The 144,179-nt window shown below is 43.1% G+C and overlaps 1 long non-coding RNA gene across 1 annotated transcript; it reads left to right on the plus strand.

Moving 5' to 3' along the window:
* Nucleotides 1-26,738: 26,738 nt before the first annotated feature.
* LOC105715039 (uncharacterized) lies at nt 26,739-108,117 on the plus strand. Its single transcript, XR_002478901.2, has 5 exons — nt 26,739-26,807; nt 47,033-47,133; nt 67,131-67,232; nt 82,832-82,986; nt 107,945-108,117. It is a non-coding gene; the product is annotated as an uncharacterized LOC105715039 (long non-coding RNA).
* Nucleotides 108,118-144,179: the final 36,062 nt, after the last annotated feature.

Below are 144,179 nucleotides of genomic sequence, written 5' to 3' on the forward strand. Positions count from 1 at the left end.
TCTTCATTCAGGCATGAGCCACAGTGCTGCTGGCCATTGGTATGAGGTTAATGAATCAACATATAGAGTCAGTAAGGTGCTTTGAAACAGAAGTATACATATAACAAGGCTATTTATTGATTGTGAAGGAGCATTGCTGCCCGAGTGAATACCCAGGGTTCATCGTCTTGTGCCAAGAAAATTAAGAACAGGGACACACACAAGGAGTGAGTTTAGGAGTGTAGGTTTTATAGGCAAAAAGAAAGAGAAAGGAGAACAGCTCTCTCTCTCTCGTGAAAGAGAGGGGCATCCGAAAGGGAAAAGCTAGCCTGAGAGGAAGTGCACCAGATTTTATAGACAGGCTTAGGAGGTGGTGTCTGATTTACATGGGACCCACAGATTGGTTGGACCAGGTGTGATATTTACATAATGCAAGGAGAAGCTGGCCGCCCCACCCTAATCTCATTATGCAAATGAGGTCTTTGCTTGACTGGTGCCATGTTGTTTGCTCCTTACCGTACACGTGGTTGGCAAAGGGGAGGGAAGATGGAGCTGCCGTGTTGGACATTCCTAGTTCCAGGTAGCCCTTTCCCTACTTGCACAGCTGCCGGTATTCACCCGTGCAAACTTCCAGCCTGCCTTTCTATGTATGCATCTCGATTTTACAGGCTGCTCTTTGTTAGAAGAGCAAATGATTTGGGGACTACTTTTTATTAAAAGGAAAACCTTACCAAGGACTTCCTTATCTTCACTATCTGTCTAAATCATTTCTTCTTCACTCCTATATCGATTGTTTAATGAAAATGTCATAATCAGAGACCCACAGGAATAGGTCCCTGTATTTCCTGTAGGAGCAATGGTTCAGTATCCACTCACTCATTCAATGTTCATGTTGATTTTATAGACAATATCTACTGTGGGCCTTCCCCTCACCCCTTCCCTTCCTGTACCATGGGTTAGACAAGCTTGTTCTAGAATTTCAGATTTTTCAGCCTAGTTTCTTCAAGTTTGTGCACTTTTTCTTGTAATGCACACGCTTCCCTCCCTCCCTCGCTCCTTCCCCTCCCTTCCCTTCCTCCTTCCTTCCTCCCTCCCTTCCTTTTTCCTTCCTTCCCTCCCTCCCTCTTTTCCTTCCTTCCTTCCTTCCATCCTCCCTTCCTCCCTTCCTTCCCTCTTTTTGATCATTTTTTTTTGATAACTTATAAGATTAAGCAACCTTTGTCCAAACCTCTGATGGTCTTCAAACTTCAAAAGGAGGATGATATAAGAATACACATTGTCACCTAAAAGGGGGTGCTTACCAGGTTTAGCCCACTGTCCTAAGGCAGTAACCTTGCCCTTGTTTTACATATAAAACACCTGAGGCCCGCAAAGTTTACAGGATTGCCAGAAGACACCTCTAGGTCAAAACCCTGCCTCGTTTCCTTTGTGCTTGATTTTCTTTAAAATGAAGTACAGTCTAATTGCTTGTAAAATAAGGAAGTTGAACTAGGTTCTCTGAGGTCCCTTTCAAATGTAAAATTCCATGACTTCGTGACTGGAGCATTCACAGAAGGCTAAAACCACTATGCTGGGGGCTGGCATTGTAACAGTGAGGGAAGGAGTGAAAAGAGTACTCACTGTCCATGCCATAGAGATGTTCAGATCATAGAGATATACACATTTAAATAATGCAGCATTGTATCCTTGGTGGTTCCAGTCAAATGGCGATGTCACTGGAAAGGGCTCCCGATCCAAGCCCTAAGCGAGGGTTCTTGGATTTTTTTTTTTTTAATTGCATTTTAGGTTTTGGGGTACATGTGAAGAACATGCAAGATTGTTGCATAGGTGCATACGTGGCAGTGTGATTTGCTGCCTTCCTTCCCTTCACCTATATGTGGCATTTCAGGGCAAGTCCATAGAATAAAGTGAAAGCAAGTTTATTAAAAAAGTGAAGGAATAGGCCAGGCGCAGTGGCTCACACCTTTCATCTGAGCGCTTTGGGAGGTAGAGGCAGGTGGATCATTTGAGGTCAGGAGTTTGAGACCATCCTGGCCAACATGGTGAAACCTCGTCTCTACTAAAAATACAAAAATTAGGGAGGTGTGGTGGCACGTACCTGTAGTCCCAGCTATAATCAGGAGGCTGAGGCAGGAGAATCGCTTGAACCCAGGAGGCAGAGGTTGTAGTGAGCTGAGATTGTGTCACTGCACTCCAGCCTGGGCGACAGAGCAAGACTCCATCTCAAAAAAAAAAAAAAAAAATTCTAGCCCATAGGCAGAGCAGTGTCATGGGCTGCTCCACTGAACATACTTACAGTTATTTCTTGATTATATACTAAATAGATTATTCATGAGGTTTCCAGGAAAGGGGTGAGCAATTCCCGGAACTCAGGGCTTGTCCTCTTTTTAGGTTACATACGGTAATGCATTATAAATATAGCATATACAATGCTCATGTATTATGATTAGCATTTAATGAGCTGCGAGGATGGCCAGAAGTCCCTCTCGTCAGCATCTTGGTTTTGGGGGGCTTTGGCTTGCTTTTCTTACTGCATCTTGTTTTATCAGCAGTGTCTGTGTGACCTGTATTTTGTGCTGACCTCCTATCTCATTCTGTGACTAAGAATGCCTCACCTCCTGGGAATGTAGCCCAGTAGGTCTCAGCCTTTTTTTTTTTTTTTAACCAGCCCTTATTCAAGATGGAGTCACTCTGGTTCAGACACCCCAGACAGCACCTCCCCCGGGAAGCCATCCTTGATTTCCACCTTCTTCCCGGGTGTAAATAATTTCTGTGTTCCACACTACTATGGAATTAACCTAGACCTTTCACTAAAATTGTCAACCTTGAGGGAAAAAGGCTGAGGCAAAACAAATATAAGTAGAGAGTTTATTTGGGGCAAGCTTGAGGATTCTAACTGAGGAACATAGATTCAAGTTGACCTGAATTATACACTGATTAGCAGCTGTTACAAGTGAATTTTTAAAGAAAAGGAAGAGGTAGTTTCTACGTTATTTACCAAGAATTTACATTTAAATAACATAAGCCATACGTTGTTCTTTGTATCACAAATTCCAGGAACATGAAGATAACAGGTGAGACAGCTAGTCAGCAACAAAAATCACTTTCAACAATTGCCCCTTTTTACAGAATTGGCTCAAAAAAAAAACAAAGTTGCCCCCAGGCATGGGGCATGACCAGTTTCATACTCTTACCTCTCTGGACCTGATACATTTTGCAAACCTCACATAGCTCACAATGCTCTGAGTGATTTATCTTTTCTCAATACTCATAACTAACATTTTTTTTTTTTGAGACAGAGTTTCACTCTTGTTACCCAGGCTGAAGTGCAATGGCGCGATCTCCGCTCACTGCAACCTCCGCCTCCCAGGTTCAAGCAGTTCTCCTGCCTCAGCCTCCTGAGTAGCCGGGACTACAGGCATGCGCCACCATGCCCGGCTAATTTTTTTTTTTTTTTTTTTTTAGTAGAAACGGGGTTTCACCATGTTCACCAGGATGGTCTTGATCTTTTGACCTCATGATCCACCCGCCTCGGCCTCCCAAAGTGCTGGGATTACAGGCGTGAGCCACCGCGCCCGGCCATAACTAACATTTTTTTCTTGCTTATTACAGTCATTGCATTTTGCATAGAGTTAATTCTCACAACACCCCTATGAGAGAGATGCTGTCATTGGCTTCCTTTTGTCACTGTAACAGGTTCATTGCCTAATGCACAAAGGAAGTTAATCCACAAGACACTGGATCACAGCAGAGAAAGAGGTTTAATTGGAAGATCACCGAACAAGGTGATAGGAGGCAACCTTAAATCCAGTTTCCGGAGGAGTTTGGGGGTAGGTTTTTGGAAGAATGGCAGTTTTAAATTATGATGATTTATAATAAAAGTAAAATATTTTCAAATAGAACTTTTGAAGAATAGAAGTTTTTAATGAGGATGATGCTTAATGTATGAATGCATTATTTTATGGTAGTGCTTTCAGTATTCAGCTGGATGCAAAAGTAATCATGGCTTTCGCCATTAAAAGCAAATGGCAAAAACTTCAATAACTTATATACCAACCTAATATCATAGTTCTTAATTCTCTGGACAATTCACATACACAATGAATTTTTTCTAAATTTTATTCGAGATGTTTTACAGTTGGATGGTTTGATATTCAATTGTACAATTTATTTTCAGTTAATTTTTCTATAGGGTGTGAGGTATCAATAGAAGTTTGTGTGTGTGTGGGGGGGGTGAATATTGACTTGTTCTAGCATCATTTGTTGAAAAGACTATCACTCCTCCTTTGAGTTGAATTGCACTTTTAAAAAAAATGTGTTGTCCATGTATGTGGTGAGTCTATTTTTGGAAGCCTTATTGTGTTGATTTATTTGCCTATTTTGACATCAATACTGTTTCAGTAGGTAGCTAGTCAGGCATGAGCAGGGCAGGAGAGGAGAGGATCCCCCCTCCACCAGGCATGTCAGGCGACCATCAGGTGATGGTTGGGTGGCTGTTAACACTATCTTTCTAAAATAATAATTGGTTGCAGCTGGTGGCAGGGAAAGGCAGCCTCCCAATAGATAGTAGAAACACCTGAATCTGGTGATAGCAGCTTCCTGATAAGAGCTCAGAGTTGGCTCAGGCATGCGTACTAAGAGGCAAAATGGCGGGTGACCTTTGTTCGGAACACCAAACTGGTAAGGGAAAAATACCTCCGGTTAGCACGGTGAGCATGCACACGCTCCAGGAAGCGCACTGTACAAGCGCACTTCCCACGTGCTGGCAGGCCACTGCTCATGGGGGCAGCCCACCCCAAGGGAAGAATTAGGGGGAAAGGGATGCAAGCCCCTGGAAGTGTGTCGACATACAAATCCAAGTCAAAACGTCAAACTGGCGTTTGACTTTCAAGTCACCCCTTGGCCTTCTTCCAGGTGTCCGTTTCTTCCTTTTGTTCCTGCTCTAGAGCTTTTTAACACACTTTCACTCCTGCTCTAAAGTTGCCTTGGTCCCTCCTTCTGCCTTACGCCCCTCGGTCAGATTCTTTTTCTGAGGAAGCAAGAATTCAGGTTGCGGCAGACCTGGATGGATTTGCCGCAGGAGCTTGGATATGTTCCACTGCTAACAATACTACACTGATTTGCTGTAGTTTTAAAGTAAGTATTTAAACAAAATAACATTAGCCTTCCAGCTTTGTTGTTCTTTTTCAAAGTTGTTTGGCTATTTCAAGTGCTTCCCATTTGCATATAAATTTTAGAATCAGTTTGTGAATTTCTACAAAAAAGCTCACAGGGATTCCATTAAGATTTTGTTGAACGTATAGACCAATTTGGGGAGAATTAACATCAGTATTTAGTCTTCTGATCCATGAACATAATATATTTAAGCCTTTGTTTTCTCTCAATAATGTTTTGTACTCTTTGGCATACGGATCTTTCTTGGTCATATTTTAAGTATTTCATTTTTTTGATGCTTAGTTAACATTTTTTAAAATTCAATTTTGTTTCCACTATTTGATTATAGTGTATCCTGCAACCAAGCTAAATCCACTTGTCATTAATTCTAGGAGGTTTGTGGAGATTTCTTCTTACTTTCTGCATAATCAGTCATGTCATCTGTAATAATGAGAGTTTTACTTCTTTTTGTTTGGTTGTTTCTTTTCTTTCTTTTTTTTTTTTAACCTGATTTCACTGCTGGAACTTTTAGTAAGAGCTGCTATCTCTGTCTTGCTGCTAGTATTATGGTGAAAACATTCGACCTTTCACTATTAAGAATTATGCTAGGCACAGGTTTTATTTCTGTCTCTGGGTAATTTATGAAGAGCAGAAATTGATTTTTCACGGTTCTGGAGACTGGGAAGTCTAAGATCAAGATGCTGGTAGATTCAGTTGTTTAGTATGGGTCTGGTCTTTGCTTCCAAGGCGGTGCCTTGAACAATGCATCCTCCATAAGGGAGAAATACTGTGTCCTCATATGATTCAAGGAGGAAGGGCAAGAGAGTCCAAATGCTCCATGAATTCTCCTTTATGGGACCTTAATCCCAATCATGACAAGGGTGCCTTTATAATGTAACCACCTCTTACAGCTCCACCTCTTAATACCATCACAGTAGCCATTACGGTTTAACAACTAAATTTTGGAAGGTACACATTCAAGCCATAGCAGTTCAGATGCCTTTATCAGACTGAGGAGGTTCCCTCTTATTCCCAAGTTGCTGAGAGTTTTTATCTGCAATGGATGTGTTATCAACCAAACCTGTCCCCCAGAAGATGGGGTCTTTCCCTGTTTGATGTTGTGAAGCCAATATATGTAAATGAAGTGGGCATCAAGTGGTGCAGGCTTTATTCAATGTCCGTGGAATTGAGAAGCAGGAGTGTGGCTCAAGAGTCATCTTCTCGGCTTGCGAGAACCAAGAAGCTGCAGATATAAGGCATCTTTATGAAAGGGTTAGACATAAAAAGTGAGGGGAAGATTAGTCGTGTCTTTTCTGGGAATGGATGGAGAACTTGGAATTGGAGTGCTGCCTTCCTTTTTATCCTTTTATGGTTTTTTCTAAGTATTGTTATGGTGATTCTCAACTGTCATGGCCCTGGTGGGAGTGTCATTAAGCATGGAAATCTTACAGTGAAGTTAGAAATTCTTCTGAGGCCCAGTGAGCTGCCATCTTGGATCCTCCAGTTTCAGCTGGTTTGGTCATGAGGGAGAACTTCTGACCTTAGGATGCAGGCATTCTGTTTCCTAAAGATAAGCAGGGTTACGGTAGGGGAGAAATTCAGGTAGGTCATGTAGGCATTACAGTGGGTAACAGATGTTGGACTTTGACAATCGTTTCTCCTGTATCCATTGATATATTTGATAGATTTTTAAATGTTTAATATGGTGACTCACTCACATGGATTAATTTTCCAATATTAAACTCCAAGGCTTTCCTTAAAAGTCTTTAGATGCTAGTAAGATAAGTCATCATCGTTTGCCTTCTACTTCCTAAGGAAAGAATTAGGATGTGAACCAGAGCAAATGTGGATGGGAGGAAGAATATTTTAAGTGTGAAACCCTGTCTGCATGGAGCCAATTCGAGGAAGCTGATGAAATGGAGCTTGGCCGGAGTTTAGAGAAAGCTTCAGGGATAGTTCCATGGTTCTTGGAGAAGGGATGAGAGGTGCTCCTGGGGAACTGATGGAAATGGAGCCTTAGGCACCTTGGGGACACTGTTCATGCCCCGTTTGACTTATCCATTGAAGAGAAAAGAGAGCTAAATATGAAAGCTTCCCTACTGTTACTAGGGTTCCACCAGCCTTTGGTGCCATGCTGCTCGGCATCTCTTCTCAGTCCTTCATTCAAGCTGCTGCTTGAGTGTTACTTAAAAACTCAAACACAGTCATGTCACCGTCCACTCTGTAAACTCTGGTTGGCTGCCCCCGACTGTAAAATAAAGCATCTGTCTCTTTAACGTGACTTATAAGGCCCTTTACATTCTCTCCCCAACCTGCCTACCCAGGTCTTTCCATTGCTTTCCAAACACATCCAGTGAAACAGAAGTACGAACATTTCTGGTATTCAGGAAAGCATGTATCTTCTCTCCCAAGCTTCCCTGCCTTTTCAGTGTCTCTGCCCATTTTCAGTCTCTTTTTTCTCTCTCTCTCTTTTTATAGTCTTAGTCTTACAGTTACGTTAATCTCAGTTTCAGTTCATTGCACACTATCATCTGTGCCAGAGGTTCCCTTCAACTCCCCAGCCACCTTGAATGATGTGGCATTGAACTCTGTGAGAATCTCCCTGGAAGATAGATGCTCAGAAGCTCGAAAGGGTTGGGGGCAGGCAGAGAGCATGGGTGTACCTAATTTGGCTGAATATCGACAGATTGCTCTCCAGAATGGCTGCACCAACATCTATATCTTCACATTTCAGAAACACTTGGCATCATCCAGCTTTCTAAATTTTCCATTCAGAGGGGAATTAATTACCATTATTTTGAGCATCATACGCTCCTTGGCTTTTTACATTTCTTCTGTCAATTTTTTATTTATATCCTTTGCTCCCTTTTCTCTTGTATTTGATTCCTTCCTTACCTAATGTTCTCTGTATTCTTCACATGCGACCCAATTCAAATGCCACCACCTCTCTGAAGACAGCCTCGATTACCCATGCAGATTTAAAATCTCCCTTTTTTGGGGTGCTCATGGCCCTTTGCTTGTTCCCATGTCATATGTATCATAATACACGGTCATCATTTATTTTTCTGTCTTTTCTACCAGAAAATTAGACAGAAATATATAATACTATCTCTGTACCAAAGGATGGAACATGGCCATTCACACAAAGGTAGATCTCAATTATTTTTAATGAAAAGAGAATTGCACATATTTCCTGTGAACGTGATTAAAACAATTCCTAGGATAAATTAGTCTACGAAAGCAGAGAGAATACCACGTGGAAATGTAGATTCCAATAGCATTAGACAAGGTTAGAAGTTGAGAACAATCACATTCAGAAAATAATTCTGGGTCCAAGTCTTAATACAGACCTCTGGTTCTTTTGATCTACTTTTGACTTAAGCTGGATAGACTCTCTGCTCTACAAGCACAGGCATTCACAGTGTTTGTTGAAACTGGGCCAAAAGGTATCACATTGAGTTCAGATGATTGGAAGGACAGATTTGTAACATCAGCATCTCAAGATGACTGCCAAGTACATTCACATCAATTTGCAAAGCCGCCATTCCGGGTAGAGATGTCATCTTGAGCATCTGTTCTTGGCGCTCCAAAACTGCTCTGAAACAAAACAAGCACACACAAGGGTTGGAATGTCATAGGCCAAAAAGTCGAACAGACCTTTGCTGGCAAAGAAGAAGGATGTTTCTATTCCCAACGCCCAGTGAATGTGGTCAGGTTTGACCTTCAAGCTGCATAATGAAGAATACAAACTGGCCTCAGCTTTGCTATGAGAAAGTTCCTGTGGGAGTCCTTGTGGTTGGACAGGCAGGCCTGGCCAAAGGGATTAAAACTCAGTCCTCTGTTTTGCACTCCTTGAGTGGTTAGTACTGTAGATTCTAAGATCCACCCAGGTCTTTATGTTATAGGTGGATGGATTGGCACGAGCCGGATGGGAGAGGGGTCTCCACCCACCCACTGGAAATCTCAGGTGATGGTTCAGCAATTATCACATTGCCTCTCTAAAAGTGATAAATCAGGCCGGGCACGGTGGCTCACGCCTGTAATCCCAGCACTTTGGGAGGCCAAGGCGGGTGGATCACAAGGTCAAGAGATCGAGACCATCCTGGTCAACATGGTGAAACCTCGTCTCTACTAATACAAAAAATTAGCTGGGCATGGTGGCGCGTGCCTGTAATCCCAGCTACTCAGGAGGCTGAGGCAGGAGAATTGCCTGAACCCAGGAGGCGGAGGTTGCAGTGAGCCGAGATCGCGCCATTGCACTCCAGCCTGGGTAACGAGTGAAACTCCGTCTCAAAAAAAAAAAAAAAAAAAAGTGATAAATCGGCAGCCTTAAAAGAGGACTCAACATATCGTATGACCATCACCTCCCTGCGGCCCCTCCTATTATTACTCTCAGAGCTGCTGTCATGGAAACTGTTGGACACAGGGCTGGGCTGCAGAGACAGAGGGACAGGGACAAGCCATTGAGACAGCCAGGGGCAAGGAGACAAATCTGGCTGGAGGATGCAGCTGCCAATCAGCATCCCCCCGGGGCAGGAGGGCTTCATTCTAAGTCACTGCATGCTGGACAGATAAAGTGTCCACTCCCCATGCTGCTGCTGTAAACAAAGCAATGTTCTGCTGAGTGAGAAGAGAAGCAGGGGAACCTGTCATCCCTATGACATCGCAGGAGCACTGTCCACCCATTTTCTCATGCTCAAATGCCTTAATTTTTAGAATTAAAGTGCAGAAGTTATTTCCTTTGCTTTTTCCAAAATGACTACAGAAGTCAGTGTCATCATCGGTCTGAGTCAAGTCAACAATAGCCATCACAACCCCGTTCTTTGAAAGTTAACAAAAAGGCATATACGCATTTCTGGTGTCCTATTATTCAGTCTTCCCAATGACGCTGCAAGGAATGGCATTTTGCAGAGAAGAACATGGAGACTCAAATAGATTCAGCTACACGCCTCAAGGTTATTTAGCAAACAAACTGATAGAACCAAGGTTTCCAGCCAAGTCTTCTAAATCAAGCAAGGCTCATAGCTGGTGCTCCTCTGGGCCTAAAATCCTTGAATCTCAGAACTTTACCCTCTTGCTCCTGTGATGGTATTAGTGGGGGGTGGGGTGCGTCCTGAGCGAGGGACAGGGCTGGGTAGCTTTGTATGCACCTGCTGTCCACTCTTTCTGGTGGCCACTTACTCTCTTGCACTGCTAGAAAGAAGGACATGGAAAGCATCCTTCATCATTTATATGAACAGAAGAAGAAGCCCCTCCTCCCATTCCTGCCCTCCCCCCACACTAGCACACATGTTGGGAGTAAGAGACAAGACATTTTTCTCACTGTGTCACTGCACAGGAAGAGGGTCCTCAGAGGTGCTAATGTATTCCATCTAACTCTCTAATGACCCCAGTAGGGAAGAGCATGTGCTAGTCCTGGCTCAGCAGGTTCCCCTCATGGAGTCATTTTATGCTTCAGCCTTTTAAGAGTCCTTGAGGTCCCAGATGAGCGCAGGCTACTTCCCAAAGTGAGGGCTGCATCTCTAGGCTGAATACTCATTTACTCATGCAGGTAAAGAGCTCATTGCAAGACACTGTGCTCACTTCTACTCAGACAGAGGTTAATTTATATATTCAAGACATTTGTTGCAGGCAGTGGCTCTTTTAAAAAGAAGGTTCAAGGCCAGGCATAGTGGCTCACACCTGTAATCCCAGCACTTTGGGAGGTCAAGGTGAGGTGAATCACTTGAGGTCAGGAGTTTGAGACCATCCTGGCCAACATGGTGAAACCCCGTCTCTACTAAAAATACAAAAATTAGCCAGACATGATGGCACACGCCTGTAATCCCAGCTACTTAGGAGGCTGAGGCAGGAAATTGCCGGAACCCGAAAGGCGAAGGTTGCAGTGAGCTGAAATCACACCATTGCACTCCAGCCTGGTCAACAAGATCGGGACTCCAGCACACACACACACACACACACACACACACACACACACACACACACACACGGTTCAGATAACTTGTCCTCTGTATGCATAGCCCTTGGTTTGGTGGAGCTCGGACAAGAGTACAGACCGTTGTGCCAACTCTGGGTTGCACCTGGTTAATTCTTTTTATTTTTGTTTCATAGAGACAAGTCTCGCTATGTTGCCCAGGCTGGTCTTCAGCTCCTAGGCTCAAGCAGTCCTCCTGCCTTGGCCTCTCAAAGTGCTAGCCTACAGGCATGAACCATCACACCCAGCTCACTCTGGTGTTGTTACCTGAAGAGGCTTCTGTTTTGCGGACTACACCCCGACTATCACAGTTGTTACTAACATGAAAACGATCTCTACATTTCCTGAGCATCTACTATGTATCAGCCCAGAGCTAGACAATTTCCATGTGTTACCACTGATTCTTGCATACAATCCTTCAAATGTACATTACACACAGTCCGATTCCTCTGCTATCTAGGCGATGTCTTTTTGCTGCCTTTGTCTCTACTAAGCAGTCTGTGGAGAGCCACTCTAACCCCCTGTAAATAGACTTCTCATCAGAACTCCCCATTCAGCCACCATCAGATATCATATCCATTGATGATTCTTGCCTGGTCCTGTCTTCACTATGGAGGTAACAAAATTGTGATTTTTTTGTTCCTGCATTCTTTCCACGTTGGCTGGTTGGCCCCTTGGCATTCTCCTATAAGCGAGAGCCATCTTTTAGAGTTTAAAACTACAGTTTACTGGGCCCCACTTCATTCCTAATGAGTCAGAACCTCTTGGCATGAAGACTGGATTTTGTATTATTTGAATTCTCAATGCAACGATGCTCAGCTCTCAAAATCCCCTTCTTCCATGAAGAGGTATTGGGGAACTTGTCCCCACTCTGCTTACAATGGGAGGGAGTTATTCACAGTTCCCAAGTGCAAAGATGGCAATTTTATTTCTATTTTTATTTTTTGTACTGAAAAAGTTAACTTTATTCATCTTTTGGATTGTTACCAAAAACTGTTTGAGTATGAAATAAGACATGGCTGGCCGGGCGTCGCAACTCACGCCTGTAATCCCAGCACTTTGGGGCCGAGGCGGGCGGATCACCTGAGATCAGGAGTTTGAGACCAGCCTGGCCAATATGGAGAAACCGTGTCTTCACTAAAAATACAAAAATTAGCCAGACGTAGTGACGCATCCCTGTAATCCCAGCTGCTCGGAAGGCTGAGGCAGGAGAATTGCTTGAACCTGGGAGGTAGAGGTTGGGGTGAGTGGAGATTGTGCCACTGTACTCCAGCCTGGGCGACAGAGCAAGACTTTGTCTCAGAAAAAAAGGACATGACTGAAGTGGTGTTGTTTGCTTTTTTTTTTAATTTTTTTATTTTCATAGGTTATTGTGGAACAGGCGGTGTTTGGTTAAATGAGTAAGTAAGTTCTTTAGTGGTGATTTGCAAGATTCTGGTGCAACCATCACCTGAACAGTGTACACTGAACCCAGTTGGCAGTCTTTTATCCCTCACCCCCTTCCCACCCTTTCCCCCTGAGTCCCCAAAGTCCATTGTGTCATTCCTATGCCTTTACATCCTCATAGCTTAGCTCCCACTTATGAGTGAGAACATACGATGCTTGGTTTTCCATTTCTGAGTTACTTCATTTAGAATAATAGTCTCCAACCTCATCCAGGTCACTGTGAGTGCCATTAATTCATTCCTTCTTATGGCTGAGTAGTATTCCACCATAGTTTATAAAGTCTCTTGTAGAAGTAGATATGGGCTCACCTATAAACTAGGTAGTCAGTAGGTCCCTTTATAAGTGGTGGCACTTTCTTAGTAATTCCGTGGGACAAATATATGGGTTTTCCAAGGATATGTGGTTGAGGAAAAGAGAGAGAGATGGATAGAGAGAGAGAAAGCCAGAGAAAGAGGAGAGAGAAGGAGAGAGAGGAGAGACGAGATTAAAATGTTTCTCCTCTTAGCTATAATTTTAAGGATAACAAGGACAAATAAGGTATATTGATACCCACAAAAGCATAGGATGATGCTGAAGGGCTTGTCTCATGTCTTCTACCTAGTTATAAGATTGCTCTTTTGTTGCTATGGATGCAGTGAGCAGGGAACATGTCTACACTGCTGGTGGGAATGTAAACTAGTACAACTGCTATGGAAAACAGTGTGGAGATTCCTTAAAGAACGGAAAGGAGAACTATCATTTGATCCAGCAATCCCACCACTGGGTATCTACCCAGAGGAAAATAAGTCATTATACAAAGAAGATACTTGCACACGCATTATAGCAGCACAATTCGCCATTGCAAAACCGTGGAACCAACCCAAATGCCCATCAATCAACTAGTGGATAAAAGAAACTGTGGGTGTGTGTGTGTGTGTGTGTGTGTGTGTGTGTATGGAGAGAGATATGTATATAGAATGTATGTAGATAGAGAGAGAGACACACACACACATACACACCACAGTTTCTTTATACATGTATACATGCCATATATAATATATGTAGTGTATATATAAATATATACACATAAATGTATATATATAAATATATACATATATACATGCCATATATATATCTATACACACACACGGTATATATATGTGCTGTATATATGTGGTATATATATGTGGCGTATATGTGGTGTATATATATCTCACATATATGTGGTGTGTATGTGTATATATATAGAGAGAGAGAGAGAGAGAAACTGCTTAGTGTCAAGAAGAAACAGCAGGAAATATAATTGTGTGTGTGTGTGTGTGTATATATATATACACACACACCACATGTGTATACCACATATATGTCTCATATACCACGTACATATACCACATACATATATACATATCATATATACCACATATATATACCTACCATATATATACCACATATATATCTCACATATATATACCACATACATATACCACATATATATACCATATATACCACATATATATACCACATACATATACCACATATATACATCACATATATATACCACATATATATACCATATATATACCACATACATATACCACATATATATACTACATATATATACCATATATATACCACATATATATACCATATATATACCACATATATATACCACATATGTATATACCATATATATACCACATACATATACCACATACATATACCACATATATATACCACATACATATACCACATACATATACCACATATATATCTCACATATATACACCACATACATATACCACATATATATACCATATATATACCACATACATATATACCACATATGTACCTTATATATATACACACACACTATATATATATGTGTGTGGTGTTTGGTTACATGAGTAAGTTCTCAATTCTTTGCTTAATTTTTAGGATGCTGCTGTCCTATGGCAAGCCTTCTCAGGCATGCAGCATCTCAAAGGTTAATTACTAATGTGTCCAAATGCCTCATGTCATTTGACTAATAACGCCATGGTCCTTTTCATAACCTCGGGACACAAGCTATTCCAGCCTAACACTCGGCTGTGAATTGACCACAAGCTTAGAACTATTGGTTTGTCTTTGGTATCTTGTAATACTTGTAGACTCCAGATTTGAACCTGAAATATTCTCAGGAAGTGACGTTTCTTTTGTTTGTGTCATCCTTGTTTTTCTAGGCCCCGGTACTTGCAGATCTCTGCTCAGGGTTATTCTCCAGTAACACTGATGGTAGTTTGAGATGCACCTTTAATATAGATGCAAGACAGGGATCCTCATAAGAAACCACTTATTAGTGTTAAGAAGAAACAGCAGGAAATACATGCATTTTATTCAAAACCCACAGAGGAAAAATATATTTATCTCTGAAAAATCTCTGGCTTTCAAAAGTGGGATTCTAGGCTGGGCGTGGTGGCTCATGCCTGTAATCCCATCACTTTGGGAGGCCGAGACGGGCAGATCACAAGGTCACAAGATTGGCACCAGCCTGGCCAACATCATGAAACCTCACCTCTACTAAAAAAATACAAAAAATTAGCCAGGTGTGGTGGTGCATGCCTGTAATCTCAGCTACTCAGGATGCTGAGGCAAGAGAATCACTTAAATTCGGGAGATTGCAGTGAGCTGAGATCTCGCTGCAGCACTCCAGACTGGGCAATAGAGCGAGACTGAAAAAAGAAGAGTGGGATTCTACAGCTGATGTGGGATTCTGAACACTACTTTCTCATCTGCTACATTTCTACTGTGCATTGGTTGACATTCTCGGTGCTGGAAATATAGTCATTCACAAGGCTCAATTTTTCCTTAAGCATCTCACAATGGAGGCAGGAGAGTCAAAGCAGCAAATCCGTACTTAAAACAAATATGAAATGTACCATAGCTGAATCAACTTAGACCGAGAAAGTTGGGGAAGGCTTCCTCAAAGGAGTGAGGTGTGAGATGGACTTGGCTGCACTGCAGAGTTGGCAGTGTTCATTGACTGAATGCATGAGCACATGAAGGGCCCACGCAGAATAGAATTTCATCAGCTAGAAAAATGGGGCCAACGACAGCAGACAGAGGAACTAGCATGTCCCAATGCATCAGGAGAGAACACGTCTTTTCTAAACTGGAGCGTCAGCATGTCCTTTTCTATAATCATTTTTCCTGCTGTTTTTGAATTGGAATTTGCAATCCTGGAGCTTATGGTCTTCAAAGTAAATCATATGGCAGCTGCAGAGGCAGAGTGCCTTTCTCATTGCTTGTGTCACAGGCTTTCGAGGGTCTCCCTGGGAGTTCATTGAGAGGAAGACGAGGGAAGGCCATTAGGTGAGGCAAGGATGACTTCCTGCTGCCAGAGCTCAGAGCTAATGAGGTCAGGGCAGTGGGTTTTTCCACCAGCAAACCTATTACCTGGCTCTGCGCGTGCCTCAAAAGGCAGCCCATACCCCCACCTGCCGTCCAGCAAGCCTGTCAACATGGAAGGTGATAAGGACCAGGGAGGGCAGGCCCTTTGTTGTTGCCAATGACAGCAGCAAAGAAAAGAAGTCCTGCTATGACACCACTGTTCAGAGACAGGACGATTTTTCCATGCCATGAGTGCCTATTCAACAGCCACTCGTTCATTTATGGAATATACACTGGTGCCTACTGCCATCCTAGATCCTGGAGGTAAAAGAGCTCAGGTCTCTGCATTCCCGTGAAGAAATCAGGGGAGGGAATCGATTATCACCACACAGTGTGCTAAGAGCTGCAAAATACACAAGGACTGTGAGGCCAGGCTCTGCTCACATGTGAAAGCTGGAGAAACTTACGGAGAAGGTGCCATTCAAGTGATACCAGAGTTAAAAAGAAATTATTTAGGCAGCTAGTGAGGGTATGGGAATCCTTAGCAAGGTCTTCCTTTCAGGTCATTTTCTTTTCTAACAAAGAGCAGCCTGTAAAATCAAGCTGCAGACATACAAAGGTGAGCTAGAAGCTTGCACGGGTGAATCCTAGTATCTATGCCAATAGGAAAGGGTCTACCTGAGGACTAGTCATGTCCAACACGGCCGCTCCATCTTCCCCTCTCCTTGCCAACTATTGTGTAGTTGGGAGCAGACAACATGGCAGTCCCGTAGGCAAAGACCCTATTTGCATAATAAGATTAGGGCCAGTGGCCAGCTTCTTCATGCACTATGTAAGCATCAAGCCTGGTCCACCCGATCTGTGGGCTTTATGTAAATCAGACACTGCCTCCTCAAGCCTGTCTGTAAAATCCAATGCACTCTGCTGTGGGCTGGGAGTCCCACTCTGGTGCCCCTCTCTCTTGCAGATGAGAAAGCTATTCTCTTTTCTCTTTCTTTCTTTCTTTTTTTTTTTTTTTTTTGAGACGGAGTTTTACTCTTGTAGCCCAGGCTAAAGTGCAATGGCACAATCTTGGCTCGCGGCAACCTCCACCTCCCAGGTTCAAGTGATTCTCCTGCCTCGGCCTTCTGAGTAGCTGGGATTACTGGCATGCGCCACCATGCTGGGCTAGTTTTTTGTATTTTTAGTAGAGACGGGGTTTCAACCTGGTGGCCAGGCTGGTCTTGAACTCCAGACCTCAGGTGATCTACCCGCCTTGGCCTCCCAAAGTGCAGGGATTACAGGCGTGAGCCACCATGCCCAGTCTTTTTCTTTTCCCTATTAAACCTCCATTCTTAAACCCATTTCTTGTGTGTCCGCATACTCAGTTTCCTTGGTGTGAGACAAGGAACTGCGGGTTATTTACCCCAGACAGCGACACCTCTTCACCAGTTAAAAAGTGAACGGTTGTTATGATCACAGTTGAGAATGGAGTTTCTCTTTGTGTGTTTTCTGCTAACAAAAAGTGAAATTAATAAAAGTAAAATAAAACCCACCTATGTTTTAGTCTATGGCTTTTGATGTCAAGTGTAAGCCGTGGGAAAGCCAGATTTTTTTTTTAATGAAGATTTCATTTGAGGATGATGAGGGCAGAGATAAAAGGCACATTTTGAAAACAGGCAGCAGGAGGCTTTGACATTTGACTAGAGTGGTATGCATTGTGTTGTGGTATGCATTTGAGTAGAATAGTACTCGTTGTGTATGCATGCTTTTGTTTTAAGACAGTTCAACTTCCTTTCAGCAGGGACCTAGGCGATGAGCAACAGGTAGCTGATTTTAAAATGAAGGTTATGAAAAATGGTAAGGCCCTAGAGATGCTTCACGTGGATTTCCAAAGCCAAAAGATGGTCAGCTGTAGCCATGAGTTCAGTTTCAGGGTTCTGGGGACAAGCTTGCTTATTTTTTTTTTCCCAAGTAAAACTAGAAATTGCTTTGTAAATATTTTCTCAGCTAAAGTAGTTCAAGTCACTGGTGAGATCTTATTTGCCCACCAAGTCCTGGTGACCAACTGAAAAAAATGTGAAAAACAGATTAAAGACCGCTCTGGTTTCTCTGTTTATGGAGTATCAGAGATCTAGGATCAGTTTTCTTGCCAACTAAATCAAAAAAGTATCTGTGCTAACTTACTCACATGTTTTAAAACGTGTCCCAAATTGAAACTTAGCAACTTGCTCTCTTCAGCAGCAGCTTGCCCTTGTCTTCCTTAGTTAGTGGAATTGTCTACCTGCCCAGCTGAGAGACCACTGAGTTACCGGTGGCCTCATCAGACACATTCTGTGGCCAAGTCCAGGTGAAGTTCACTTTCTATGCCTCCGGGACATCCGCCCACTCTTATGAAGAAGATATTGCAGCTACCTAAGGTTCACGAGCTTTAGTTTTCCTCTTCTAAGCCATGTTTTACACGGCTTTATCACAATGATCCTTTATAAAAACCATCTTGACCTTGAAGATTGCATGGGCTCACCTCTGTCTAGTGTAAAGAGTCAAAGATCCTCATCACAGCAAATGAGACCTTTCCCAGTTTGGCAGCAGCCCACCTGTCTAGTTTCATCTTTTACAGCCCACCCCCAACTCCTGCATTGTTTGCTGTAGTTAAAAGAACTTGCCGGCAGGGCGCAGTGGCTCACACTTGTAATCCCAGCACTTTGGGAGGCCGAGGCCGGTGGATCGCTTGAGGTCAGGAGTTTGAGACCAGCCTGGCCAACATAGTGAAACCCCGTCTCTACTAAAAACACAAAAAATTAGCCGGACGTGGTGGCGGGTGCCTGTAATCCCAACTACTCAGGAGGCTGAGGCAGAAGAATCACTTGAACCCAGGAGATGGAGACTGCAGTGAGCCAAGATCACACCATTGCACTCCAGCCTGGGCAACAAGAGCAAGACTCCATCTCAAAAAAAAAAAAAAAAAAAAGAACTTGCTTGTTTCTCCTCTGTCACATCTCAGGTTCTCAACATGCATTGCTTTTTATATGTAGAATGTTTTCTCCATGCCTCTTTTCCTACAATGCATGCCCCACACCCAGGAACAGAACTGCGGAAGACAAGGGAGGCACCTACTGCAAAATGGAAGCAGGCGCTCATTGCCAAGTTCATGAAAGTGCTGTAGAGCAAACACTTCCTTTATTTGGCACCCCTAAACCCTCAGTTGGCTCACTCTAGTCCCAGCCTCATTCGTCTCTTTCATTTCTCAATCTAGCTTTGTGCTTCTTTCTGAGGACTCTGTTTCTACGATTTAAGGCAAAGATAATGATACCCTCTCTTTCAGCTTTCTAAGCTACCTGAGAAAATAATTTTCTCAAATGTATTCCAGTCGTAATCTGTATATAACTGATATGGGTTGCTTGTATCCCCACCCAAATCTTACCTTGAATTGTAATCATCCCTACATGTAAAAGGCAGAGCCAGGTAGAGATAATTGAATCATGGGGGTGATTTTCCTCATACTATTCTCAAGGCAGTGAATAAATCTCACAAGATCTGATGGTTTTATAAAGAGGAGATCCCCTGTACAAGCTCTCTTGCCTGCTGCCACGTAAGACGTGACTTTGCTCCTCATTTGCCTTCCACCATAATTGTGAGACCTCCACAGCCACATGGAACCGCGAGTCAATTAAATGTCTTTCCTTTATAAATTACCCAGTCTTGGGTATATCTTTCTTAGCAGTGTCGGAACAGAGTAATACAACAACTATGTTCTAGTGTATATCCAGTTCAATGCACCAGACGTTTATTGACAATGTACCATGTTGTAGGAATAAACACAGAGTATTGTAGCCATTTTGCTTTTACTTGCAAAACCTCCCAAGACAGTTTTCTCAAATTGAGTGCAGAGCCAGTTCTGGTCAATACATCATATCTGCATTGGTGTGTGTGTATTAATCAGCTGGCATTGTATTCATTCTCTGTATCTGTGACAGTAAATAGCTGTAGACGCCACTGGTGTCTGTCCATTTCACAAAAATCTGAAATTCATGGAAGATCCCAAGACATAAAACAGCTAATTTTGCAAGTTTCTAAAAACACATTCTTTCATTCCGAAGAGTAAGGAGATATGAGAAAATCAATTGTTTGGGTGGTGATTTGTAAAGATTAGGAGGTAACTTTCCTTTTTAGTCATGCACATTATTAATGGTGTCAAATTCCCTTCAACATCAGTGATTAACAGAGATCTACTTGAAATCTCTCCTGCTTTAGTTTCTGTGTATATCAATAGTCAGTGTTTCCATGATGTGAGTAGGAGGTGGTCAATATCCTTATACATATACCCACAGTGATAGAGATTGCATAACTATTCTGGAATAAAGAAAAGATAAAGAATCCTTCTAAGGAGAACAGCCAAGGGGGGACTTCTGTTGGTTGAGAGCACACCCTGTGGGCCCTACTAATATGTCATGTGGAAATTAGAGGGCACAATGTTTTCATGAACAATATCCATCAATTGCAGAGGGTTGAAGCCAACCCTCTATATTATTTCTGGTGTATGAGTTTGCAAAGGTTTCTTATGGTTGAAGAAAGTGGGTCAGAAATTAAAAACAAACTCATTCAATAGATGTATCTTACTTCAATTGGTATTATTGATTATCTGGAAAATAATTTGTTTACTACTTGTGTTCATCCTGTCTCTTTTGGCTGTGAAGAATAGAAACCAACAAATGGTTATTTCTTTTTTTAAAAATTTTGATTGCTCGAATAACTGAAAAGACAGAATATACATGGCTTCAGGCATGCTTAGATCCAATGGCTAAAAGGATGACGTCGGAAATAAGTTCATGTTTTTCAATTCTGTTTTTTTTCTGTGTTGTCTTCATCATCAAACACACAGAGGCAACCAGTAGATGCAGGTTTACATCATACTAGCTTGAAAACACGTGAGAAAATAGTTTCTTTTTCTCAATATTCCATCAGAAATATTTGCTATTATTGACATTAGTTCACTTTCAGTCATAAAGCTGTTTCTTAATCAATCACTATAGATAGGCAGAGACTGTGCTCTAAATATCCAGATCTGGGTTACATGTCCAGTTTTGAAGCCAGGAGTGGGACTTGACCCAGAAATACACTTATGAACAGAGAATATGGGATAATAGTTTCTTAAGTGGTTTCCTGTAATGATGAAAATATTTGCTAACCCCACCTGGTTCACTTTTCCAAGAGAGTGTGTTTACTCATTTGCAAATTCATGCATCCTTCTTTTATTCAGTCTGACATTCTTTGCTTTTTCATCTGAGTGTTTATTTATATTTAATGTACTTACCGACGTATAGTGCTATTTAAGCCCACCATTTTACTAATTATTTGATATCTGTTCCATTTGCTTTTTGTTCCTCATTCTGCATTCTTCTGAATTAATCAAATATTCCTAAGATTCTATTTTAATTTATTCACTAGACTTTTAAGATATTGCTTTCTATATTAATTTTTTGGTGATTGTTCTAAGGATTATAATATTTCTTGTTTTGGTTATCTACTTAGATTTAATACTGTGCCACTGTGGAGAAAAAGTTGCATATTAAATTTGAGCTTAATTGAACATAGACACAAACATTGGCCACCAAGTCCCAGAACAGGTCGTGTGAGCCCTTGAGACATTCATCCAGCGTTGTTTCAGAGAAATATCTATTTCAACCTATACCTATATGTTAGTTATTGAAAAACAATAGACAATTGCAAAAACAAGTTAACCTTTGTATGTTCCTTGAGCTCAGTTGCAAAGGGCCCTCATGACTGGGTCTCATGTCAAACACCTCGTTACAAAAAGAACTAGGGTCCCAGACCACACCGAAGCCTCGTGCCTCTTCTCATCTGTGCACGGATGGGTGGCCAACTCTGGAGCTCAGTCTGTTGTTTCCCGGTCTGGTATAAATCCTCCATAGTCTGATGAGTGTAACTCTATATGTGTATATATATCTTTTCACTTCTCTCCTTCCCATTGCAATTTGCTTATTATATGATTTGCTTATTACATCTGCATTGCCATTTATGTGGGATAAATGTTGCTTACCCTTAAATGTATTGTGTGTGTGTCTTTTCTTCTCCCCTTGTGCATCTCCCACCCAGATCAGCCATTTTATGTGAAATGTAAGAATCATGCAACAGTACAGTATACCTTAATTTATCTTTTCCTTTATTTCTGTATTGTTGTTCTCAAATATTTTATATTTTCATGCTTTATAAACCCAGAAGAGTGTTAACATTTTTGCACAACATTGTCATGTGCCTTTAAAGAATTTTTTTTTTTAAAGATTGACTTTTCTATTTACCCACGTACAATTCTTAATATTCACAGGAACATTCTATAAAGTCATTGTGAAAACTGAATTAGCAAATACTAAACTGTTGGTTCTAGAGGAAATATAGGGTTAGGTTCCTATGAAACTCTGGTAATAAAATCTTCATCAACCGATGAGTACTTAATTTTGTTCTATGTGTGTTTGTATTTATAGACATCTCAGTTACGTTGATTGAGTAACAGTGATCCCATGGCCAGTAAGTCACACCTAAATGAGGCTTACCTAACACATGTATTTTCTCCATAAGGCACATCACAGCCTATCTGCACTCACAGAAAGCCCTTTCGTGTTTTGTTTGGGGACCATTTAAAAAGAAAAATTACCGAAAGGAGCACAAAAGTGTAAAAAATTTGGTGCTAAATAGAACACAAAGGAGTCACTTTTGTATAGCATGAAAGTTGACAGAAGAAGGCAGAGTGTTGCCGTTTTCAACCTCATTTGGGAACATGTACATGAGGCAGACTCAAATATTTTGAGTTGCACATATGGGAAAATGCCTACAAAAGCACCACGAGTATTGATTTTGAGGTTACAAATGTACTTTAGGGAGTAGACAAATTCACAAATATGGAATCTACAAATAATGAGGATTCATGGTACAGTTATCCCTTGGTATCTGTGGGGAATTGGTTTCAGTATCCCCCTTGGATACCAAAATCTTACAGACATCAAATATCTTATATAATATAGCATAGCATAAAATGTGCATATAACATGCACACACACTACCATATACTTTTAAGATATTTCTAGATTACTTATAATACTTGATACAGTGTAAATACTATGTAAATGGTTGTTATGCTGCATTATATTTTATGGTTACTTTTAACTTTTTAAAACTATTTTTGATCCATGGTTATTTGAATTCATGTTTGTCGAATCTATGAATATGATGAATCAACTGTATTTACTGTTTCTGGTGCTCATTATTTCTTTCTGTAGATCTGAGTTCCTATCTGGTTTCATTTACTTTCAACATAAATAAATTTCTTTAGCATGTTATTTAATTCAGGTGTGCTGGCAATGAATTTTTTTCAAATTTTATTAATCTGGAGTCTTTATTTTGTTTTCATATATGAAGGATAGTTTTGCTAGATATAGAATTCTGGGTAGACAATTTCTTTGTCTCCTAACCTTCATTGTTCCAAAAGAGAAGTCAGTTATAAATAGTATCACTATTCCCTTGTGCTGTGTATAATGTGTCATTTATCTCTTGTTGCATTCAAGACAGTTTCTTTCGCTTTGCTTTTCAGCAATGAAACTATGAGAATATACTTATGATTTTATTTATATTTATCTTGTTTGAGACTATCTGAGTTTGTTTTTTTTTTTTGCATATGTGAGTTGATGTTTTTTACCAAATTTTGTGAATTTCAGTTACTTCTTTAAATGTTATTTTCTAGATGTTTATCTCTATTCTCTGCTGCTGAGACTCCAATTATACATATGTTAAAGTATTTGATATTGTCTCATATGATTCTGAGAATCTGTTCAATTTTCTTGCAATCTTTTATTCTCTTTCAAGTTCACAGTGACTTTCTTTAATTGTATCTAATCTGCTGTTCAGCCCATCCAATGGCATTTTTATTTCAAACATTATATTTTTAAGTTCCAGGATGTAAACTGGACTTTTTAATAGTTTATATTCTCTGTTGATATTCCTCTTTGATTTACTAATGATAGTCCTGTTTTACTGTACATCCTTAATCATATATTTAATTCCTGCTTGAAAGTCCCTATTTTTTAATTACAACATCGAGGTTGTCTTTGGTCTTTGTCCATTAACTGATTTTATTTTGACTACAAATCACATTTAACTGTTCTTTCCATGTCCAATAATTGTTTGTTGGGCACTGAACATTGTAGACGTTATTCTGCAGAAAAAAACAAGATACTATTATCATTCAGGAGTGAGTTTGTTTCTTGCTCTAGTGAGTGATTTAATTGCTGAATAACTATCTTCGCCATGTGGATGCTTTTAAAAATTCTTTGTTAAGGTGGGTCTATTTCTATTTTTCTTTATATCTGAGAAACAGTCTTTGCAAATAAAGATAGCTCTCTTTAAAATCAATAAAAAGTCCAAGGTATTTATCAAAACCCTGTAACTCAATAGGATTCAAACTCCAAATTCTGCCTCTCCTCAAGTAAGTCACAGCTAAGATCTCTGCTCAAGTCTTTCAACTTTTCAGCTGTTGCACTTTGCTGAGAGTCTTGGTATCTCCCCCTGCATATGCATAATTCAAATGTCAGTCAAGGACTTGTGGGAAATTTATATGCAGATTTGGGAACTTTCCTTTCTGTGACTCCCTCAATTTTTGCATCATCATTTAAAATTTCCGGCAATCTGGAATACTCAGATTCTAACACCTCAGACCAACAAGGCTATGTATTTATTTGCCTAAGTTCTAGGCAATCTGCACTAAGCATACTGGGGAAGCCTTTAAAGGAAAAGCAGTATAAGCATAGATCTCCCCTCATGCAGTTTCTTTCATTCAAGGGTTGAATTAACTCCAACTTCTGCATGCTTTTTGATTGTTCTCCAGTACCATCAGAAAGGTTGATCTTTGTTCTGGGGGATTATTTGGTCTCAATTTTATCATTGTTATCTGCATGCAGTTTAATTAAATATAAACCGCTTTGCAATTACTTGAATTGAAAGTCTTATTCATTTATTCTGTCTTTAATTGATTAATCTAACAAGTAACTTCCAATCTATGATTTGAACCTGTCAGTGATGGTATGGGCAGCCTATGAAGAAATGAGGCAGTAAAATATTTGAAGAGAATAAATCTCTGTAGATAGCCAGAAAAACAAATCTCTGTAGATGGATTTCCCGGTAGGAAAACAAATTAAGTAGAAAATAATGAGGGTGAGAACAAAAATTTCCTCTTAATTAAGTAGGCAAAGGTTAGATACTATGTGAACAGTTATTCTCAAAGAGAGTAAAATAATTATGCATAACTGGAGTGATTAGTGAGTTCTTGTGAGGTTTAAGTTTGATGAACATTTGTAAATTTGTTTGTTGTTTTATTTTGTTTTTATGGAGTTGTAGAAAAAATATGGATTTAGCAAAATCAAGGATAGTGATCTAATTTTCTCTGAAATTCTTTTTATTACTATGGTTTCCCATTTTTTTCATTTCAAATAATAATTTTGAGGTTTACATATGTCAGTAAAGGTAGGCTAGGCAACAGTAAGACAAAGACGTGAATGTGAATTGACTCGAGGAAATAGAAATTTATTTCTTCTTCACCTGACAGTTTAGTGCAGTTCCAGGGCAGCTGGGGAAAGCGGTGCTTTGTTCCATACGGTCACTCAGGTACCCAGGTTGACAAGTCTCTGCCATCTTCTTCATTTACCACCCAGTGCCACACTGGGTGTTTGCTCATTTTTTCATTACTATAAAGGAATACCTGAGGCTCGGTAATTTATAGAAAAAAGGAAGAACAGTGGCTCACAGTTCTGCAGGCTGTACAGGAAGCATGGTGCAGGCATCTGCTTCTGGTGAGGGCCTCAGGAAGCTACAGTTATGGTTGAAGGTGAAGGAGAGGCAGAGTTGTCACATGCAGGGAGCAAGAGAGAGCAGGGAAAGCTCCCAGACTCTGAAACAACCAGATCTTGCATGAACTAACTGAGTGAGAGCTCACTTACCTGCAAGGGCATGGTGCTAAAGCATTCATGAGGAATCCTCTCCGATGGTCCCACACCTCCCACCAGGCCCCATCTCCAACACTGGGAATCACATTTCAACATGAGATTTGGAGAGGACAGACATCCAAACCATATCACTGAGTGTCGCTATTGCAGATAGCAGAAAGCAGAAATAGAACATGAACAAGTGCACGTGTGAAAGTCTTCTTACCTTTTCTTTTTTTCTTTTTTCTTTTTTTTTCTGGTATGAGCTAGGCTTGGAAGGTTCTGCTTCCTGGTTCTGCTAACATTCCATTGACTAGAATTCAGAGTTTTCCACACTAAACTTTAAGGAATATAGAAAATATAGTCCAGCTATAAGCAGATTACGGTGTTGGAGCAATGCCATGGGTACTTTTTCAAATAAATATTCTTTTCTTGAGATTAAAAAGTTCCTGACTTATGCTTGAAAAAAAACTGAGTACCTAACATCAAGTGGACATGTAATCAGAGCTACTGGTTATGGTCTGGCCTATTTCAAAAGCATACCTTGAGACAGGATTTGAGTGCATGTGGTTTGTTCGAAAGTTAATCTCGGAAAGCCCTGGCAGGGAAGTGGATGTGTGGGGCAGGAAAGAGAAAGGAGCCAATGTGGGTACATCCATGAGCAACTCATAATGGCTCAGTCCCACTAAAATCCCCTGGGAGGTAGTGGGATATAGTACTCGATGGATGAGGAAGCCAGTGTACTTCCTCTCCAGCTCCTGTTTGTCACTGGCTGAGGGACGCTTCCAGGGGTGTTAACTCTGTCTTACTTCCACCATGCCAGGTGCAGTGGAAAGTGCACTGGAAAAGTGCAGTGGAAAGTGCACTTTTCTTCACAGAAAGCCCAAAGGCAGAGAATTCCTGGTGATTGCAAGAGGAGACCATTGGCATGTACTAGAATGGTGAGTGCTGGGAAGATCTGGGCAGGGCACCAAGGTATCTCTTTCTCTACCAACTAGACACTAGGTCTAAATGGACCCACCATGTTTGAATATGCACAGCAGCCATCTGTCATCAAATTGAAATGTAAGGGAAGAGATTAGGCTTAAGCAGGTCTGGAAGGTAAATATGCTCTATGAGCAGGAGGCTCAGACTCCTGCGATATCTAGTTCTGCTGCGGCAACTCTTCTCCTTCGATCCACATTGACAGCCTCAAAGATGGGCATTTAGTGAAAAGGAAAAGGCCTGGGCCTGACATACACGTTGTTCTGCTCTGTATGTAGTCACCAACTTGAAATGAACTGCTGCAGTGTTACAGCCCCTCATTTGAGAGTACTCTTAAAAGATACTGATGAAAGCAAATCCTCCAAAAGGCAAAACTTGGGGCAGTCATCAGGTTGTCCACTTGGCCTGGCTGAGAGATCAGTGATTTGGATCTACCCAGATTCATGCACAATTCCCAAGGGTTTGGCTGATGGTCAGGAATTTAAAAGTGCAACATTGGAAGATTGACCAAAAAATGTCTGGGAAAAGGTATTAAATGAGCACAGTGTATAAATGTATCTGTATTCCATGTTCATGCTCAAGCAAAGGTTATGCAAAGGACAGTGGCTTTGGTAAACTTGCAGCAGTTTCAGCCACACTGCAACAGAGACAATGGGTCCTATTTTGATCATTGATCATGTTGAAAGTGAGTTTGGACGTGGTTCATTTCAAATTCAGAGTCGCTTGGCTAAAAAATGTGTTTTACTCTTTCTACCATAGACCTAGGCATGTGTGATGTTGTGGGATTCCTTTCCAACAACAAAGAGCCAAATCTGGAGATCTGGCTCCAGCAAAGCAAAAAATGTGTGCAGTCTTAACACCCTGCTCCCTGCTCAGAAGCTCTGTCTCCCCTGAAACCAGAGATACACTTGTTGTATGATTCTAAGTATCTAAACATGGCAGAGAATATGATCTATACGGTATGCAGACATGTCTTCTCACATTTGCTCCCCCTCCCAAAAAAAATTAAAATAAACTTGAATATTTTGGTTTTACGAAGTTTTCCAGCTGGAATGCAGATAGCTTGAAAACCAAGTGCCAATAAAGGAACACAGCAAAGTCAGGCAACAGGGGATGAAGCAGACTAAGTGCCAGTTGTCAATGATTTAATTCTCAAAACTACCCTTCAAAGTAGTTATTGAATTATCTTCCTCAGAATAGTACTTAGGTTCACTGAGGTTAGCTAACGTAACCAAAGCTGCACAGTTAGTAGGTGACCAAGTGACTTTACTCCAATTTTTCTCTTCCCTATTGATACCATAGTACCTTTGTTATCTTGAGAATCTCTTTTATGGAAGAGCCTTCTATTTTTATAATCATTTCTATCATTAGTATGCAATAATTCATTAATAATAGCAAACCTTGTCTAAGGTTGACTTTTCCATTGCCTGATCTTTCTAAGCTTCAGATACTCATAAATATAGGGCTGAGGACCATTAGTCACTCAAGCCCTTCTCTTGAAGGTGAAAAACATTTAGTTAAATGCCTACATGGCTAAATGACTATGCGTTCCATTGGCATTTGATAAACATCATAAATGACCTTAAACCCTTCAAGCAGACTCAATAGGACTTTCACATTTTCATACATTTTGTTATTACTAAGAGAATGAGTCATCAAAAATACACATTTCACTAAAAAATACCCAGCCATTGAAATATCATAGGAATCCACTTTGATTCTGCACAGGCACTCTGTACTGTGAGGACTGACCACATTCCATTTTGACCTGATAGGAGTATTTCAAACTTTTAAAAAATTAAGTAATCTGAAAAGTCATCCTCCCTGCCTCCAGCCCTTTGGACTAGTTGGAGAGGTTCATGCATCACAGCTCCTGCCTAGTGATCAGGCTGAGCTGCCAAAGCTACAAAGCCATTCATGGCTACTGCAAGGATTGTGCCTTTTATTTTTATTTTTATTTTTGGCAGGTGTACCTTTCTTCAATCTTTATTAGCTCCCACTCCTGACTTCTTGACTTGTAGCCCTGTCTTCAGCCTTGCTTCTGGCTCATGAATATGGGCTTGTCCTTCGTTTCTTCTGGCGTTTGATATGAACATCCGCAATCAACTGCGTCAGATCATCTCTCTGCTTCTCTTATTACTGATTTCCTAGTTCTGACTCCTAAAAACCATTGAAATGAGATCGAAACCTCATATAAATCAACTTGCTTGGGACCCTTAGTCACCCAAAACTTTTACAAAATTACATAAAAGCATAATTTACTGAGTTGATGTAGAGAGGAAAATGGAATTTTTCTGATCCAGAGCCAGCCACAGGTGTTTGAGGGTGAGGCAGTTATTATCTCTCTGCAAGAGGATCCCACTTCATGTGATCAAAAGACTACACCAACGCAAAGCATATGATCTATGTGCTGGAGCCCTGGACCAGGCTGTGAGCTGCAAGCTGGAGCTGGTGTGTGTATTAGTCTGTTTTCATGCTGCTAATAAACATACACTTGAGACTGGGCAATTTACAAAAGGAAGAGGTTTATTGGACTTAGAGTTCCATGTGGCTAGGGAGGCCTTACAATCATAGCGGCAGGCAGGGAGGAGGGCAGCAGGCAAAGAGAGAGCTTGTGCAGAGAAACTCTCGTTTTTTGTTTGTTTGTTTGTTTGTTGTTGTTTTGTTTTTTGAGATGCAGTCTCACTCTTATCACAAGGCTGGAGTGCAGTGGCACAATCTCAGCTCACTGCACTTCCTCGGTTCAAGCAATTCTTCTGCCTCAGCCTCCCACGTAGCTGGGATTACAGGCATGCACCACCACGCCCAACCAATTTTTGTATTTTTAGTAGAGACGGGATTTCATCATGTTGACCAGGATGGTCTCAATCTCTTGACCTCATGATCCACCCACCTCGGCCTCCAAAAGTGCCGAGATTACAGGCGTGAGCCACTGCGCCTGGCTGAAACTCCCATTTTTTAAAATATCAGATCTCGTGAGACCCATTCACTATCACGAGAACAGCATGGGAAAGACCTGCCCCCATGATTCAATAATCTCCTACCAGGCACCCCCCGCATAACACACGGCAATTATGGGAGCTACAGGATGAGATTTGGGTGGGTACACAGACCCAAACCGTATCAGTGGGAGTCAGAGCTAAATCCCTGGTCCTGAAATGGCCAGCAGTGGCCTTTTCCCTTCACTCTCTCTGAGTGTCCGCCTTTGAAGGCAAATCAACAGGGCTGACAGGAAGAAAGCCGTGCAGCTGAGCTGTCTGCCAGTCTGAAGGGGAAATTCAATAGCTCTCCACTCCAAACCGAGCCCTGAGTCAGCCTCTCTGAAATCCAGTGACATTTCTGCCTAGCAGTGAATGGAAACACATGTCTTTCATTCCTGAGTTGAGCGGTGTTTTGTCTGCTGTGTCCTTGCTTGCCTGGTCTGATTGTTTGCTGAGAAAAAGAAAAAAAACAATTAAATCTTCCATTCAATTATGGCCTGTTTGGGTATGAAGAGCTATTTAAAATCAGAGAGGTTTATCACATTAATGAGCACGACTGTGGAAATTAATACCTGAGAAAGGGGATTCCCTGGAGAATCGGAGAGCAGAGCTGAGAATATAAGGGTGTTATGATCTTCACATGATAGAAAAACTATTGATAAAATGGCACATTACCCCAGGAGATAGATACTTTTGTGTTAAATGGGCATGAAAATGAACATTTATATTTTGCATAACCTGATAGATAATACAAACTTAGTTGGAAGTGCACATATTCACATCTAATGCTCTGCCTCATATCCTCTTGGTCAGAGCCCACTGCTGGCCTTCTCTGGTTTTTAGGGGTCAGAACTAGGAAATTGGTAATAAGAGAAGGAGAGAAAGAATTCAACTTAGAGTTGGTTGGGGAATGTTTACATCAAAGGCTGAGAGAAATGAAGGGCAAGCCCACAGTCACGAGCCAGAAGCAAGGTTGAAGACGGGGCTACAAGTCAAGAAGTTGGGAGTGCAGCTGAGTACTAATAAGGTTTGGAAATATGCACATCTGAAAAAAAAAGAAAGAAAGAAAAGGCACAATCCTTGCAGTAGCCATGAATAGCTTTGCAGCTGTGGGGACTCAGCTTGGTCACTAGGTAAGAACTGTGATGCATGAACCTCTCTAGTTAGTTCAAAGGGCTGGAGGCAGGGTGGACGGTTTTCTTCAGATTAAAACAAACTTAATTTATTTTTTTTAGATGGAGTCTGACTCTGTCGCCTGGGCTGAAGTGCAAGGGCACAATCTTGGCTCACCGCAACTTGCACCTGCCGGGTTCAAGAGATTCTCCTGCCTCAGCCTCCTGAGTAGCTGAGATTACAGGCGCATACCACCACACCCACCTAATTTTTGTATTTTTAGTAGAGACAGGGTTGCACCATGTTGGTCAGGCTGATCTCGAACTCCTGACCTTGTGATCCACCTGCCTCGGCCTCCCAAAGTCCTGGGATTACAGGCCTGAGACACCACACCCAGCCCAAACGTAATTTTTTTAAAAAAAGTTTTAAACACTCATATTAGGTCAAAATGGAATGTGGTCAGTCCTCACAAGTGTAGAGTGATTGTGGAGAATGCAAGTTGATTTGTATGATATTTTGATTGCTGGGTATTTTTCAGAGAAATATTTATTTTTGATGACTCATTCTCTTGGTAATACCAAAAGTATGAAATTGTGAAAGTCCTATTGAGTCTTCTTGAAGGGTTTAAGGTCGTTTATGATTTTTTTATTAACTGCCAGTGAAACTCGCAGTCATTTAGCCATGTAGGCACTTAACTAAATGCTTTTCACTTTTAAGAGAAGAGGTTGGGTGACTGATGGTCTTAGGCCCTATATTTAAGTGGATTTGAAGCTCAGGAAGATGAAGGCATTGGAAAAGTCAATCTAAGAAGCCTCAGACCAAGTTTGCTATTATTAATGAATTATTGCATCCTAACAATAGAAATTATTATAAAAATAGAAAACTCCCTCATAAAAGGAATTCTTAAGATAACAAGGTGCTGTGGCCTCTGCAGAGAGGAGAAAAATTGGACATAAGGTCACTTGGTCACTGACTAGGTGTGCAGCTTTAGTTAAGTTAGTTAACCTCAGTGAACATAAGTACTATTCTGAGAAAGATAATTCAGTAACTAGTTTAAAGAGTAGTTTAAAGAGAATTAAAGAAAATTTAAGGAGCTATATGATCTTTGTCCCATTTGTGTTGCAATAACAGACTACCTGAGGCTGGGTAATTGACGAAAAGAAAGGTTTATTTGGTTCATGATTCTAGTGGCTGAAAAGGCTAAGGTCGGGCAGCTGCATCTGGTAAGGGCCTCATGCTGCTTCAACTCATGGCAGAAGGTAGAAGGTGAATGGGGCCTATGTGAAGAGTTCACATGGTGAAAGTAGAAGCAGGAGAGAGAGACTGAGGAAGCCAGATTCTTTTTAACAACTGCTCTTGCAGGAACCAGTCTGTCATCTACAGTGAAAACACTCTCACCCTAGTGGGAGAGCACCTCCCATTGGGCTGCACTTTCCAATGCTACCACATTGGAAATCAAATATCAACATGAATTTTGACGGAGGCAAACCACATCCAAACGCTAGCATACCTTCTTGCAAAGATTGCAGTATAATGCCTAGAACGTAGTGAATTCATATTAAATGGTGTTAGTTCTGGGGGCAGGATTGATTACCTTGAAGCCCAGTGACAGGGGTTAAGCAAGCTGTTATTTCTTTATATTTCCCACTGAAATGAAGGACCCTGGAAAATAGAGTTAGTGTCAGACTCCTCCGTAAATAATTGGCTTCAGCAAGGCCACATCTTGGAATCGGCATCCTTTTGTGCCCAGGTCAGAGACATAGTGGGATCTATTCCGAGCTCCATAAGCTGCTTCAGCACAGTGTGGGTGAGAAGGATGTGCTGGGAAGGTAGGATAGTGCTGGCAGCAAGAGTGGGCTCGGCCCAACGGTAACAAGCCAAATGTAATGGTAGAGGTGGTAGAGGGTGGTGTCCAGATCTCAGACACTGCTTTTGAGAAAGCAGGGAGGTGTGTTACAGAAGAGCACCACGCAGGAAGCAGATGTAGCAGCTTCTATTGCAAGGGAACCTTCTACCTCCGATGGCCTTGGTTTGAGCATCTCTGTTGCGTAAGAACATGTTGTTTCTTCCTGGAAGGAGAAGCCTGGTGGACCTGAGTATATACAGGCAGCGTATGACTCTAGTATGGGACTTGGCCCTGTAGCACCTTCATCTGAGTGGCTGCAGAGAAGCAACTGGAGCCTTTAAGAGCCCAATTTTGTTGGCGAGAGAGGGAAGCAATGCTTTAGGAGGAGATAGATAAAAATGCCGGCACGCATATAGTATTTTGGCTGACCAGAGAGGGTAACATGCCTCCTTCAATTTTATTCCTAGAACATTCATCAGGAATTAAACGATTAGGGGGCCAAGGTAATCAAGACCTTGCAAATCAGTGATTGAAGTTTCTACTCATTACCCACTCAGAGCACACCAAGGAGCATTCCAAGCACCCATGAGTCAATTAATGCAATGAAATCGAGAGGGAATCTTGGAAGAACTGACAGAGTTGGCAGCACTGGGTTATTTTTTATTTTCAGTCCTACGGTACAGGATTACTTCTGCCTATAAATGTAGTTCAAACCTATATACATAGAAATTGCTTAACTATGCGCAAGGAATATTTATGTGAATTGACAACTCAGATAAGACTTCTCTTTCTTAAAATAAACTTCAGCTTCTGGCCAGGATGAATAATCATAAAACCTAGATTATTAAAATTAATTAGGTATTGCCATTCTATTGCACATCATATATAGGACTGTAACATGAACACTCTTTATTAAAGGGTCAACTGTTTGCTCCATGCTGGCATTTTGGTGCATTACAGATTTTCTGGGACATTTTCATCTTTACATATTTTGTCTGATAAATACATTCACTTCTTTACTTTTTAATTTTTTTAAAGACAGGGTCTCACTCTATCACCCAAGATGGAGTACAGTGGCAGGATCATAGCTCACTGTACTCTTGACCTCCTGGACTCCAGCAGTCCTCTCACCTCGGCCTCCTGAGTAGCTGGGATTACAGGTGTGCACTACCACACCCAGCTAATTTTTGTTTTTGTAGAGATAGAGTCTTGCTATGTCGTCCAGGCTGGTCTTGAACTCATGGCCTCAAGTGACCCTCCCACCTTGGCTTCCCAAAATGCTGAGATTACAGGCATGAGACACGATGCCCATTTTAAAATAGCTTTCTTGATCTATAATGGACATAAAAAGCCAAAACCCATTGCTCTGCTGCATCCAGACCCATCTCACATGCAACGATACACAAAGACTCAAAACAAAGAGAAGGAGGAAGATTTATCAACCAATCAGAGAGTAAAAATAAACAAATAAAAAGCAGGAGATGCAATTCTCTCCTCTGATAAAGTAGACTTTAAAGTAACAAAGAGCAAAATTGGCAAAGAAGGACATTACATAATGGCAAAAGGATCAATGTAACAAGAAGAGCTAACGGTTTTATAGATCAACGAGACAGAAAATTAACAAGGACATCCAGGACTTGAACTCAGACCCGGAACAAGTAAACTTAATAAACATTTATAGAACTCTCCACTTCAAATACATAAAACATACATTACCACCTCACACCTATTCCATAAGTGACTACATAATTGGAAGTAAATCACTACTCAGTAATCGCACAGCATTTCATAGGTTTAAATGAAATATTGGTTGGCTGCTCGTTTGTTATTTTCTTCCCTTATTCCTTCCTGTTTACATCAAGTATAATTATTGGTATAAAAGAGGTTTTCAATACCCATTACTAAACTGCATTCTAGCCTGGGCAAGAAAGCAATACTCCCATTCTCTCTCTCTCTTTCTCTTCCTTTTTCCTCCTCTTCTTTATTCTTTTTCTTTCTTTCTTTGTAAAAAAAAAAAAAAAAAAAAAAAAATGGACATTCAATAGAATTTGATGGGTGTTGCTGCTCATAAAACCGTATCTGAATCAAGATAATGAACATATCCATAACCTCCAACAGTTTAATTTTGCTCTTTGATAATCCATTCCTCATGTCCCTCTGTTCATCCCCTCCTTGAAAACTGCTTATCTGCTTTCTGTCACTATAGATTAGTTCACATTTTCTAGAGTATTATGCAAATGAAAGCATTTAACACTTACTCTTGTTTTGTCTATTATCATTCACCCAGAATAATAGTTTTGAGATGCATGCATTATGTTGCCTTTGTCAATAGTTTATTCCTTTTCATTTTTGTGTAATACTCCATTATAAGGATATATATATATATATCTGTATCACATTCTGTTTATCCATTCACCCATCAATGGCCATCTGGCCTGCTTTCAGTATTGATTAATACAGCCATGGAAGCTTTCTTTTAATTAGTTTTAACATGGTATATATATTTTCTTTAAATCTGTGTCTTTATACTTAACTAAGTCTCTTATAGGCAACTTACAGTTGGGTCTTGCTTCCTTCCCTGAAAGTCTAATAATCTTTATCTTTTAATTGTGATATTTAAACCATTTACATTTAATATATCATTGATATGATTTGGTTTATATCCATCACCTCATCTTTTGTTTATATTTTTCTATCTGTTCAGTGTATCATTTTTCTTCTTTTACTGCTGCTTTGGGATCAACAGTAGTTTTTAGTCCTTTTTAAATCTTTGCTGTATCATTCATTATCTTAACTCTTTGTTTTGTTATTTTAGTAGTTGCTTTATGATTTGTAATATGCAACTTTAACACATCACAAGTCTGCCTTCAAGTGATAACACGTTATTTCATTATAGTATAAGAACCGTATAATACTGTGCTTACATTGTTTCCCTTTCGGCCTTTGTACTATTGTTATTCATTTTGCTTTTATATGTGTCACAAGTGCCACATTATAATATTATTAATTTCGTTTAAGTCATATTTTAAAGTGATTTAAATAACAGGCAAATACTGTTATATATCTACCTATGTAGTTACCATCCCAATATTCTTGACTCTTTTGCAGAAATTCCTATTTCTTCCTGGTATAATTTTTCTCCTGTTTGAAGAAATTTATTTTAACATTTCTTAAAGTGTGGGACTGCTGGTGATTTCCTTCAGATTTTGTAAGTCTGAGAAAATCTTATTTCACTTTTTTTTTTTTTTTGAGACGGAGTTTCGCTCTTATTGCCCAGGCTGGAGTGCAATGGCACGATCTCAACTCACTGCAACCTCTGCCTCCTGGGTTCAAGTGATTCTCCTACGTCAGCCTCCCTAGTAGCTGGGATTACAGGTGTCTGCCATCATGCCTAGCTGATAGTTTTGTGTTTTTAGTAGAGACAGGGTTTCACCATGTTGGTCAGGCTGGTCTTGAACTCCTGACCTCAGATGATCCACCCACCTCAGCCTCCCAAAATGCTGGGATAACAGGTGTGAGCCACCACACCCAGCCTCACTTTTGGTTTTGAAAGCTATTTCCTCTGGATGTAGAATTCTAGGTTTTTTCTCATTTCTCAGGAATCATTGTTTTCTCATTGTGTGATATTGTGTCTTGAAAACTATTGTTTTTTAAATATATATATATTTTGTTTTGTTTTGTTGTTGTTGTTATTTCAGGCAGAAAAGCTAATACCGCCTCTGTTATTTAATTTTGATTAGAATTGGAAGTCCATGTACACTCATTTTTGTCAAATACTATTTTTGATTTGGAAACATTTGGTTAGGTAAGTAGAATGTGTTTTTATTAGAATAAATATCTTGAATAATGACTTTTATAGCACCATAATTGGATTTCAGTGATCCATTCAATGAAATTGGCATCATTATGTGTAGCAGAAGCTTAGGGTCTTTTTGGCCTGGATGTATCAATGAGAAGTTACTTGAAAGTGGAGAGCACTCGGAAAGGTAACTGACAGGAGACATTAGAGAATCTGGGCTTCTTTTATCCTGGATTTCTTTGATTCCCTGAAACATTGGATCTGGAATGATTTTCTGCCAGTTAAGTATTAGATGATTCGAATAGCTTCCAGGGAGGAACAAGAAAAGGATTAGAATTAGATAGGAAAGCCAAAGAAAACATAATTCAAGTCTGTAAAATCCTCATGGATATGAAAAGAGTTGCTGATATTATCCACCAGATCCTGGAATAGTAGAATTATTGTGCATTCTCCCTCCGTTTCTGTAGGATAAAGGGTAAGGACAAGCACAGTGAGGTTTGGTTTTATATTTCCCCCAGTACAGAGTTTACTTTTTTTCAAGTAAATGAGTGGGTGAAAAGATGGCTGGGTAGGTATGATCACACAGATCAAAAATATGAACTTGTCTATGGAATGTCTAGTGCAATTAGGGGTGATTGTATATACTGGATTCTGAGCTGGACTTCCACTGATGAGATCTAATGAGACAGTCCTGATCTAAAAATAGATCATTTGAGCCTGTGGATGCTTTTGTAACCCGTCACAAATCTTTGTGGCCAATCCGTGTCAATGGGAGACAGACGTAATCTGTGAACACTTTCAGTTTCAGTGACTAGATTCAACCAGATAACAGAAATTTAGGGCATGCAAATATCTCTCCTGGAAAGGTGACAGTCCAGCCCTCTTACTCACGTGGCTTAAAGTCAGGCAACGTCACCCAGCAACGTAATTGCCAAACACAAAGGCATACCTCTTCTTTCTGCTGGTGCTTTCAACTCCTTATCCTACTTCTTGGGAAATAAGGAACATGACAGCAGGAATGCATTCACATTATGTGAAGCTGATAGCAAGAGGATATTTTGTGTCAAAGCTACTAGTTTCAGCTCAGTGGAGATCAAGTCTCACTATCTTTGGATTCTTTTCCATAGTCCATTAATTTGTAATCGGTTATGGCTCGTATCAAAAAGAGCTTCTCTGAGATGCTCTAAGTAGAACAAACCCATAAACCAAACACAATGGAATGTTGCTACTCTTTTCTTTCCCTATCCCTCATCTCTGCAAAACTCCTTGGCTTGAACAAGGGGTGAGATATATAATATCAAGGGTAGTGAAAATTGTCTGGGAACATTTTTAGCCAATATTATGAAAAAAGAAAAAACCTTAGGACTGGAGAACTATGTCCCATCCATTGCAATCTGTTATCTCAGAGTGAAAGCTCATGAATATTTTGTCACTAAGACCTTTCACTATGTGTGAATAGTCACCACAGAGACAGGCATCAGGATACATTTGGTTGTAAACTATATTTAGTTACATACACTAAATAGAAAAGGTATGGAACATAGTATTTCCAACTCTGATACAGCCTCTCTCATTAACATTCCTACTTCAAGTACAACCCATGGACCTCCAAAAACAAAGAGTTTCTATGCAAATTACTTATATAAACCAAAGCCCCGAGAGAAAGATTAAACTGCTTAAAAGAAAAACAACTTTTTTTAAAAGCTTTGCAGAAGTATCGTTTCTTAAAAAAAAAAAAAAAAAGTCATGCTTATCACAAATGTCTTATTTATCTAAAAGCATGTTGCCCACGGGTTTTAAACAATGCTTTGTTAACCTAGTTTTAATTATTCCATGCATTTGGAATAAACAAAATTACATGTATTTAAGAACATTCTATAATCCATAATTCCAGAATAATGGTTTATTGATTCTGTTTTGACATTACAGTGTATTGAGAGATGCTATGAGAAATAGCTTTGTTACTATCAGGATTTTGTTAAAAGCATTCATTCATTTCTCATTGACGCTTATTTTAGAATGAATTAATGGCAAAACTTTAGTTCCTATAAAGGAAAGCTCCTTATGGACTCTGGAAGGTATATAACCAGCATGTTTTCTTTTTTTGCTCTGGTCACAAGCAATCTGAGAGCTAATTTCACAGTTAAATTATATGTTTAAGCAGTCTCTGCAGATGGTCCTTATGCATTCTAAAGTTTGAGACAACATAGCTCTATAAGGAAGGAAAAAGGAAGAAAGAAAGGAAGAGAAAAAGAAAAAGAGACAGGGAGAAAGAAAGAAAAGAAAAAAAAGAAAGACACCAGAGAGACGTCTTTATCCCAGAAACTATGTGAGTGTGCAGTGAGGTGTGGTTACTCACAAACAAAGACAAGAGGTCCTAGAATAAAACGTACATTTTTGGCATCATGATCATGGACTTCCCAGCCTCCAGAGCTGTCAGAAATAAACTTCTGTTTCTTATACATTACCCAGCCTGTGGCATTTTGTTATACAGCACTCCAAGCAGATGAATATACTATAGTGTCATACTGAACAATATCAAGCTACGTGTTAGGATATGAAGATTTTGTCTTTAGTTCAATTATTGTCTTACTATTTAACCTTAAATCCACTTTTCCACCTCATTCACCTCAGCGATTGGTATCTGAATTTGAAAATTACTTTAATGAGCTTTATTTCTTTCAGGAATATAAATTATTCAGGGTTGGAAGAGAACATAATGATTATCCAGTAAATCATCTTGTTTTTTAATGAGAAAAATGCAAGCAAAATGAGTTAATTGCTCATAGGACCAAGATCAGACCCCAGATCCCTGAAAAAATCCTGGATTTTTTTTTTCCTCATTCCTAACACGTAGTACCAGCTCCAAGTTGCTGGTTTACAAGCCAGCTGGTTAGAATGTAAACTTCAAGCCAGCTGGTTAGAACGTAAACTAGTACCACCACTATGGAAAACGGTGTGGAGATTCGTTAAAGAACTAAAAGTAGAACCGCACTTGATCTGGCAATCCCACTACTGGTTATCTATCCAGAGGAAAATAAGTCATTATATGAAAAAGACACTTGCATGCCCATGTTTATAGCAGCACAATTCGCAATAGCAAAAATGCCCATCAGTCATCAAGTGGCTAGAGAAACCGTGGTGTATATATACGATGGAATACTATTCAGTCATAAGAAGGAATGAATGAATGGCACTCACAGCAACCTGGATGGAATGGGAGACTATTATTCTAAGTGAAGTAACTCAGGAATAGAAAACCAAATATTGTATGTTCTCACTCATAAGTGGGAGCTAAGCTATGAGGACGCAAAGCTTACATTGTATTTAAGAATGATACAGTGGACTTTGGGGACTCAGGTAGAAAGGGTGGGGAGAGGATGAGGGATAAAAGACTACAAATCGGGTTCAGTATATACTGCTTGGGTGACGGGTGCACCAGAACCTCACAAATCACCACTAAACAACTTATCCAAACACCACCTGTTCCACAATAACCTATGGAAATAAAAAATGTAAATAAAAAAGAATACAGCAATATTCAACTCTATTTTGTTATTCAGTGTCGGTTACCTTATATTAAAAGCTAGCCACAGAGGAATTGCACTGTAGGTTTACATTTTAAAAAGACACAGAAAGTTAAATAGACAAGACTTCAAATTTGGACCTAGGGGCTGGGCGTGGTGGTCCTCTCCTGTAATCCCAGCATTTTGAGAGGCCGAGGCAGGAGGATCGCTTGAGCCCAGGAGTTCCAGACTAGCCTGGGCAATAATGCAGTGAGACCCCATCTCTTTAAAAGGAAAAATTGGATCTAGCAAACTTCGCAGTTCTGTAACAGCTGTGTGACCAGAGCAGGTACCTAACTTTTATGAAGCTTGATTTCTTGGCTATAATAGAGAGGAAGTAATACCTGCATTTCTTAGCCATTCTCTTTTCTTAGTGCAAGCTGCATTTCTTAGCCATTCTCTCTTTGCCATTGGTGTGGCTTTGAAGGCTGCTACCTGACTGGCCTTGGAAGAAATAAAAGAGCATCAGAGATGGACTTGCCGATGACTGCAGCAGGAGCGAGTGGGCAGTGGGGAATAATTGCAGGAAGCAAGGAGGGATGGGAATTAAAGTCAGACCGGGAAGCCTCTATATGAGATGAACTTATATGATATCTGAAGGTCAGAATCTTACACAGAAAAGGAACAGGAGCAGAAAAATGAATTTCTCTTAAGCGATGGGGCTCTGAGTGTGATTCATGAGGGAGACCAGATGGAGGGTTATTTGATAAGCTGACTGCATGGTGCTTTGGACCAGGGATGAGAAGATTCTGCAAAAGCATGTGACCCGTGCAGCAAGATCGAGGTCAAAAGTAGAGTGTGAGAGTCACTGGTGCATTTTTATTAATTTGTGAACATTCAGGTCGTGTGCAAAATTTAAGATTCTCAAATTTGGTCTAAAGCAAATGAATCTGTTATCTTGAGCAGAGTCACAATTTCCCAGGAGAGAATGTAATGCTCACATTGTTATTTTCTTTTATATTTTGTTTGCTAGAATGATCTTTTAATATTTGAAATTTAAATTTTAATGAATATATCAAATGTACACGTAAAAATATCAGAGAGTTCAAAAGGTCTTTAATGACAAAGAAACAGGCTTCTCCTTCGATAGAAATTACAACTTTTCAATCCTGTTTTTTGTTTCTCTTCCAGATAATACACTAATATCAATATTTTGTGATTTATCAGTCAAAAAGATTATATACAGACTCTGATACAGAAGAGAAAAATGTTGGTCCCTTACCTCCAAGGTCCATGCCTTTGCTTCCTATAGAACACAACAGCAAAACAGCACTCCCTGGAGTAGATCCATGCTGTGCCCCTGAAACTCCTTCAATCCCACTTTTTTTTTCTTTTTCCGAGATAGAGCCTTACTCTGTTGCCCAGGTTGTAGTGCAGTGGCATGATCTCAGCTCACTGCAACCTCCATCTCCCAGGTTCAAGCGATTCTCCTGCCTCAGCCTCTTGAGTAGCTGGGATTACAGGTGCCTGCCAGCAAACCTGACTAATTTTTATATTTTTAGTAGAGATGGGGTTTCACCATGTTGACCAGGCTGGTTTTGAACTCCTGACCTCAGGTAATCCACCCGCCTCAGCCTCCCAGAGTGCTGGGATTACAGACATGAGCCACCGTGCTCGGGCACTACTTTTTGATATTTATATTTTGTAGTTATATTCATGGCTACCCCTTAAAATTTTACATAACATATTTAGAGTTTCTTATTGCCTCAACTTTGGTGGAGTGCTGACTCCAGCCCATCAAAGTTGAGGCTTTTAGCAATCACATCCCTTTCCCTTTCTTTCTTCCATCCTTCTCTCTGTTCTCCAGCTTCTTTTAAGCCATAGCATCACTTTTTTTACACTAGCAAGATGGAAAACACAAAGGTGGTGTGTCTCATAACCGAAAGGAAAACTTCTTTACTTTTCCCATAGGTTAATTCTAAATCTAAAACCAAACCTATCCGAAACAAAAAACAGCAGCAAAAGGAAAAACAAAGACATTCACTCATCATGACTAAGTCAGTTTTTCAGATTGCAGAGCCACGTAGTAATCCAGGATTACATTTCATTTCGAAGGGGTAATGCCGCCCCAGGAATAAATGTTCTTAGCGTGCATATCAAATTGATTTCTCTCTTTTTTTAAACACTATTCAAGGTTCAGAAACATTCCTGTTTTATTTTGCTTTGTATTTAGTCCTGAGTTTCTTATTCTGATTTTTCCCCCAACGTGAAGTTTCTACCTTCCTTTTCTCCTGCCTTCTTTTCTTCCTCCCTTTTCTTGTTAGTAAAATGCTACTATGTCTTTCTCTTCTTCCTTTCTTTTCTTGTTAGGAAAATACTATTATATCTTTGCCATATCACCAAAATTATCCAGTCTGTCTATAATTCTAGCCATTGGGGTGCATCTAGTTTATTTATTTATTTTTAAGATGGAGTCTCGCTCTTGTCGCCCAGGCTGGAGTGCAGTGGTGCGATCTCGGCTCACCACAACCTGTATCTTCTGGATCAAGCGATTCTCCTGCCCCAGCCTCCCAAGTAGCTGGGATTACAGGCACACGCCACCATGCCCAGCTAATTTTGTATTTTTACTAGAGACAGCATTTCTCCATGTCTGTCAGGCTGGTCTTGAACTCCCGACCTCAGGTGATCCACCCACCTCGGCCTCCCAGAGTGCTGGGATTACAGGCGTGAGCCACCACCCCCTGCCACATCTAGTTTCTTTACTGGAAAAAACCTTCCTGGAAACTCCCAAAATCTTTTCTCCATTCCAGTCCACCTGCTGCCTGGCTTCCATCTTAGAACTTTACTAGTTTCTCTTCTACAAGAACCAAGCGTAGAGTGAAGGCCTAAGTGTCGTATCTGGAGAACAAACACACGTTCAATTAAGTTCTTTGCTCAGCCTCCCCCTCTCACTGCCAAGCTCTCTTCTCCCGGACCTCTAGTCTAGGGTGTGTCCTGAGCTCTTCCCAGGAAACCAGTTCCCACACGATGCCATTTCTTCTTTAGCATATACTGGGCTGGGGATTTTTCTGTTGTATCCATCCAGTTACTTCTTTCATCTGATTTTTATCTTCTTGCAATGTATTGAGACCCCTCAACCACTAACCACAGCCCCCCATATCTGTGCCCCTTCTTTCTGGTTGCAGTGAGCTGAGTTCTTTTTTTCTCCTTTCTGTGAAGAACAGGATCTTGCTAGGATACCCAGGCAGCTCTCTGACTCCTGAGCTCATACGATCTTCCCACTTCTGCCTCCCTAAGAGTTGGGTATGTACATTCTTTTAGTTTTATTTGGATTTCTCTGGGATCTCTGTAGCACTGTTGGTGGAGATCAGTTCACTTCTACCACAGGGAGAAAGTAGAAGCTGTTGGATGACTTTATGAAGACTTCATCACATAGATTTGATCAATTATTGTTCATTTACTCTCTTGTTCCTCTCCCCTCCCTAGAGGGTAGGAATGGAACTGATAATTCCAAGCTTCTAAGCATGGCTTGATCTTTCTAGTGACCAGTCCCGATCCTAGAGCTCTCCAGAAGCCGACCAAGAGTTGGCTTATTAGAACCAAAGATGCTGTTATCACCCAAGAAGTTTGAAGTGATTTAGGAACTCTGGGTAAGATGTTTCTATCACCCTCATCACTCAGGAAGTTACAAACATTTCTAGACTTCTGTTTCAGGAACCAGGGACAGAGATGATGGCTGTGTTTCTTACTGTGCCACAGCGCTCACCATAGAATACTAGGCGTAGGAGGGGCAGGGAGGTAGGGAGCTTGACTGACAGGTGAGGAGCTGGTTGGGGCCCACTAGTTTCATTGAGTGGGACTTCTCTTGCTGTTGGAGTCTTATCTCCAGCCCTCTGGCCGATTTCCTAGTCTCTTTGGTGGTGGAGCAGATGGAGCATGAAGTGAGTAAAGGTTGGGGAATTCCTCCTGTCATGATCCTTATTATTTGTTCTGTCTTCAGAGTTCCCATTCCACGGACAATGGGAAACTGGTGAATAATAAAAACCATGCCTGCTTTTTGGAAATACAGTTAAATATTTGTATTAATTAAATGTCGTTCAGATACACTTGAAAAAGCGGGCGGCTTGGTGGCTTTGCATAACAATGAGTAGAGCGTGAGTTTACAAATTTTTTCTCAACAATCACAAATGTAAATGTGTATGAAGAGTATCCTTTTTGTAGGGTGGGTGTATTAGTTCGTTTTCACATGGCTACATGGAACTACCTAAGACTGGGTACTTTATAAAGAAAAAAAGATTTAATTGACTTACAGTTTTGCATGGCTGGTGAGGCCTCAGGAAATTTACAATCATGGCGGAAGGTGAAGGAGAAGCAAGTACCTTCTTTACAAGGTGGCAGGAGGTGGGTGGGAGGGTATTTCCAAACACTTTTAAATCATCAGATCTTGTGAGAACTCACTCAGGATCAAACAGCATGGGGAAAACTGCCCCCATGATCCAGTCACCTCCCACCAAATCCCTCCCTAGACACACGGTGATTATAACTGGAGATGAGATTTGGGTGGTGACAGAGCTAAACCTCATCAGTGGGGAAGGAAGGGGGTAGGTGGGTTTGCCGGGGCTACTTTAAGTTCAGAATCCTACAAATAAGAATGGAGATTTATTTCTGATGGAGCAATCAACAGAACCATGAAGGTGTCCATGGTGAGAAATGCAGGTGTCTCAAGTGGTGGTTTGTGTGGTTCCCATACATGGCCATGCTCGGAGCATATAAACAGGTCAGCAGAGAGTAGTAAGTCCAAGTTCCTTGAGTCATTTATTGGGTTTTCTTCTTTTTGCATCCCTGCTTCTGTACCTGGTATTCTATGGTGAACACCATAGCACAATAAGAAACACAGACATGGTCTCTGTCCCCCGGTTCCTGGCACAGAACTCCTAAAACCCTTGCAATTATCTGAGTGATGGGGGTGAGAGAAGCAACTTACCCAGAGCTCCTAAATCCCTCCAAGTTTCCTGGGTGATGACAGCATCTTTGATTCTAATAAGGCAACTCTTGGTGGGCTCCTGGAGAACTTCAAGACGGGGGCTGGCCACTGGGGAAAGACCAGCCCATGATTAGAAGCTTGGAACTTTCAGCTCTGCTTCTATCTTCTAGGGAAGGGAGGGGGGCTAGAGATTAATTTAATAATAATTAATCAGACCTATGTAATGAAGCCCGCATAGTCCCTGAACTATGAGATCCAGAGAACTTCTGAGTTGATGAATGGCTCTATGTGCTTGGAGGGTGGTGCATCCCAGCTACATGGGAATAGAAGCTCCTGTTCCCAGAACCCTTCTGGACTTGCCCTACGTATCTATTCATCTACCTGTTCACTTTTACATTTTACACTGCTGGTGGGAATGTAAACTAGTACAACCACTGTGGAAAACAGTATGGAGATTCCTTGAAGAACTAAAAGCAGAACTACAATTTGTTCCAGCAATCTCACTACTGGGTATCTATCCAAAGGAGGAGTCATTATATGAATAAAATACTTGCACATGCATGTTTATAGCAGCACAATTCACAATTGCAAAAATGTGGAACCCACGTAAATGCCCATCAATCAATGAGTGAATAAAGGAAATGTAGTGTACATACACCACGGATTACTACTCAGCCATGAAAAGGAATGAAATAATGACACTCACAGCAACCTAAAAGGAATTGGAGACTGTTATTCACTAAGTGAAGTAACTGAGGAAGGCAAAACCAAATAACCAAATATCGTATGTTCTCACTGATAGGTGAGGGAAAAGCTATGAGGACACAAAGGCATGAGAATGATATAATGGACTTTGGGGATTCGTGGGGAAGGGTGGGAGAGGGGTGAGGGATAAAAGACTACCTATTAGGTACAGTGTACACATTGGCTCACTACTCAGGTGATGGGTTCACCAAAATCTCAGAAGTCACCACTAAAGAATTTATCCATTGCAGCCATAAAAAAGAATGGGTTAATGTCCTTTGCAGGGACATGGATGAACCTGGAAGCTGTCATTCTCAGCAAACTAACACAGGAACAGAAAATCAAACACCACATGCTCTCACTCATAAGTGGGAGTTGAACAATGAGAGCACATGGACACAGGGAGGGGAACATCACACACCGGGGCCTGTCAGGAGGTGGGGGGCAAGGGGAGGGAGAGCATTAGGACAAATGCCTAATGCATGTGGGGCTTGAAACCTAGGTGATGGGTTGATAGGTGCCACAAACCACCACCATGGCACAGGTGTACCTGTGTAACAAGTCTGCATGTTCTGCACATGTATCCCAGAACTTAAAATAAAAAATTTATCCATGTAACCAGAAACCACCTGCTCTCTCAAAACAACTGAAATAAAATAATAAAATAAATCTTTTATAATAAATCAACAAATGTAGTAAACACATGTGAACCACCAAACTGGTATCCACAGTGTTGGAAATAGATGCTCGGTGCCACAAAGAAAAATCGGCACTGAGACAAAGGATCTTTCAGCAATGCAATTTTTACTTCCTGGGCTGCAGGAAGGGTACCCTCGCTAGCCATTATGCCATGACAGTACAGTGAACAAAGGGAAACACACAAATTTATCCCTTATGCATTTGGGGTCGTCCTTACTGCTGTGTCTGATCTCTGTTGGCTGGAGACAGACCTCACAGTCTAAACTAAAACCCGATTGGCTAACAACTTAAAACTTTTCCAAACAGGTAAAAGCAATGCAGAGCTGGGACATGCCTGTGAGCACGTCCAGCACAGACATCTTGGTTAAAGTACAAGGACATAGAATGTACTGCATGCCTGTAAGCACGGCATGTCTAACAGCTACATAGGATAGGGCTTAACAAAGTCATCAGCACACTTAAAGAAGAAAGCAAACTTTAAAAAGGAATTTTTCTGCTTCCCATACACAGAGAACTGGAGAATTGCTGGATGTGGAAAACCCACACACGTTTGGTGTCAGAAGTGTGGAGCAGAGGTTCAGCATGGACTCACTGTAACAACTTGCAGCAAGGTATTTAACTTTTCTGTGCCTCAGTTGCCTCGTCTGTAAGGTGGGACAAGACTCTCTGCATTTCACAGGGCTGTGATGAGGTTTACACAAATTAATACCTGTGAAGCCCTTAGACATTGATAGTACTGTGAGGAGACAGGGAGGGTCTCCAGGGACTTCAATCAACCTGATCAATCAGCCTGTTTCACAGCCTCCTGCACTCCTAAACTCTGTGTAGAATGCAGTGACCTGGTTGGTTAAAACCAGCTCTTGGGCCCAGCGCGGTGGCTCATGCCTGTAATCCCTTTGGGAGGCTGAGGTGGGCGGATCATTTGAGGTCAGGAGTTTGAGGCCAGCCTGGCCAACATGGCGAGACCCCATCTCTACTAAAAATACAAAAATTAGCTGGGCGTGGTGGCGCACGCTTGTAATTCCAGCTACTTGGGAGGCTGAGGCAGGAGGAATACTTGAACCCAAGAGATGGACGTTGTAGTGAGCCACTGCGCTTCAGCCTGGGCAATACAGTGAGACTCTATCTCAGAAACACAAACAAACAGCATCAGCAACAACAATAAAACAGCTCCTGACAGACCCCAGCAACTTAGAGAGAAACCTGAGTGAACGTTCCCTGTGACCGTGCTGAAGTCTTCACCCTGGGAGGTGTTACAGCTCGGCTGCCATCACATGCGACCTATGTGCTGGCATGACGGATTTCACACCTGCACCATTGGGACCCCTCCTCTACTTGTGATGACACACCCTCCATCCCCCATCACCCCATAAAACCCTCCTGTCACTTTCCCTCGGGAGACACGGCTTTGGAGAACACTTCCAGTGTCCTCCTTTTTTGTGACAAGTGATAAAACTCCTGTTGATCAAACCTGTGTTTTCCTGGAGAGCTGTTTGTTAGCGGCCAGGCAAATCCTGTTTTTTTGGTTTGTTTGGGTTTTTTTTTTGAGATAGAATCTCACTCTATCACCCGGGCTGGAGTGCAGTGGCATGATCTCGGCTCACTGCAACCTCCACCTCCTGGGTTCAAGCGATTCTCCTGCCTGAGCCTCCCGAGTAGCTGGGACTACAGGTGCGTGCCACCACACCCAACTAATTTTGTGTATTTCTAGTAGAGATGGAATTTCACCGTGTTAGCCAGGCTGGTCTTGATCTCCTGACCTTGTGATCCAGCCACCTCGGCCTCCCAAAGTGTTGGGATTACAGGCGTGAGCCCACAAACCCTGTTTTTTAAGGGGTACAGTGCCTGACATGTGGCACTTACAATGTTAGCCTCTATACTTAGATTCCAAGCTTCCTTTTTAGAGCTAGAGCTTCAGCTCTGACCCTTAGAAATACTGGGCAACTCCCTCTAAAGTCACAAAAACTTACACTTCAAAGCAAGAAAGGAGCTGACATTTATAGTCCCTATACCACATGACAGGGCGTAGAGAGAGCCTTTACCTATGCCATCTTATTTCCTTCTCACATCGAAGAGGTAAGTCCTACTGCAGCTGTCTCTGATGAGCAGCTCAGGCTTCAAGAAATAAACCAAACCCTCCAGACCTCATTTTACTGAATGAGAAGCACAGAATGTCAAGGTTCTATCCAAGGTCACAGGCACTACTAACCCATGTATGTAATTTTGCCATCCAGACCAATTTCCCAGGCCACCCTTTGGAAAATGGATCTTTTTAAAGAGAGTGGGGAGCAGGGAGGCCAGTTGGAAGAATGTTGGGGAATGTTCTCAGCTTCAATATTAAAGGACATCCCAGCCAGGCGCGGTGGCTCATGTCTGTAATCCCAGCACTTCGGGAGGCCAAGGCAGGTGGATGGCTTGAGGTCAGGAGTTTAAGACCAGCCTGGCCAACATGACAAAACCCTGTTTCTTCTAAAAACACAAAAAAATTAGCCGGGTGTGGTGGTGCACACCTGTAATCCCAGCTACTCGGGAGGCTGAGGCACGAGAATCGCTTCAACCCAGGAGGTGGAGGTTGCAGTGAGCCGAGATCATGCCACTGCACTCCAGCCTAGGAGACAGAGCGAGACTCCATCTAAAAAAAAAAAAAAAAAAAGGACATCCCTTTTGCAGATTTCTACTATCCAAGATGAATGTCCTGTCTTCCCCACAGGACTCTGGAAAAGCCTCCAGACTAAGTGAAAATCAGATGTTTGTGTGCACAATGCTCTGTGTGTGTGTGTGTGTGTGTGAGAGAGAGAGAGAGAGAGGTGAAATATTAAAGAAGTGGTTCAGCTAAATAAAGGATCTCATTATGTGTGCTATTTTTATTCCTCAAATGTCTGCCTTCTTCTCCCCTCTTGAGGTTCCTACTGAAATCTGACAATCAGGATTGCACATCACTGTCAGCTTCCATTAAGCAAATCAAGCAGCGAAAAAAAAAGTGTGAGTCTCATCTTGGCAGGAAGCTGATTCAGCAGTGATAATCTGCTTGTGCTGGAGGGGGCCAGATACCAAAGGGTTTAATTAGTCGGCCTAGGTGCTGTCTCTGGCCACAGTGCTCCCCTCCCCTTCCCTCCATCCTCTAGCCTCAGAGACGAGTCTTTCCCTCCATCCCTAGCCTCTGAGATGAGTGCCTTTCCCTGCATCCCCTGCTTCTGATTCATGGGAATGCCTTGGGAATGACAAGTACCCAAGGCCATGCCCAGCAGCCACCAGTTTGACCCTGTCAAGGGCATTTCCTCTGATGTGGATGGATGCACAAGCACTGGCTGTCTCCCTCCCTCCATCTCTTGGCTCTCCCAATATGAGCTAGACTTGACACCCTCCTGGGAAAACAAGGCTGCAGTGGAGTCAAAGTCCCAGTGATTTCTTTGCTGCAGAACCAATGAGAACTCCTTTCTCTTCCCTGATCTGGTCTCCATCTGACTTCCTTCATTAGGCATTCATGCATTCATTCATTCATTCAAAAACAATATCATGGCTTGGTGTGGTAGCTCACACCTTGAATCTCAGTACTTTGGAAGGCTAGATTGGGAGGATCACTTGAGGTCAGGAGTTCAAGACCAGTCTGGGCAGCATAGTGAGACCCCATCTCTATGAAAAATAAAATAAATTAGCTGGGCATAGCATTGTGTGCCTGTAGTCCCAGCTACTTGAGAGGCTGAAGTGGGAGGATTGCTTGAGCCCAGGAGATTGAGGCTTCTGTGAGCTATGATCATATCACTGCACTCTAGCCTGGGCAACAAAGCAAGTCTCTGTCTCTAAAAAATAAAAATAAAGAAGAGGAAGAGAAAAGAGGAAGAAGAAGGAGGAAGAGGAGGAGAAGAAGAAAAGACGAAGGAGGAAGAGGAGGGGGAGGAGGAGAAGAAGGAGGAGGAGAAAAGAAGGAGGAAGCGGGGAGGTGGAGGAAGAGGAGGAGGAGGTGAAGAAAGAGAAGGAGGATGTGGAGGAAGAGAAGAAAAGAATCAACATGTCATTAAGGTGTGAAGCATTCTGGCCAGATTGTGGGCAAGATTCTGAAACAGAGTCTCTTCTCTTGATAAGTGTAGGATCTAGGAGATACTGAATGTAAAAAGGAGAAACGGACCTAACACAGGGACTTCCGGTCTAGGAAAATTAACTGGGAAATAAGACCAAAGACAGCCAAAGTACAAGACAAAAGACCGTATTGCAATCAGGTTAAGAGCTCTGGGAGCTTGGGGAGTTTGGAGGAAGATGACCCAGTTCTGAAAAAAATAAAATAACACTTTGAGAAGTGTCCTTGGAACTGGATTTTAAAGGTTGAGTAAGACATAATCAGGGAAAGAGGAAGCTTCTGATCCCTCAGCCCCTCCTAGGACTTCCACCTTTAGGTATCTCAGAGCAGCTTATGCTCCTGAATTTCAGGAGGTCACTGAAATTCTCCAGCTATCACTGATCCTACTGACCACTTCCTACCTCCCAGCCTGAGCCACTCCTGCCTCTTCAACTGCTCCAAGGTCACAGCTGGACGTTTCCACTGTGCCTTTTCTGCTCTTCCTGTCCTTGCCAATGCGTGGTCTCATGGCACCTGCCTGTAAGGTCTTTTAGGCTGACTGATGGCACCATGGATGCATGGTAACCTCTGTGACCTGCACAGACACTCCAGATGAGTTCCTGGAACTAGAAAGTCTGAAGTAACTGGAAGACCACGAACAGGGGAAGAACAATCAACCCCTGCGGGCCCTAATTTTAACCCGAGACATTCTTCCATTGTTCCTTATTTCAAAAAACCTAAATGGTGTCTGCTAAAGGATTTGGACTCTAAATTAACATAGTAACTGATCATGCAGAGAAAAGAGCATAGTCTTGAATAGAATTCCAACTAGGCGACCAGTTGGCTGCTAGCCTCAATTTCCCTGTCTGTGAAATAGGGACAAGAGAACCACCTTATAGTGTGCTCATGAGGACAGGAGACGCTCATGAGAAGTTTTTTGTTGTTGTTGATTTATATGTGTGTGTGTGTGTGTGTGTGTGTGTGTGTTTCTTTTCTTTTTGAGACAGAGTCTCCCTCTGTTGCCTAGACTGGAGCGCAGTAGCATGATCTTGGCTCACTGCAACTTCTGCCTCCCGGGTTCAAGCGATTCTCCTGCCTCAACCTCCCGAGTAGCTGAGATACAGGCACCTGCCACCAAGCCTGGCTAATTTTTGTATTTTTGGTAGAGACGGGGTTTCACCATGTTGGTCAGGTTGGTCTTGAACTCCTGACCTCAAGTGAGCCTGTCTCGGCCTCCCAAAGTGCTTGGATTACAGGCATGAACCACTGCACCCGGCCATCATGTGAAGTTTTAAGGAAAAGGAAAACACATGAACTTGCCTGACACAGAGCAGATGAGTGACTAACAGACACCAGGCTTCAGTGGAGGATGAGCTTAGCTCTCAGTAACCCAATCATGTAGGGGAGTGAAAGAACAAAACCCCCCAGTAAATCCCTGCCTGTATTCTGTGAATAACCGCAGAACTTCAGGCACTAATCAGACAAGCCAGGCTCTGCTTGGTCTTTCATCTCAAATAAAAGTCTTCGACACAGGGATATCATTATCACGTGTCGCTCCTCAGAAGTAAATTTGGCATTTGTGGGTAAATAGAGTAGATCACAATGAGTGTCGCTGGGAGGAGGAGGACCCAGCAGCGCAGACAACACAGATTAGGTGGTGGAAGTGGGTCACTTGTCTGCACCAGCTGCCTGGGCAGCCTGAGCGTGTGTAGAAAAGGATATTTCCATTTTCTTTCCCTGCACGAACCCAGATTTTTGGCTGCTCTGGGCATGTATGCACAGGGAGACAGAGGGGTGGGACTGGCCTCAGCACAGCAGCGTGCCAGCAAGAACTGGGGACATTTTTACCCTGCCATTCTCCCATCCATCATCCGCTCTGGCTACACAAAATGAGTGTGAATTACGGGGGCCTGCTGAGCCTTTGATTTCCCTCAGCTGCTATCCCAGCAGCCACTTTCCTGGAAATTAAGTGCATGTTTCATCTGCTTGCAGCAGGAATAAGAGTTACAAGTTTGCCTGTCACTCTGCCACCAGCCGTTCATTTTGGCTTCCCCACCCTCCCGGGTTCCAGGGTAGCCCTTTCAAAGGGCAACCACACATCCCTCTTCTGGAGGAATCAGGAAGCCGTCTTCTTCTTCTTCTTTTATTTAATTGAGACAGAGTTTCACTCTTGTTGCCCAGGCTGGAGTGCAGTGGTGCAATCTCGGCTCACCACAACCTCTGCCTCCCAGGTTCAAGCGATTCTCCTGCCTCCGCCTCCCGAGTAGCTGGGATTACAGGCGCCCACCACCATACCCGGCTGCTCTTTTGTATTTTTAGTAGAGACGGGGTTTCATCATGTTGGTCAGGCTGGTCTCAAGCTCCTGACCTCAGGTGATCCACTGGCCCCAGCCTTGGGCAGTGCTGGGATTACAGGCTTGAGCCACTGTGCAGGGCCAGAAGTCTGATTAGAGACACTGCTTCTGCTTCCAGGAGATAAGTGGAAGAAAGCAGTTAGAGAAATGTTGCTTATCCATACTGTTTATGTGAGTCATTATTTTTTTCTCATTTTTTGAGACCGAGTCTCAGTCTGTCACCTAGGCTTTAGTGCAGTGGTGTAATTTCAGCTCACTGCACCCTCCGCCTCCTGGGTTTGAGCGATTATCCTGCCTCAGCCTCCCAAGTAGCTGGGATTACAGGTGGCTAATTTTTGTAGTTTTAGTAGAGATGGGGTTTCACCAAGGCTGGTCTTGAACTCCTGACCTTGTGATCTGCCCATCTCAGCCTCCCAGAATGCTGGGATTACAGGTGTGAGCCACGGAAGCTGGCTTCTACTTTTCAAATTGTTCCTTACCCTTCAAGGTGCTCTTTAAATGTTGCCTCTGATGAAAAGCTTTCCTGGAGTTATTCAGACATTTCTTTGAATATCTCATGGCATCACGCACAAAATCTCGACACAGCATTTATCACCTTGCAAGGCAGTTTGAAGATTTGGGGGTAAATCTCCTCCATTAAACTGAAATTTTTTAAAAAAAAAATTTTTTTAATGTTTTTTTAGATGGTGTGCTGTGCCCCCTCCTCTCTGGACTGTGAGTAATAAACATCTTTCAAGGCAGATGTCTCCACATTTGTTATCTTACTCTACCTAATTAAAACAAATCTCAAGTACAGTTCAAAACAACTGGCACAGAGAACAGGGTGGTTGGGTTGACGGCCTGTGAGAACGTGCCTCTACACTGCCCTAGGGTTACTAATTAAACACATAAAATGACATGCTGCATAGAGAGGGCACGGCAGTCTACTGACCTACCTGTGCTTCAGCCACCGCTGCCTGAGGGTGCGTCTGCTGACTTCGACCTTGGTTTCCCACCCTAAACGATTGCAGGACGCAAAGGGAGATATTCCAGGATTTTGCCAAAGCTTAGGGTAGCTGTAGTTTGGGCAGACATTCTGAACTGGTGCGTACAATGTGCCCAGCGCCCAGGCAGAGGAGCTTGGAGGCACCCGGGGGAATTGGCTTACTTACAAGGCAAGGGCTCCTCCTCAGGGCATGGGGGAAGAGGCTTTTCTCAGTGTGCCAGGCGTGGATCTGATCGACTGGCCCAGCAGCCCCGGGAAGGTAGGGGCCACTCACACACAATTGCTGTGGGATAGGCGTTGCGTCTGCTTCCTTCCAGAATTTTAGACTCAGCAGCTTTTCCTTTCTACATTCTTTAATGAGGTTGTTTAACACATTTGCAATTCAGTTAGATTTTTTTTTTTCATGATATTCTGTATTCTATCCTGGGATCCCCTGACCTTCTAAATGATTGTTTCTATTTGCATGCATTATGATTCACTCTCTGCGTTGTAGAATTCTATGGGTTTTAATAAATGTGTAGTGTCAAGGATCCACTATTACACTATCAAACAGAATAGTTTCTGCCCCAAAATATATCTCATGCATTTTACTCATTCAGCTCTCCTTCCTCCCCTAAGTCTCTGGCAATCAGTGATCTGTTGACAATCTCTATAGTTTTGCCTTTTCCAGAACATCACATAAATGGAAAAAATATAGTATCTCTAGTTTTTTCATGGCTGGCTTCTTTCGCTTGGCAATGTACACTTGAGAACCATCCACATCTTCTCTTGGCTTGATAACACACTCCCTTTTATTGCTGAATAATTTTGTTTGTTTGTTTGTTTGTTTTAGAGGGAGTTTCGCTCTTGTTGCCTGTGCTAGAGTGCAGTAGTGCAATCTTGGCTCACAACCTCCACCTCCTAGATTCAAGCAAATCTCCTGCCTCAGCCTCTCGAGTAGCTGGGATTACAGGCGTCCACCACAACGCCCAGCAAATTTTTGTATTTTTAGTAGAGATGGGGTTTTGCCATGTTGGCCAAGCTGGTCTTGAACTCCTGACCTCAGGTGATCCACCCACCTCAGCCTCCCAAAGTGCTGGGATTACAGGGGTGAGCCACCACACCTGGCCTGAATAATGTTCTTAGTATAACATAATTTTGTTTATTCATTCACTTATGGAAGGACATCTTAGTTGCATCTACTTTTTGGCAATCATGAATTAAGCTCCCATAAACATATGCAGGTTTTTTTTTTTGAGATGGAGTCTTACTCTGTCGCCCAGGCTGCAGTGCAGTGGTGCGATCTCGGCTCACTGCAACCTTCACCTTCCAGGTTCAAGCGATTTGCCTGCCTCAGCCTTCAAAGTAGCTAGGACTACAGGTGTGTGACACCACACCCAGCTAATTTTTTTGTATTTTTAATAGAGATGGGGTTTTACCATGTTAGCCAAGATGGTCTCAATCTGCTGACTTGGTGATCCACCTGCCTCAGCCTCACAAAGTGCTGGGATTACAGGCGTGAGCCACCGTGCCCAGCTTACATGCAGGTTTTTACATCAGGGTATTTTCAAATTAGTTGGATATCATATTTAATTTTAACCAATAGTTAAACATGTAGTGGGGGTAAATATTTCAACACTATACTAGAAGCCTGAATGACCTATGATTCTGAATATGTGAAGAGAATTCCAGTTCATCTTTATACTGCGTTCTCCCAAGAGTAGAAAAATGGATCTTATAGTTGTACCAGAAAGGAGAAATAAGTTATTTGAGAGAGTTTGGTCTTGAACGCCCAAGGGAGCACAATAGAACACTTGGTTATTCATTTATTTTCATTAAGTTCTTTTTAAAGGAATGGGGGCCGGGCGTGGTGGGCTCATGCCTGTGATCCCAGCACTTTAGGAGGGCCAGGCAGGTGGATCATTTGAGATCAGGAGTTCAAGACCAGCCTAGCCAACATGGCAAAATCCTGTCGCTACTAAAAATACAAAAATTAGCCGGGTATGGTGATGGGCACCTGAAATTCCAACTATTCAGGAGACTGAGGCAGGAGGGTCGCTTGAGCCCGGGAGGCAGAGGTTGCAGTCAGCCAAGATCACACCATTGCGTTCCATCCTTGGCGACAAGAGTGAAACTGTCAAAAAAAAACAAAAAAAAAAAGGAAGGAAGGAAAGAAGGGAGGCAGGGAAGGAGGGAGGGAGGGAGGACTTTCTATCTTGCCCAGGCTGATCTTGACCTCCTGGGCTCAGGCAATCCTCCTGCCTCAACCTCCTGAGTAACTGGGATTACAGGTATGAGCCACCATGCCTGAAACTAACCCCTGGTTATTTTAAAAGCAGCATTTGATAAGCATTTTTTAGATAAGATTTGTTTTATAAACTGAAATCGAGCGTTAAAAAATTAAATAGTTTCTATGTATACAAACTGGTTTAGAAGTTGGCAGCTGACACGATTCATTGTTGAGTAATCTGTCTCCTCTCCCATACTCATTTCCTTGCAGCCAGGCTGGTCTCTTCCCTGCTTTCTGAATGTCCTGAGCTCATTCCACCCTTCCACCCATTTGTCAACATGCTGTACCCAACTTCAGGGCCTTCTCTGTCTCTACTGATCTAAATGTGACTAAACTCTTCAAGATTCGGTTCCATTCCACCTTCATTCATGAAATCATCTTAAACTGTTTTATTTTCAATGTGTCCTTCACTTTCATTAAATACAACACAACTTAGCCCTTATATTAAATAATTGATGGATTAATTAAAAACATATTAAGAATTTACCAGCCAGGTGCAGTGGCTCACGCCTGTAATTCCAGCACTTTGGGAGGCCGAGGCGGGTGGGTCACGAGGTCAGGAGTTTGAGATAAGCCTGGGCAACATGACCAAACCCCATCTCTACTAAAAATGCAAAAATTAGCCAGGTGTCGTGGTGCTCACCTGTAGTCCCAGCAACTCAAGAGGCTGAGGCAGGAGAATTACTTGAACCCAGGAGGTGAAGGTTTCAGTGAGCCAAGATTGCACCATTGCACTCCAGCCTGGGCAATGAGAGCAAGACTCCATCTTAAAAAAAAAAAAAAGAATTTACCACATTCTGGACCTTCTGCTTGGTTTTGGGAGGGCCATAAAATGTTTTCATAAATGGCTCATAATCATTTTTGGATTTCAGGCTTCCTTTGCAATGAAGCTCTGAGATTTCCATGAGGAGGGATAGCTTTACTCTTTCATCTCTAAAAATAGCCATATGGGGACCTCTGCATTATAATAATAGCTGCCATTTATTTGGTGACCACCAAATGTTGACTTGTGTCCTAAGTGCTTTACATACATTGTTCCCATTCTTACAGGCTAAGAGTCCAACTCAGAAAGTTAAGCAGGTTGTCCAAAATTGCATATACAACTATGCTGAATAACCAAGATTTGAGCCCAGGCAGCTTGACACAGAGCAGACAGTGACTCTCGTTCCCATCCCAGCTACATATAACCACTATGCACTACTGTCTTTATACAAAAAAAGCACAAAAGCAAAAAAAAGCACAAAGAAGACTTGATAATTTTTTAAATTTGTTATTCTTCAGAGGAATTTACCATGTGCAAATTCCATTGTGGCTGGTAGTCATACATTTATAAAAACTAGCCTGCGAGTCTGGGCACGGTAGCTCAGACCTGTAATCCCAGCACTTTGGGAGTCTGAGGTGGGAAGATCACCTGAAGTCAGGAGTTCGAGTCCAACATGACCAACATGGAGAAACCCCATCTCTACTAAAAATACAAAATTAGCTGAGTGTGGTGGCGCATGCCTGTAATCCTAGCTACTCAGGAGGCCAAGGCAGGAGAATCTCTTGAACCGGGAAGGCAGAGGTTGCATTGAGCCGAGATAATGCCATTGCACTCCAACCTGGGCGACAAGAGGGAAACTCAGTCTCAAAAAAAGAAAAAAGCCTGCTCATTGTATTCCAATGGCATCCCAGCAATACGTCCTGTCCTGTACCTTTCTCTTGTTTTATTTTGTTTTGTTTTGTTTTGTTTTGAGACAGAGTCTCACTCTGTCGCCCAGGCTAGAGTGCAGTGGCACGATCTCGGCTCACTGCAACCTCCGTCTCCCAGGTTCAAGCAATTCTTCTGCCTCAGCCTCCCCAGTAGGTGGGATTACAGATGTGTACCACCATGCCCGACTAGTTTTTGTTTTTAGTAGAGACAGGGTTTTACTATGTTAGCCAGGAGTTCAAGACCACTTGAACTCCTGGCCTCAAGCGATCCACCCACCTTGGCCTCCCAAAGTGCTGGGATTAGAGGCATGAGCCACCAGCCACGCCCGGTTGTGTCCAGTATCTTTGATGTATGCCTGACTCATCATCTCACAGTAGCTCCTGTGTTCTACTTAACATTTTCCCTGGAAGTACATTTTCTGCTGCTTGGTGGTAATTCTGAAGCTTTTCTTACGACGTTTCCCAGGGTCTACTCCGTGCACATGATGCTTGAGTGGGTGGAGACAGGCATTTATTTATCGATTCAAACATGCCCAATGTATTTAAGTTGTACTGATTGCGCTGTGGCCTCTGGGAATGTGTATGATTCTCAGAGGCAATGTTTAAACTAAATCAAACTGAAAAATTTATCTTTAAGTAACAACTTACAGATCTAGTAACCAAGCAAGGCTACACTGAACAGCAATGTTGTAAATCCATTATCCTGAATATTCTCTGTCCTGACACAATTTTCCCTAAAGCTTCTGAAATGTTAAATTTCTTGCCAGACAAGCGCACGTGAATTCCAACAACTGGCTTCATGAATTTTGCACAGATGTTCCCTGAGTCATATCGCAGGATAGAAACACCCTGTAAGGAAGAGGCTAAGAATGGAGTGAACTTATGAAATCAGATCGTAGGAACACAAAATCTTTGGGATATCATGAGATTTAGCCTGATGTAGGATGGCCAAATTTGGGGGAGTGGGGTGGAAGAATTTAGTTTGAGTGCACTAACAAGAAATTAGGTGGAATTATCAGTGTCTTCCCCTCTAGGAGTGCCTACCTGTGGTGCAGAACTATTTTTCAGGGTTTATTTAGAAAATAATCAATAATAGCTAAATATGGCCAGGCATGGTGACTCAATCCTGTAATCCCAGCACTTTGGGAGGCCCAGGCCAGCTGATCACCTGAGGCCAGGAGTTGGAGACTAGCCTAGCCAACATGATGAAACCCCATCTCTACCAAAAATACCAAAATTAGCTGGGCATGGTGGTGGGCACCTGTAATCCCAGCTACTCAGGAGGCTGAGGCAGGAGAATCACTTGAACCCAGGAGGTGGAGGCTGCAGTGAGCCAAGACCGAGTCACTGCACTCCATCCTGGACATGAACAGAACTCCATCTCAATAATTAAGAACAATAATAGCTAGATATAACAGAAGCAGTGTCCAGTTCTGGTGCCACGAAGATGCGCTAGAAGGAACTAAGGGAGATTGTTAGGAATTCTGCCCGGCATGCCAGAATTTAGAGTTGCGCCTCCATTTCCGCAAGTGAAAAGAAGAAACCAGGAATCAGGGCCAAAGACATCATGGTGGGGATTAAGTATGGAAGTCATTGCCTTACTTATCGTCACCCAGGACTGATAGGAGAGGAAGGGCTGTTCCAGTGTCAGAAGGTAGGCTAGTTAAGGCAGCTTGACAGTTTCCTCATTCATTGTTCCAGAACTGAGCCTGCAGGTAGAAAGGAGGAAAAGGACCCTGGCATTTAAAAGCCACCAGAACTGGCTACAGTAAGCCACTCTTTCAGGATCAGGTAGATTCAGCCTCATGCTCTCAAGGAAAGTGGACTGAGGTGGGCAGATTGCTTGAGGCCTGGGACAACCTAGTGAGATCCTGTCCCTACAAAAAATTAAAAATAGAAAAGGTTGCCAGGCATTCACACCTGTAATTCCAGTGTTTTGGGAGGCCAAGGCTGTAAGACTGCTTGAGGCCAGGAGTTTGAGATGAATCTCAACAACACAGCAAGACCCTCATCTCTACCAAAAAAGAAAAATAAATATATTAGCCAGTTGTGATGGCTTATACCTATAATCCCAGTACTTTCAAAGGACAAAGCGGGAGGATTGCTTGAGGCCAGGAATTTGAGACCAGGTTGGGCAACATAGCAAGACCCCATCTCTACCAAGAAAAAAAAAAAAACAATCCCTTGTGGTGGCTCACACCTACAATCTCAGCTCTTTGGGAGGCTGAGTCAGAAGGATCACTTGAGCCCAGGAGTTCAAGGCTGTAGTGAGCTATGATCATGCCACTACACTTACAGAGATCTCCTGAAAAACTCTATGTGATGTAATCCCAGCACTTTGGGAGGTCAAGGGGAATGGATCACCTGAGGTCAGGAGTTTGAGACCAGCCTGGCCAACATGGTAAAACTCCATTTATACTAAAAATACAAAAATTAGCTGGGAGTAGTGGTGTGTGCCTATAATCCCAGCTACTCAGGAGGCTGAGGCAGGAGAATCGCTTGAACCTGGGAGGTGGAGGTTGCAGTGAGCTGAGATCATGCTGCTGCACTCCAGCCTGGGTGACAGAGAAGATTCAAAGAGAGAGAGAGAGAGAGAGAAAGAGAGAGAGGAAGGAAGGGAAGAATGAAGGGAGAGAGGAAGAGAGAGAGAAAGAGAGGAAGAAAAGAGGAAAGGAAGGAAAGGAAGAAAGAGAAAGAAAAGAAAGAAAATGTTAGTCCCAGGAAATCAGGTGTTTCTTAGTAAGATTAATTACTGGGATTTATCAAACCCCCAAGTATGAGCAGTGGAGAAAGACTGAGTGGGCTGTTTCTCCTCCTCGCAGTAGTTGGTATATAAAAGGGCTGTCCCCTTGGCTCTTAATGCTAAGTAACAGGACCATATGGAGTCTCACTGCCATTTCTACTGTCACCCCTTGCCCTCCCTCTTCCCCATACCCGATGGGACATTTTCCAAAGTGGTTGTTTCAAACAATGCTCTCACCGGCAGACTGAAAATTCCAGTTGCTCCACATTCTTACCAATGTGTGACATTGCCACTTTTTACCCGTTAATTTTTTTTTAACCTATTAACTTGTTTCATGTATTTTTATTTAATTACTATGATTGCAGAGTTATATGTATTTAAGAATTTAGTATATTTTCTACTTGTTTTATTTTATAACAATATTTTTTAAAATTCGTATTAGAAATTTTCAGTATTTCCTTCGTATAATACATACAGTATGGATTATCAGTACCACTTATGTTTCTGTAAGAAAACAAATTACAAAGTCCAAATAAAACATTATTTAGAATTCTAAGCCTGTTTATAATTTAGGGACTACCTATAATGGTTCATTTTGGGGTTTTATTTATTTAATTATACTTTAAGTTCTGGGGTACACGTGCAGAACGTGCAGGTTTCTTACATAGGTATACACGTGCTGCACCCATCAACTCATCATTTACATTAGATAATTCTTCTAATGCTATCCCTCCCCTAGCACCCCCATCCCCAGACAGGCCCTGGTGTGTGATGTTCCCCTCCCTGTGTCCTCATTATTCAACTCCCACTATGAGTGAGAACATGCAGTGTTTGGTTTTCTGTTCTTGTGTTAGTTTGCTGAGAAGGATGGTTTCCAGTTTCATCCGTGTCCCTGCAAAGGACATGAACTCATCCTTAATTTTAACCATGTCAGTAGGTATCTCATAGTTCTAATATACGTTTCTCTGTTAACCAGTGATGTTGAGCAGTTTTCACTTAATTACTGGTCATTTGGATACCGTCTTTTGTGAAATGATAGCTCAAGAATTTTGCTGCAGCACGTTCATCCCAGATCAGGTGGCCGGTATGCCTGGGCTTGTTTCATTGTATTCCATTGGTCTATTTTTGATCTAGTCTTCTGCTCATACCCATGGTCCTAATAAGCACAGTTTCATTATTATTATTACTTTTGAGACAGAGTCTTGCTCTATTACCCAGACTGGAGTGCAGTGGCATGATCTTGGCTCACTGTAACCTCTGCCTCCTCGGTTCAAGAGATTCTCCTGCCTCAACCTCCCGAGTAGCTGGGATTACAGGTGCCCATCACCACACCTGGCTAATTTTTATATATTTTAGTAGAGATGGGATTTTGTTATGTTTTTCAGGCTGTCTTGAACTCCTGGCCTCAAGTGATCCATCCGCCTCATCCTCCCGAAGTGCTGGGATTACAAGCATAAGCCACCGTGCCAGGCCTAGAAATAATTTTTTTTAAGTCCATTTCCATGTATCTTTGGTCCATAATTTCTATTGAAAGAACAGCTCTCAGGCTTCTTTTTGTACCTTTGCTGGTATCATGTCTTTTTTCTCTGACTGCTCTTGAGTTTTTCTTTAGCTTCCAGGAGTTTTATTATGCTGTGCCTACATGTGGCATCCTTTGTTTTTTTCCTGATAAGAAGCCAGAAAGCTTTCTGAATGTGTGTGTGGCTTGATGTCTTTATTAGTCTGAGAAATTTTTCAGCTGCTATTTCTTCTAACATTACTCATCCCATTCTCTTTTCTCTCCTTCCAGGAATCTAAGTATAAGTATGTTCAACTACTTACTGTGTCTCATATGCCCCACTGCCTCATTTCTGTAATGTCCAGCATGTTTTCTTTGTGTTTAAGTCTGTATGTTTTTCTACTAAGCTCTCTCTCAACATATGAATCTTTTCCTCTGCTGTATTAATCTACTGTTAAACCTCTATTGAGTTTTAATTTTAACCATGACTATTATTTTTGTCCTAGAATTTCTCTTTGGTTATTTTTATCGATTCCAATATTCTGTTGAAATTCTCCATCTTGTCATTTATTTTCTTAAACATATAATCACAGTTATTTTTAAGTTCTTGCCTTAATAGCTGCATCACCTTTAGGTCTGTTTCTTTCTTCTGTTTCAGTTTTTCTCCTGGGAGTTTGGTCATTTACTTTCTCATGTCTCCTGGCACACAAGATAATTTTTTTCATTGCCAGACATTTTGCATAAAAAGTCATAAGGTTCTGAATTATGCTCTCTCCTTCCATAGACGATTTAAACTTACTGGGGTTAATAGATATAAATGCCTTTATTCAATCAGGGCCTGAAGTGATTTGAGGTTAGGCTTAAGCTTCTGTATAGGCTGATTTGTTTTGGGGCTGTCCTTACTCTTGCTTGGGTCTGAACTGGTAAGCGCCCACAAGTGCTTCATCAACTTCTTGGCTCTTTGTGAAATATAATTTTATTTTTCTAGCACCATGAGCTTACTAAAAATGCTGCATCTATATTTTTCCCCTTAGTCACAATTTTATGTTGTGTTTATCAGCTTTTTGTTCGACTTCAGATTCAGCAAATACCATGAGGGAAGAGTGGAATAGAATGTCTCTTTTATTCCTTTTCTCCAGGATCTTACCCCTCAGTCATGGAAGTCTCAGATGCCCTGAACTCTCATTTTCATCAATTCCCATGATGGTTCCAAAAGTTCTAGGCTGTCACTTTCTGCTAGTCCTGTAGACTTCAAATTGGGATTCAGAAAATGCCCTAAGGAAAAGACAATAGTGCTCACTTGGATTTTCAATACTTGGTTGCATTAGCTGTCTGATGCTATCAAAGTTTTTATTATTATTATTTGTTTGGTTTTGGATTTAATCAAGAATTTTAGTTGTTCTTGTTAGATGATACCTCTAATAGAAGATGGTCATTATAACTGAAAGCAGATACACTCAATAATCTAGCCACCAAAATTGTTCAGTTAGGCTAAGAATCAGGAATGATGCTGAAACATACATAGAAACTGAAACTATAAGGAATGGTATGCTGATAAATGTTGAACTGGCCCTCTGTCAGAGTTGGGGCAGAATCAGGAATCTCGCTTGTATTTTCCAATTTCTAGGGTGTAAGTACTTTAATGTAGCAACCTCTAAGCTATCAACGTTATGTCAGTGAACACAAAGTTGGGGAAAGATGTGCACAAGTAACTCCTGGGAGCTGGTGCAAGCTGGCTCTAGTATACTTCTGCCATTATGGCGCTATGCTTCAAAGAGATCAACCGACTGTTGTTGATAAGTCAACTATGTTGGATCCCCTCCATCCACAAAGGATCAAGAGTATTCTCACAGTAACATATATCTAGCCAAGTATTGTGTTTGCTTTATTTTGCCCAGAAAGCTCCAGTTAGTCACCTATCTGGAGGCTTATAAATGCCTGATCCACAGGTATGGAAATCCACATGACATAGCATCCAGACAGGAGCCCAAATCATAGTGAAGGTGTGGACATGGGTGAATTGCTGACTATTATAATACAATGTGCTGCATCATCCAGAAGGAAATAGCCTCACAGAGTCCAGAAACAGACTTCTAAAGTTAGCACAGGGGAAGTACCATTTTGGAGCCAATACTTTTCAAGGGTATTTTTTCAGGATACAGTATACACATCAAATTAGAGTACTTGATATGGTACCGTGACCCAAATAGGAAGAATATATGAGTCTGGAAACAGAAAGGTAGTGGTAGGCTCATCCCCACTTCTCATCACTGCCAGTGGCCCACTGGGACTTTGTATTTTCTTTTCCTGGAATTGTGGGCTCTGGCAGCCAGTTCTTAAAGGGAACATACTTAACAGAGGACACAGCAAGAGTCCCACTGACCTTCAGCCTACAAGTGTGACTGACATACTTTGGACTTCTCAGGTCCACCAATCAGCAGATGTGAAGAAGAGTCACCAACTTGGCAAGTGTAATTGAGTCTCATCAACAGGAGGTTGTAGGGCCACTTTCATTCAGTGAGGACAAAGACAAATACAGGGGAAACCAGGATATTCCTGGGTGTTTTCTGGGACATCCTGAACCATTGTAACTATGAATGAACACATGCAGCAACTCCAGCCTCAGAAGGCAATGCTTGCCAAGTATCCTATTCCCCAAGAAACCAAATTTGAATCAAACCACCAGATAAGCTGCTAACTTGACAGTAAAGCCATCACCATCCACCAATCAAGCCACTATGACCTGCCAAATTGAAAGCTGAGGGTGGGAGGGTCTAAAGAATAAATGATGGAGGAGGGAGAGGATGAGTACCAGCTATAACCCCAAGATACACTGTAGCAATAGGGCGGTAACTTGTCCCACAAGCCAAATTTCTTTTAGAAAGGCCACGGTGGAGCTGTTGCCTGTACATATGTGGACAGGTAGACTGGGATCACCATGAAGATCCCCGGGTTAGATCCCTGTTGCTAGAAGCATAGTTGACTTATAGTATCAGCTTCTGGGCCCATCATCATGTTCATTCTGAGGTCGCTTTTCACCCAGGCTGCTCCTATTCAGTTAATGGGAATAGTAAGGGAACCAGTACACGCTCCTTCCCGCACAATGTGGGACTCTTTTAATGAGCAAGTTTGGCTCTTCATTGACCTGAACAAAACTTTCTTAGAACTGTGTTGCAGTCTGAGCCCCTGTCTATCCAATCCTTCTTCCTTCCCCCTACTTTGGCACAGGTGTGAGACCAGCAGCATGGTCTGAAAGCTCTTTCTGACAGTGACTGCTTTCCCCGCTTTGTCCTTCACAGCTGTTACCCCAATACATACCTTGCATGGCTAATCCCATCTTGGCTTCTCCTTGTTTGACAAAATCGAACACAGCCTGGATCCTGGGGTCCTCAGGGGTCTGAGGAAGAATGTCAATAAAAACAGACTAAAAGAATATTCTCAAAAAGGTAGAAAGAGAAAGAAGTAGTAATACCTTAGAAAACATTGTATGAAAGGGCTTCAAGATTGCATGGTTAATGACTTCAAATACTGCAGAGAGTTAAATGGGGTGAGAATTAAATGAATGCAGTGGGTCAAAAATTGGGTTACAGTGGCAGAAAAATCATACAATTGGGTTTCCCCTCAAGAGTCCTAGGCAATGCTTCTTGTCCTCCTATATTCACACCTTCCCCTTCAAAGTGTCTTGGCTTCAACAATAAATTATATTTGTTTTAGTTAGCTACTGCTGACTAGTAAATTACTCTATAACTTAGTGGAATAAAGCAACCACCATTTTATTATGCTTAAAGGTTCTGTAGTTCAGGTGTTTAGACACGGCCCAGAATGAATGGCTTGTCTCTGCTCCATAATGTAGAGAGCACAGATGGGAAAATTCAAATGTCTGCGGCTTGAACTATTGGAGATTGAGCTTAGCTGAGACTATTAACCAGAACACATGTGCATGGCCTCTCTGTCTCTTGGGCTTCCTCACAACATGGCCACCTCAGGGTGGTCAGGATTCTCACATAGTGGTCCATGGCTGCAAGAGTAGATATTCCACTGAAAATGGAGAAAGCCACCTAGCGTTGGAAGTCTTAGAGCATCATCACCACTCCTGCCATAACCCATTGCAGGGCTTGGCAAACTTTTTCTTAAAGACCTGGTAGTAAAAATACTAAGTTTTGTGAGACAAGAGGCAAAAAGAAGGGTATTAGGGTATTAATTACGTGACCAATTAAAACAGAACCATTTAAAAATATAAAAACCATTTTCAGCCCACATCATAAAATACCGAGAAGCTGGCCAGATTTCACTCCCAAGCCATAGTTTGACGACCCATGACCTCTTGGTCAAAGATTCAAAGAGTGGGGACTTGCAGCCCATCTCTTGACTAGATGGATGATACCTAAGAATTTACAGCCATGTTTTGAAACTGACCAACCACCCTCTTTAGTAGAAACTTTTCTTGGTGCACTTTGAGTAGAAGGATGGCTTTTGGTTTTTGTTGTTGTTGTTTTGTTTGAGACAAGGTCTTGCTTTGTCGTCTAGTCTGGAGTCAAGTGGCACAATCATGGCTCACTACAGTCTTGTCCTCCCTTGCTCAAGAGATCCTCCTGCCTCAGCCTCCCATGTAGCTAGGACTACAGGCACATTCTACTATGCCCGCCTTATTTATTCATTTATTGATTGATTTACTTACTTACTTACTTATGTATGTATTTATGTAGAAAGGGGGTCTCACTATGTTGCCCAGGGTGGTCTCAAACTTCTGGACTCAAGTGATCCTCCCACCTCAGCCTCCCAAAGTGCTGGGATTACAGGTGTGAACCACAATGCCTGGCCAGCATAATGTTGGTAAGGGACAATTGCAGTGATTGAAGACTTTGGGAGAGGGAGTGAGAAAGTGGGAACTTCCAAAGACTCTAGAAAAGATGGAGAATGTATTTGAAAGGTGATAACATATTTCTTGTTTGTTCTTCTCTTTTTCTTTCCCTTCTCTGCCTTTATTTCTCCTTCCTCTTACTACTGGGGCAGATACATAGATTTGTAACACGAAGAAAATATGCTGAATGTCTACTGATGGCTTAAGGCCCCAGAAGAGGTGTTGAAACTCAACTCCCCAAAGGAGTCACACAGGTAATATCAATGAATGAAGTCTGCTGCTATTATATAAAGAAGTATCTTTTACTTATGCAGATAAAAATGATCCCCCTTGTTTTTCTACAAACATACCAATCCTTCCTACCTCAAACTCACTTTTTATAAAAAAAGTTATTTTAGATTCAGGGACTACATGTGCTTCTTTGTTACATGGGTATTGCATGTGTAATGGTGGGGATTGGCTTTTAGTGTCTCCATCACCCAAATATTGAACATTGTACCCAAAGGGTAATTTTTCAAACATTAATCTTTTTCCTCCTCCTCTGCTTCTGGAGTCCACAGAGCCTATCATTTCCACCTTTATGTCCATGTGCACCCATTTTTTAGTCCCCTTTATGTCCATGTGCATCCATTTTGTGATCCCAGTTGCTGGGAGTGCTAACAACAGTTGGTAGTTCCCTACTCTCTTTGGGAACTACCTTAGCAGTAGAGAGACACCTCACCCCAGGCCACACCCCTTTCCTGGAACAGCCTTCATCCCATGACTGATGGACATCAGGATGTAAAGGCTAGGTCCTCTCACCCTAATTTGGGCTAGCTGTAGAGGGTCAGTCCATCTTGAGAACCGCCCGTAGGATTGGCTGAAGCTTCTGTTGAGACCTCAACAGGGTCCAACTTCTCCCTCTGCTCAACATTGCTTCTTCCCCTCCTTTCCACTGGTGTTGGTCGCAATGAAGTGGTCTCATTGTCTGGGGTAATACCCGAGGTTTCTGGTCTCACCCCAAGGAAATCGGGGATGCAGACACACAAGAAGTGAGCTTAGGAGCAGAGGCTTAATAGCCAAAGAAAAAGAAAGAAGAATAGCTCTCTCTCCTGTGAGACAGAGGGGCGCCTGAGTGGGACTTCTGGTTTTGTGAAGTTCATGGAATTTTATAGACTGGCTTGAGGAGGTGGTGTCTGATTTACATAGGGCCCAAAGATTGGTTGGACCAGGTGTGACGTTTACATAGCACGCAAAGAAGCTGGCCACCCCACCCTGATCTTCCATTATGCAAATAGCTTCTCTACCTGGCTGGTGCCATGGTGCCTGCTCCTTATTGTACTTGTGGTTGGCAAAGTAAAGGGAAGATGGAGCCGATGGATCTTTTAATTCCTGGGCCACCACATTCACTGTATATCAAGAGCTCAGAGAAGACCTGTTAAAGAGTAGTGTCCTCTTCTTTTTTGGGGACCAGTGTTATATTTGGTTAGAAACACTGATTACTTAGGAAGGTTTCAAGGTGAAGTCTATGGGATTCTGATGCTCTTGTGAAGCTTGGAAATGTACATAGAAACTTGAATAGAAGTTTGACATTATCTCCCTGGGGAGTACAGGCAGAGCTATCACACACATAGCAACTTGATGGCCCCTAAATCAACCCACTCATTTAATAAAATGAAGACATGGCTGGGCGCAGTGGCTCACGCCTGTAATCCCAGCACTTTGGGAGGCTGAGCCAGGTGGATCACCTGAGGTCAGGAGTTCCAGACCAGCCTGACCAACGTGGTGAAACCCCATCTCTACTAAAAATACAAAATTAGCGGGGCATGGTGGTTCATGCCTGTAATCCCCGCTACTTGGGAGGCTGAGGCAGGAGAATGACTTGAACCCAGGAGGCGGAGGTTGCAGTGAGCTGAGTCCGCAACATGATACTCCAGCCTGGGCAACAAGAACAAAACGTTATCTCAAAAAAAAGAAAAAGTAAAATAAATGAGGACACTTGGGCTCAGAGAAGTTGGAGGTGTGGGCCACATTCAGATTTGGTAAATCCCTTACAGGATTCAGCCTCCCAAAGTGCTGGGATTACAGGCCCGAGCCACCGTGCCTGGCTATGTCCTAGTTTATTAAATGAGTGGGTTGATTTAGGGGCCATCAGTTGAAACCAGAATTCCTCAGTCCATCCCAGGCTCTTCCTCTGCAGTCTGTTGTTACCCCCACCCTGCCCCATCCACCATGTTAGCCTTGCAATCTGGAGTTTTGTTTGTTTTGTTTCATTTTGTTTTGTTTTTTTGAGACAGAGTCTCCCTCTTGTTGCCCAGGCTGGAGTGCAATGGCGCCATCTCGGCTCACTGCAAACTCCGCCTCTCGGGTTCAAGTGATTCTCCTGCCTCAGCCTCCTGAGTAGCTGGATTACAGGCGCCTGCCACCACGCCCAGCTAATTTTTTGTATTTTTGGTAGAGATGGGGTTTCACTATGTTGGTCAGGCTGGTCTTGAGCTCCTACCCTCAGGCAATCCACCCGCCTCGGCCTCCCAGAGTGCTGGGATTACAGGCATGAGCCACCATGCCCAACGCAATCGGGATTTTTAACACAAACCACAACAGTAACTTCCGCAGACACTAACGAGTTATACATTGTACATTCCCTAATGAGTATGAAGCAATTAAAGGATTATGCTGAAATAATGTATGGGCTGTGTCAAGGCAAAAATGAGAAATTCGATTTGCATAGAGCACTATTGATTAGCACACTGTATCATCACTCTGAAAACCATCAGGACGGCATTCAAGGAGCTCTGAGATGAGGAGGAGATAGTGAGGCATGCAGAACATGGAACATCTCTATTTGTGAGCCAACAAAAGCATATCAGCAGCCCCAGCTGCCTCCGACACCCCGCCCCGTTCCCCCAGCACTACACTGACAGATCTAAATATGAAGAAGAAAAATGTCTCCGACAGGCTGTTATTTTGCTGCCTGAATTGTGTCAGGGAAGTGTAAATATAATCACATTTTATCCGCCAATCTGAAATGGATTTCAGAGGAAGGGATCACAGTGTTAGGAGTAATCTTTTTCGTTGTAGCATGCCTTGATTGAAAATAACTCCCTTGTTACTATCCGTAATGTGTTCAAGGCAGAAAAAAAACAGTGCAGTTCACGACAGAATTACTAGGCAATTCAATCAAAACCCCGCGCCTCGCTCTTCAGGTTAGAAGGGAGACAGGTAAGTCCAAGATTTGCCTCCAGAGTGTGTGGATGGTTCTGAAAAACCTTCACTGAGACATCCACATCCCCAGTGGTTACACTGAGAACCGTGGCAGACACAAGAGCCTCAGCCAGGCACGGTGGCTCACGTCTGTAATCTCAGTACTCTGGGATGCTGAGGCAGGAGGATCGCTTGAAGCAAGGAGTTTGAGACCAGCCAGGGCAACAAAATGAGACCTTTTCTCTACAAAAACTAAACAAAATTAGTTGGGCATGGTGGCGTGCGCCTATGGTCCCAGCCACTCAGGAGGCTGAGGTAGGAGGATCGCTTGAGCCTGGGAGGATCACATGGCTGTGGTGAGCCATGATCACACCACTGAACTCCAGCCTGGGCAACAGAGTGAGACCGTATCTCGAAAGTGAGAGAGAGAGAGAGAAAGAGAGAGAGAGAGAGGAAGGAGGGAGAGAGAGAAAGAAAGAAAGGAAGGAAAGAAAGAGGGAAGGAAAGAAAGAGAATGAAAGGAAGGAGAGAAAGAAAGAAAAAGAAAAAGGAAGGAAGGAAGGCTAACCTCTCCTAAAGCAGCCATTTAATCCCTTGGTTTGGCCATTTCTTCGCCCTTTTAGGAGAATTTTTAATTCCAGGGCGGGATAAACAGACTCTTCTTTCTTCCCCCAAGTCCTAAACACACTGCATTTATACCCTAATCATTAGTTTTGTCTTACTTTTTTGTTAAATGAATATATACAGAATTGCCAATTGGACTTTCTCCTCCCTCCCTCCCTCCCTCCCTTCCTTCCTTCTTTCCTTCCTTCTCTCCTTCCCTTTCTTTCTTTTTCTTTTTCCCTGCCCTCCCTCCCTTCCTTCTTTCCTTTCTCTCTCTCTCCCTTCTTCCCTCCCTCCCTCTGTCCTTCTTCTTCCTCTCCCTCTCTTTCTTTCTTCTTTTTTATTTATTTTTTGAGATAGGGTCTCACTCTGTCACCCAGGCTGGAGTGCAGTGGCACAATCCTAGCTCACTCCAACCTCAAATTTCTGAGTTCAAGAGATCCTCCCACCTCAGCCTCCCAAGTAGATGGGACTATAGGGAGGCTGCACCACCATGCCAGACTCTTTTTTTTTTTTTTTCACTTTTGGGGAGATGGAGGTTTTGCTATGTTGCCCAGGCTAGCCTCAAACTCCTGGGCTCAAGTGATCCTCCAGCCTTGGCCTCCCAAAATGCTGGGATGACACACGTGTGCCATTGCCCTCAGCCAGGAACTTCTTTTCCACATCAGATAGTCAGGCTGAGTTGAGATAATTCTATTACAAAACAGAGACACTTGATGTTTAACTGGACATACATCCTTATTGTGTGTGTGTGTGTGTATATGTGTGTCTATGAAATACTTATATATTAATTCAACTTACAGTCAGTCATAAGCACATTCTCAGCCTTGTACCCCACCTCCACTGCCATCGCTCTTAGAGTGTATGACCTGACCCCCAGAGAATACCTCCCCTTTAAGGAGTAGCAAATGCATGAAGAAGCATTGAGGTTTTCTTTAGAGCAGCCAGCTCCCGGAGATCAAACAGGCTGTTCCAGACTGCTCACCGTTGTCATAGCACGTGTAATGTTGCTTGAATTAAGAGCAGAGGAAAGCTGCAAAGATCACCTCAGGTGTCTGCCAATAATGTGACTTGACATTTTAAGCTGGTCCCCTATTACTTTTGCTCTTTTCACTGAGAAATATCCACATGACATCTCCTCAAAATTGTCAAAGCGCCAATGTAGACCCTATCCTCCCTGCTCGGGCATTCAGAGAGGAGGAAAAGCAGAAATATTCACAACACAGTTACATTCACGGATAAAATTACTTATCTAAATTTAGAACTAGGCCAGGCTTTGAGGCTTGCCCTCCGTTCGAGGTCTAACGCATGAAAGACCTTGTGTCGGACAGTTTTTCGGGCTTGCTTAGAAGGGGGCATTTAATCCAATTTGATCTCCAGTGAATGCATCAGGGGCTGAATCTCTGCCGCTGGGGGAACCACGCTGCCCGCCCTCTGGTTTTCAGGCACTTTGAGAAAGATTGTTTTTGATGTCAGTGGGAGCTCTGTTTCCACAAGAACCTGCAGAAAGAAATGGAGAGCCAGGGTCTCTTTTTGAGAACATTTCTCCCCTGGTTTGTCAGGCGATAATAGCCACTGTGCGGAGGGTGGGAACAAATGCATTGCGTGGCTAGTGCTGGGTCGGGATGGGTGGGAGCATTTTCTTATAATGAGGGAATTTGGATATTTAGCCTATATAAGGCCAAACCCCTTCGAGCAGAAACAATTAGTAAAGTCATCACTTGAGGCCATGCTGATTTTTGTATCATCTCAGCTACTGCTCTAATAAAAAAAAGGGGAGGGCAAGTTATAAAAGTCACAAAGTCATTAGTGTCCATCAGTAAAAGAAAGAATTTGAGGCCAGGTGCGGTGGCTCACACCTGTGATCCCACCACTTTGTGAGGCTGAGGCAGGCGGATCACCTGAGATCAGGAGTTCGAGACCAGCCTGGCCAACATGGTGAAACCCCATCTCTACCAAAAATACAAAAAAATTAGCCCGGCATAGTGGCATGCACCTATAATCCCAGTTACTTGGGAGGCTGAGGCAGGAGAATCCCCTGAACCTGGGAGGCGGAGGTTGCGGTGAGCCGAGATGGCGTCACTGCACTCCAGCCTGGGCAACAAGAGTGAAACTCCAGCTCAAAAAAAAGAAAAGAAAGTGAATTTGAATCTCAAACCTCTTTTATCCTGAGCCATGCTCTTCCCCCACCCCGCTACAAACATTCATAATCAAGGCTCTAGGTGAGGACTTCAATTAGTAAATGATTATTCTTCACAATGTCATCATAAGCAGAACCTCTGTGTTTTCAGGATTCTCTCATCATTCACTCAAGGTGTATCAGTTAGCTTTTGCTGCCTAATAAGTAGCCCTATTTGGTAGATTAAAAACTCGACCATTCACAGCTTACGTAGGTGGGCAATTGGGGTTGAGATCAGCTGGATGCTGCTTCTGTTGTGATGGTGTTTATGGTCAGCAGGCAATAAACGGCTTCACTCACATAACTAGGTATTGGCTAAGGGAGCAGGATAACTGGGTCACACATCCTCACCATCCAGATGGCTAGCCCAGGCTGGCTCACAAGTTGGTGACTGCAGGGTTTTTAAGAGCAGCAAAAGAGGAAGCCGCAAGTGCTCTCCACGCCTGGGAATGAAACATAAACAGTGCCTGCTGGGCGCGGTGGCTCACGCCTGCAATCCCAGCACTTTGGGAGGCCAAGGTGGATGGATCAGCTGAGGTCAGGAGTTTGAGACCAGCTTGGCCAACATGGCGAAACTCGGTCTCTACTAAAAATACAAAAATGTTAGTCAGGTATGGTGGCGCATGCCCAGAATCCCAGCTACTCAGGAGGCTGAAACAGGAGTATTGCTTGAACCTGAGAGGTGGAGGTTGCAGTGAGCCAAGATTGCACCATTGCACTCCAGCCTGAATGACAGAGCAAGACTCTGTCTCAAAAAACAAACAAATGAATGAGCAAACAAAAAACTAAGTAAATCGAAAGGCTAACCTGGATTCAAAGAGTGGAGAAGTACACCCAATTCCTTGATGTAAGAGGCTATACTATATTGTGGTGAATTTTGTAATCGACTGTAGAAGGTTTGCTGGGGCTAATGTGTTTTGGTGGTGGTGGTGGTGGTGGTTTTTGGAGTTTTTTTTGTTTTGTTTTGTTTTTTTAGATGGAGTCTCACTCTGTCGCCCAGGCTGGAGTGCAGTGGCACAATCTCTGCTCACTCTGCCTCCCAGATTCAACAATTCTCCTGCCTCAGCCTCCTGAGTAGCTGGGATTACAGGCGTGCACCACCACACCCGGCCAACTTTTGTATTTTTAGTAGAGAGGAGGTTTCACCATGTTGGCCAGGCTGGTCTCCAGCTCCTGACCTCAGGTGATCCACACACCTGGGCCTCCAAAAGTGCTGAGATTATAGGCATGAGTCACCGCCCCCAGCATGCCATGCTGGGGCTAATGTTTTAATACTGTGCAGGTGTAGCAGAGAGTTGCTAATGAATAGGAACCAGATCCAGCCTGAGCTTGTTTCTGGTGCTTCCCTAGATCAGGAGAGAAAAGGATTGGACAACTCAGTGTTGTTGAATGAATCCACGTGGAGAGTTTAGAAGTATACAGACTTGGTGCTAGAAATATAAACACAGAAAATGTTGTGAATCTGAATAATTTTGCACACTCATATTAAGGTAGAGAGGGCCACTTGTCCCCTATCAGGTCCTCTGCTGCTTCTCATTCTGCCTCCACATGGCAGGGGTCCTTTTAGGATTTCACCAGCTATAATCACAGTGCTTTGGGAAGCAGAGGCAGGCAGGAGAATTGCTTGAGGCCAGCAGTTTGAGACCAGCCTGAGCAAGATAGTGAGACCCCATTTCTACAAAAATAGATAGACAAAAATTAGCCAAACGTGGTGTTGGTCACTTACAGTCTCAGTTACTTGGGAGACTGAGATGGGAGGATCACTTGAGCCCAGAAGTTCAAGGCTGCAGTGAGCTATGATAATGTCATTGCATGCCAGCCTGGGTGACAGAGAAAGACCCTGTCTCAAAAAAGAAAAAAAAGCGAATAATAATAAAAAAAAAAACTCTTTTTTGCATACCTGGGAGCTCCCCTTACACTGTGGGTCTGAAGCTGTGTTTCCTCTTTGATGTCTAGAAGGAAAATGTTCCATCTATTTGAGGCCACACTCACCTACCCTCCCAACAAGCTTTTATGGGATAACCATGTTCGAAAGCAAAGCTTTAGCACCTAGACAAGAGTGACTCCCATATAACGAAAGGCATTATTTTCTCCTTGCAAACATTTTTCAGAGAAGTGCCTCCCCAATTCCCCCTCTAGAAAGGCGTTAATGACCTGCTTAAAAAAAAAATCCAACAGGGAAGTTAGTAAAATTTGCGTTTAATGCTGCCCAGCTCTTTCTTTCTGCACCCTATTTTCTGATTATTATTCTCATGTCAACATAGCCTGGTTTTGAGAAACACTGTGTATGTCTGCTTTTGCCTGAGTTTTCAGCCTTTGGTAAGAACAACATACCAGATATTTATACCTTCATGGCTTACCTAACTGTGCCACCTTTGCAGAGGTATTTGCAGTATTTGTATGTTAAACTTGATCTCTAATACAAAATATAAGGTATTTTTTGTTTGCTTTTTGCTTTTTGTTTTGAGACAGTGCTGCCCTGTCACCCAGGCTGGAGTGCAGTGGTGTGATCATAGCTCACTGTAGCCTTTTCCCTTTGAGCTTAAGCAGTCCTCCCACCTCAGCCTCCTGAGTAGCTTGGACTACAGGTGCATCCCACCACATCAGGCTAGTTCTTTTCTTTCTTTTTTTTTTTAAATGGGATCTTGCTATGTTGTCCAGGCCAGCCTCAAACTCCTGGGCTTAAGCAGTCTTCCCACCTCAGCCTCCCAAAGTGCTGGAATTACAGGCATGAGCCACTGTGCCAAATCAAAATATAAGGTTTTTTGTTTTGTTTTGTTTTTCTTTTTGAGATAAAGGCTAGCTCTGGCGCCAGGCTGGAGTACAATAGCACGATCTCAGCTCACTGCAATCTCTGCTTCCCAGGTTCAAGCAATTCACCTGCCTCAGCCTCCAGAGTAGCTGGGACTACAGGTGTCCACCATCATGCCTGGCTAATTTTTTGTATTTTAGTAGAGACTAAATCACCATGTTGATCAGGATGGTCTCAATCTCCTGACCTCATGATCCACCTGCCTTGGCCTCCCAAAGTGCTGGGATTATAGGCATGAGCCACCATGCCTGGCCAAGGTTTTATTATCAGTGAAACAAAAGTACAGAATCACTTTAAATATTGTAAGTACCTATGAAAGATATAAATAGATTTTGTATTGAAAATGAATTGCACTTAAGAAGAAAACTGTGTCACTGCAGAGACTAATGGGGCCACCTGGGATGAGGACCTTTCTCAATAATTCATCAAATTGAAACTTCTGGTAATTTGGGTTATTTGAGGTCACGCCAAAGTGACACACATGGAGTGAGGTCACACCAAAATCCTGTAACCTTCCAAACTGTAACCTTCTCTTCAACCCCAATTGCCTGTTTTCCTTTAGATTCCTCTGTCCAGAACCTGTGCAGGTGTCCTACAATACAACTCCACTGTGCATTTGTCAGTGGTTCTGAGGTTGTTACAGGGCTGCCAGGTGGGTACGCCCACTGCACAGTAACATGCCAACACACTGAGACAGCAGGGCTTGCAGCAGAGAAAGAGTTTAATATATAAGTCTGCCAAACGAGGAAACAGGAGGAATTCTTGAGACTCAAATCCATTTCATTGAGGGGTTTTGGGCTAGTGTGTTTAAGGGAATCATGGAGGGTGAGGAAGTAAAAAATTGGAATTGTTGATTGGTCGGGGTAAGAGAGATGAAATTCTCAGGATGAGGAAAATGCATTCTTCCATGAGTCAGTTTCTTGTGAGCCTGCAGACCAGCTGGTGTCAGTAGTTTTGGGTAGCCTTGTTGGTATGCAGAACCTAAAGGAGAAACTCAAACAGAAAGTTTATCATCTCATAATGTCTTTGATTTTATCTATAGAAGAAATAAAGAGTCTTGGGATAAATAGCAACCAGCTACAAGGAAGTATAACAAAGGGCAAGCTGTCTTAACAAGGACTGCTGATTGTACTGCACGCCTAGCTGGATTTTGTTTTCTCCCCTTAATCAATTTTATAAAATTTTAGTTCAAGGAGAGAACCTCAGACTTTTTTCTGAACCAGTGTGTCCTCAAGGATTCTCATGGTTCTTCTGGCTGTGACTGGACCGTTTTCTGAAGAAGAAATGCTGGTCGAGGTGGAGGAGGGCAGTTGACAGCCTGGCCCATGCCAGCGTCTTTGTTCTTGAAAATGTCCCTGAGATGTCACTGCTGAGGAGTACAGTTAGGGAAACAGAACGTGGATATGACTGACAACCAAAATGAGTGAGTGAGGCATAAGTCTCCTTTTTTTTTTTTTTTAAAGACAGAGTCTCGCTCTGTTGCCCAGGCTGGAGTGCAGTGGTTCGATCTTGGCTCACTGCAACCTCCTCCTCCTGGGTTCAAGCGATTCTCATGCCTTAGCCTCCTGAGTAACTGGGATTACAGGCGTATGCCACCATACCTGGCTAATTTTTGTATTTTTAGTAGAGACGGAGTTTCACCATGTTGGCCAGGCTGGTCTCAAACTCCTGACATCAAGTGATCTGTCTGCCTACTCTTCCCAAAGTGCTGGGATTGCAGGCATGAGACACTGTGCCTGGCCTCAATCATCAAGGTTTATCAAGCCACTTCAGGGCACGTCCAGGGAAAACACGAGCCACAGATAGATCTGTGGCTGTTTTTTAGAAAAGGTTTTCGGTAGGGAGGTTAGCATTTTTTTTCCCCAAGACAGTCTCACTCTGTTGCCCAGGCTGGAGTGCAGTGGTGCCATCTCAGCTCACTGCAACCTCTACCTCCCAGGTTCAAGTGATTCTTGTGCCTCAGCCTCCTGAATAGCTGCGATTACAGGTGCCTGCCACCATGCCCAGCTAATTTTTGTATTTTTAGTAGAGATGAGGTTTCACTATATTGGCTAGGCTGGTCTGGAACTCCTGACCTCAAGTGATCCTCCTGCCTCAGCCTCCCAAAAGTACACCACTACACGCAGAGAGGTTAGTGTTTATAGATTTCCTTAAAGAGGGGGAATGAAAGAGGGGCAGGCAGGCAGCAGATAGCTACATTCCTGAGAGAATTTAGTTAGTTTCTAGTAAATCTACATTTTACATAAGATAATGTGAATGTCTGGAGAGAAAAAGGGGACTAAAGGAAGAGTCAGTTGTGCAGATCTCTCTGAGTAGATGGAAGAAGGAGTCTTGCCTTTGTTCTGCACCTGGGAAGATAAGCGTGTAATCAACATTATCAGTGTGGAGTTTTAGGAGCTAGACTTAGGTTGCAGATCTAAAGTTACAATTTGGGCATGTTCTTGTTTACGGGAGGCCAGCAAAGAATTTGCTTATGAATGATATGGAAGCTGTCCTTCCCAGATGCCTGAGATCTTTCACCTCTCCACGGGCGACCTGGCAGGTGCATAACGTTAGTGAAAGCTATTCATTTGGAAGAGGATGTCGCAATGACTTTCCCTTTTGCAGAAGTAGTTTGGGGGACCCTGAGATTTTTATTTTCCTTTACTTGACTAAGACACAGGAGTAAGCAAACAAAACCCACACACACACCCAGCATTGTTGCTTTAGATAATGTCAGGCTAGTCTCTTCACTGCTTTCTATATTCCATACCTTCCCTGCTGCCAAACTCCCCCTATATTTGTTAAAGAAAGGAAGACAGAAAGAAGGATGGAAGAAGACATATAGCATATTGAACCAGATTGACTCATCATTGCTCACTGCAACTTTGTAGGAAGAAGATGGATGACCCCCCCAGTGAGTAAGCAGGCTCAGAGAGAGCTGAGGGTCCCCAGGTCATCCAGGGTCAGCTCGACTCCATCGTCCCATCATTACCCGATTTGCTTCCTTGAGAGTCTAGAAAACTGAAGATTTTTCTAAAGACAAGAAATTAGAACTGAAACAATCATTGGAGCTATCCAGCTCAAGTCCCTTGGTTTTAAAGACTTTTTTAAAAAATAATCCTGACTGGTACATCGGTGTATTCATTTTCCATTGCTGCTGTAACAAATTAAAGCCGTAAGAAAATCTTAATGGCTTAAAGCAATGCAGAATTATCTTACAGTTCTGGAGGTCAAAAGTCCAAAATACACTAACACCTAGGTGTCAGCAAGGGTTGTTCATTTCTGAGAGTTCTCAGGGAAAGTACATTTTTTTGGCTTTTGCAATTTCTGGAGGTCTCCATATTCCTTGGTTGATGGTCCTCGTGGGGGCCACAGGCTCTTGTCCCCCTAAACATTTGCTGAAATTTCACTGGCACGAAACAGCTTGGTTAATCAAAGAAAGGCATACAAGTTTATTCAACGTGTATACCCAGGAGCCTTCAGAATGAAGACCCAACCCAACAGTAAGAAACAGAAACTTATATTCCATACTGAGAAAGAATGCAGACTCAGCGAAGCCAAAAGCAGGTTATGTCGCTAAATCAGGTTTAGTGGCAAGAAAGGTTATGAGAAAGAGAGAAAGGAAGAGACCTGGGTAGCAAAGGTGATCTTGTTACAAAGATGAAGTCTCCGTCAGAGAGAAGAGGTGGTCAAGGTTTCTTTTCAGATTTTTCCCCCTTTTGTTTTAGATTCAGGGTTATATGTGCAGGTTTGTTACAAGGGTATATTGCATGATGCTGAGGTTTGGGGTACAATGATACCCATCACCCAGGTAGGGAGCATAGCACCCAATAAGTATTTTTTGTTTATTTCTTTATTTTATTTCATTTTTGAGACAGTTTCACTCTGTTGCCCAGGCTGGAGTGTAGTGGCACGATCTTGGCTCACTGTAACCTCCACCTCCTGGGTTCAAGCGATTCTCGTGCCTGAGCCTCTTGAGTAGGTGGGATTACAGGTGCACACCACCACACGCGGCTGATTTGTGTGTTACTAGTAGAGATGGGGTGTTGCCATATTGGCCAGGCTGGTCTTCAACTCCTGATCCCAAGTGGTCTGCCCGCTTTGGCTTCCCAAAGCGCTAGGTTTACAGGTGTGAGCCACTGTGCCTGGCCCCAATAGGTACTTTTTAAACCTTTGCCCCCCTCCCTTCCTCTCCCTTCTTGTATTTCCCAGTGTCTATCATTCCCATCTTTATGTCTGCGTGTACCCAATGCTTGCCTTCCATTCATAAGTGAGAACCTGCAGTATTTGGTTTTCTGTTTCTGAGTTAATTTGCTTAAGATAATGGCCTCCAGCTGCATCTGTGTTGCTGCCAAGGACATGATTTCATTCTTTTTATGCCTGCATAGTATTCCAGGTGTATATGTACCACATTTTTTTAATCTAACCCACCACTGATGGATACCTAGGTTTATTCTGTGTCTTTGCTATTGTGAATAGTGCTGCAATGAACATACAGGTGCATGTGTCCTTTTTAGACTTTTAAAGGTTTCATATTCTCAATCTCTCCTAGACCCAGGAAAGGCATAGAAAGGGGAGGCATGGCTGCATTTACAGAGATTTTCTACCGATGCAAATTTTCTCCATCTCCGTCTGCTAGTCCTGAGGCAGCCATTTCAAAATATGTCAAAGGGATATATTTTGGTGTAAAATATTTCTACTTTCTTCACTCCCTTCCATCTTCAAAGCCAGCAATGGCTTGCTCAATGTACCTCATATAGCATCTTTCTGAAATTGATTCTTCTGCCTCCCTCTGCCCCATGGGAAAAAAAAAAAAAAAGAAGGAAACCCTTATCTTTTTAACAGATGAGTCCATCCAGATAATCTAGTAGGTCCTCCTTATCTCAAGGTCATTTGATTAGAAGCTTTAATTCCATTTGTAACCTTAATTCCCTTTTTGCCATGCCATCCAACATATTCACAGGTTCTGAGGCCTAGGGTGTGGACAAATAATTGGGGAACCATTATTCTGTTTACCACAGCTGGTCAGTTAAGTTTATACCAGTATGGAAAATGTCTCGTTCCCAGATGACGTCCTCTTTCATCCATTTCCAATATTTTCCTGTGAATGAAGAGTAAGATAATTTGCAAATATCTAGTGACTATTCCCTCTTCCAGTGGAATCTGTGAACTTAAGGTTATCCCAAATTGAGAAAAGACAAACAAATCCTAAAAACTTCTCTATTCTTTTGGTTAAAAAAAAAGAGGGGTATACCAGCCTGGACAATATGATGAGACCTCATCTCTACAAAAAATTTTAAAAATTTGCTGGGCATGGTGGTGTATGCCTATGGTCCCTGTTATTCAGGAGGCTGAGGCAGGAGGATCACTTAAACTTAGGAGGTGGAGGCTGGGCTGCAGTGAGCTATGATCATGTCACTGCATTCTGGCCTGGGCAACAGAGTGAGACCGTGTTTTGAAAAAAAAAAAAAAAAGGAAGGTATCTTTTCTATCACAGCAGCCAGGTACCAGCTCATGCAGTAGACAGTCATTACATTCCTTTCTTCTAGGACAAACTGGAGAGGCTATTCTTAGATACTGAGGGGATCTTATTATACCAATTCTTGTAAAGTGCCCTCTGACATCTGAATTTCAAAATTCACGGGTCTACCTGAGCCAAGACTCACTACTTTTCCCCTCTGAGATCACCATTGGCTCCAAATGTTAAAACAGCTAAAGGGAAGTTGCCATTGCACATTGGAAAATGTGTTACAGAATCATGCAAAATGAAGGAGAGTTTTAGGCAGGGATATTAATCTGCATGTGGAGGAAGGAAGGGAGGCAGGGAGGAAGGAAATGAATATATATTGAACACCTACCTAGCACTACACAGTGCAACAGGTCTGCATATTGAGTCACATATTCATTTAACAAATATCTGTTACATCCCTTTTTGATCAATACTCTGTGTAGAGTCTAGGTTCTGGGCATATAGCCCTAAACGAGATGGAGATCTTCCCCAAAAGAGGTAGTGTAAGAGTCAGGCAATAAAGAAATATACAGCTAAAATAAATAATGTCATATGGTGATAAAGAGGCCAAAAGGGATAGAGTGATGGGAGACAGAAGGTGCTGGATGTTGCCCCATGATCCTGGGGGAGGTTGCTCCTATCACCAAAGCTCTGTATGCTACCTGGAGGCATGTGGGATGGAGAGCTCGGTGGGATTCTATCAATTACACAGTCTACTGTTACATGGTCCTTATATGTAAAAATCCCTACAGGTAGGTTGGGCTTCTCCTACCCCAAGTGACAACCCTCAGACACATGATGATGGTGTCTAAAACAGGGTGGTATTAGATATAGTGAACCCCAAGTTACTCTTCAAAGAATCAGTATGTCAGTATGTTAAACTCTCTTATCTTAGAATTTAAAATACAAAAATTAGCCTCGCCACCACACCAGGCTAATTTTTGTATTTTTAGTAGAGACAGGGTTTCGCCATGTTGACCAGGATAGTCTTGATCTCCTAACCTCGTGATCCACCTGCCTCGGCCTCCCGGAGTGCTGGGATTACAGGTGTGAGCCACCATGCCCAGCCCTGAAATCTCTTAAATACCCCTGAGGAGTCAGTTTGAAGAATTCTACAGCAATGGGCAGCTCAATCAGTGGACAGACACAAGAAAGCGGTCTTTACAAAAGAGTGCAGAGATAGTTTAAGGTCATTCCAAAGGGAGATGCCAAACCATCTTCTGTGGCCTTGACTCCTCCCTGGAGAGGAAAGGGTCATGAGTAGCCACAGCTGCTAGAAAGGAAAAAAAAATCACTTGATATCTCTGTTGCCCTCTAGATATCCTTCTTCTCCAGACACTGCAGCCCACGCATGATAAATGGCATTGCTGTTCCTCGTGGTTCACTCCCCTCCTAGCCACAACCTTTGGCATATAATTTTGCAGTTCCTCCCTCCTCTACTTTGGTTAGAGTATCTTTCCTGCCCCATTGATAGAGGGCTCGGCCATGTAAATTGCTTTGGCCAATGTGCTATTCACAGACATGTGCAAACAAGAGCTTGAAACATGCATGTGTCGTTAAACTTTCTGTCTCGCGTTTCCACCAGGGCCACGAGAACATGCTCGGAATAGCTTGCAGGTGATCCAAGGAGGATGACAGCTAAGTAAGGCAACAAAAGCAAATCTACAACTTGGAGCCAAGATCAGCCAGGCTGAGTGCGGATCAGTTGACCCCAAGCCAAGTCCAGGCATGTGAAAAAGAGTAAGTGATTGTTGCTGAAAGTCACTGAATTATGAGGTATTTTCTTACACAGCATTATTGTTTCAATTTGGTGATTGATGCATAAGACTCAACAGAATGTCCCCTGGTACACATCTTGATAGCAACAAATATTCAAATAAGAGCTTTGAAGTATCAGAGGAGGATTTTTTGAGAACATGAGGCCAAGTCTCTCCTGAAACGTCAGCACAGAAAACTGTGCTGAAGTCTTACTAACTAGAAAACACCAGCGCTGACTTAACTCAGCGACTCCAGAGATCTAGGGTCATGCTTTCTTTAAAGCCAGCAAGCTCTGCTCTGCATTTGACCCCTGCTGGACTGAGTTATTTTGGATCTGTTCTTGTGACTCTAGGGCTTAAAATAGTCACTGCTGAGCCATCTGTCTTGGGATCCATCTCACTTCTGAAAGGTATAGCAGCTGTGGCTGAATTGAAAGCAGCTCCTGTTAAGAAAGTGAACAATCTCTCGGCTTTTCTCCATCCTATGAGTGTCCCCAAGGGAGAAAATAAAATAGAGGGCATTTGGCTGTCAAAGAAGGATAAGAGCTTAAGAAATGAACCTGGGAGATGCCGGGCAGATAGCAAACGGGAACTGGGACAGCTGCCAGAGGGCCTGGAAAGGAGCCAGGTTAAATAAAGTTCAGACAAAGATGCTGCCAGCTGGAGGTGGTGAGGGAGAATGGCCCAGGGCGTGGCTGTGGAATAGCAGAGCAGCAAGGCGTGGTAGGAAAGGCTGTGGGGGTCCGAAGACAGAGGTCCCCAGACAAAGACTCAGCGTAAGCACCCACGTTGTCACTGTGTGACCCTCTGCAACTCTGTACAGCTCTCAGCCTGAGCCTTTCCGTTCTTACTGTGAAGTTAATAATATTTATCTCAGGTTGCAAGAGTTCATCGAATGATTCAAACGGGAACCAGATAAACTGTATAGACCTAAGTAAGAATGTCATCGATCCCACACAGGCGAACATGATCATTTCAACAAGGCTAACAGCAGGAACTGCCGTTTCTACTGTTTCATGGTGTATTTCCAGTACTTAGTGCGTAATATATTATATTACTAAAATAGATAATATATATTATACATACAAGACTGTCTTGTATATACAGCATATACAGCTGTATATACAGTCTCTTATGTACAGCAAGACTCTGTCTCAAAAAAAGAATCATTTATTAACTTTAGGATATATAGAAATAGATAAAATATAATACACAGTTTATAGTAATATATAATAATTATGTTATTTTATATAATATATAATAATAATCTATAATTATATTGTTTATATAATATATAATAGTATATTAAATGATTGTATTGTTTTATATAATATATAATGATATATAATGATTATATTATTTTATATAATATATAATAACAATGATTATATTATTTTATATAAAATACAATAATATATATATGATATATATTAGTCTGGCATATACACACATGCTGGAGAGACACACACTCACTCAAAAATTTAATTATTAAATCAGTAAATGCCATTAATACACGTACCAAAAAATGTAATTTCCATTCCTGGAAAAGTAAGAAACAGCCGTTATCGTTATCTAGAGACCCACTGGAAGTTGGGTTCTTATACAGAATAGAGAGCAGCAGTCAACTTGCCTGCCTCACAGTCACATCAGAGCAGAAGAAGCGGAAGGGTGAGTTGCCGGTGCAGAACTCGGGGAAGCTTGTGGTCATGAAGAAGAGGCAGGCTGCTGGAGAAAGTCCCGGTCCTCCGTCTCTGTTTCCTAAAGCTCCTCTCTTCCTTGCTTGCACCCGCTAGGACATAGTGTTTACATAAAGCCTGGTATCGGACAGACCCTGGGTTTCCATTGACAACCTGCCCAGTCTTTGTGAAGTTGCTTAATCTCTTGGCTATGCTTCATTTACTCATCTGTGAAATGGGTATTAACAACCAGCTTACTTCCATGGGAGCAAGGGTCAGCCAACTGCAACCTGTGTGCAAGCTCGGCCCAGCTGCCTGTTTTTCTACGTAGAGTTTTATGGGGACACAGCCAACCTCATTCAGTTACATGTTGTCTATGGCTATTTTTATACTTCAGTGGCAGAGCTGAGCTGAGTAGCTACAACAGGGACCAGATGACCTGCAAAGCGTCAAATAGTCACTATCAGGCCCTTTATAGAAAGCGTTTGCTAATTCCCCAACAAGGTAACACACATGAAACCCCTAACACAGAATCTGGCTGGGTACAGTGGCTCAGACCTGTAATCCCAACACTTTGGAATCTGAGGTGGGTGGATCACTTGAGGTTGGGAGTTCAAGACCAGCCTGGCCAACATGGTGAAACCCCGACTCTACAAAAATACAAAAATTAGCTGGATGTCTTGGTGTGCGCCTATAATCCCAGCTACTCAGGAGGCAGAGGCAGGAGAATCGCTTGAACCCAGGAGGTGGATGTTGCAGTAAGCTGAGACCGTGCCACTGTGCTCCAGCCTGGGTGACAGAGCAAGACTCCATCTCAAAAAAAAGAAAGAAAGAAACACTTCATGTTCTGGAATGAGCTGAATATTAAAGTTTTCCCCTTGCAATTGCACTCAACCCTACTTGGACTTCAAGTAAGCTGGGCATTGATTGTCCATTAACTTGCAGCCATTGATTTAGTCCTATTCAAGAATTATTTATGGAGCAGGAGACTGAGGCATGAGAATCACTTGCACCTGGGAGGCGAAGGTCGCATTGAATCAAGATTGTACCACTGCACTCCATCCTGGGCAACAAAGCAAGACTCTGTTTCAAAATAATAATAATTATTATGTATTGACTTTATGAGCTAGCATATTAGTAATGAACTCCCAGTTTTATTGTTTTATTATCAAAATAGACTCATAACTCAACTATCATTTATCAAGGACAGGCTATCTGTCAAGCATTGTGCAAAGGTTTTTATATACAACTGGCTCTTTGTATTTGTGGGTTCTACATCCATGGATTCAACCAACCAACCAAGAATCCACAATATGTGGGAGGCTTACGCTTGTGATCTCAGCGACTCAGGAGGCTGAGGCAGGGACGATAATTTGAGCCCAGGAGTTTGAGGCTGCTGTGAGCTGTGATGGTGCCACTGCACTCCAGCCTGGGCAACAGAGAGAGAGAGACTCAGTCTCTATCAAAACAAACAAACAAACAAACATTAAACAAAAGACAATGAAAAATACGAATTAAAAAAAACTATACAGTGTAACAACCATTTACATAGCATTGACATTGTATAAGATATTAGAAGCAATCTAGAGATCATTGAAAGTGTACGGGAGGATGTACGTGGATTATTTGTAACTATTACATGACTACATCGTTTTGTAGCATAAGGAACTTGAGCATTCTTGGATTTTGGTATCTGAGGTGGGTGGGGACTGGAAGGTGGAAGACAGGGGTCCCGAAACCAATCCCAACGTGTATCAAGGGAGAACTGTACATGGTTTTATTGAATCCTCAGAACAACCCTTCATGGTTTTAGAGTTGACTGTGCAGAGACCCAGCAGCATTAGGTGATATACCCAGGGCACAGAGCTAGCAAGAGGGTCAAAATTTGAACCAAGTTGGCTGGGCGTGGTGGCTCACGCCTATGATCCCAGCACTTTGGGAGGCCGAGGTGGGTGGATCACGAGGTCAAGAGATCGAGACCATCCTGGTAAACATAGTGAAACCCCGTCTCTACTAAAAATACAAAAATTAGCTGGGCATGGGGGTGCATGCCTGTAATCCCAGCTACTCCAGAGGCTGAGGCAGAATTGCTTGAACCCGGGAGGCGGAGGTTGCGGTGAGCTGAGATCACGCCACTGCACTCCAGCCTGCACAACAAAGAGCAAAATGCCATCTCTTTTTTTTGTGACAGAGTCTCACTCCATCGCCAGGCGTCAGGCTGGAGTGCAGTGGCGTGATCTCGGCTCACTGCAACCTCCGCCTCCTGGGTTCAAGGGATTCTCCTGCTTCAGCCTCCCAAGTAGCTGGGACTACAGGCACGTACCACCACGCCCAGCTAATTTTTTTGTATTTTTTGTAGAGATGGGGTTTCACTGTGTTAGCCACGATAGTCTCCATCTTCTGACCTCAGGTGATCCACCTGCCTCGGCCTCCCAAAGTGGTGGGATTACAGGTGTGAGCCACTGCGCCTTGCCTGTTCCTTTACTTTCTTAATAAACTTGCTTTCACTTTACTCTGTGAACTTTCCTGAAATTCTTTCTTGCCTGAGATCCAAGAACCCCCTCTTAGGTTCTAGATCAGGACCCCTTTCTGCTAACAAGACGATAGGCTGACACCAGTTTGTAGGGTAGCTCTGGGGGAGGAGTAGACGAGGACCCCTTCTAAAGAAAACCAAATCCCCTAAATAAGAATGTTTAAATTCTCCTTTAGCAGAGACCCTTGAAGCCAATCTACGCTTTAAGATAAAGTTTTCCACTCCACAAGATTTAATGACGTTATGTATTTTCAACCTGCTTTTCCTGGCAAACTTCTAGAATGTAGTAAATCTTCCAGTGTTGAAAGGTAGCCACAGGTAAGTTTTCTGTGTCCAGTTGCCCAAAGTGAAGCTCTGTCTAAACATTACCTTCAACCGGGTTGACTTCTGTGTCTTCCTAGTGTCTCCTGAGAAAGCTGGCTATTGATGGTGGTTTGATTCTGATACAGGAGCTAAAAAGAAATAGGCAGATAGTGAGGGGAAGAGAGCCCTCGGTAAGGTTTTTCTTGTAACAAAAAAGCAGCCCCCAAATAATTTCTTTGCTAACCAACATCAGCCTGTGAAATCAAGCTGCAGACATAGAAAAGCAAGGTAGAAGCTTGCATGAGTGAATGCCAGCAGCTGTCCCAACAGTAAAAGGCCAGGTTGGTCTAGACATCTAGTAGGTCATGACTTACAAGTATTTCTTCAGCCTTGGTCATGCAACTGTTGATCTCCAGCCTCTTTTTGCTGGAATCGCTTTGACCTTTGAGGCGGCCTGACTGAAAAGGACTGAAGATGACCCACAGCTGCCCAAGATGCCCCTGCCTCAGCCTCCTGAATAGCTGGGATTACAGGTGCCCGCCACCACTCCCAGCTCATTTGTTTTTTGTGTTTTTATTAGATATGGAATTTCATCACTAATCATTTATAACAAAGAGCAGCCCGTAACATCAAGCTGCAGACATAGATAAGCAAGCTAGAAGCTTGCATGTGTGAAATGTTGCCGGTGTGCCAATCAGAAAAGGCTACCTGGTCCCCATGGTGCCAGCCAGGTAGAGAACGCATCTGCATAATGAAAGATTAGGTTGGGATGGCCAGCCTCTTCTCGCGCTAAGTAAATGGCACAACTTGTCCAACCAATCTTTTGGGTCCTATGTAAATCAGACAGCACCTCTTCAAGCTAGACGGTAAAACCCCAGGCATTTCCTTGGAACTGGAAGACCCACTCAGGAGTGCCTGTATCTCTGCAGGAGAGAGACCTCTTCTCTTTCTCTCACCTATTAAACCTCTGCTCTTAATCTCACTCCTTTTGTGTCCTTAGCGTAAGTCAGCAAACCTCAGGTTGTGTCTCAGACAAACAATGCTGCTTCTGTGACGGGCTGCAGCAGAAATCATATGCGTGTAGGCCCATACCCGACATTCAGATTCAGTGATTTGGGATGAGTCCTGGGCAGATAGAGATTATAAAAAGCTGTGCAAATAAGCTGATTCACATCCCTGGTTGAGAGCCACTAAACTAAATCTTGCAAAGGTTTACTTTTCTCTTAACTTTCCTGTGTGCCTCTGTGTGACCTGTGATTGTCTGATACTCTTTTAATACATGAGAGATGGCTGGGCAACATAAGCGGCTAAAAACATCAACCGATGCCGAGATTCTTGGAAGCGGTTTGGATAAGGTTTCCGCGGCTGAGGATGCGGAAACCCACGATTCGTGGCCTGTGAACTGTGAGTTTCCAGAGTCTGTTTAAAAAATGCAACTGAGACTCTCACCCCATAAGTGAAGGCGAGTGATTGAAAAAATGAAGAAAGAGTTGACTTCAAATCACTGTGCTATTTCCAAATGTCCGCTGATGAGTAATGACTTACTAAGTGGTTGTTTCAGAAAGAAAAGAAGGTATACGCTTTTTCCTCCTGCATTACGTTTACGTAAGGAGAAATATTCTAAGAGTTTGCTGAAACTGGAGCAGCAGTAACAACATTTGCATGCTGGTTTTGTAGGGCAGAAAGCTGAGCCAGCCAGCCATTTTGGAAATGGAGGCTGGGATTGAATTATGTGGTCTTGTGGTCATGTGAGAACTGTTCTGTCACCGCTATCCCTTTAAACTTTCTTTCAGGGGGTATTTTGGCCTTGTGTGAGCATCTTTATCTCTGGCAAGCTCCCTTCCTCTCTTAGATAATAGAGATTATCTCCTGGAATTACAAGGATGACTTCTCCGCAACAAATCCTGACATCATTTGGCACTTAGATCTCAATAGCTTGGAAATCTGGGCCACATCAGAGTGACAAAGCCCAGCTTCTTGGTGTCACCTGGGGCCTTGCCAACTAGTGATTCCCGTGGTTCTGGAGAGAACCCTCTTGCCTAGGAGAGAATTCCTGGTGTTTGATATTTATAGGAAATGGCAACCTGGTTTTGTTTACTCTGACTATTCAAATCTAGGAAAAAGCAGGTGTCCTACAGAGACCAGCCTCATTGGGGCACCATGAAGACATGAGAAAGAAGCTGACCAAAAAGACAAATTGTGCGCAGGTGCCTTGGAGTCAGACAGATCAGTGTTCAATTCCTGAACACCTGGCTGAGTAACTTTACCAAGAACCTCAGTTTCCCTTGTAAGGAAACAAGGACTCTTCACAGAAATTCTGTTTTTTCTTCCAGAAACTTAATAGAGTGGCACTCCTCCTATCCCATCCTCTTTGATAATAGGCACGGTCAGATGACACGCTTGGCCAATGAAACAGAGGCACAGCAGAACTGGGTCACTTCTGGCTGTGAGCTGAGAGACAGCTTGTGATTCACCTGCTCGCTCGCTCTCTCTCTCTCTTTCTCCCCGCCCCCCCCCGCCCCCGCATCCCTGAGACTAGCAAGAGTGACTGCTCCATTTCCTGTGTCTTGGAATCAGAAAATCTGGGCACTAAGCTATAAGCTGATCAACAATTAGAAATGTGGTGTGACTAAGAATCTGTTGTTGTTATAAGTTGCTAAGATTGGAGGGATGTTTGTTACCACAGCACAAGTTAGCCTGTCCCGACTGATACAAGGATCAGTCTGTTTTCGAGGAGATGGAGATAGAGGAAAATTAAAGGGCATGAAGGAATGAAGGACGTCCCATCTCAAAACATACCAGATTGAGATCTTGATTATTTCAAGTGGTAAACATTGGAGAAATTGGACTTTCAGAAAGAGCTTGCTAGCCTGTCTCTTCCTGCATGTAGCAAGCATGAAAGATTTCTCATACCAGGGTGAGAAAATAGGCTTGTCACCACAGACTTGGAATGGAAGCCTGCAAAGCACCTGAATAAATGTACTTAATTATGTAACCCATGTTGCCCCCATCTCTACTAAAAACACCCAAAAAGTTAGCTGGGTGTGGTGGCGCGCACCTGTAGTCCCAGCTTCTCAGGAGGCTGAGGCATGAGAATCGCTTGAACCTGGGAGGCGGAGGTTGCAGTGAGCAGAGATTGCACCATTGCACTCCAGCCTGGGCGACAGAGCAAGATTCAGTCTCAAAAAAAAATGATGTATCCTTATCTCCAACCTCTTTTTCACTCCCCTGTACATCTCCTAGTAACTCCCCTAGAAAATGTACTGCCCCAGCCAGATTTTCTTTTTCCTGCCTTTTCTTCCCAATTTTGTCATTCTTTGACTAAAAAGTACAAAGGCATCTTGTTTTCACCACTTCTTTGGGTTTCACCCTCTCGAGAAGATCCCCATGTACACGTGAAACCAAGAAAACGTGTATACATTTCCCTTGCTCATCTGCCTGGTGTCAGTTTGGTTTCTAGAGCCATCTATAAAGCCCACCCGCTAAGAGATAAAGGCATGTTGGAGGAGATCTCTGACTCTTCTAAAAAAGCAGAGTGGCAAAGCGTCCTGCGTGGTGTTTGGCTTATAGAAGGTGATTTATTTATTCAGTCTTTAAGATCCTGCTACGTACCAGATGCTTGGGACACATCGGGATATAAAACAAAAAGTGGTCTCTGCTCTCTCTCTCTTTTTTTTTTTTTACTATCTAGAGTTGATTCCTACTTCCTAGACATTGCTATTGTATGGTTCTTTGTTTGTTTGTTTGTTTTTGAGATGGAGTTTGACTCTTGTCGCCCAGGCTGGAGTGCAGTGGCATGATCTCGGCTCACTGAAACTTCCGCCTTCCAGGTTCAAGTGATTCTCCTGCCTCAGCCTCCCAAGTAGCTGGGATTACAGGTGCCGGCCGCCACAACCAGCTAATTTTTTGTATTTTTAGTAGAGATGGGGTTTCGCCATGATGGGCAGGCTGGTCTCAAACTCCTGAACTCAGGTGATCCACCCGCCTATTATTGTATGTTGATAACAGACTCTACTTGCATAAATGCTGGAGTAGGGAGTTATGTGCAGTCTTGCAGAGGAAGACCCAAGAAGAAAGACCTTTAAATGCATCATGGCAGCCCCATTCATTCTTTTTTTTTTTTTTTGACACGGAGTTTCGCTCTTGTTACCCAGGCTGGAGTGCAATGGCGCGATCTCGGCTCACCGCAACCTCTGCCTCCTGGGTTCAGGCAATTCTCCTGCCTCAGCCTCCTGAGTAGCTGGGACTACAGGCATGCACCACCATGCCCAGCTAATTTTTTGTATTTTTAGTAGAGACGGGGTTTCACCATGTTGACCAGGATGGTCTCGATCTCTTGACCTCGTGATCCACCCGCCTCGGCCTCCCAAAGTGCTGGGATTACAGGCGTGAGCCACCGCACCCGGCCCCCCATTCATTCTTAAATGCTAAAACCACACTGGAATTGTGTACAAGGCAATGTCTTCATGAAAGAGCATTGTATGTACACAGTTGTGGAAAATTGTGTCAATACTGTCTTTTGCAAAAGAATATTGATAATAGCTGCTATTTATTTTGCACTTGCGATGCTCCAAGATTTGTGCTAATGTTTTCTATGTATTATTTCATTTAAAAGGGTCCTCACAAGAGTATGATGAAATGATATTGTTATAACGATTTTGTACACGAGGCAATTAAGGTTAGAAACTAACTTACTTACCCAAGGGAACAGAACTGAAAAGTGGCAGAGTCTGAGTTTAAATCCACATCTGATACAAAAATAAAAACATGTAGGTTACAGGCATATAATACGATCTCAACTGGAAATACAAATAGTACACTACTATTGTTTTCCATATAGAAGTGCTTTAAAAAATAGGCTTGAAGTTCAACAGCTGAGTCTTTTGCAAAAAGTGTATTACACACAGGTTGCAGTAGTTTGGCTAGATATATTTTTGTTGTGGTGGTTGTTCTGGAACCTTCATAATCAGTCTTGGCAAAACGATCTGTGTACAAAAACAGAGAATCATTCCAGATGCTGTTTGTCAATCTTAAGGAAAAAACTCAGCTGTGGTAAAATTCCCGTAAGGCTAGCTGCTTAGGGCCACCACAGGGAAGGTGAATCTCTAAGGTGCAGGGATAATTCAATAAGGCTGTCATTGCTCACCCACTCCACCTCCATCCCCGAGGGTGCCGGGAATGCCCCCAACCAAGAGCTGGGAGCAAGGTGGATGCCAAGAAATGATCCTGATGTTATTTGGCTCGTGGAAGACTCAGAGAAGGTGCTGTCAGAGCCTCGCTGCCAGTGTCATCCTCACTGGGTGGTTTCATCCTGGGAGGAAGACAGACACCAGCAGGGTTCTAAAAACATGATTTTCTTTCCTGGTTTGACTGACAGGAACGAGGTGACAGAAACAGTGGGGTTTCACATAAAATGATGCGTCTCCCTTCGTGTTATTCCAGCAGCGGAGTTGCCAGTCTGACATTCACAGTAACTCATCCTGACCAAAACAGGGCTCATTATCTCTCCTTCCTCCGTCTTCCCTCTCTTGGTGAATAGCATCACCATATACTGAGTCACCCCAGCTGGAGAGCTAATAAGTGGGCAAGAAGGAGTAGAAAGTCCTGGGGATGTGAAATTAGAAAAGCAGGATTTAATCGGCATCTTTACAATGGAGAGAGAGACTTGGGGAAATTAACCAAACCTCTCAGAACTCCACCTCCCCCTCACATGGGAATTATCGTGACTGTGATAATAACCCCGTCCAGCATTGCGTTGGAATTTCTTTTTCTTTTTCCTTAGTCCAGTGATTCAACTGCAGTGGCTCCTCTTGTATTGCTAGATCTGAGCTCTGTGACGCCCGTTTTCCCATCATTGTCTATGTGTGCTGGGCGCTTCAGAGGTATGGGCTTGTAGATCCGACTTCCCCACACACACAAGTCTGTCCTTCATTCCACTGTAGCTGTGCAAACTTCCACTTTTTGAGGGAGCATGGGAGGATCATCAGCTTTATCTATGTAATTATTTATTTTTTGAGCCGGAGTTTCGCTTTTGTTGCCCAGGCTGGAGTGCAATGGCACGATCTTGGCTCACCACAACCTCTGCCTCCCGGGTTCAAGCGATTCTCCTGTCTCAGCCTCCTGAGTAGCTGGGATGACAGGCATGCACCACCTCTCCCAGCTAATTTTGTATTTTTAGTAGAGACGGGGTTTTTCCATGTTGGTCAGGCTGGTCTCAGTCTCCCGACCCCAGGTGACCCGCCCACCTCGGCCTCCCAAAGCGCTAGGATTGCAGGTGTGAGCCACTGTGCCCAGCCTCCTTTATTTATGTTTATGTTATTTTTAATTTTTGTGAGTACATAGTAGGTGTATATATTTATGGGGTACGTGAGATGTTCTGATACAAGCATGCAATGTGAAATAAACACATCATGGAGAACAGACTATTCATCCCTCAAGCATTTATCCTTTGAGTTACAAACAATCCAATTACCTTCTTCAAGTTGTTTTAAAATGTAAAATTAAGGGACTGTAAATTAGTTAAGTCATTGTGCAAGACAGTGTGGCAATTCTTCAAAGATCTAAAGACAGAAATACCATTTGACCCAACAATCCTATTACTGGGTATATACCCAAAGGAATATAAATCATTCTATTATAGAGGCACATGTGTGCATATGTTCATGGCAGCACCATTCACAATAGCGAAGACATGGAATCAACATAAATGTCTACTGATGATAGACTGGATAAAAAAATGTGGCACATACATGCCATGGAATACTATGCAGCCATAAAAAAGAACAAGCTCATGTCGTTTGTAGGGGCATGGGTGGAGCTGGAGGCCATTATTCTCAACAAACTAATGCAGGAACTAAATACTGCATGTTCTCACTTATTAGTGGGAGCTAAATGATAAGAACACATAAACACATCGGGGAAAACTACGCATCCTGGGGCCTTTCAGAGGGTGGAGGGTGGGAGGAGGAAGAGGATCAGGAAAAATAACTAATGGGTACTAGGCTTAATACCTGGGTGATGTAATGGTCTGTATAACAAATCCCCATGACACAAGCTTACCTGTGTCACAAACCTGCACTTGTACCCTGAACTTAAAAATAAAAGTTCAAATAAATTAATAAATAAATAAAAATAAAAATAACTTAATGAAAATAAAATGTAAAATTAAGTTATTGTTGACTATAGTCACCCTGTTTTGCTCTCAAATAACAATTATTAGTCATTCTATTTTTGTACTGGTCAAACTTCCATTTTTAATAAAATGTATTGATTTTATGATTATAGAAGGAATATACATTTTTGTTAAAAATGGAAATATAGGCTGGGTGCAGTGGCTCATGCCTGTAATCGCAGCATTTTGGGAGGCAGAGGTGGGCAGATCACTTGAGGTTAGGAGTTCAAGACCAGCCTGGCCATCATGGTGAAACCCTGTCTCTACTAAAAATACCAAAATTAGCCAGGCGTGGTGGCGCACACCTGTAGTTCCAGCTACTCAAGAGGCTGAGGCAGGAGAATCACTTGAACCCGGGAGATGGAGGTTGTAGTGAACCAAGGTCGCACCACTGCACTCTAGCCTGGGCGACAGAGTGAGACCCTGTCTCAAAAGAAAAGAAGATATAAAAAGTCCAACAAACCAACGAAAAAGAATAAAAGCATCCTACAACAACAGGCTGCAGAGACAGCCACAGATGTCATATTGTTAGGCTCATTTTCTGTGGATGCTTTAAGAACACTTTGAAATGAACAGCCCTGTGACAAATGCATCCCCATTACAGGAAGAAGTCCATCCCAGAGGCAGGGTGAGGCACAGGGTCTGGAACGAGAGGGCTCCCGCTGCCTCGGAGGAGTCAGGGTCTGCTCACGTGGGCATCAGGAGTCCTAAGCAGGGAGAATAACTTCTAGCCTAAATCACAGCCCCCGGCCTTCCCACCACAGGAGGATGCTTCCATAAATTGTATTCAGAAAAAAAAAGAAGCTCATTTCAGTCAAAGACAAACCGTAATATAAAAGAGACCAAGATAGAAGGTATAAAGGAAAACAGGAGGAAAGGGACAGAGGGAAACGGCAAATGAGAAATGCATGGAAGAAAATAGGGTCTTTGGCAAGAGGACCAGTGTCACCAGGCTTTCATTCAGTAAAGAAAAGCTTAATGAGGCATTTATAAAACCATAGCTCAAGCAGAAATAGCAGCATGCAGAGAAGATATGGCAAGACAACAGAGATGAAATGTAAGCTGGAAGAAAGACGTGAACAAGCAGGAAGAAGAAGAGAAAGATAAAGCCACTGAGAAATACAAGCCGTGTTAAAGGAAGGACAAAGAAGAATTAGCATATCTGAGAGCACAGGAATTATTATGAAGAAAAGAGTTGAGAACAGCAAACAAAACAGCTGGGTGCAGCGGCTCATGCCTGTAATCCCGGCACTTTGGGAGGCCAAGGTGGGCCGATCACTTTGAGATTAGCCTGGGCAACGTGGCAAGATCCTGTCTCTACAAAAGAATACAAAAAAACTGGCCAGGCCTGGTGGTGCATACCTGTAGTCCCAGCTACTCAGGAGACTGAGGTGGGAGGACCACCTAAGCCTGGGGAGGTTGAGACTGCAGTGAACTATGATTGTACCACTGCACTTCAGCCTGGGTGACAAACTGAGACCCTGTCTCTCACTTTATGAGTTTTCATTTTTCTAACAAACTGAGACCCTGTCTCTCACTTGGTGAGTTTTCATTTTTCTATTGGCTATTTGTATATTTTCTTTCTTTTTTCATTTATTTATTTATTCATTTTGAGGTAGAGTCTCGCTCTGTCACCTAGGCTGGAGTGTAATGGCATGAATATGGCTTAATTTAAAAATGGGCAAAAGATTGAAAGACAGCTCTCCAAAGAAAATATACAAAGCGCCCACCAGAGAAAAGCAAATCAAAACCACAGTGAAATCATATTTCACACCCACTAGGGTGCCTATAATGAAACAGAGAGAGGGATAATAATAAGTGTTGGTCAGGATGGGGAGAGATTGGAACCTTGGGCATTGCGGGTAAGAATGTAAACTGGTGAAGCCACTCTGGAGAACAGTTCGGTTGATACTCACAATGTTAATCACAGAATTGCTATATGGCCCAGCAAATTCCACTTCAAGGCATGTATTCGGGAGAAATGAAAATGTATGTCCACACAAAAACTTGCACACAAATGTTGATACCAGCCTTATTATTATAGCCAAAAAATGGAGAAACAACCCAAATGTTTACACACATTATGGATAAACAAACTGTGGTGTATTCACACAATGGAATACTATTTAACATAAAAATAAATGAAGGCCAGGCGCAGTGGCTCACGCCTGTAATCCCAGCACTTTGGGAGGCCGAGGTGGGTGGATCACGAGGTCATGAGATCGAGACCATCCTGGTCAACATGGTGAAACCCCGTCTCTACTAAAAATACAAAAAATTAGCCGGGCACGGTGGCGTGTGCCTGTAATCCCAGCTACTCAGGAGGCTGAGGCAGGAGAATTGCCTGAACCCAGGAGGCGGAGGTTGCGGTGAGCCGAGATGGCGCCATTGCACTCCAGCCTGGGTAACAAGAGCGAAACTCCATCTCCAAAAAAAAAAAAAAAAAAAAAAATGAAGTACTGATACATGCTACCACATTTGTGAAACTTGAAAAGGTGCTAAGTGAAAGAAATCAGTCTAAAAGACCACATATTGTATGATTCCATTTACATAAAATGTCCAGGTTAGGCAAATCCGTAGAGACAGAAAGTACAGTACATTAGTTGTTACCTAAATTTGGGAGGCAGGTGAAGGTTGGGCAAATTAGGAGTGACTGCTAATGGATACTGGGTTCTTTTCTGGTTTTTTTTTGTTTTGTTTTGTTTTGTTTTGTTTTGTTTTAAATGGAGTTTTGCTCATTCACCCAGGCTGGAGTGCAATGCTGTGATCTCAGCTCACTGCAACTTCTGCCTTCCAGTTTCAAGCGATTCTCCTGCCTCAGCCTCCTGAGTAGCTGGGATTACAGGCGCCTGCCACCATGCCTGGCTAATTTTTGTATTTTTACTAGAGATGGGGTTTCACGATGTTGGCCAGGCTGGTCTCGAACTCCTGACCTCATGATCCGCCCACCTCAGCCTCCCAAAGTGCTGGGATTACAGGCATGAGCCACCACGCCCGGCCTCAGATTCTTTCTTGAAGTGATAAAAATGTTCTAAAATTGTGTTGATAGTTTGACAACTCTGTGGATATACCAAAAAGCATTGAACTGTACAATTTAAATGGATAAGTTGCATGGTATGTGAATTATAACTCAATAAAGTTGTTACAGAAAAAAAGAAGACCATTTTAAGGTGGGTAAGAATTTAGAGAAAATAAATCCCACAGCATCTTGTTACAGAAATACTAGATGATAAACTTCAGCCAACCAAGAAATGAACAGTAACGCTATGGTAAACAGACTGGCTGGCTGTAAACATTGAATCACTTTAACTGTTGGACTAAATTAAAAAAAAAAATGGTTTCACAACAGTAAGTATTCTAGATTATAATCCATTCAATAAAATAAGAATCTCTGGGTTCATTCTGATATATATAAATAGAGAAAAAAGCTCTTCCTTATAGTAAAAGTTCAGCTAATAAATATAACAGAACTTATGAAAATAGAAGATAGGCTGGGTGCAGTAGCTCACGCCTGTAGTCCCAGCACTTCGGGAGGCCAAGGCTGGCAGATCAGCTGAGGTCAGGAGTTTGAGACCAGCCTGGCCAACATGGTGAAACACCGTCTCTACTAAAAATACAAAAATTTGCTGGTGTGGTGGTGGGTGCCTGTAATCACAGATACTCAGGAGGCTGAGGCAGGAGAATCACTTCAACCCAGGAAGTGGAGGTTTCAGTGAGCCGAGATCATGCCACTGCACTCCAGCCTGGGTGACAGAGTGAGACTCTGTGTCACACACACACACACACACACACACACACACGGAAAATGTAAAGGAAAAGAAACTTGTATAATTATCAACAGAGAAGAAGTTGTTGGCTCAGAGTTTTTGAATATGCTATTACTCCTTCCTGAATTGTCTCAGCCCACTTTTTTTTTAATGCAGAGTCTTGCTCTGTCACCCAGTCTGAAGTGCAGTGGTGCAATCATGCCTCACTGCAGCCTCAACCTCCCTGGATCAAGTGATCCTCACACCTCAGCCCCTCAAGTAGCTGGGACTATAGGCGTTTACCACCACACCTGGCTAATTTTTTTTATTATTTATTTTTTGTAGAGATGGGGTCTCCCTATGTTGCCCAGGCTGGTCTCGAGCTCCTGGCCTCAAGCGATCCTCCTGCCTCAGCCTCCCAAAGTGCTAGGATTACAGGTGTGAGCCACCACATCCAGCCTCTCACTCCACATTTTAAAAGGGTGGATTCTCTTGTGCCATTCATGTCTTAGCCTAAATATCCTTAGGAGAGGATGCACCTGGCTATCCTTGTTTCTATCAGTTTTCTTTGAGGCACTCATAAGCAGCTGATATCACACTAGGTAATGACCTATTGGCCGCACAGAGGTGAGGACTTGATATGCTTGGCTTATTGCTCGATGATGCCTCTTTTCCTTAAGGATCCAAAATGCCATCCAGGAGCATGCATTGCATTTAGTTGTCATGTTTCCTCCATCTCCTGCAATCCTTGGTACCTGGAAAAATGGCTGGCACATAGTAGGTGCTCATTAAACATCTTTTAATGGTTGAAATGCTGAGATTCGGAAGGAGCACAGAAATTGGAAGGTGAAGCATTCTGATTCCTCTTTTATAACCCTCAGCGTCAGCAGATATAATTTAAAGAGCAAACTGCTAAACACCAGCTGTCTTTTGGAACCATTTGTGTAAGAAAAAGACTGAAAAGCCTAGGTGCCTTCCATCTCAATTAAATGAAATTAATCAAAGGCTCATGCCTGTAATACCAGCACTTTGAGAGGCTGAGGTAGGAAGGTCGCTTGATCCCAGGAGTTCGAGACCAGCCTGAGCAACACAATGAGACCCCCATCTCTATTTTTTAAATATAAATAAATTTAAAAAATAAAAAAAAGAGATGAAAAAATAGGAGAATGGACCCCTCCTACATGTGGGCCATAAAAATATAGCATATCTCAATGCTTGTGCATGGCACACTCACATCTTCACACATATATTTTAGCCTCCAAGAAAATGCCTTGGCTGACCACATCCCATTTTAGGGCAGAATATCCCAGTTGTGAATATGCACAATTGCCATATGCATAGATCCTATGGAGTCAGACTGACAGGGTTCAAATCTCAGTTCTGCCATTTATTAGCTGCGTGATCTTGAGGAAGTTACCCATGTCTCTTCCTTGGTTTGCTCATCTGTAAAATGGGAACAACGGTAGTACCTATCGCACAGAGATGTTGTGAAGTAAATAATATCTAAGTGCCTAGAAAACAATTCATGGGCTGGGCATGGTGGCTCTCACCTGTAATCCCAACACTTTAGGAGGCCACGGCTGGTGGATCACCTGAGGTCAGGAGTTCAAGACCAGCCTGGCCAACATGGTGAAACCCCATCTCTACTAAAGATACAAAAAAAAATTCAGCCAGACACGATGGTGGGCACCTGTAATCCCAGCTACTTGGGAGCCTGAGGCAGGAGAATTGCTTGAACCTGTGAGGCAGAGGTTGCAGTGAGCAGAGATAGTGATAGCACTTTAGCCTGCGTGACAGAGCAAACCTTTGATCTTGAAAACCAAAACAAAAACAAAAGAAAACAGTGCATGGTACAGCATAAATAATGCGATGAGTATCATCGAACAACTCGGATCTTTTAGTTAATCTCTGCTAACAAAGCCACCACAACTATGAAGCAACTGACTTTCCAATATTAAATGTACCCCATTCTTTCCTCCAGCCTAGTCCCTGTATCCACAAAATAATCCCAGGACTTGCAAATATATATATATATATAAGGTATTGTTCAATATATCCTGTGATCTTAGTTGGGGCAAAGACCGCTCCATGTTCACTTTCTTTTCCTCCTGCACCAGAGCCAGGCAACCCTCCCAGCTTCCCCTCCAGTGGAAGGCGCCTGTGGCTGAGTTCTGGACGATGGAATGTGAGCAGACTGACGCATGCTCCACGCCTTTCTACCCCTCGTATCTCTAGCGGCTGCAGAATGTCCAGTAGAGACCTCTGGGGGTACTAGGGGATAGCAGAGTGTGGGTCTTTATGTCATCATGTCTTCCTTGGAGTCAACACATTTATGAATGTTTCGGTAAATGCCTTCTCTCTTGAAGTAAGGAGGTTAACCTTATGAATTTTCTCTTAATACAAAGACTTGTGAGAAGATGAATGCTTCCTTTTTTTTTTTTTTTTGAGATGGAGTCTTGCTCTGTCGCCCAGGCTGGAGTGCAGTGGTGTGATCGCTGCTCATTGCAATCTCCTTCTCCCAGATTCAAGTGATTCTCTTGCCTCAGCCTCCCGAGTAGCTGGGACTACAGGTGTACACCACCACACCCAGCTAATTTTTGTATTTTTAGTAGAGATGGGGTTTGCACCATGTTTGCCAGGATGGTCTCAATCTCCTGACCCCGTGTTCCGCCCGCCTCAGCCTCCCAAAGTGTCGGGATTACAGGCATGAGCCACCTTACGCGGCCGAGTGTGGGTCTTTGAATGAACTTGTAATCAAAAAAAAAAAAAAAAAAAAAAAAAAAATTCTAAGCTCTTCCCCAAACCATCTGAATGGATCCCTCCTTTCTGACAAAAGCACCCCAAAGTTAATCTGCAAAAACTAGTTCCGGCCATGATGGGAAGGGGGAGCCAGATGTGCCTCATTATCCCTCCTTCCTTTGGGAATTACTGATGAAACAGGTTCTTTCAGTCTGATAAACATTTGCTCTCTATTCTCGCTGCAGCCTGCCACCTGGAGGCTTCATCTACCTGATACAGCGTCAGTCTCCACAACCCCTTACTGTAACCCTAACCCAGACATTCCTTTACCAACTGCCAATCCAAAGATCTTTGAATCCACTTGCAACGTGGAAGCCCCTACTTCCATTTGTTCAACCTTTCTGGACTGACTCAATGTATGTCTTCTGCATATTGATTGATGCCTTATCTCTCCTTAAAATGTAAAAAAACAAAAACAGAAAACGTAGTTGTGGCCCGGCCACCTTGGGCACATGTTCTGGGGATCTCCTGAGGACTATGTCAATGAGAATTGGTCACTCATATTTGGCTCAGAAGAGATCTCTTCAAACAGTTTAGAGTTTGACTCTTTTCATCAACAACCCCATGAACTCATATTGGGCTATGATCTGGGTTTAAGCCACTGAGTCTCGGGGCTTGTGTGCTACAGAGCACTTAGCTTGACCTGGCTGAGAACCGCATAGTGGCAAAGGAGTTAAGGGTAAAAGAATAGAGAGGAGGAGTTGGAGAGCAGGGAGGGTCAGCCTTGGACAAAGGGAAGTTCAGACTGGTTGAAACAGCACCAGCACAGAGATCCCAAAGACACAGAATAAATCTTTGCAACAGCCAAGTTCAGATAACTGTGCTTGGAGAATTGGAGAGGAGCAGGGGAGATGTGAAAGGGAAAATAAAAAGGCTCTAGGGTTGGAAAACGTGTGTGAGCATTTGAGCTGATGGACACAGACCGGAAGTCAGCTGCACAAACCACTTCAGTTCAACAATAGGTACTGAGCAGACCTAGCTGGAGGGCAGCGTTGTTTTCTATCAGTGAATGCCTGGCTGGGAAGACATAATAATGCAGGCGGCTCCAACAAGACTGAAGCTGAAAGCCATGGAATCCTCTAGCACAGGGGTCCGCAACCCCCAGGGCGTAGACTGCCACCGGTCCTCCGAGGCCTGTTAGGAACCAGGCCGCACAGCAGAAGGTGAGTGGCAGGCAAGAGAAGCTTCACCTGTGGTTACAGCTGCTCCCCATCGCTCACATTCCCGCCTGAGCCCCGCCTCCTGTCAGATCAGCAACGGCATTAGATTCTCATAGGAGCGTGAAACCTGCTGTGAACTGCACACATGAGGGAGCCAGGCTGTGTTTTTTTTTTTTTTTTTTTTTTTTTGAGACGGAGTTTCGCTCTTGTTACCCAGGCTGGAGTGCAATGGCGCGATCTCAGCTCACCGCAACCTCCGCCTCCTGGGTTCAGGCAATTCTCCTGCCTCAGCCTCCTGAGTAGCTGGGATTACAGGCACGCACCACCATGCCCAGCTAATTTTTTGTATTTTTAGTAGAGGCGGGGTTTCACCATGTGACCAGGATGGTCTCGATCTCTTGACCTCGTGATCCACCCGCCTCGGCCTCCCAAAGTGCTGGGATTACAGGCATGAGCCACTGCGCCCGGCCCTGTGTGCTTCTTAGGAGAATCTAATGCCTGATGATCTTTCACAGTCTCCCGTCACCCTCAGATGGGAGAAAAATGAACTCAAGTCTCCCACTGATTCCACATTATGGTGAGTTGTATAATTATTTTATTATGTATTACAATATATTAATAATTGAAGTGCACAGTAATCATAATGCCCTGAATTTCTTTTTGAGTGTGTCTTCTCCTCTTTGTGTTCATGAATTCTGAACATTAAGCTCTTACTTACAGGTGAGAACATGCAGTATTTGGTTTTTCTGTTCCTGGATAATGGCCTCCAGCTTCATCCATGTTCCTGCAAAACCCACTATCTCATTCTTTTTTATGGATGCATAGTATTGCCTGGTGTATATGTACCACATTTTCTTTATCCAATCTGTAATTGATGGGCATTTAAGTTGATTACGTGTCTTTGCTATTGTAAATAGTGCTGCAAGGAACATTGATGTGCATATGTCTTTTTGGTAGAAAGATCTGTATTCCTCTGGATGTATACCCAGCAATGGGATTGCTGGGTTGAACGGTAGTTCTGCTTTTAGCTTTTTGAAGAATCGCCATACTACGTTCCACAATTGTTGAACGAATTTACAGTTTCACCAACAATGTTTAAGTGTTCCCTTTTCTCAGCAACCTTGCCAGCGTCTGTTATTTTTTGACTTTTTAATAATCTGATTGGTGTCAAATGGTATCTTGTTGTGGTTTTGATTTGCATTTCTCAAATAATCAGTGATATTGAGCTTGTTTAAAATGCTTGTTGGCCACCTGTATGTCTTCTTTTGAAAAATGTCTGTTCACATCCTTTGCCCACTTTTTAATTGGGTGGTTTGTTTTTCTCTTGTAAATTTGTCTAAATTCTTTATAGATGCTGGATATTAGATCTTTGTCGGATACATAGTTTGCAAATATTGTCTCCCATTCTGTAGGTTATCTGCTTGCTCTGTTAATAGTTTATTTTGCTGGCAGAAGCTCTTAAGTTTAATTAGATCCCACTTGTCAATCTCTGTTCTTGTTGTGATTGCTTTTGGTGTCTTTGTCTTGAAATCTTTGCCCATTCCTAGGTCCAAAATGAAATTGCCTAGGTTTTCTTCCAGCATTTTTATAGTTCTGGTTTTTATATTTAAGTTAGGAGATAGATAACAAATTGATTTACAAATAAGTAATATGCCAGGTGGCAATAATTACTAAGGAAATAATAAACCAGGATAAAGGGAACAACAATTCATACAAATAATAGAGGAAAATTTAAATAGTGATGAAAGAAGACATGTCACAGGGTGGGCATATGTAGGAGTTAATTTTGTATGTCAACTTGACTAGGTTAAGGGATACCCAGGCAGCTAGCAAAACATTATCTCTGGTGGTGTCTGTGAGGGAGTGTCTGGAGGAGATTAGCATTTTAATCAGTAGACTGAGTGGAGAGGAGCTGCTCTTAGGAATCTGGGTGAAGGCCAGGAGTGGTGGCTCACGCCTGTAATCCCAGCACTTTGGGAGGCCAAGACCAGTGGAAACCTGAGGTCAGGAGTTCAAGACCAGCCTAGCCAACGTGGTGAAACCCCATCTCTACTAAAATACAAAGATTTTCTGGGCGTGGTGGTGTGCACCTGTAATCCCAACTACTCGGGAGGCTGAGGCAGGAGAATCGTTTGAACCCTGGAGGTGGAGGTTGCCCTGAGCCAGATTGCCCCATTGTACTCCAGCCTGGGCGACAAGAGCGAAACTCCACCTCAAAAAAAACAAAAAAAGTAATGTGGGTGAATACCGTTCAGTCCATTGAGGGTCCAGATAGAACAAAAGAGCTGAGGGAGAACTAATTATTTTTCTTTTCTGGAACTGGGACATCTATCTTCTCCTGTCCTTGGACATTGAAGCTCTTGATTCTTGGGTCTTCAGCCTCCAGGACTTAGGCCAGCGTGTCCCCTAACCCCTGTCCTGGTTCTCAGACCTTTGGCCCTGGACTGAAAGTTACACCATCAGCTTTCCTGGGTCTCCAGCTTACAGATAACAGATGATTGCACTTCCTGGCCTCCATAATCACAGAAACCAGTTTTCTTAATTATATTATTGTTTGCATAAAAATGCAAAGTGCTCCAAATATATATGGAGAGTTTAGGTCTTAGAATAAATTATTTGCAACAACCAAGTTCAGATAACTGTGGTAGCTCTTAAAATAAAACCTTTGCAATAGGAAAGTGTTGAAAAACACGTGCTTTGAATGAAGAGACCTTCTGAACAGGCTTTGTGTGAGCAACGTGGCTGTTTATTCACCTGGGTGCAGGTGGGCTAAGGCCGAAAATGGCATTAGCAAAGGGCAGTGGGATAGGAGTTGGTTTTATAGGTTTGGGTAGTTTTTTGGGGGGCGGGGCTGTTGCAGAGTAAGATCACGTACAGTGGTGGGGGATGGGGCAAGGAGTATACGTGATGTGGCAGGGTTGGGTGAGAGGTATTTACATTATCGTAAGAACAGTTAAGATGGCAGGGTTGGGTGAGAGGTATTTACATTATCATAAGAACTGTTAAGATGGCAGGGTTCGGTGAGGGGCTTGTGGGAAGCTCCGCTGGGCGATCAGGGTGGGAGACTTCAGCTGGAGGCAAGCAGGGCTTCCGACTTTCAGGCTCCAGGTTTGCAAATGGAGACCTGACAGGAAGTGCAGGTAACTGTGGCAGACATTATGTATAATCTCTGTTTCTCTGAAGAATCCTAATACAGCATTTAATTTTTTTCTTTGAGATGGAGTTTCGCTCTTGTTACCCAGGCTGGAGTGCCATGGCATGATCTCGGCTCACCGCAACCTCCGCCTCCTGGGTTCAAGCAATTCTCCTGCCTCAGCCTCCCGAGTAGCTGGGATTACAGGCGTGCGCCACCATGCCCAGCTAATTTTTGTATTTTTTAGTAGACACGGGATTTTGCCTTATTGACCAGGATGATCTCGATCTCTTGACCTCGTGATCCACCCGCCTCAGCCTCTCAAAGTGCTGGAATTGAGCCACCGCGTCCGGCCAGCATATAATCTTATGAGGAAATTAGGCAATGAAGCACTTTGCACTTGAGTATTAAATTGGGCACTGAGCTTTCTGACAAGCAGTGAACAAAACATACTGAATTTGGTAATTTAACTTATGCAATTAAAAAATATAGACATGGCCGGGCGCGGTGGCTCACACCCATAATCCCAGCACTTTGGGAGGCCAAGACGAGTGGATCACGAGGTCAAGAGATCGAGACCATCCTGGTCAACATGGTGAAACCCCGTTTCTACTAAAAATACAAAAATACAGGCGCACGCCTGTAGTCCCAGCTACTTGGGAGGCTGAGGCATGAGAATTGCTTGAACCCAGGAGATGGAGGTTGCGGTGAGCCAAGATCGCGCCATTGCACTCCAGCCTGGGTAACAAGAGCGAAACTCCGTCTCAAAAAAAAAATAAATAAAATATATATATAGACATATATATGTCAACGAAAAGAAACAAACTCTGTAAAATGTTTGAAGAGATTTATTCTAAACCAAATGTGAGTGACTATGGCTCGTGACACAGCCCTTATGAGGGCCTGAGAACATGCACTCCGGGTGGTCAGGGCGCAGCTTGGTTTTGTACATTTTAGGAAGGCGTGAGGCATCAATCAAATGCACTTAAGAAATACATTCAGAGGCTGGGCACGGTGGCTCACACCTGTAATCCCAGCACTTTGCGGGGCTGAGGAGGGCAGATCACCTGAGGTCGGGAGTTCGAGACCAGCCTGACCAACATGGAGAAAACCCATCTTTACTAAAAATACAAAATTAGCCGGGCATGGTGGTGCACCCCTGTAATCCCAGCTACTTGGGAAGCTGAGGCAGGAGAATTGCTCGAACCCAGGAGGTGGAGTTTGCAGTGAGCTAAGATCGCGCCATTGCACTCCAGCCTGGGTAACAAGAACAAAACTGTCTCAAAAAAAAAAAGAAATACATTCAAAAAGGCGAGACTCCTCAAAGCAGGGGGTTCCAGGCTATAGGTAAATTTAAACATTTTCTGGTTGACAGTTGGTTGAGTTTGTCTAAAGACCTAGAATCCGTAGAAAGGAAATATACAGGTTAAGATAAAAAAACTATGGAGACCAAGGTTCTTTTGACGTCTCCTGGTGGCTGCCCTTAGAGACAACAGATGACTAATGCTTCCTATTCAGATCTTTAAAAGGTGCTAGACTCTGAGTTAATCTTTTTAGGATTCGGAGGGCCTAGAAGAAAGAGATTTAGCTATGTTAATAGAGATTCTTCACAGATGCAAATTTTCCCCCACAAAGGACAGCTTGGCAGGGCCATTTCAAGATATGGCAAAGAAACATGTTTTGGGGTAAAATATTTTGACTTTCTTCTTTGCCACATAATGTTATGCCAGAGTCAGATTGGAAAGTAAGTCATGATATATAGGGTTAAATAAAACCCATGTGATGAGAATTTATGGAATTTTTGGCATGACTCCCCAGACCCCTTAGATAGGAATTTGGGCAAGATTTTATAAATCAGAACTTAGTCCTCATGTATATACATTTTTTTCAGATAAGATATTTTTCCAGCATCAAACACATCAATAATCCTTTTAAATACCTTAACTTCAGAGAATGAAAAAAGCATTAATATTCAGAGTCATAGGCAAATAATTTATGGCCGAGGAGGGACAGAAAGTGGATTGGGGAGTGGGATGTGGAGACGTCCCTGGACCAGAGGTGGGGACTCTCTGATCGGTTCTGCTGGTTTTGACCAGCTGCTCTGTTTTGCCTTGGCGGCCTCCTGTGTCTCCCTGCAATGGAGCTTTTCTAACACAGGCTGTTAAGCTCTATTGTGCTGATTTGACATCTGGAACAAATTCTTTTGTCATACACCATCAGACTTTAAACAAATAAGAGCTAATGAGTTATACAGATGCCATGATTTTGCCTCGACCAATAATTACTCTGTTCACTCAAGGGTAGTATGGAGGTTTCAGAGACAGGAGAGCTCTCCTGTTCCAGCTCGCATTAGAATTTGTTTGCTTTGACAAATATCTGACTTGTCTGATGTTTATAATGTCATGCATTTATTTTCCCAGGTTTGTCCTATAGATCATCCTGTTCCAGAGATACACAGCACAATGGCCTGGAAACAGTCTTTGTGTTGGAGCCAAGCCCAGCAGAGTCTCGATTCCTTCTCCCTCAGTCACTCTCTGGATGAACAAGAGCAAGTCATTGACCCCCTCTGGGCCTCAGTTTCCTCACCCATAAACTGGAGGTAAAAACACATACTCCATGGGATGGGATTACATAAGAGCTTAGCACAACGTCTGGCACAGAGGGGGAGCTCAGTAAACAATTGCCTCCATCCTTTGCTCAGATCACTTTTAATTAATGCTCCCTTTGAGAAAGTAAAGAAGTCAGTCTTCATTTGACTGAGAAAAGGAGTAAATCTGTTTTGTGGCTGTTGTTAAGAGAATACTTACCTATGTGAGTTCACTTTAAGGATAGTGATTTGTTATTTTTAATTTAGAGCCAATTAATCAGTGTAGTGTGAACAGCTTCCTTCTCCCTGGTGAACCTTTGAAGTGGTTGCTCCTAGGACATCTAAAGAAGAGACGTCAGAAGGCTGGAATAAGAGAAAGTTGATAGAATGGAGAAAGGGCTATTTGGGATAGAAGGGTGTACACACTACCTCTCCAGCTGGTTCTCAGTGGGGGATATTAGGGCAATGAATCGTAGCTCAGCGTCCAGCTTCTGGGACCTCTGGGGGAAGTCAGGTCCTGCCTCCAGGGATGGCTGTGGATGAGTCCTACCTCTGCCCAGGCAAGCCCACCTCCAGCTGCAGCAGCCCCAGCTGCTAGAAGCAACTAACCCGAGCAGGAGAGGAGATAAACCAGGCGTAAGGCACCAGGAGAAACAAGTAGGGGATGAGGATCGTGGTCAAATCGTACGCTTTTTCTAGTAAGTTTTATTTTGTTTTTCATTGACACATAATAATTACATATCTTTATGAGATATAGTGTGATGCTTGGTGTGCATTATGATCAAATCAGAATAGTTAGCATCCTGAGCATCTCAAATGCCTGCCATTCCTTTATAGTAAGAACACTTAAAATCCTCTCTTGGAGTGACTTTGAAGTATACCGTACAATACTGTCCACTGTAGTCACTCTGTTATGCAGTAGCACACCGGAATGTATTCCTCTGGTCTAACTGTAACTTTGTACCCATTGACCAAGCTCTCCTTCTTTCCCTTTTCCCTCCTGCACTCGCCAGTCTCTGGTAACCACTGTTCTTTTGTGTGCTTCTGAGATCAATATTTTTTAGATTCTGCATATGAATGAGATCATACAAGATTTGTCCTTCTGTGCTTGGCTTATTTCATTAACATAATTGTTTTCTTGGTTCATTCATGTTGTTACAAAAAACAGGATTTCATCTTTTTTATGGCTGAATAGTATTCCACCATGCACATATGCACCATTTTCTTTATCCACTCAGCCACTGATGGACACTTAGGTTGATCCCATAGCTTGCTTAGTGTGAATAATGCTGTAATGAACATGGGATGCAGATATCCCATATACTGAAATGGGGTACCTGAAATCAAATATACTGATTTCATTTCCTTTGGATATATACACACTAGTAGGATTGATGGATAATATGATAGTTCTATTTTTAATTTTTTGAGAAACCTCCATACCATTTCCCATAATAAGTGTATTGATTTGCATTTCCATCTATAGTATGTAAAAGTTCTCCTTTCACTGCATCCTTGCCAGCATTTCTTATTTTGTTTATTTTTTTTTGGTAGACAGTTTAACCAGGGTGAGGTGACATCTCACTGTGGTTTTGATGGCCTTTCCCTAATGATTAGTGATGTTGAACATGTTCTCATGCATTTACCGACGATTTGTGTGTCTTCATTTGAGAAATCTCTATTTAGATCCTTTACTGATTTTCAAATCAGCCAGATTATCATTTTTTGTTTCTTATTTTAGTAGTATTATTATTATTTGCTGTTGTGGTGTTTGAGTTCCTTATATATTGTGGATATTCATCTCTTGTCAGATGCATAGTTTACAAATATGTTTGCCCATGTTGTAGGTCGTCTCTTCACTCTGTTGATGATTTCCTTAGCCATAGACTTTTTCATAAAATTTGCCCAGAACAATGTCCTAAAGTGTCTCCCCTATGTTTTCTTCTAATATTTTTATAGTTTTGAGTCTTGCTTTCATTATTTTTTATATGGAGTTGGGTTCTCATTATTTGCTCTGGCTGGTATCAAACTCCTGGTTTCAACTGATCTTCCTACCTCAGCCTCCCGAAATGTTGAGATTACGGTCATGAGACACTGTGTCCAGTGTCTCACTTTTAAGTCATTTGTCCATCTTGAGTTGATTTTTGTATATGGTGAGAGAATAGGGGTCCAGTTTCGTTCTTCTGCATGTGGATATCCAGTTTTCCTAGCACCACTTACTGAAGACTGTTCTTTCCCTAGTGTATGTTCTTGTCGACTTTGTCAGAATCAGTTGGCTGTAACATATTGAGAACTGAGACTTGTATAAAATGAGAGAATCTCAAAGTAAGTGTTCTGAGTGAAAGAAAACGTAGGTCTTCATTTATTTAAAATTTTGCAAATGTCGACTAATCTGTAGTGACAGAAAGATTAGTGCTTGCTTGGAAAGGGGTCAGGGGTTTGGAGAATGAGGAATTACAAAGAAAAACAGAAAACTTTGAGGGGTGATAGGTATAGTCATAGGTGGAGTCACCATCTTGATTGTGGTGATGGTTTCCTGTGTGTATATACGTGTCAAAATGTTTCAAATTGTACAGTTCATATATTTCTGCTTATTGGTTAATTTTTCTCAACACAGCTGGGAAAACATAATACTACACAATACTGACCAGTGTGGAGTGGAATCTTTATAACTACACACTTTTTGTTTTGAGATGGCGTCTCGCTCTGTCGCCCAGGCTGGAGTGCAGCGGCACGATCTTGGCTCACTGCAGCCTCTGCCTCCTGAGTTCAAGTGATTCTCCTGCCTCAGTCTCCAGAGTAGCTGGGATTACAGGCACGTGCCACCACCCCTGGCTAATTTTTGTATTTTTAGTAGAGACGAGATTTCTGCCATGTTGGGCAGGCTGGTCTCAAACTCCTGACCTCAGGTGGTCCACTGGCCTCAGCCTCCCAAAGTGCTGGGATTACAGGCGTGAGCCACCATGCCCAGCCAGCCACTCACTGTTAACAGTGCACATATTTATCACCTGTAAGGAAAGCACTTTTGCAAGGTATATCGTAAGTTGTTACTCCTATTGTTATTATAATATGGGTAAAAATGTAAAGGAACGAGCCAAAGCAGGCAATGATCAAAGCAGTTTGTGTCAGGTGACGTTATCCTCTGATTTGTCCTTTAGAGAAATGCATGCTTAGAAATGTTACTGTCTCACCTAGGAGAAAGCCTTAGGCTCTGTGAGTGCAGCACCAGCATCAACCATTTGGCTGACATTCACCAGCAACCGCCAAATTTGCACGTTGTGTATGACTGACCCTTTGTCACTTCTGCTTGAAACAGAATAGCTGTGTTCTTTAATTGCTCCTTTAGGGACACTTAATGCATTCTAAGTGTTTACTAAGCCTTGGAAAGTGATTGATTGCCCCTGGTTAATACTTTTATATTCAAGGTTAATTATTGTTTTCTGATAACATTTTTTATTCATTAGCATCCTTTAATAAGGCTGGCAATCACTGACTAGTTAAGTGGACAAACCATTAATACAAGAGCTAAAGTTTCAACTACGGGTCAGTCTGCTAATTTCTTAGTCATAGACAATATGGGAAGACCTGATAAAATAAAAATGCTTATGTTCACTATCTCCTCTTTAACTAAATGATACTATAAATACACTGTGAGCAGCCTGGAGCTATCTATTTCCCTGGGCAGAATAATCATGAAGAAGTCGGGGCAAAGGAAGTCGCGTACAAAGTGGATGGAAAATGGATGGGGAAGGAGGATAGTGTAACTGATTTCTCATCGAATGTAATGAATGAGGCACAGAAATCCATACTAAAGGAAAGAAGAAAGAGAATGTAAAGGTTTATGGTGATGTATAGACCTTCTCTGAACCTCACATTTTAATGTTATCCTTAAAAGAAGTTGAGTCCCTTATTAGCAAAGGAAGAGAATATACAAACTTCCTATCAGGCTCAGGCTGGCTTCCTGCTGATAGGATCCTACAGAAATCCATGAAGAGATACGCATTTCACAGTCTGAAGCTATTTCAGTGAGTTCTTCCAAAGATGAGCAAAGACTTACTGCATCCCTCGAAGAAGGTTAAAAGGGAGCAAAGCAAAGCTACAGACATTAAGGTAAATTCAAGTAAGAAATTCTGACACCGTAACTCAAAGTAATGGGTATAATTAATAAAGAATGAAGTTCATGTAACTGCTAAGCACAGCAGAATTATGAAGATGCTGATGACAGCTTTCCAAATGGCTCCTTCCTGCCTTGCTTTAAATAGTTATTTACTAAACACTGACGGTGATCACAGCATGGTGTCAGGGAGAAAATTGTAGGAAGAGAGAGAATAAAAAAGTATTTGGCAGTCACAGTTCATCTTGATATTCTTATGCTTGAAAATGGCTATTGGTGGCCAGGCACTCTGCCTCATGCCTCTAATCCCAGCACTTTGGGAGGCAGGTGGGTCACTGGATGTCAGGAGTTAAAGACCAGCCTGGCCAACATGGTGAAACCCCATCTATACTAAAAATATAAAATTAGCCTGGCATGGTGCCGCATGCCTGTAGTCCCAGCTACTCCGAAGGCTGAGACAAGAGAATTGCTTGAACCCAAGAGGCAGAGGTTGCAGTGAGCCGCAATTGTGTTACTGCACTCAAGCCTGAGTGATATGGTGAGACTCTGTCTCAAAAAAAAAAAAAAAGAAAAAGAAAAAGAAAGAAAAGAAAATGGCTATTTGGTCTTTGTTTTTTAGAACACAATGAATGAATGCCTTAGCAGGCATACAAGTTTGTTTGTGCTCTGTCTTCAGTTCACCTCATTTCTCAACATATATTCTTCTCTACCATCCAGTCCATGAGTTGGCATCAGACTTATACCGCATATCAGTTTACTTAATTACAAGTGTTATGTGGCAGTACAAAGTATTGAGTACATCCACGCTACTTGTGACAACCAACTCCAATATCTCAATGACTATATTACTCAGGGTTCTCCAGGGAAACAGAAACAATAGAATGGAATGGAATGGAATGGAATAGAATGAAGAGGAGAGGAGATGGAGATGGAGATGGAGATGGAGATGGAGATGATGGAGATAATGGAGATGGAGATGGAGATGGAGGAGATGGAGGAGATGGAGATGGAGGAGATGATGGAGATGGAGATGGAGATGATGGAGATGGAGATGGAGATGGAGATGGAGAAGGAGATGGAGATGAGATGGAAGAGATGGAGATGAAGGAGATGATGGAGATGGAGATGGAGGAGATGGAGGAGATGGAGATGAAGGAGATGATGGAGATGGAGATGGAGGAGATGGAGGAGATGATGGAGATGGAGATGGAGGAGATGGAGATGAAGGAGATGATGGAGATGGAGATGGAGGAGATGATGGAGATGGAGATGGAGGAGATGGAGGAGATGATGGAGATGGAGATGGAGGAGATGATGGAGATGGAGATGGAGGAGATGGAGATGGAGGAGATGATGGAGATGGAGATGGAGGAGATGGAGGAGATGGAGATGGAGGAGATGATGGAGATGGAGATGGAAATGGAGATGGAGTGTGGGATGGTAGAGACAGGGTTTCTCCCTGTTGCCCACGCTGGTCTCAGATTCCTGACCTCGAGTGATCCACCCGCCTCAGCCTCCCAAAGTGCTGGGATTACAGGTGTGAGCCACCGTGCCCGGCCCTATGGCAATGTTTTTAAAAGTCCATAATATAAATAATTTCATTAAAAAGCTGAGCACCTAACACAAACAAATATTAATAGCGCGTGCCTGTGGTGGGTGCAGCAATAGTTATTTTTATTTTCCTCTTTACTTTTCCTATTCTCTAAATTTTATTTAATGAGAGACATTGATTTTATTAAGAAAAATAAACATTAATGAAATAAAGGTACTAAATGTAGTGTGTTTTTGTTTTTTTGTTTTTTTGAGACAAAGTCTCACTCTGTCGCCCAGGCTAGAATGCAGTGGTGCAATCTCAGCTCCCCACAACCTCCACTTCCTGGGTTCAAGTGATTCTCCTGCCTCAGCCTCCCAAATAGCTGGAATTACAGGCACCTGCCACCACACCTGGCTAATTTTTAAAAATTTATTTATTTTAGTAGAGATGAGGTTTCACCATGTTTCCAGGCTGGACTCGAACTCCTGACCTCAAGTGATCTGCCCACCTCAGCCTCCCAAAGTGCAGGGACTACAGGTGTGAGTCACCATGCCTGGCCAATGTAATGTTTGTTACAGTGAGAATGGTGGCCAGGGGACTCAGGGTTTGGGGTGGGGTAGGAGGGAAGATGGACTGGGTCCTCACCTCTCCCTGACTGAGGAGCTGTGTGTGTGGCTACTGCTGTCCCTTCTGCTTCCTCTGTAATGGTGGCATCCCTGGTGGCCACACCTGCTTCCATGCTTAGAGGAATGTTATTAATAACAATAACAATAATAAAATATAAATAATTAAAGATAATTAACATGGTGAAACCCTGTCTCTACTAAAAATACAAAAATTAGCTGGGCATGGTGGCGTGCACCTGTAGTCCCAGCTACTTGGGAGGCTGAGGCAGGAGAATTGCTTGAACCCAGGAGGCGGAGGTTGCAGTGAGCCAAGATTGTATCACTGCACTCCAGCCTGGCACCTGGCGACAGAGTGAGACTTTGTCTCAAAAAAAAACACAATATAGAGGAAATATGCCTTCCCAGTGGCGGTGGCATATTCCCTCTGTATTAGTCACACTGTCTCTCTGTTTCCTGCTACAAGAGTCTGGTTTTGTGACATGTCCATCTGAAATGAGGCCACCAGGCTGAGCAAGACTGCCACGTGAATCTTTGTGCTAATTAGGAAAAGGCACCTTGGAGGCAGATCTTGCCTAGAACCAGGGAGTGAATGTAGGGAGCAGAAATCAGGCTGGATGTCAGCACCCTCTCCTCCGGGTTACTTCCTTCCCTCCCCCTTGCAAGGTGCAACCCCCCTCTAGCACCCATTGTTTTTTTCTTTTTGGAGTTGGGGTCTTGCTGTGTCACCCAGGCTGGAGTGCAGTGGCATGATCATAGCTCACTGAAGCCTCAAACTCCTTGGCTCAAGGAATCTTCCTGCCTCAACATCTCAAGTAAACAGGACTCTAGGTATGAGCCACTGCACCCAGCTGTCTTCCTTGGGTGAAAGCTACTCATGTTTAAGACCAGTGAGCTCAGTTGGGATTTAACAAGCTAAGGTGACATGTTCGTTTTCATACTGTCTATCTAATTTATTTGATAATTAAGAAGGCTGTAGATTTCAGGAGAATAATAATAACATTAAAAAGATGATGAGGCCAGGCACGGTGGCTCACGCCTGTAATCCCAGCACTATAGGTGGCTGAGGTGGGCAGATCACAAGGTCAGGAGATCAAGACCCATCCTGGTTAACATGGTGAAACCTTGTCTCTACTAAAAATACAAAAAATTTGACGGGCATGGTGGCGCACACCTGTAATCCCAGCTACTCGGGAGGCTGAAGCAGGGGAATCACTTGAAGCTGTGAGGTGGAGGGTGTGGTGAGCCAAGATCATGCCACTGCACTCCAGCCTGGTGCCAGAGCAAGACTCTGTCTCAAAAAAAAAATCAATAAATCAAAATCTCAATAAATAAAATTTAAAAATTTAAAAAGATGATAAATAATAATAGCAATAGTAACACAATAATAAAATAAAAGAGACTAAAAGATGAAAGGAGATTAAGTAGACTTCAAAACCAAATGGAATGCACAGTCTTGGATTAGACGCTGGACCAGGAAGAGAATATTTCCATAAGGTCTGTAGATTAGACAATAGTGTGGGCTTGATGTTCGTATCCTGAATTTTGATAATTGTTTTGTGGTTATGTAAGCTGTAGCATTTGGGGCATTTAAACCAAGGGGATGCAGGAATTCTTTTTCCCATGTTTGCAACTTTATTGATATGGTTTGGCTGTGGCTCCGCCTAAATCTCATCTTGAATCGTAGTTCCCATAATTCCCTGTGTTGTGGGAGGGACCTGGTGGCAGGTAACTGAGTCCTGAGAACCCTGCTGTTCTCGTGATAGTGAATAAGTCTCATGAGATCTCACGGTTTTGTAAGGGGAAGTTCGCCTGCACACACCCCTTGCCCGTCTCCGTGTAAGACATGGTTGTGAGACCTCCCCAGCCATGTGAAACTGTGAGTCAGTTAAACCTCTTTCCTTTATAATCACCCAGTATGTCTTTATTAGCAGCATGAGAAAGAACTAATATACTTACTTTTTAAGCCAGAAAAAACCCCTAGCAACACACATACACACACACACACACACACACACACACACACGCCTAGTCCTTCCACTTCATTTCATAGATGAGAACACTGAGTAAACATTTAAGCCATGAGCTCAGAGTCAAGACAGCAAGTGGGCAGTGGTGGAGGGAGAATTTGCTTCTGCAAGTTCCTGCCCAGGGTCCACAATCTGCCTCAAATGCTTGAGTCAGACCAATGCGGACTCATGGATGAGAGGAGGCGCTTGGGAAATAACCCTGAGCTGTTCTTTTGCAGCAACCTTGGTCTGCTCAGTGTAGTCAGACTTAAAGACTTTAGGAGCTTAGGGTGAGGGGTGAGCTGATACTGTGCCTTAGCCAGGACTAGGTGAAAAGAAGTATTGTATTCATCCCTGAGGATCAGTTCCCTTCAGGGTTTGATCTTTTAGAAACTCCACTGTGTCTTGGGAAGCCAAGGTGGGAGGATCGCTTGAGGACAGGAATTTGACTCTACAAAACATTTTAAAAAAATTAGCCAGGGGCCAGGTATGATGGTTCACGCCTGTAATCCCAGCACTTTGAGAGGCTGAGGTGGGCAAATTACGAGGTCAGGAGTTCGAGACCAGCCTGGCCAACATAGTGAAACCTTGTCTCTACTAAAAATACAAAAAAATTAGCAGGGCATGGGGGCAGGCAACTGTAATCCCAGCTACTTGGGAGGCTGAGGCAGGACAATCACTTGAACCTGGGAGGCAGAGGCTGCAGTGAGCTGAGATCGCGCCATTGCACTTCAACCTCAGACGACAGTGCAAGACTCCATCCTAAAAAAAGTAAAAAATGAGCCAGGCATGGTGGCATGCACCTGTAGTTCCAGCTACTCGGAAGACTGAGGCAGGAGGAGCTGTTGAGTCAGGAGTTTGAGGCTGCAGTGAGCTATGATATGGCTCTGCACACCAGCCTGAGCAATAGAATGAGATCCTATTTCTTAAAAGTGAAAGAAAGAACAAAAGAATGAAAGAAAGAGAGAGAGAAGAGGAAGGAAGGAAGGAAGGAGAGAAAAAGAAAGAAAAGAAAGAAGGGAAGGAAGGAGGAAATGAAGGAAGGAGGAAGGAAAGGGGGAAGAAGGGGAAGGAAAAGAAGGAGGGAAGGAAGGAAGGAAAAGAAAGGGAAGGAAGGAAGAAAGGAAGGAGGGAAGGAAGAAAAGGAAGGAGGGAGGGAGGGAAGGAAGGAAGAGAGAAAAAAGAAAGAAAAAGAGAGTGAGAGCATAGTCTGGTGGCGTTCTTGCTTCCTGAGAGAAGACCTCAGAGGGGCTGTAGGGAAAATGCCACTGCCAGGTCACCGCACAGTGATCATGGTAGTGCTGACCAGAGTGTCTAGGGGATCCCAGAGCTGGAGGCAGAACTGACTGGGTTCTGCCAGCTTCTTTTGTACTTTGCTCCCAGATATAGAGGAATTTAATTCACTGTACCTAAGATAGCTCTTTCTCTCTATCCAGAAATGAAAGCTATGCCAGATAAACAGCAAATGAAGGGTCCTGAGTTGGGTGATCAGTGGTCACCATCTTTCTGATCAATGAATGAGCTGAGGCATGAAGAATGGAGCAAGCTTCACCCAGAACAGAGACCTCACCCTGAGGGCTGTCTCTCAGTCCATGAGGCTGCAGAGCAATTAGTGGCTTTGTCTAGCTCAGACCATGAGGCTCACATCCTCATGTGGTCTTTGGCTGGGAGAGGGAGAGTCACGTGCAACGCAGCAGTTGGGCCATGTACTCACAATCATTTGCACTCCATCAAGGTGAGATATAGTCTCAAGCTAGCTTGTTCATAAGTGTTTACTGGCTACGTGTGGTGGCTCATGTCTGTAATTTCAGCACTTTGGGAGGCTGAGGCAGGTGGATCACCTGAGGTTAGGAGTTCGATCGAGACCAGCCTAGTCAACATGGTGAAACCTTGTCTCTACTAAAAATACAAAAATTAGCCAGGCATGGTGGTGGTGGGCGCCTGTAATCCCAGCTACTTGGGAGGCTGAGGCAGGAGAATCGCTTGAACTCAGGAGGCAGAGGTTGTAGTGAACTGAGATCTCGCCATTGCACTCCAGCCTGGGTGACAGGGTGAGACCCTGTCTCAAAAAATAGTAATAGTGACCTTGGATATTTTATTGCAACATCATTGGATTTAGTCTCTTTATCTATAAAATGGGAGAGGAGTTTGGATAATACTCAACTTATTTCTACTTCTAAAACGTCCTTGTGGGTGGGGCTCAGTGGCTCATACCTGTAATCCCAGCACTTTGGAAGGCCAAGGCAGGTGGAGCATGAGGTCAGGAGTTCAAGACCAGCCTGGCCATGATGGTGAAACCTCATCTCTTCTAAAAATACAAAAATTAGCCAGCGCAGTGGCAGGTGCCCATAGTCCCAGCTACTTGGGAGGCTGAGGCAGGTGAATCTCTTGAACCCCGGAGGCAGGGGTTGTAGTGAGCCAAGATCATGCCACTGCACTCCAGCCTGGACAACAGAGTGAGACTCCATCTCGGAAGAAAAGAAAAACAAAAACTAAAAGTTCTTGTGATTTTGTGAGTTCCCCACCCCCGCCACAGCCACTCACCCAACCCTAACTGTATTCCACGAGCTGCCTGGAGCTTTCGGCAAGAGGGTTTCCCTTGAGAATCAAGAACAGTGATTCTGAGCATTCAGCATCTGTAATGGAGTTTTCACTTCTCAGGGGACAATGAGAAGAAAAATATATGGATATTACAATGTACCTGGTGGTGAAACATTGCCAAATATTTTTTCTTTATTACTGTTCTTTATTTTGAGATAAGGTGTTTTTCTCTCTTTTATTGATGTAACGATGTTCTTCATTTCTTTTAAAAATAAAAAAAAAATTTGGAAATGAGAAAGCATCAGCTTTAGTTCACTATTGGAGGGAAGTTGCCCAGGTTCATTGCTGAGCATTCCCGCAAGGTGCTATCAGCAGAGTGAGGTAAGGAAAGTACCAGGACCCCAGGTGCAGACGGGAGCTGAGGGCTGTGGTCAGGAATGTCCCCCTGATGCCTGCAAAGACCATTCAGATATCAGACTGCTCCTCCCAGGCCCGGAGCTGATGAAATGCTAGCTGAGGAGAATTCTCGACTTCAACCCAGAACAAAATGGGACTTTTCAGCTGTCTGATAATCCAAAGAAAACCAAAGGATTCAGAGACTTAGGCACGGTGTCAGCAATGGGTGGGTGTTTTCCTAAGACACACTCCGCCCCATGCACAGGGAAGGAATGTTCCAGATAGAGAGGAATTAAATTCCCTGTACCTAAGATAGCTCTTTCTCTCTATCCAGAAATGAAAGCTATGCCAGATAAACAGCAAATGAAGGGTCCTGAGTTGGGTGATGAGATGTCACCATCTTTCTGATCAATGAATGAGCTGAGGCATGAAGAATGGAGCAAGCTTCACCCAGAACAGAGACCTCACCCTGAGGGCTGTCTCTCAGTGCATGAGGCTGCAGAGGACTCAGTGGCTTTGTCTAGCTCAGACCACGTGGTCTTTGGCTGGGAGAGGGAGAGTCACGTGCAACGCAACTCTTCGTCTAGATTGTTCAGCACAGGTGAACACAGTCTTGCTTGCGATGAAGTCAGTGATCAGATGTGGCAGAAACACCAGATGCAGAGTCACCAAAACCAAATGAATTCAGCTAAGGCAGATGCCCAAAGGCCAGCAAAGCTCAAAGCTCCTGGACAAACCGTCAATCATGGTTTCAAGGTTCAAAACTGTTTGGGGTAAACGTGGAAATGCGAAGGTTGCCGTGTCCTTCAGTGATCCCATGGTCTGGGTTGGTTTCTTTTCTGAAGGCCAAGAGGAGGTGAAGGTGAAGAGAGCCTGGAGCTACTGTGAGTGACCTCCTAGTAGCATAAAAGGGTGACGCTGGTGGGTGTTTCCTGAGGAAAGGCCACCGGGGGATGACCCCAAATCCATTCCCTTCCGGCTCCAAATATGGATGCTTTTCAGTGAGTAGAAACTGCTGATAGTGAGTAGAAACTGACAAATTGGATGCAGGGAATTGGGATCAATAATGGTTTACAGGGCATGTTGTGAGGTCCATAATTATTGTCTCTGTTTCCTGGTACCTGGAGTGATGCCCAGATCCTAGTCCACCAGCCTGCCCCTCATTCCTCAATCCCAAAGCCCCCGAGTCCAGGAACGTCTTCTGAACTTCTTTACTGCCTTGAGAAGGTCTCCCTGGGTGGTCTGTCACTCTGAATCTGATAACAGTTATGGCATAGCATGCATTTATTTAGTGTTTGCTCAGCATTTGACCAATCACTCTCCTACTACCACCGTAGGTGAAGGATATTATCTCCACTCTATTCCTCTAATCCAATCCATTTAGTTACAAATAATTAATGAGTATGTACTCTGTGTCAGGTCCTGCTCATCTTTTTTGCCTCCAAAATATCTCTTTGACCCTGTTTGTGTGTTTTCCATGTATTTTCCACTGCCCTGGTCCGGCTGTCACCTCCTCTCTGTCACCTCCTCTCTGTCATCCAGGCAACAGTAAAAAAACCTTCTCATTGGCAGATCTCTCGGCCTCCGTTCTGTCTTCTTCACATCACCCTCCAGCCCCAAGGGAGCTTCCAAAGTAGCAGCACTTGGCAAGGTACCTGCTTGTCAGAAACTCTCTGATGATTCCCATCACCAATAGGACATGTTTCTGCTCATTGTCTGGACTCACAAATACCCCGTGACGTGAGCCCCAGCTCGCTTCTGGCCTCTCACAGTACCACCCAGCACTTCGAACTTACGCAAAACACCACGTGGCAGCATGCGTCATGCAGTTTCTCTTTCAACTGAAACTGCCTTTCTCTTTTTCCTCCTGGCTAACTCCTCCCCACCTTGCCCCAATATCGTTAGCTCCTGAGTGGCCGAATGTTACCCTGAGCACACACCTTTCTCCTTGTGCTGTGGATTGCAATCATCTATTGATGTGTCTTTACTAGGCTATGAACTGCAGAAGGCAGGTCTCTAGCTTAATTATCCTTGGATTACAATCTTTAAGAAGTAGCTAAATGCACATTACACGCTTTATAAAAACCTCTGATAAGACTTACTATGTATCTGACATGCCTAAACACCTTACAAACATTTCTGTAATCACCAACAGCGCACACCTAAAATCTGGCTTGAGCTGTTTTATACGCATAACCTTACTACCTAAAGGCACCTTTTTTTTTTTTAATTTAATTTTTTTTTTTTTTGAGACGGAGATTCACTCTTGTTGCCCAGGTTGGAGTGCAATGGCGCGATCTCGGCTCACTGTAACCTCCGCCTCCCAGGTTCAAGAGATTCTCCTGCCTCAGCTTCTCGAGTAGCTGGGATTACATGTGTGAGCCACAACGCCTGGCTAATTTTTGTATTTGGGGTTTCACCACATTGGCCAGGCTGGTCTCAAACTCCTGACCTCAGGTGATCCACCTGCCTTGGCCTCCCAAAGTGCTGAGATCACAGGCGTGAGCCACCGCACCCGGCCTTAAAAGCATCTTTTAAAGACGTAAACCAGATCACACTCCAGCCTCTGCGGATCCTCTAGCGGCTCTTGTCATCTGACCTGCTCTTCTGCTCACCTCATTCACATCTTCTCTTCCTGCCACCCCTGAGTCAGGAGTCACTGCACATTGGCTCTTGATTCTCATCATAGCACGTATCTTCACCTAAAGTTGTCTTGTTATGTTGAGTGTTTAAGTGCTGCCTCTCACTGGAATGTATGTTCCACAAGAGCAGAGACTTATTTGCCTTGCTCTCTATCCCCTGTGCTCAGAATACTTCCTGGTGCAGAGTCTCAGTGAAGTTTTCTTTTTTTGAGACAGAGTCTCGCTCTGTCACCCAGGCTGTAGTGCAGTGGCACAGTCATGGCTCACTGCATCCTCCAACTACTGGGCTCAAGCGATCACCTGCCTCAGCCTCTCCAGAAGCTGTGACTACAGGTGCATGCCACCCTGCATGGCTTGCTTTTTATTATTTTTTGTAGAGATGGTGTCTCACTATGTTGTCCAGGCTGGTCTTGCACTCCCAGCCTCAAGCAGTCCTCCTGCCTTGACCTCTCAAATGCTGGGATTATAGGCCTGAGCCACCATGCTCAGCCCTCAGTGAAAATTTTAAGTATCCAATTTATTCCTCTCTATAATCCCAGGAGCTGCAGGCTACAATTATGCCGATTTTACGGATGAGGTAATCCCTATAATCCCAGCACTTTGGGAAGCCAAGGCTGGCAAATTGCTTAAGCCCAGGAGTTCGAGACCCTGTTTCTACAACAACAATAATGAAAAAAATATATATTTAAAAAATATATTTATATGCAAACTAACCAGGCGTGGTGGCACGGGCCTGTAGTCCCAGCTACTTGGGAGGCTGAGGTGGGAGGATCACTTGAGCCTGAGAGGCAGAGGTTGCAATGAGTCAAGATTGTGCCACTGCACTGCAGCCTGGGTAACAGAATGAAATCCTATCTCAAAAATTAAAACAAAAAACAAAAAACAAAAAAAAAACTGGGTGTGATGTGAGTTCATGCCTGCAATCCCAACACTTTGGGAGGCTGAGGCAGGTGGATCACCTGAGGTCAGGGGTTTGAGACCAGCCTGGCCAACATGGTAAAACCCCATCTCTACTAAAAATGCAAGAATTAGCTGCGTGTGGTGGCTGGTTTCTGTAATCTCAGTTACTCACAAGGCTGAGGCAAGACAATCGCTTGAACCCAGGAGGCAGAGGTTGCAGTAAGCGGAGATCATGCCATTGCACTCCAGCCTGGGCAACAAAGTGAGACTCCCTCTCAAATAAATAAACAAGAATGGTTCTAAAAGCTTCAGCCGATAGATTGCATATCTGTTCAGCTGAGAAAACAGACCTGTTTGATTCAATAGCTCACATTCTTTGTCTGACTACCACATTCATCTATGACTTCAACATCTGAACTCACACCCCGTCTGGTGCAAAGATAAACAATGCCTTGTTCCTCTTCCGGCCTGTACCCGAGCAGCAGGAGGAGATTGCTGCTTCTCTTCCCTGTTCCTCTGGGTTTTCTCTCTCCTTTTTTTTGACAGAGTCTTACTCTGTTGCCAGGCTACAGTGCAGTGGCGCAATCTCGGCTCACTACAACCTCCGCCTCCCAGGTTCAAGCAATTCTCCTGTTTCAGCCTCCTGAGTAGCTGGAATTACAGGAATGCGCCACCATGCGTGGCTAATTTTTGTAGTTTTAGTAGAGAGGGGTTTTCACCCTGTTGACCAGGCTGGTCTCGATCTCTTGACTTCATGATCCACCCGCCTCAGCCTCGCAAAGTGCTGGGATTACAGGTGTGAGCCACTGTGTCCGGCCCCTCAAACGTACATCCCATTTTAAAAAGAGACAAACAGGATTTCAAAAACATATGCCATTGTGAGAAGCTAGCACGAGAAGGGGACGGAGTGATCTAGGCCATTGGTAGGTAGGAGGTTCCATGCCCAACATTCTAACTGAATTCAATAAGGTGTTTGACCCAACAGTAGAATGACCTGAGCCAGTGCTCACTGTGCAGACTATGCACATTTGAAAGGTCAAGGGGCATGCAGAAAAGCTAAGCTTTGGCCTGTGTTTAGGGTAATCAAGATGGAATGTTTTTGGCAGTCAACTTTCTTCTTGAATAGAATGGCTTAAGGTTTCAACGCCAACCCCAAATTTGATCTCTCTATCAGCGACTCTTACTTTGTTTTCCTCTAGGGACTGACATCTCAGTTGTGGTGATGATCTATCTCCAGCTGTCTTACTCTAGGAAGGCAGCCCAGAATTCATTCATCTGTTAATTCACTCCACACACTTCCAGCCACAACAGTGTACTAAGTGCTAGGCTAAGTGTTGAGGCAGCACAAATGGGTAAGACATGGCTTGTCTCTCCTCATTGCCGCAGTCACCAGGGCTGGAGAATGTATGATGGCTTCTCCACGCGGCTAATAATTTGTATTTCTATTCTCGTACTAGATTCCTCTCTCATGACACTACCTTGATCTCTCTTTCTCTCTCTCCCTCTCTCTCTCTTTTTTCTTTTTTTAGAGTTAGCGTCTTGCCTTGTCACCCAGACTGGAGTGCGATGGCACAATCATAGTTCACTGCAGCCTCCAACTCCAAGGCTCAAGCAATCCCCCCACGTTAGCCTCCTGAGTACCTAGGATTACAGACATTTGCCACCATGCCTAGCTAATTTATTCTTAATTTTTATAGAGATGGGGGTCTCACTTTGTTACCCAGGCTTGTCTCAAACTCTTGGCCTCCAGTATCCTCCCATCACAGCCTCCCAAAGTGCTGGGATTGTAGGCACCAACCACTGTGCCTGGTCCATCTTGATCTCTTACATTTAAGAAACCTTCTCTCTGACCACAGAAAAGCAACCAACGTTACATAGGAAACACTAGCTAATGCACAAGGCCATCAAACCCCCGAGAAGAACTGGCCCAAACCAGGCACTCCACAAGAAAATGATTAGGGAGCTAACAGGAAATTAAAGAAAGCATGTTTCACCTTCACATGGAAAAGGATGTCCAGTAATAGGGCCAGTTAAAGATCCAAGGAGGTCAGCAGAGGTGATCTGACATCCAACTGAAGGGAAAGAAGAGGGATGGAGAAGAAGGAGGAAGAAAAAAAGAGACCAAACCCCCTGCAACTGTCATACTGAAAAATGGTGGCTGCATTTAACTTGGGGGCTATGGCCTGCACGTGGGGGATGCCCCATTTGTTCCCCTACAACTTTGAGTTTATATAGGGAGATGGGAACAACCAGGTAACAGGGAGGTTGGTGCACATTCAGCTCATTTGGGGGTGGCTTTTTCTGTTCCTACACCCTACACCTTGTAAACTAAAAAGTGACTGAGTCAGATCTCAATCGATTTAGAGGTTTATTTTGCTAAGGTTTAGGATGTGCCTGGGAAAAAGAAACACAAGTTAAGTAGGATCTGCGGCCTGTGCTATTTCCAAAGAGGGTTATGGGATCTTGAATATCTAAAGGAGAAAGAGTAAGCAGGAAGGAAAGAGACAAAACAGGAGGAAGGGACGGTAGGCGATGAAGCAAGTGGTCCCAGTCTTGTTTTGATCAGCACTCAGTGAATCTACATTTTACAAGTGAAAAGAAGGGACTGGGGTGAAAGTCAATCATGCATTTGTCTCCCACTTATTAAATCTGCATTTTACATGAGATAAAGTCAGGATGTAAAATTACAGCTATCCACTTGGGAACAAAAGGAAGGTAGTTGTTTTTTTTGTTTTTTAGTTTTCTTTCACGGCCTTCACTTGCTTAGACCTTGTCTTCGACACTGATTGGACAACTGGCTTGCAGGGAAAGCAGATAAAGCATAATCAGCTTTCCCTGGCGGGTCATTATGCTAGGGTCCAGGTGTTTTGGCTTGCTTGTTTGTTGAGATTAAGATAATCTCACCTATATCCAAGTTTATAAATGGATCCTATTTTGAGGATGCCATTTCTACGTTTGAAAGGCCCACTCTCACTTCTGGCTGTTGGTTTGAAGGCAGAGCCACAGCACAAAAAAAGATAAAGGAAAGGTAAATGCTTCTTCTTCAGTTCCCTTCAGTTCCCTGAGATCATAAAAATTGTCAATGCCAACTGATCTAGCTCTGTGGTTTTAGAGACTTTTCTGTCTCTCGGTTTTGCAAACTTCAACTGAGATTTACACCTTACAAAACAGAGATTGAGCAGTGTGGGGGAAAAAGAGGAGTCTCAGAGACTCACATCCTCTTTTGCATGGGGTCAGAGTAAGAGTTCCAAGACTATGTTTTGTTTCATTAAACAATTTATTTATTTTCTTAAGGCAAGACTTGCTCTGTGTAGCTGGGACTGCAGGTGTGTGCCACCATGACCAGCTACATTTTTTTCTTTCCTTTTTTAGAGACAGGAGTCTTGCTGTGTTGGCCAGATTGCTCTTGAATTCCTAACTTCAAATGCTCCTCCCTCCTTGGCCTCCAAAGGTGCTGGGATTAGAGGCATGAGCAGGTCCCAAAACTGTAGTTTAAATTCTCACTGGCTTTCCATAGTGATCATTTGCCTTAGACTCTTTTCTGATTAGGAAAATAATCTGCCTTCCCTAGTGATTCATTATGCTAGGGTCCAGGTTTTTTGGCTTGCTTGTTTGTTGAGATTAAGATAATCTGACTTATATCCACGTTTATAAATGGATCCTATTTTGAGGACGCCATTTTTACGTTTGAAAGGCCCCTCTGACTTCCGGCTGTTGGTTTGAAGGCAGAGCCACAGCACAAAAAAAGATAAAGGAAAGGCAAATGCTGCTTCTTCAGTTTCCTTCTTCTAGCCCGTCTCCTGAATGGCATTGTCAATTAGGGATAGGATCTCGGGAGCTGTGCTTTTCTCGTTAAAGGAGCTATTAGCAAGCGGCATCAGCTGAGAGCTGTGATTGGCCGTTCTCTTCTGGGTATCCTGTCTGTAATTGTCACTAATACAAATTCATTAGATATTTCATTAGCTGAGCCAAAAACCTATATCCTGATCTTTAGCTGAAAACATCTCCGAATTAGATTTGGAAAATTAGAATAATACTCATTCGCCGGTGGCAATTAATGAGTCATGACTAACGAAGGCAGGGAGAGGAGGGCAGCAGAGTGGCTCTCCTTCCGTGCTGCTGACGGTTAAATGGAGGAGGAAATTACACTGCATTTCGTGAGTTCACTGGAGCATGAAGCTGTCACTGCCTGGAGCCACCAGACTTCCTGACCCAGTTCCTGGGCTTTTCAGTACTTCCTTCTTTTCAGAACCCAACGTGTAGAACACAGAGTCTGGGTAGCAGGAGGTCTGGCCCTCGGGTGCTGGTATCATTGGTAATGTACCACATACCACCAGATCCTCTTATTTTCTATTAGGTGTAGAGGAGAAGACCTTGGAAGCTATTGCCTTCAACCTTCATTTCTTACACCAGTGAAATTGAGGCTCAGAAAAGTCAGGCAACTTGCTCCCGGACGCATTGAGTAAGTAATGTCTTTAAAGATGGCGACTCCACTCCAGTCTCCTGACTCCGTGTTGAATGCTCTTTTCTCTGAACCGTCATCTCTACCAACGATGTGGCAACAATCCATTGATGACTCAATATTCAGTATGTGGGAGATGGTTAGAGGGAAGTTACAGATCCAGGGAGGCTAAAACATGTTCAGGTTTGTGACGTGGGTACATCGTGTGATGCCGAGGTCTGGCTTTGTCACGATCCCATCACCCAAGCAGTGAACGTAGCACCCTATAGGTAGTATTTTCACCCTCGTTCCCTCTCTTCCCACCCAGGAGTTCACAGTCTCTGTTGTTCCCGTCCTTACATTTATGTGTACCCCATGTTGAATTTCTGCTTATAAGTGAGAATGTGTGGTATTTGGTTTTCTGTTTGCATTAATTCACCTAGGATAATGGCTTCAGCTGCATCCATGTTGCTGCAAAAACAAAAACAAACCATGATTTCATTCTTTTTTATGGCTGCGTAGTATTCCACGGTGTATATATACCACATTTTCTTTATCCAGCCCACTAGTGATGAGCACCTGGGTTGATCCATGTCTTTGCTGTTGTGAACAGTCCTGTGATAAACATATGAGTGCAGGTGACCTTAACATTCTAATTTTCCCCTTGGGCCTAAGTTTTCCATTCTATCAAATGAAGTCATCACGCTAAGTCTGTAAGAATCCTCCAAGAGCTGACATTTACTTGCTTTCCTCTCTGTAGACATATCAAAAAGGGGGTAGTGCAGTGCAGACACAGAAGAGGGAACGAGCCCCTCTCCTTCTGGGTATTTTTTGTTTTTTTGAGACTGAGTCTCACAGTGTTGCCCAGGCTGGAGTGCAGTGGCACACTCTTGGCTCACTGCAACCTCTGCCTCCTGGGTACAAGTGATTCTCCCGTCTCAGCTTCCCGAGTAGCTGGAACTACAAGCGCGTGCCACCATGCCCAGCTCATTTTTGAATTTTTAGTAGAGACAGTGTTTCACCATGTTGGTCTTGGTGAAACCACCATGTTGGTTTCACCAGTATAGTCTTGATCTCTTGACCTCATGATCCGCCCCCTCGGCCTCCCAAAGTGCTGGAATTAGAGAAGTAAGCCACCGTGTCTGACCCTCCTTCTGGGTATCGGGAGGGCTTTACAGAAGCTGTGACACTGTAGACAGGGGCTAATGAAGGATTGTAGCAGAAAACCAAGAGAAAGCCAGATGTTGCTGCATAAGGAGAGGTGACATGATGTCTAGATTCCTATCCAGATGTGCAAGGCCACAATTCTGGTGTCTGTGGATACTTTGGAAGCAAGTCAACCAAAATCCTTAAACGAGTGCTCCCAGAACTGACTGGCTGAGAAGTCAGTGGATGACAATTACGTCATTTCTATCACTCAGTATCTCCAGCCTCAGTCACACCTGAGCCTTGCTGTCAGCACTGAGAGGCAAAGGGAGGCTGCTTCTTAACCATCAATGAGTTTAACTTGCAGTACAGGGACTTGGAATCAGAAAAGCTTCCTGACTGTGGAATTTAGTTCGCTTGACATTTTGCAAGTGTTTAATACATTATTATGATACAATAATTACTTGCCTGAAGAATTTCATTTTCTGGAAACTTATAAAAATGAGTGAGGTGTTCGCCTGTGTAAAATGGGGGAGGAGGAGTCCTGTCTGCAGGCTGGGCAGTGGGTCTCTTCTACTCCAGAGCAGGGTTCTTAAAGTGTGATCCCTGAGCCAGCAGTCTTGTCACCTGGGACATGATTAGAAATGCAAATTCTCAGCTCCACCCAAGACCTACTGAGTCAGGCTCTCTGGAGTTGGGGCCCAGCCATCTCTCTTCACAAGAACTCCAAGTGACTCTGATGCTTGCTCAGCCTTGGGAATCACTGCTTGAGAGTTCTCTTTACTATGCACATTGGCAAATTATACTTGATGCAGTCAGAAAAGAAAGGGAGAGGGGGGGAAAAGAGAGTGAAAGAGAAGAGGAAGTGAAGTAGGAGGAGAAAGAGAACTGAAACTGCCTTTGCAAAACTGTAACTGAGACAGTGAAAGAGATCTAACTTCACCAACTCCATCTTGCTTCCAACCTTCAAGCTGTCCTTGTTCATTCCTGGGCATAGGCTGAACTAACTTTGGAACAAACTTCATAGTTTAAAATAAAGACGATAACAGCCCCTTCCCAAAGCAGACCTCCTTCTTACCTGGGGACTAGACTGACATTAGCCACAGGATTAGAAATGATGGTTTAGGAGTCATGCAGCTGGAGTCTACAAGATTCTCACCTTCCCTAAACTACCACCAGGATCAATGCTTGAGATATGTTTTGCAGACCCTAAACTTGAGGGATCAGCTGGCACCACCCAGATAAATTAAATGGCTCATCTGATCTTGTGGTTCTCACCTAGGAACTAACTTAGCCCAAGAAGACAGCTCCAACTCCCTATGATTTCATCTCTGACCGATAAGCACTCCTGACTCACTGGCTCCCTGCACCCACCAAGTGGTTCTTAAAAATTCTCCCCAAAATGCTCGGGAAGACTGATTTGAGTAGTAATAAAACTCGTGTCTTCTGCACAGCTGGCTCTGCATGAATTACTCTTTCTCTACTGCAATTTTTCTATGTTGAGAAATAGGCTCTGTCTAGATGCAGGCAAGGTGAACCCATTAGATGGTTTCAGAAAGAGAAGAAGGGGAGAAGGAAGAGGAGAAGGAGGAGAAGAAGAAGAAAAGAAGAAGGAGGAGGGGGGAAGGAGAAGAAGGAGGAGGGGGAGGAAGAGGAGAAGGAAAAGGAGGAGAAAGGAGAAAAATAGAAGGAGGAGGAAGGGGAGGAGAGATAAAGGAGGAGGAACAGGGGAGAAGAAGAAAAGGAGGAGGAAGAAAGAAAAATTCTGTCTAAAGAGAGACATAGCCAAAGTCCAGGTGTTTGCTGGGGTTTGAACCCATGGTTGTCGCGTCTTTCATTTGAGAAGGGCGAAGTAAGGGAGTAACCATAAATCTGGAGACAGGTGATCTAGCTTCTAGCACTTGATCTGTTAGCAATAAACTTTGTCACCTTGACCGAGCCACTCAACTTCTCTGCACCCCTGTGAGATGAAGGTGCCTGCACCTGCTCTCTGGGCACACACACTGTCTGTCACTGCCCAGAGGGTACGTGCAGGATTTGCCCTACTTCCCCATAAACAGAGCCAGCCCATTCCATCAATTCCTGGGTGGCAGTCTACACTACACCGTAACTGCCTGCCAATCAAGGTCAAAACCATTGCCTGAACTGGTGCTGCGTTCGATGCAGAGGTAATGGAAACTGGTACTCTCTTGCTACAATGCCTAGTGTTATGCATGTAGGGATGGTCTATTCTGTTTCCTTGTGGCATCACTCCCACGGTAGCTTCTCTTGTCTGAGAAATGGTTGGGAAATAGTTTCAGCCAGATTTGCTGCTGAGTCCCTGAGCCAGGAGCCTCCCTGGCACAAAGTGATTGAGCTCAGGAGGCTGGATACCCAGGCACTCCCTGGGGACTCCTTTTGTCATTTGCATTTCCAATTTCCAGACTTGTCAACAGTTCCTGCCTCTCTTCTCCAAGAGGAAGTGAAAACTCAAAAACAAAAGTAAATTCCCTTTAAAATTGCATGGAGGAATGAGCTTCCCAGGCCATAGGACTTCTATTTGCCAGAAATGATGGTTTTGTTGTTCTCAGTCACAGGGCTCATTGTGGGGAGGCAGCAGCCTCAGGGCAAAGTTGCAGGGAAAGGGGATGGAGCCCTCGCTCTAGCCTAGCTCCAGTGGTGCCCTGGTCTGACCACTTTCTCCTTCTTCCCATCATCTAAAGCACCCTGGGTCTATGCTGCTAATTTTTTAAATTGAAATATAATTTGCATTGCATAAAATTTACTTTTTAAAAGTGTACGATTCAGCATCTTTTGGTGTATTTATTCACACAGTTGCACAACTATCTTCACTAATTCCAGAACATTTTCAGTGCCCCAAAAGGAAACTCCATACTCATTAGGGGTCCATCCTCATTCTCTACTCCTCCCATACCCAGGCAACCACTAATCTACTTCAGACTCTATGGATTTTCTTATTCTGAACGTTTCATATAAATGAGATGATATAATATGTGGCCTTTCTGTCTGGCTTCTTTCACTGAGCAGAAAGTGAAAGAAGCCTTTGACTGAAATATGTGGCCTTTCACTGGCTTCTTTCATTTGTGAGCCTGGAAAACATTAGTACTTATTTTTTTAATGACTAAATAATATTTTATTGTGTAAATATACAGTATTTTACTTATCTGTGCATTAGTTGATAGACATTTGAGTTGTTTTCACCTTTTGGCTGTATGATCAATGCTGATATGTGCATTTGTGTCCAAGTTTGTGGGAACATATTTCAATACTCTTGAATAAATACCAAAAAGTGGAATTGTTATATGTTAACTTTAGGCTTAACATTTGAGAAACTGCCAAACTGTTTTCTAAAGTGGCTGCACCATCTTTGTATTTTTATCAGCAATTTATGAGGATTCTAATTTCTCCATAGCCTGGCCAACTCTTGTTATTTCTGTCTTTTTGATGATGGCCATCCTAGTGGATATAAGTGATATCTTATTGTGGTTTTGATTTGCATTTTCCTAGTGACTAGTGATGTTGAGCATCTTTTGATGTGTTTATGGGCCACGTATATCTCTTTTTTGGACAAATGTTTGTTTAAATTATCTGCCCATTTTTAAAATTGGGTTATTTGTCTTTGTATTGTTGAATTGTAAGTATTCTTTATTATGGATATTAGACTCATTGGATATGAGATTTGCATATTCTGTGGCCATTCTTTGAACCACAAGATGTTTTCATCTTGAGCAACTCCAATTTACCTAATTATTTTTTTCCTTCAGTTGCTTCTGCTTTGGGCATCATATCTAAGAAATTATTGCCTAATCTAATGTCATGGAGATTTACTCCTATCCTTTCTTCTAAGAGTTTTATAGTTTTAGCTGTTACATTAAGGTCTTTGGTCTGTTTTGAGCTAATTTTTATATATGGTGTGAGGTAGGGATTCAGCTTCCCTCTTTTGAATGTGGATATCCAGTTGTCTCAGCACGATTTGTTAAAGAGACTGCTCTTTTCCTCATTGAATTGTTGTGCTACTCTTATAACTCCTAGTAAAATCCTTTCTCCTATGGTTCACTCTTTTATGTGGCTTTCTCCTCTCTCAGGCTGGATTATCAGCCCACTGAGACAGAGGATGAATCTCTGGCTCCTCCCAAGAGACCAGGCACAGGTTTATTCAAAGACTGAGTGCACATGTTAACTGAATATTTTGGAAATTGCTGCTGAGCTACTACCCCCTTGTGAGTATTTTTTCATCTAGAGGTTCTGAGTTTCCTGGATAGCCCACAACAATGTTAATTTCATTTAATGAAACCAGATGCAGGAGCCAGAGGAATAATGGATTCAGATGACTTTTTGCTCCAGACCTGCTGAGGCAGCTTTGAGAGCTTCCCAGGGGAGTCTTGGCAAGCTGGCACCTTCACCATCACCCCTCATTCCTCAGAAGGAACATTGAGGGGGTAGGTCCTCTAACCCAGTAGGTGATATAAGGATAGAAATGAATTTTATAGGCTGTGAAATGGTTACTCAAGAAAGAAAAAGAGAAAAAAAGTGTTTAGAGGCAGAAGGGCCTGCCTGCAGATATGCCTTGAGGAACAGAACCATGGAGAAGAAAGATGGGGGTAAGGGAGCTGGAGATAGAGCTATGGTCCTTAATAAGCTCATGGGGCTGGGTCTCCAGACCCTCTAAATAGACAAGAAACTGTTCTTGGAAGGCCAGCTCACCAAAAGAAATAGAAAAGCTGCCTGTGCCTACTCCTGGCAACAAATTGTTAAAATAATGGGTTTATATTTCAAAGGTTTCATTCCCTGTGTTTGATCAATAAAATGTTCTTCAGATCAATACAAATGTAATTTCACTGCTGGCAGCCATTTATAGCATGCAGCGGAGAAGTCACTGCCCGGCAAGCCCAGCTTGTGAGTATTGTACAAGCATATTGCTCTGCTTGGTATGGGTCATGCTTGAAAACAGCGAGGAGAAACAAATGAGATTACCAGCCAGTAAGCTCAATGTTGGCACCAATGTCTTGGTGCCTGCATCAATCTTCTCAATGAAGAGGCTTTCGGTAGAAAGAATCTGGCTCTCCTAAATTCATTTTTAAAACTAGAAAGTAAAAAGAGTAGAATTGCTGATGTTTATTCAGCAGTTCGCACATGGCAGAGACTGTCCTAAATGCTTTCTTCCAATTAACTCATTTGAGTCAGTTGTCAACCCAATAAAGTTGCTCTGTTATGAGCCTTATCTTATTGATATTGATACTGAACCACAAGAAGTTGAGTAACCTGCATCCAGGCTTACAGCTGTTAAGGAGCAGAGCTGGGATTTGAACCCAGGCAGTCTGGCTCTAAGCACCCTACTAAATCGTCTCTCCAGCTGAGTGTATCACCTGCTTCGATGCCTGCCACACATCATACACTGTGCTTAGTATGTTTACATGTTTTATTTTGTTTATTCGCTTGAACATATTACCATGGGTGTTATTACAGATGGGGAGACCAAGTCCTAGAGAAGATCAGTAACTTGCCCAAGTTTTCCTTGCAAGGAAGTGGCAGTGACAACCTTTGAATCCAAATGTTCTGAAGCCAGTGCTGCTGGGCTATCCTCTCATCTTTAGGGAGGCAGCCAAGTGGTACAGCCAAGTGCAGCACCCGCCTCTGTGGAAGATGAAGGCTGTGAGCCCTGGGAGCTCAAGATGAGACAAACCCGGGGGGAAGAACAATAAACCCGAGGCTCTTGGGCACCCCCAGCAGTGTGGGCAGTCTGCCTTGCGGGCTTTCCTAGCTCAAGCTCAAGCTCGTGCTGTGGCCTTGCATACCACAGGGCCTGGGTCCCTCTGGCCAAGAAACAGACCAGATGGACTTCATTCTCAGGCACCCTGTGAACATGCACTCTGACTGCTCTGCCAAGCATGGCGCTGAGCAAATGTGAGGCTGGGTGTCCAGTGCACTTTATATAGAGTGTAAGCTTCATGAAGACAGGGCAGGTGGTGAGTAGAGAGTCCTGGACTGGGAGCCAGAATCCCCACTCTGGTTCCAACCCAGCCATGTGCGCTTGGGCAATACCTTTCCCTTCACTGAGCCATACTTTCCTGAGGGCTGATTCTTCTCTAAATTCTCCCTCAGGTTCAGTGCTGCAGAAATCCGAGGAGAATGCTCTAAATCTATCCCCGGCATTAATAAGAACTCGTTAGAGAGTAGGAGTTAAGATCTAGTACCAAAGTGGGACAGGAGTCCAGGGAAGCCAGAGAGGAAGGTGGTAGGTAGTCTAGCAGAATTCCCCAGGTCAAGGGCAGACACCTTCCCTGAGCAAACCTTCAAGAATGTGTGTGGTAAATGAAAAGGGCTTGAACAGAGCAGACTCAGCAGGAGCCTTTGCCCCACCTCGGTCTCAATGCTGCTGTTTCAAAGAGTGTGTAGCAAAATGCAGGTGGAGTCTGCTGCCTTCTTCGGGGCTCATCAGTCAATTCAGGTTCTCAAGATAAGGCTTGGCAGTGGCTTCGCTGTACCTGCCCCCACTTCTAGTTGGGTCTTTGAGTTTTCAGGGTTCCCCTAGAGCAATAGGAACCCTGTGCTGTTCTCTAGCCACACTACCTACCTTTTGTCCATGTGAGTGAAAGGACATATCTCTTGTCCTGGGAGCTGGAATTTGTTCCTGTTCCCCTTCATCTATCTCATCAAGGGATGGCTGAGAACTGTACCTGTCAGCCAGCTTCTTCAAGGCTGTAGCTTCCTTGCCTCTTCTTAGCATCCATGCAGACAATTTCCCCTTCCCTAAAACTAATAATTCTTTTGAACCCTGCTGCGACCAACGCTGACATTGTCATCTTAGTTATGGGCATGACCCCTCTGCTGGCCTTCATGTTCCCAACTGTGAACTGAAAATAACTTTGCCTGTCTTGATTGTGTGACAGAGCTGTATTGAAAATTCAATGAGATAGATCTGGCATGGTGGCTCACGTCTGTAATCCCAACACTTTGGGAGCCTGAGGTGGGCGGATCACCTGAGATCAGGAGTTTTAGATCAGTCTGGCCAACATGGTGAAACCCCACCTCAACTAAAAATACAAAAATTAGCCAGGTGTGGTAGCTAATGCCTGTAATCCCAACTACTCAGGAGGCTGAGGCATGAGAATCTCTTGAACCCAGGAGGTAGAGGTTGCAGTGAGCTGAGAATGTGCCATTGCACTCCAACTTGGGCAGCACAGTGAGACTCTGTCTCAAAAAAAAGAAAGAAAATTCAATGAGATAATATTCAAAACAATACACACACACACACACACACACACATTGTATTTTATAGAGACAGAATCTTACTTGGTCACTCAGGCTGGTGTGCAGTTGCATGATCATAGCTCACTGTAACCTCAAACTCCTGGGCTCAAGCGATCCTCCTGCCTGGGCCTCCCAGGTAGCTGGGACTACAAGCATATGCTTCCACATCTGGCTAATTTTTCTTTCTAGAGATAACTTCTGCTGTGTTGCCTAGGTTGGTCTTGAATTCCTGGTCTCAAGTGATCCTCCAGCCTTGGTCACCCAAAGTGCTTGGATGACAGGCCTGAGCTGGCCATGCCTGGCCGACGATGAGAATATTTACCACACACACCACAGCAACAAGAGGTAGAGCTGAAAAGACGTTTCTGTTCATGTTGACAAGAAAGAGTCAGGTCCGATTAGCAATCCCTGAGCATCTCTTATATTAGACGCTGGGACAGTTGCCTTTGTGTTTCTTATTTAAATACCACAGCCCTCCTTTTCCATCTATAAATAGAGAAACATAGACCCTGGGAAGTGTCACTTTCTGCCCCAGGACACAGAGCTTTACGTGCAGAACCTGGGTTGCATGGAGACTCCGTCTGGCTCCTTAAGCCGCAGTTAACACAGAGCGCTAAACTCCATTCAGTCTCTGAAAAAATACAAAGTGTTCTGTACTCCTACCTTTAAATACAAACTCACTGCTTTCAGACCCAATTAGGAGCAGGTAATTACCTGTGGGAAGTGGGGAGTTGGGCTGTCTGCTGGATCGACACGGAGAGTCCGTGAGCTAGTCTTTTCTCATTATCAATAAAATGCTACAACAAAATCATTATTTGGTAAGGTGTTCATTTAATGGCCCCTCCCACAGGCCCAGGGTGGAAAGCAGTCACAGTCGACCCTCTATGATACACGTTGCACCGGCAGTATTGCCACTGCTGCCAGTTTGGGGCAGAGACGTGTCCTGTTAGAGGATGACCCAGTTTTCCCAGACTTCTGTACAATCTTACAGCCCTGGGCTCCTCTTGCCTGGAGTCCCCGGTCCCTTCTTTATAGTCTCAGTCTTGATTGAACCCTGAAATGATGCTAAGCAAAGCATGTGGATGTCCCCTGCCTGAGCGAGGGACAGCGGTTATTCATGGAGTTACTGGTACCACGTGTCGGATATACTGGTATGAACCTGCTATCATCCTGATGCTCAACAGATTTCATCACTTCAGTATACATGGGCTTCCAGCTCAGCTTTCCTGCCCAGCCCTACAGGTGCCTTCCAGGAATATGTGCTCTGGCTGGATTGCAGCCTGCTTAATAATGAGGTTTACTAGATAAACTGTGACTCTTTCCCAGGGAACTGGAGTCTGCTCGCAGCCCACCTGCAACAATCACGATTCTGAATATTGTCTGTCTCCTAGTCACAGACACCTGCCAGAACCACACCTGAGCTTGCTGAACCTGTTGATCTCCACGTACCAGCTGCTTGGCTGAACACATAAGTGCCAAGCCGTAAATGAGTCACTTAGTCCTCCCTTCCTCCCATGACACCAGCCTGAGCCGTGGGGTTCCAGTATGCTTAATTCCAAGAGCCAGAGCATCCGCCCTGCATCTTCCCCCTGCCTAGCTAGTGTGGCGTGACTGCAGGCTTGAAGTACATTTGAAAGTCACTGAGTGAGCAGGAATGCTTTGATGCAGCTTGCTCCTTTCTCCCCGGGGTCTCTTTCAGTCTGGGCAACGTCCCACCATTTAACTTGTTCCTTGAAACAGATATATAATAGCAGTGCCCAGGTGGGCTGACACAGTGGCAGAGTCCGTGGTATCACATGAGACAGCTGGCTCCAGTTTGGGGACTTTATCTGAAGGGCAAGAGGAATTGGTTTCTATTCATGTGGAATATAAAGATGTTCCCACTTTACTCTGGGTGGGGAGAAAGCCAGAATGTGGCTTGCCATTAGCACAGAGTTTTCTATTTGGGGAACCACCATAATTAGCTGCAAGAAAGGATGGGCTAGGAGAAGGTGTTGCCAACCCCTGGCCATCACATTCCTCAGGCTTCATTTCTCATTCAAATGGGAGCATGAATCACACACTCCACAGCAGGCTCCATGTGAGGGATGAGATAATGAGACTGACGAGGTCCTTGCACTCCCAGCTCGGGGAGTGCCCTTGCTACTCCAGCCTTCTGTCTTGACTTCAGCCAACTGCAGTCATCAGTTCTCCTTTTGCCTTCAGTCTAGACCAGTACTAGCCAAGCCAGAGCTCTCTAAATTCAACATGAATGTATGTCAGAGCAAATGAACGGATTCCACAGATGCTCCAGTGAGTCACATGCTCCAAGAACTCAAGGGGACTTCTTAGGAAACCAGTGAAGTGTGAGGAACGTCTGCTAATTCTATCAGATCATCCCTTTTACTGTGGATGACTCTGGATTCACACTATTTCCATCAAGAGAAATTTTTTCCATAATGTCTCAATAACTAATCCAATTTGGTGTGGTGTGGAACCTCCGTGGAGGCTTGTCTTAGTCCATTCTAACACTGCTATAAAGGAATACCCAAGACTGGGCAATTTATAAAAGAAAGAGGTTTGGTTGACTCACAGTTCTGATTGGCTATGGAGACCTCAGGAAACTTACAATCATGGCAGAAGGAGAAGGAGAAGCAAGTACCTTCTTCTCAAGGCGACAGGAAAGCAAAGTGGGAAGAGCCCCTTATAAAACCATCAGGTATCCTAAGAACTTACTCGCTATAACAAGAACAGCATGGGGAAAACCGCCTCCATGCTCCAATCACCTCCCACCAGGTCTCTCCCTCAATATGTGGGGATTAACAATTTGAGATGAGATTTGGGTGGAGACACAGCCAAACCATATCAAGCCTCAAGCCCAGAAGTTCTACAGCAGAAATTGGATATCTTGATTCTTTGCCCAGTATTTGATGGGGAAATCACAAGTTCAGATTTCCTTCATTTAGATGGTGTGACCAAAATCTTGTTATGACCCAAACTATAGAACTAGTGTTTTTTTTGAGAATCATACTATTAGCATGCCCTGATAGGCTATCTAATTTTACTTCACACTGAGTGTTGGAACCTGATACGTCTGTCTGGTTTGAATACCTCCTGTAAAAGGAAGCTCACTCTATAGAGTCAGCCCCGTTGCACTATGGAGTTCTTCCATGTGCCGGAAAGCTCTTCTTCATCACGTGCTGAAATCTGCTTCCTGGGAACAGTTACCCAGTTGATTCTGCACCATGCACCACATGAAGTGAGTCCTGATTTCTTCCTTATGAAAGCTCTTAAACTGTCCAAAGATGGCCGTCCTGTCCCTTTGAGTCACTTCGTCTGATACAGAGTCTCCAGTATTTCCACCTGTTCATGCCCAGGCAAAGCTTCCAGCACTCAGCACTTCACAGGCTAGGCTTTCATGTTTGCAAGGGTGCTGACGCATCTCGTCTTTCTATGTCAGTGAGAGAAAATACGCGTTTCAGAGCTGGCCTGCAGTGACAAAGAGGAATGAGACCTGTTTGCGGTGGATTAGATTGGATGGCCAGGACAGAAAGCCAGGACCTGGAAGAAGAGCAAACGAGATGATTTTTTCAAAAAGCTAGATGACAGTGGAAGCATGCGTAGATCAAAAACGGCACAACAGGAAAGCAGAACACAGAAACTGTAATTTTGTGACACTGGCAGGAGTAACATGACCTTAGCGACATTTCACAGGGGGTATTGGTCAGTGCCTGCAGCAAAATGTTTAAATGCCTTTTAATTGCAAAATTAATGCCTGCATAAGTTTGCTTTGTTAAAAAATGAAAACAATACAGATAAGTCTAAAATGTCCCTAGTCCCCACTGTCCTTCCTTCCCTACCCAATTCCAGAAGTGTGTGTGTATGTGCAGGTGCATGGGTGAGCCTTTGTATGCATGTGAGTGTGTATATGTGTGTGTATATATGTGTGTGCATATATACACATATATGTACATATGTATATATACATCAAATACACATTTTTACATTCACACATATACGCACATATGCATGTATGCACACGTACATATGCATACATATACATACACATGTGCATAATATAGGTATGTATACGTATCTGTGTATACATACATGTCTACATACACATATCTGTCTACATATACATTTATGTATATATACATACATGTGTATATCTATATATACTTATATGTGTATATATACACATACAGAGAGAGAAAAAGATTTATTGTAAGGAATTGGTAAGGAATATGTGTTATACATACTCCAAAATATGCAGACAGGGTAGCTCCAGCCATCAGTGTGGAGACCCAGGGAGGAAATGATACTACACCCTGAGTCCAGAGAAAGCCTGGAGGCATAATTCTGTCTTCCTAGTGGGAGGTCAGCCTTATTGCTTTTAAAACCTTCAACTGATTAAGTGAGGCCCACCCAACTATAGTGTATAATCTGTTTCACTCAAAGTACACTGATGTAAATGTTAATCTCACCTAAGTAATATCTTTACAGAAACATGTAAGATCTTATTCATGGCCTAGCCATGTGATATCTAAAATTAGTTGCAATATGGAATGCATTTAACATTCATATATACTTAAAATATCCTATATTTTGTATGTGTTATTTAAATGTTGTTATGGCATACAACCTGCTTTTATACTCAACGTTATGCTTAGAGTTATTTCTTTAATAGGAAATAAAGGAATACCTCATTCTTTCTCAATATTATGGTTAGAGTTATTTCCTTAAGAGGAAATAAAGGAATACTTTATTCTTTCTCACTTTCTACATAGTATTCTGTTCTATGGCTATATCCTGATTTATTTAGCCATTACTCTGAAAATTGGCATTATATTACTCCCAGCTGGTGAGCTGCTTGATCATGAATTCAAGCAAACTTCTTGAATTCTTTTAAAATGACAGTTAATACTCTGTTCCTGGGCAGGTTCGGTGGCTCATGCCTGTAATCCCAGCACTTTGGGAGGCTAAGGTGGAAGGATCACTTTAGGCCAGGAGTTTGAGACTGGACTAGGCAACGTGGTCAAATCCTGTCTCTACAAAAAATACAAAAGTTAGCTGGGCATAGTGGCATGTACCTGTAGTCCCAGCTACTTGGGAGGCTGAGGTGGGAGGATCGCTTGAGCTCAGGAGGTCAAAGTTGCAGTGAGCCATGTTCACTGCACTGCATTCCAGCCTGGGCACTAGAGTGAGTCCGTGTCTCCAAAAAACAAAAACAAAACAAAAAAAAAGGAAAGAAAAGAAAAGAAAATTTGTCCCAAGAAGAGGGCTGGCCTGATGTGGGTCCAGCAAACTGACACAGGCCAAAGCATGCATGTTACAGAGAAGAAGATTGGGAGGGTGTCAGGACTTCCAAAAGCACTGGAGCAGATTCTGGAGGCCCACCTGTTGCCGGTAATATGGCAGATTCCAGCATATCAGGGAGCACAGGAGAGGTGACCTCCTTCTGGCTCTGAGAGTCCATAACCCTTTGAGGAAGATTTAGCTTCAGGCATGTTCTCACATTTACTTCATCTTTAACACCCCTACTGGCTAGGTATTGTTAAATGAATAACACAGATGAAGGACTCAAGGCCAGAGAACTAAAGAGATGCCTGGCCTAATACCTTTTCCTCTACAGTGCTCCCTGATGGTAGACTTTCATATCAAAAAAGCAGAAGTTGCACAAGCAGTAGCAGTAATAGAAGTAAAAATGATAGCAATCATGCCATGCAATAGAATGCTTATTATATGCCCAGCTGGGTTCTCAGTGTTTTGCATGTAGCGACTCAACAAATTTCTGCAACAGCCTCATAAAATAAGTGCTATTATTAATTCCGTTTTGCAGATTAAGAAACTAAGTGTATCTGAGACTATAGTGGCAGGCATTTCCTTCAAATCTTACAACTTGGAAGAGCTCTGGATAATTTGCAGCTGTTAGTACCTGTGTCCCTTTTTCTGGGGGCCTTTTTCTTATGCCAGGAAGGTTCTTTCTACCTGCCTTCAAGGCAAAGAGAAGTGTTACCGTTCCCTGTGAATAACCTCAGGCAATGTCCAATGCGAGTTAGATAAATTTCCAACTCCCTTGCCTCTTGGGATAGAAAGCTTTGAAGTGAACTTGCATTAGTTCATTCTCTTGCTGCTATAGAAACATAACTGAGACTGGGTGATTAATAAAGAAAAGAGGTTTAATTGGCTCACGGTTCCCAATAGAAGACATTAAGCCTGGACAGGCTTCTGCTTCTGGGGAGGCCTCAGAAAACTTACAATCATGAAGGAAGGTGAAGGGGAAGCAGGCACATCTTCACATGGCCGGCAGGAGAGAGAGAGAATGAAGCGGGAGGTGCTACACGCTTTCAAATTACCAGATCTCATGAGAATTCTATCATGAGAACAGCAAGGAGAAAAGTCTGCCTCCACGATTTAATCACCTCCCACCAGGTCCTTCCTCCCACACTGGAGATTACAGTTAGACATGAGATTTGGGTGGGGTCACAGTTGGGTGGAGATTACAGTTAGACATGAGATTTGGGTGGGGACACAGTTGGGTGGAGATTACAGTTAGACATGAGATTTGGGTGGGGTCACAGAGCCACACTATATCAGAACTTCTCCACCATTTTCCACCATTCCCTGGTAGGATCCACAGTGGTAACTGGCTGTATTAGCATAATTCCCTTTTCTGCCCAGTCTTCTACTGATGTTTCCTATATTTTTCTGTCCTAAAATACTTGTTTCTATATCTACTTCTGGGAGAACCCAACGGAAGATATTAAGGCATAGAGAAGCTAAATAAACTGTGCAGGTCACCCTGATGTAAGGAGACACTGCATAACTTTGAGTTACATTGTAACTTTACTTACAATACTTTACTTCTCCTCAACCCCAAACCCTGAGACTACCCTCAGGGTACTCTGCCTAAGTGGGGGCATTTGTTCTCTGGTTGAACATGAAGCAGTAGGAGAATGTTAGGCCTTGCTGTCTGTTGCTCTGCTCACATCAGGCTGGGCCTGTGGGAATTCTCGACCAAGGATGTTTGCAAAGCTGCTTCCCTTCAGTCCTGAACATCAGTATAGAGGCAGGGAGGGGAATATGGGAAAACACAAAGTTCTGCACAACAGGAAATCACGTTAGAAAGCTGTGAAAATCATGTATCCTTTTCAGGCAAAATGGTTTTAATTTTCTCAGGCCCTGATCTCCCTGGCAACAATTTAGAAGTGCATAGCATTCAAGAATCAGAGCGGGGCACTTCCGCATGTTTAATTACATGTCATTGGATGGAAACTTTCCTTTTGATCTTAGCATTTAATGGGATTTGCACTTCTACAATTACATTTTTTTCTCCTCCCAAAGTCAATGTGGGTTATTGAATAGTGTCAGCATAGGTGGGGGCAGGGGGAGGATGTTGAGACAGTCAAGGGGATTTCGCTTCTGTCTAGGATGTAGTGTTGCACTGTCTACACGCTCCTATTTTTGGGAAATGGGGAAGCTGTGAGGGTCTCACTAAGCAGGCCCGTTACCCACTCTGGAGGAGACTGGGCCAGTAAAGGCCAGGGCTTAGATAGAAGACAGGCTACAGTTTCCTTACCTTGTTCAACAGTGAGCCCTGATGATGCTCTAAGCCTTTCCAAAGACAGATTAATTCTACATTCAGAATGGATGTCAGTGGTTGCCAGAGACAAATGGAAGACTCTCTACCCTCAATAGAACTTGAATTGCTTTTCTTTCTGTTGCTAAACCTTCTCTTTCCTCCTTTCCTTCACTGCCACCTCTTCCACCTTCTCCTTCTGTTATCGGAAAAACAGTCTCAATCCAGACCCCAAGAGAGGGTTCTTGGACCTCAGAAAGAATTCAGGATGAGTCCACAGAATAGACGGAAAGCAAGTTTATGAAGAAAGTAAAGGAATAAGGCTGGGCGTGGTGCTCACTCCTTTAATCTAGCACTTTGGGAGGCTGAGGTGGGTGGATCACAAGATCAGGAGATTGAGACCATCCTGGCTAACACAGTGAAACCCATCTCTACTAAATATACAAAAAAATTAGCTTGGTGTGGTGGTGCACACTTGTAGTCCCAGCTACTCAGGAGGCTGACGCAGGAGAATCGCTTGAACCCAGGAGACAGAGTTCGCAGTGAGCTGAGATTGTGCCACTGCACTCCAGCCTGGGTGACCGAGACTCAGTCTCAAAAAAAAAAAAAAAAAAGTAAAGGAATAAAAGAATGGCTGCTTAACAGACACAGCAGGATATTCCCAAAAGCAAAAGGAAGAAAATGCCCACCTTAGTTACAATGTTTGTTCATATTAAGATAAAAAAGGCAAAAACTCATGGGGGTGGTGTGCTCTACTACAAGGTGCTGGGACAAAGGATTTTTAATCTTCCTGTAACTACTGTTTTCTGCAAGAATCTCTGTTACTATATTTAAAGCAAAACTAATTATGTTCTCTCTTTTTTTTTTTTTTTTGAGACAGGGTCTTGCTCTGTCGCCCAGGCTGTAGTGC

The sequence above is a fragment of the Aotus nancymaae genome, unplaced genomic scaffold (genome assembly GCF_030222135.1).
Source record: "Aotus nancymaae isolate 86718 unplaced genomic scaffold, 86718_ANA_hifiasm-v0.15.2.pri h1tg000012l, whole genome shotgun sequence".
Classification (NCBI taxonomy): Eukaryota; Metazoa; Chordata; class Mammalia; order Primates; family Aotidae; genus Aotus; species Aotus nancymaae.